The 107,694-nt window shown below is 40.5% G+C and overlaps 8 protein-coding genes across 14 annotated transcripts; 1 reads left to right on the forward strand and 7 right to left on the reverse strand.

Moving 5' to 3' along the window:
* Positions 1-46,198: 46,198 nt before the first annotated feature.
* On the forward strand, positions 46,199-51,859 carry gal3st2 (galactose-3-O-sulfotransferase 2). 2 transcript variants are annotated; one of them, XM_029843413.1, is made up of 4 exons: positions 46,199-46,324; positions 47,363-47,467; positions 49,684-50,314; positions 50,433-51,859. In XM_029843413.1, exons 1-4 carry the CDS (start codon positions 46,272-46,274, stop codon positions 51,309-51,311), a joined length of 1,668 nt encoding a protein of 555 aa, XP_029699273.1. In that variant the 5' UTR covers positions 46,199-46,271; the 3' UTR covers positions 51,312-51,859. The 2 variants fall into 2 exon arrangements, with proteins under 2 accessions (XP_029699273.1, XP_011616540.2); XM_011618238.2 differs by lacking the exon at positions 47,363-47,467 and having other exon boundaries at positions 46,201-46,324.
* Positions 51,860-53,548: 1,689 nt separating this feature from the next.
* LOC101079632 (28S ribosomal protein S23, mitochondrial-like) lies at positions 53,549-55,946 on the reverse strand. Its single transcript, XM_003977128.3, has 5 exons — positions 55,804-55,946; positions 55,040-55,216; positions 54,867-54,944; positions 54,522-54,645; positions 53,549-54,136 (listed from the first exon to the last, which is right to left on the reverse strand). The coding sequence occupies exons 1-5, from the start codon at positions 55,845-55,847 to the stop codon at positions 53,999-54,001; spliced, it is 561 nt and encodes a 186-aa protein (XP_003977177.1). The 5' UTR covers positions 55,848-55,946; the 3' UTR covers positions 53,549-53,998.
* A 109-nt stretch (positions 55,947-56,055) lies between these two features.
* LOC101069488 (von Willebrand factor A domain-containing protein 5A-like) lies at positions 56,056-66,597 on the reverse strand. Of its 3 annotated transcripts, none has more exons than XM_029843398.1 (22): positions 66,498-66,597; positions 66,025-66,072; positions 65,755-65,957; positions 65,465-65,687; positions 64,516-64,682; positions 64,315-64,429; positions 64,054-64,229; positions 63,872-63,960; positions 62,611-62,755; positions 62,157-62,236; positions 61,970-62,084; positions 61,192-61,350; positions 60,995-61,098; positions 60,640-60,848; positions 59,886-59,951; positions 59,334-59,390; positions 58,754-58,828; positions 57,904-57,921; positions 57,305-57,331; positions 57,049-57,215; positions 56,623-56,746; positions 56,056-56,540 (listed from the first exon to the last, which is right to left on the reverse strand). In XM_029843398.1, exons 2-22 carry the CDS (start codon positions 66,062-66,064, stop codon positions 56,461-56,463), a joined length of 2,439 nt encoding a protein of 812 aa, XP_029699258.1. In that variant the 5' UTR covers positions 66,065-66,072; positions 66,498-66,597; the 3' UTR covers positions 56,056-56,460. The 3 variants fall into 3 exon arrangements, with proteins under 3 accessions (XP_029699258.1, XP_029699259.1, XP_029699260.1); XM_029843399.1 differs by having other exon boundaries at positions 66,530-66,595; XM_029843400.1 differs by having other exon boundaries at positions 66,399-66,574.
* Positions 66,598-72,139: 5,542 nt separating this feature from the next.
* LOC105419240 (uncharacterized) lies at positions 72,140-74,007 on the reverse strand. The gene is made up of 2 exons (XM_011620690.2): positions 73,867-74,007; positions 72,140-73,784 (listed from the first exon to the last, which is right to left on the reverse strand). The coding sequence occupies exons 1-2, from the start codon at positions 73,891-73,893 to the stop codon at positions 72,471-72,473; spliced, it is 1,341 nt and encodes a 446-aa protein (XP_011618992.2). The 5' UTR covers positions 73,894-74,007; the 3' UTR covers positions 72,140-72,470.
* A 19-nt stretch (positions 74,008-74,026) lies between these two features.
* LOC101068208 (28S ribosomal protein S23, mitochondrial-like) lies at positions 74,027-76,067 on the reverse strand. The gene is made up of 5 exons (XM_003979212.3): positions 75,939-76,067; positions 75,160-75,336; positions 74,987-75,064; positions 74,658-74,781; positions 74,027-74,364 (listed from the first exon to the last, which is right to left on the reverse strand). The coding sequence occupies exons 1-5, from the start codon at positions 75,980-75,982 to the stop codon at positions 74,227-74,229; spliced, it is 561 nt and encodes a 186-aa protein (XP_003979261.3). The 5' UTR covers positions 75,983-76,067; the 3' UTR covers positions 74,027-74,226.
* Positions 76,068-76,236: 169 nt separating this feature from the next.
* LOC101065900 (von Willebrand factor A domain-containing protein 5A-like) lies at positions 76,237-84,837 on the reverse strand. 2 transcript variants are annotated; one of them, XM_029843410.1, is made up of 20 exons: positions 84,647-84,837; positions 84,261-84,308; positions 83,997-84,199; positions 83,707-83,929; positions 82,760-82,926; positions 82,559-82,673; positions 82,298-82,473; positions 82,116-82,204; positions 81,513-81,657; positions 81,081-81,160; positions 80,894-81,008; positions 80,104-80,262; positions 79,908-80,011; positions 79,553-79,761; positions 78,845-78,901; positions 78,070-78,084; positions 77,490-77,516; positions 77,234-77,400; positions 76,808-76,931; positions 76,237-76,725 (listed from the first exon to the last, which is right to left on the reverse strand). In XM_029843410.1, the coding sequence occupies exons 2-20, from the start codon at positions 84,298-84,300 to the stop codon at positions 76,646-76,648; spliced, it is 2,295 nt and encodes a 764-aa protein (XP_029699270.1). In that variant the 5' UTR covers positions 84,301-84,308; positions 84,647-84,837; the 3' UTR covers positions 76,237-76,645. The 2 variants fall into 2 exon arrangements, with proteins under 2 accessions (XP_029699270.1, XP_029699269.1); XM_029843409.1 differs by having other exon boundaries at positions 78,070-78,087.
* A 3,880-nt stretch (positions 84,838-88,717) lies between these two features.
* LOC101068442 (G2/mitotic-specific cyclin-B2-like) lies at positions 88,718-92,013 on the reverse strand. Its single transcript, XM_029843417.1, has 8 exons — positions 91,894-92,013; positions 91,254-91,307; positions 91,131-91,180; positions 90,784-90,861; positions 89,914-90,069; positions 89,478-89,636; positions 89,226-89,404; positions 88,718-89,149 (listed from the first exon to the last, which is right to left on the reverse strand). The coding sequence occupies exons 4-8, from the start codon at positions 90,850-90,852 to the stop codon at positions 88,981-88,983; spliced, it is 732 nt and encodes a 243-aa protein (XP_029699277.1). The 5' UTR covers positions 90,853-90,861; positions 91,131-91,180; positions 91,254-91,307; positions 91,894-92,013; the 3' UTR covers positions 88,718-88,980.
* Positions 92,014-92,195: 182 nt separating this feature from the next.
* LOC101079863 (von Willebrand factor A domain-containing protein 5A-like) lies at positions 92,196-104,569 on the reverse strand. 3 transcript variants are annotated; one of them, XM_029843402.1, is made up of 20 exons: positions 104,454-104,569; positions 103,993-104,040; positions 103,729-103,931; positions 103,439-103,661; positions 102,495-102,661; positions 102,294-102,408; positions 102,033-102,208; positions 101,851-101,939; positions 101,253-101,397; positions 97,377-97,456; positions 97,188-97,302; positions 96,427-96,585; positions 96,231-96,334; positions 95,876-96,084; positions 95,120-95,185; positions 94,542-94,616; positions 93,460-93,486; positions 93,214-93,362; positions 92,767-92,890; positions 92,196-92,684 (listed from the first exon to the last, which is right to left on the reverse strand). In XM_029843402.1, exons 2-20 carry the CDS (start codon positions 104,030-104,032, stop codon positions 92,605-92,607), a joined length of 2,346 nt encoding a protein of 781 aa, XP_029699262.1. In that variant the 5' UTR covers positions 104,033-104,040; positions 104,454-104,569; the 3' UTR covers positions 92,196-92,604. The 3 variants fall into 3 exon arrangements, with proteins under 3 accessions (XP_029699262.1, XP_029699261.1, XP_029699263.1); XM_029843401.1 differs by having other exon boundaries at positions 93,196-93,362; positions 104,454-104,568; XM_029843403.1 differs by lacking the exon at positions 93,460-93,486 and having other exon boundaries at positions 93,196-93,362; positions 104,454-104,568.
* Positions 104,570-107,694: the final 3,125 nt, after the last annotated feature.

Consider the following 107,694-nt stretch of genomic DNA (forward strand, 5'->3'; position numbering starts at 1 on the left):
CTTGTCATGTGATATCAGTAAGTGCTATCTGTTGGGGCGGCTGTAGTTGACTAAAGCAACAACCTGTAATGTACAGAGGAGCAGATCACACCCAGAAGACCTCAAATGGAAACACTGTTGACTATCATGTTCAAAAGTGCTTCTCTTTGGGGTTGTCTTGAATGTGAATTCCTCTTCACTGTAAAAGAAAGAAAAAGAACAAGTTGCATTAACAAGTTAGTCACAAAAATCACCCAAACACTGGCACTGACTTGTAATTAGTAAATGGGGTAAGTGCTATTTGTTGGGGTAGTTTTACTGACATTTGACAAAAGACCATGTCTCTAAACAAACATCAGTTTTTTAATCATCCGCATAGAATTTATAAAATCTTTATTTCTACATTTCCTTCTCGTGTTTGTGTGCATGCCTTACAAGCTGATTCAAACTGGGTAAACAATGCATTACTGCCTTTGTGAAAACAATTGTCTGGAGTCGTTAAGGGCTTCAGTGACCAGTGAGTTTCAATGTATTCATAGTAAAATTGTCAATTGTGAACAATTTGCACCTTTCATTTCTGCATGAATGTAGGCGTGGACACGGCTATGGGTAGTGCTTAAAATGGACAGTACTGTGGAAGCAACTGTTAGCCACTGCTTCTGGAAACCAAAAACAAGAGACACAAACTGGATTCCACATGATGAGAAAATAAAATCAAGAAGTCTGGTCTGCCTGACGTGAGCAGTGAATGGACCAGAGACATGAGTGAGTTTGATTTGTTATTGATAGGAACTGGAAAAAGTATAAAACTGAAATGTATGCTATCAATGAGGTAGTCACACCCAGAAGACCTCAAATGGAAACACTGTTGACTATCATGTTCAAAAGTGCTTCTCTTTGGGGTTATCTTGTTTGTGAATTCGTCTACAGTGAATTATGGCCACAATTTGGACACAAAAATGACACACAAATTGAATGTTAGTCACAAAAATTACCCAAACACGAGCACTGACTTGGAAATACTAAATGCGGTAAGTGCTACTTGTTGGGGTACTTTTACTGACATTTGACCAAGATGTTGGTTGAAAACAAGTAATGTCAGAGGCACTAAGAAAAATACTGGCAAGTGTTTATTGTTCCCTCAAATTTAGCATTTGCTTGTCATGTGATATCAGTAAGTGCTATCTGTTGGGGCGGCTGTAGTTGACTAAAGCAACAACCTGTAATGTACAGTGGAGCAGATCACACCCAGAAGACCTCAAATGGAAACACTGTTGACTATCATGTTCAAAAGTGCTTCTCTTTAGGGTTGTCTTGATTGTGAATTCCTCTTCACTGTAAAAAAAAAAAAAGAAACGTGACATGAACAAGTTAGTCACAAAAATCACCCAAACACTGGCACTGACTTGTAATTAGTAAATGGGGTAAGTGCTATTTGTTGGGGTAGTTTTACTGACATTTGACAAAGACCATGTCTCTAAACAAACATCAGTTTTTTAATCATCCGCATAGAATTTATAAATCTTTATTTCTACATTTCCTTCTCGTGTTTGTGTGCATGCCTTACAAGCTGATTCAACTAGACCATGTCTCTAAACAAACATCAGTTTTTTAATCATCCGCATAGAATTTATAAATCTTTATTTCTACATTTCCTTCTCGTGTTTGTGTGCATGCCTTACAAGCTGATTCAAACTGGGTAAACAATGCATTACTGCCTTTGTGAAAACAATTGTCTGGAGTCGTTAAGGGCTTCAGTGACCAGTGAGTTTCAATGTATTCATAGTAAAATTGTCAATTGTGAACAATTTGCACCTTTCATTTCTGCATGAATGTAGGCGTGGACACGGCTATGGGTAGTGCTTAAAATGGACAGTACAGTACTGTGGAAGCAACTGTTAGCCACTGCTTCTGGAAACCAAAAGCAAGAGACACAAACTGGATTCCACATGATGAGAAAATAAAATCAAGAAGTTTGGTCTGCCTGACGTGAGCAGTGAATGGACCAGAGACATGAGTGAGTTTGATTTGTTATTGATAGGAACTGGAAAAAGTATAAAACTGAAATGTATGCTATCAATGAGGTAGTCACACCCAGAAGACCTCAAATGGAAACACTGTTGACTATCATGTTCAAAAGTGCTTCTCTTTGGGGTTATCTTGTTTGTGAATTCGTCTACAGTGAATTATGGCCACAATTTGGACACAAAAATGACACACAAATTGAATGTTAGTCACAAAAATTACCCAAACACGAGCACTGACTTGGAAATACTAAATGCGGTAAGTGCTACTTGTTGGGGTACTTTTACTGACATTTGACCAAGATGTTGGTTGAAAACAAGTAATGTCAGAGGCACTGAGAAAAGTAATGGCAACTCTTTATTGTTCCCTCAAATTTAGCATTTGCTTGTCATGTGATATCAGTAAGTGCTATCTGTTGGGGCGGCTGTAGTTGACTAAAGCAACAACCTGTAATGTACAGAGGAGCAGATCACACCCAGAAGACCTCAAATGGAAACACTGTTGACTATCATGTTCAAAAGTGCTTCTCTTTGGGGTTGTCTTGATTGTGAATTCCTCTTCACTGTAAAAAAAAAAAAGAAACGTGACATGAACAAGTTAGTCACAAAAATCACCCAAACACTGGCACTGACTTGTAATTAGTAAATGGGGTAAGTGCTATTTGTTGGGGTAGTTTTACTGACATTTGACAAAAGACCATGTCTCTAAACAAACATCAGTTTTTTAATCATCCGCATAGAATTTATAAAATCTTTATTTCTACATTTCCTTCTCGTGTTTGTGTGCATGCCTTACAAGCTGATTCAAACTGGGTAAACAATGCATTACTGCCTTTGTGAAAACAATTGTCTGGAGTCGTTAAGGGCTTCAGTGACCAGTGAGTTTCAATGTATTCATAGTAAAATTGTCAATTGTGAACAATTTGCACCTTTCATTTCTGCATGAATGTAGGCGTGGACACGGCTATGGGTAGTGCTTAAAATGGACAGTACTGTGGAAGCAACTGTTAGCCACTGCTTCTGGAAACCAAAAGCAAGAGACACAAACTGGATTCCACATGATGAGAAAATAAAATCAAGAAGTCTGGTCTGCCTGACGTGAGCAGTGAATGGACCAGAGACATGAGTGAGTTTGATTTGTTATTGATAGGAACTGGAAAAAGTATAAAACTGAAATGTATGCTATCAATGAGGTAGTCACACCCAGAAGACCTCAAATGGAAACACTGTTGACTATCATGTTCAAAAGTGCTTCTCTTTGGGGTTATCTTGTTTGTGAATTCGTCTACAGTGAATTATGGCCACAATTTGGACACAAAAATGACACACAAATTGAATGTTAGTCACAAAAATTACCCAAACACGAGCACTGACTTGGAAATACTAAATGCGGTAAGTGCTACTTGTTGGGGTACTTTTACTGACATTTGACCAAGATGTTGGTTGAAAACAAGTAATGTCAGAGGCACTGAGAAAAGTAATGGCAACTCTTTATTGTTCCCTCAAATTTAGCATTCACTTGTCATGTGATATCAGTAAGTGCTATCTGTTGGGGCGGCTGTAGTTGACTAAAGCAACAACCTGTAATGTACAGTGGAGCAGATCACACCCAGAAGACCTCAAATGGAAACACTGTTGACTATCATGTTCAAAAGTGCTTCTCTTTGGGGTTGTCTTGATTGTGAATTCCTCTTCACTGTAAAAAAAAAAAAAGAAACGTGACATGAACAAGTTAGTCACAAAAATCACCCAAACACTGGCACTGACTTGTAATTAGTAAATGGGGTAAGTGCTATTTGTTGGGGTAGTTTTACTGACATTTGACAAAAGACCATGTCTCTAAACAAACATCAGTTTTTTAATCATCCGCATAGAATTTATAAAATCTTTATTTCTACATTTCCTTCTCGTGTTTGTGTGCATGCCTTACAAGCTGATTCAAACTGGGTAAACAATGCATTACTGCCTTTGTGAAAACAATTGTCTGGAGTCGTTAAGGGCTTCAGTGACCAGTGAGTTTCAATGTATTCATAGTAAAATTGTCAATTGTGAACAATTTGCACCTTTCATTTCTGCATGAATGTAGGCGTGGACACGGCTATGGGTAGTGCTTAAAATGGACAGTACTGTGGAAGCAACTGTTAGCCACTGCTTCTGGAAACCAAAAGCAAGAGACACAAACTGGATTCCACATGATGAGAAAATAAAATCAAGAAGTCTGGTCTGCCTGACGTGAGCAGTGAATGGACCAGAGACATGAGTGAGTTTGATTTGTTATTGATAGGAACTGGAAAAAGTATAAAACTGAAATGTATGCTATCAATGAGGTAGTCACACCCAGAAGACCTCAAATGGAAACACTGTTGACTATCATGTTCAAAAGTGCTTCTCTTTGGGAAATGGAAACACTGTTGACAATCATGTTAAAAAGTGCTTCTCTTTGGGGTTGTCTTGATTGTGAATTCCTCTTCACTGTAAAAAAAAAAAAGAAACGTGACATGAACAAGTTAGTCACAAAAATCACCCAAACACTGGCACTGACTTGTAATTAGTAAATGGGGTAAGTGCTATTTGTTGGGGTAGTTTTACTGACATTTGACAAAAGACCATGTCTCTAAACAAACATCAGTTTTTTAATCATCCGCATAGAATTTATGAAATCTTTATTTCTACATTTCCTTCTCGTGTTTGTGTGCATGCCTTACAAGCTGATTCAAACTGGGTAAACAATGCATTACTGCCTTTGTGAAAACAATTGTCTGGAGTCGTTAAGGGCTTCAGTGACCAGTGAGTTTCAATGTATTCATAGTAAAATTGTCAATTGTGAACAATTTGCACCTTTCATTTCTGCATGAATGTAGGCGTGGACACGGCTATGGGTAGTGCTTAAAATGGACAGTACTGTGGAAGCAACTGTTAGCCACTGCTTCTGGAAACCAAAAGCAAGAGACACAAACTGGATTCCACATGATGAGAAAATAAAATCAAGAAGTCTGGTCTGCCTGACGTGAGCAGTGAATGGACCAGAGACATGAGTGAGTTTGATTTGTTATTGATAGGAACTGGAAAAAGTATAAAACTGAAATGTATGCTATCAATGAGGTAGTCACACCCAGAAGACCTCAAATGGAAACACTGTTGACTATCATGTTCAAAAGTGCTTCTCTTTGGGGTTATCTTGTTTGTGAATTCGTCTACAGTGAATTATGGACACAATTTGGACACAAAAATGACACACAAATTGAATGTTAGTCACAAAAATTACCCAAACACGAGCACTGACTTGGAAATACTAAATGCGGTAAGTGCTACTTGTTGGGGTACTTTTACTGACATTTGACCAAGATGTTGGTTGAAAACAAGTAATGTCAGAGGCACTGAAGAAAAGTAATGGCAACTCTTTATTGTTCCCTCAAATTTAGCATTCACTTGTCATGTGATATCAGTAAGTGCTATCTGTTGGGGCGGCTGTAGTTGACTAAAGCAACAACCTGTAATGTACAGTGGAGCAGATCACACCCAGAAGACCTCAAATGGAAACACTGTTGACTATCATGTTCAAAAGTGCTTCTCTTTGGGGTTGTCTTGATTGTGAATTCCTCTTCACTGTAAAAAAAAAAAAAGAAACGTGACATGAACAAGTTAGTCACAAAAATCACCCAAACACTGGCACTGACTTGTAATTAGTAAATGGGGTAAGTGCTATTTGTTGGGGTAGTTTTACTGACATTTGACAAAAGACCATGTCTCTAAACAAACATCAGTTTTTTAATCATCCGCATAGAATTTATGAAATCTTTATTTCTACATTTCCTTCTCGTGTTTGTGTGCATGCCTTACGAGCTGATTCAAACTGGGTAAACAATGCATTACTGCCTTTGTGAAAACAATTGTCTGGAGTCGTTAAGGGCTTCAGTGACCAGTGAGTTTCAATGTATTCATAGTAAAATTGTCAATTGTGAACAATTTGCACCTTTCATTTCTGCATGAATGTAGGCGTGGACACGGCTATGGGTAGTGCTTAAAATGGACAGTACTGTGGAAGCAACTGTTAGCCACTGCTTCTGGAAACCAAAAGCAAGAGACACAAACTGGATTCCACATGATGAGAAAATAAAATCAAGAAGTCTGGTCTGCCTGACGTGAGCAGTGAATGGACCAGAGACATGAGTGAGTTTGATTTGTTATTGATAGGAACTGGAAAAAGTATAAAACTGAAATGTATGCTATCAATGAGGTAGTCACACCCAGAAGACCTCAAATGGAAACACTGTTGACTATCATGTTCAAAAGTGCTTCTCTTTGGGGTTATCTTGTTTGTGAATTCGTCTACAGTGAATTATGGCCACAATTTGGACACAAAAATGACACACAAATTGAATGTTAGTCACAAAAATTACCCAAACACGAGCACTGACTTGGAAATACTAAATGCGGTAAGTGCTACTTGTTGGGGTACTTTTACTGACATTTGACCAAGATGTTGGTTGAAAACAAGTAATGTCAGAGGCACTGAGAAAAGTAATGGCAACTCTTTATTGTTCCCTCAAATTTAGCATTCACTTGTCATGTGATATCAGTAAGTGCTATCTGTTGGGGCGGCTGTAGTTGACTAAAGCAACAACCTGTAATGTACAGTGGAGCAGATCACACCCAGAAGACCTCAAATGGAAACACTGTTGACTATCATGTTCAAAAGTGCTTCTCTTTGGGGTTGTCTTGATTGTGAATTCCTCTTCACTGTAAAAAAAAAAAAAGAAACGTGACATGAACAAGTTAGTCACAAAAATCACCCAAACACTGGCACTGACTTGTAATTAGTAAATGGGGTAAGTGCTATTTGTTGGGGTAGTTTTACTGACATTTGACAAAAGACCATGTCTCTAAACAAACATCAGTTTTTTAATCATCCGCATAGAATTTATGAAATCTTTATTTCTACATTTCCTTCTCGTGTTTGTGTGCATGCCTTACAAGCTGATTCAAACTGGGTAAACAATGCATTACTGCCTTTGTGAAAACAATTGTCTGGAGTCGTTAAGGGCTTCAGTGACCAGTGAGTTTCAATGTATTCATAGTAAAATTGTCAATTGTGAACAATTTGCACCTTTCATTTCTGCATGAATGTAGGCGTGGACACGGCTATGGGTAGTGCTTAAAATGGACAGTACTGTGGAAGCAACTGTTAGCCACTGCTTCTGGAAACCAAAAGCAAGAGACACAAACTGGATTCCACATGATGAGAAAATAAAATCAAGAAGTCTGGTCTGCCTGACGTGAGCAGTGAATGGACCAGAGACATGAGTGAGTTTGATTTGTTATTGATAGGAACTGGAAAAAGTATAAAACTGAAATGTATGCTATCAATGAGGTAGTCACACCCAGAAGACCTCAAATGGAAACACTGTTGACTATCATGTTCAAAAGTGCTTCTCTTTGGGGTTATCTTGTTTGTGAATTCGTCTACAGTGAATTATGGCCACAATTTGGACACAAAAATGACACACAAATTGAATGTTAGTCACAAAAATTACCCAAACACGAGCACTGACTTGGAAATACTAAATGCGGTAAGTGCTACTTGTTGGGGTACTTTTACTGACATTTGACCAAGATGTTGGTTGAAAACAAGTAATGTCAGAGGCACTAAGAAAAATACTGGCAAGTCTTTATTGTTCCCTCAAATTTAGCATTTGCTTGTCATGTGATATCAGTAAGTGCTATCTGTTGGGGCGGCTGTAGTTGACTAAAGCAACAACCTGTAATGTACAGAGGAGCAGATCACACCCAGAAGACCTCAAATGGAAACACTGTTGACAATCATGTTAAAAAGTGCTTCTCTTTGGGGTTGTCTTGAATGTGAATTCCTCTTCACTGTAAAAAAAAAAAAAGAAAAAGAAACGTGACATGAACAAGTTAGTCACAAAAATCACCCAAACACTGGCACTGACTTGTAATTAGTAAATGGGGTAAGTGCTATTTGTTGGGGTAGTTTTACTGACATTTGACAAAAGACCATGTCTCTAAACAAACATCAGTTTTTTAATCATCCGCATAGAATTTATAAAATCTTTATTTCTACATTTCCTTCTCGTGTTTGTGTGCATGCCTTACAAGCTGATTCAAACTGGGTAAACAATGCATTACTGCCTTTGTGAAAACAATTGTCTGGAGTCGTTAAGGGCTTCAGTGACCAGTGAGTTTCAATGTATTCATAGTAAAATTGTCAATTGTGAACAATTTGCACCTTTCATTTCTGCATGAATGTAGGCGTGGACACGGCTATGGGTAGTGCTTAAAATGGACAGTACTGTGGAAGCAACTGTTAGCCACTGCTTCTGGAAACCAAAAGCAAGAGACACAAACTGGATTCCACATGATGAGAAAATAAAATCAAGAAGTCTGGTCTGCCTGACGTGAGCAGTGAATGGACCAGAGACATGAGTGAGTTTGATTTGTTATTGATAGGAACTGGAAAAAGTATAAAACTGAAATGTATGCTATCAATGAGGTAGTCACACCCAGAAGACCTCAAATGGAAACACTGTTGACTATCATGTTCAAAAGTGCTTCTCTTTGGGGTTATCTTGTTTGTGAATTCGTCTACAGTGAATTATGGCCACAATTTGGACACAAAAATGACACACAAATTGAATGTTAGTCACAAAAATTACCCAAACACGAGCACTGACTTGGAAATACTAAATGCGGTAAGTGCTACTTGTTGGGGTACTTTTACTGACATTTGACCAAGATGTTGGTTGAAAACAAGTAATGTCAGAGGCACTGAGAAAAGTAATGGCAACTCTTTATTGTTCCCTCAAATTTAGCATTCACTTGTCATGTGATATCAGTAAGTGCTATCTGTTGGGGCGGCTGTAGTTGACTAAAGCAACAACCTGTAATGTACAGTGGAGCAGATCACACCCAGAAGACCTCAAATGGAAACACTGTTGACTATCATGTTCAAAAGTGCTTCTCTTTGGGGTTGTCTTGATTGTGAATTCCTCTTCACTGTAAAAAAAAAAAAGAAACGTGACATGAACAAGTTAGTCACAAAAATCACCCAAACACTGGCACTGACTTGTAATTAGTAAATGGGGTAAGTGCTATTTGTTGGGGTAGTTTTACTGACATTTGACAAAAGACCATGTCTCTAAACAAACATCAGTTTTTTAATCATCCGCATAGAATTTATGAAATCTTTATTTCTACATTTCCTTCTCGTGTTTGTGTGCATGCCTTACGAGCTGATTCAAACTGGGTAAACAATGCATTACTGCCTTTGTGAAAACAATTGTCTGGAGTCGTTAAGGGCTTCAGTGACCAGTGAGTTTCAATGTATTCATAGTAAAATTGTCAATTGTGAACAATTTGCACCTTTCATTTCTGCATGAATGTAGGCGTGGACACGGCTATGGGTAGTGCTTAAAATGGACAGTACTGTGGAAGCAACTGTTAGCCACTGCTTCTGGAAACCAAAAGCAAGAGACACAAACTGGATTCCACATGATGAGAAAATAAAATCAAGAAGTTTGGTCTGCCTGACGTGAGCAGTGAATGGACCAGAGACATGAGTGAGTTTGATTTGTTATTGATAGGAACTGGAAAAAGTATAAAACTGAAATGTATGCTATCAATGAGGTAGTCACACCCAGAAGACCTCAAATGGAAACACTGTTGACTATCATGTTCAAAAGTGCTTCTCTTTGGGGTTATCTTGTTTGTGAATTCGTCTACAGTGAATTATGGCCACAATTTGGACACAAAAATGACACACAAATTGAATGTTAGTCACAAAAATTACCCAAACACGAGCACTGACTTGGAAATACTAAATGCGGTAAGTGCTACTTGTTGGGGTACTTTTACTGACATTTGACCAAGATGTTGGTTGAAAACAAGTAATGTCAGAGGCACTGAGAAAAGTAATGGCAACTCTTTATTGTTCCCTCAAATTTAGCATTCCCTTGTCATGTGATATCAGTAAGTGCTATCTGTTGGGGCGGCTGTAGTTGACTAAAGCAACAACCTGTAATGTACAGTGGAGCAGATCACACCCAGAAGACCTCAAATGGAAACACTGTTGACTATCATGTTCAAAAGTGCTTCTCTTTGGGGTTGTCTTGATTGTGAATTCCTCTTCACTGTAAAAAAAAAAAAAGAAACGTGACATGAACAAGTTAGTCACAAAAATCACCCAAACACTGGCACTGTCTTGTAATTAGTAAATGGGGTAAGTGCTATTTGTTGGGGTAGTTTTACTGACATTTGACAAAAGACCATGTCTCTAAACAAACATCAGTTTTTTAATCATCCGCATAGAATTTATAAAATCTTTATTTCTACATTTCCTTCTCGTGTTTGTGTGCATGCCTTACAAGCTGATTCAAACTGGGTAAACAATGCATTACTGCCTTTGTGAAAACAATTGTCTGGAGTCGTTAAGGGCTTCAGTGACCAGTGAGTTTCAATGTATTCATAGTAAAATTGTCAATTGTGAACAATTTGCACCTTTCATTTCTGCATGAATGTAGGCGTGGACACGGCTATGGGTAGTGCTTAAAATGGACAGTACTGTGGAAGCAACTGTTAGCCACTGCTTCTGGAAACCAAAAGCAAGAGACACAAACTGGATTCCACATGATGAGAAAATAAAATCAAGAAGTCTGGTCTGCCTGACGTGAGCAGTGAATGGACCAGAGACATGAGTGAGTTTGATTTGTTATTGATAGGAACTGGAAAAAGTATAAAACTGAAATGTATGCTATCAATGAGGTAGTCACACCCAGAAGACCTCAAATGGAAACACTGTTGACTATCATGTTCAAAAGTGCTTCTCTTTGGGGTTATCTTGTTTGTGAATTCGTCTACAGTGAATTATGGACACAATTTGGACACAAAAATGACACACAAATTGAATGTTAGTCACAAAAATTACCCAAACACGAGCACTGACTTGGAAATACTAAATGCGGTAAGTGCTACTTGTTGGGGTACTTTTACTGACATTTGACCAAGATGTTGGTTGAAAACAAGTAATGTCAGAGGCACTGAGAAAAGTAATGGCAACTCTTTATTGTTCCCTCAAATTTAGCATTCACTTGTCATGTGATATCAGTAAGTGCTATCTGTTGGGGCGGCTGTAGTTGACTAAAGCAACAACCTGTAATGTACAGTGGAGCAGATCACACCCAGAAGACCTCAAATGGAAACACTGTTGACTATCATGTTCAAAAGTGCTTCTCTTTGGGGTTATCTTGTTTGTGAATTCGTCTACAGTGAATTATGGCCACAATTGGACACAAAAATGACACACAAATTGAATGTTAGTCACAAAAATTACCCAAACACTGGCACTGACTTGTAATTAGTAAATGGGGTAAGTGCTATTTGTTGGGGTAGTTTTACTGACATTTGACAAAAGACCATGTCTCTAAACAAACATCAGTTTTTTAATCATCCGCATAGAATTTATAAAATCTTTATTTCTACATTTCCTTCTCGTGTTTGTGTGCATGCCTTACAAGCTGATTCAAACTGGGTAAACAATGCATTACTGCCTTTGTGAAAACAATTGTCTGGAGTCGTTAAGGGCTTCAGTGACCAGTGAGTTTCAATGTATTCATAGTAAAATTGTCAATTGTGAACAATTTGCACCTTTCATTTCTGCATGAATGTAGGCGTGGACACGGCTATGGGTAGTGCTTAAAATGGACAGTACTGTGGAAGCAACTGTTAGCCACTGCTTCTGGAAACCAAAAGCAAGAGACACAAACTGGATTCCACATGATGAGAAAATAAAATCAAGAAGTCTGGTCTGCCTGACGTGAGCAGTGAATGGACCAGAGACATGAGTGAGTTTGATTTGTTATTGATAGGAACTGGAAAAAGTATAAAACTGAAATGTATGCTATCAATGAGGTAGTCACACCCAGAAGACCTCAAATGGAAACACTGTTGACTATCATGTTCAAAAGTGCTTCTCTTTGGGGTTATCTTGTTTGTGAATTGAGTTTGATTTGTTATTGATAGGAACTGGAAAAAGTATAAAACTGAAATGTATGCTATCAATGAGGTAGTCACACCCAGAAGACCTCAAATGGAAACACTGTTGACTATCATGTTCAAAAGTGCTTCTCTTTGGGGTTATCTTGTTTGTGAATTCGTCTACAGTGAATTATGGCCACAATTTGGACACAAAAATGACACACAAATTGAATGTTAGTCACAAAAATTACCCAAACACGAGCACTGACTTGGAAATACTAAATGCGGTAAGTGCTACTTGTTGGGGTACTTTTACTGACATTTGACCAAGATGTTGGTTGAAAACAAGTAATGTCAGAGGCACTAAGAAAAATACTGGCAAGTCTTTATTGTTCCCTCAAATTTAGCATTTGCTTGTCATGTGATATCAGTAAGTGCTATCTGTTGGGGCGGCTGTAGTTGACTAAAGCAACAACCTGTAATGTACAGTGGAGCAGATCACACCCAGAAGACCTCAAATGGAAACACTGTTGACTATCATGTTCAAAAGTGCTTCTCTTTGGGGTTGTCTTGAATGTGAATTCCTCTTCACTGTAAAAGAAAGAAAAAGAACAAGTTGCATTAACAAGTTAGTCACAAAAATCACCCAAACACTGGCACTGACTTGTAATTAGTAAATGGGGTAAGTGCTATTTGTTGGGGTAGTTTTACTGACATTTGACAAAAGACCATGTCTCTAAACAAACATCAGTTTTTTAATCATCCGCATAGAATTTATAAAATCTTTATTTCTACATTTCCTTCTCGTGTTTGTGTGCATGCCTTACAAGCTGATTCAAACTGGGTAAACAATGCATTACTGCCTTTGTGAAAACAATTGTCTGGAGTCGTTAAGGGCTTCAGTGACCAGTGAGTTTCAATGTATTCATAGTAAAATTGTCAATTGTGAACAATTTGCACCTTTCATTTCTGCATGAATGTAGGCGTGGACACGGCTATGGGTAGTGCTTAAAATGGACAGTACTGTGGAAGCAACTGTTAGCCACTGCTTCTGGAAACCAAAAGCAAGAGACACAAACTGGATTCCACATGATGAGAAAATAAAATCAAGAAGTCTGGTCTGCCTGACGTGAGCAGTGAATGGACCAGATACATGAGTGAGTTTGATTTGTGATTGATAGGAACTGGAAAAAGTATAAAACTGAAATGTATGCTATCAATGAGGTAGTCACACCCAGAAAACCTCAAATGGAAACACTGTTGACTATCATGTTCAAAAGTGCTTCTCTTTGGGGTTATCTTGTTTGTGAATTCGTCTACAGTGAATTATGGCCACAATTTGGACACAAAAATGACACACAAATTGAATGTTAGTCACAAAAATTACCCAAACACGAGCACTGACTTGGAAATACTAAATGCGGTAAGTGCTACTTGTTGGGGTACTTTTACTGACATTTGACCAAGATGTTGGTTGAAAACAAGTAATGTCAGAGGCACTGAGAAAAGTAATGGCAACTCTTTATTGTTCCCTCAAATTTAGCATTCACTTGTCATGTGATATCAGTAAGTGCTATCTGTTGGGGCGGCTGTAGTTGACTAAAGCAACAACCTGTAATGTACAGTGGAGCAGATCACACCCAGAAGACCTCAAATGGAAACACTGTTGACTATCATGTTCAAAAGTGCTTCTCTTTGGGGTTGTCTTGATTGTGAATTCCTCTTCACTGTAAAAAAAAAAAAGAAACGTGACATGAACAAGTTAGTCACAAAAATCACCCAAACACTGGCACTGACTTGTAATTAGTAAATGGGGTAAGTGCTATTTGTTGGGGTAGTTTTACTGACATTTGACAAAAGACCATGTCTCTAAACAAACATCAGTTTTTTAATCATCCGCATAGAATTTATGAAATCTTTATTTCTACATTTCCTTCTCGTGTTTGTGTGCATGCCTTACAAGCTGATTCAAACTGGGTAAACAATGCATTACTGCCTTTGTGAAAACAATTGTCTGGAGTCGTGAGCAGTGAATGGACCAGAGACATGCGTGAGTTTGATTTGTTATTGATAGGAACTGGAAAAAGTATAAAACTGAAATGTATGCTATCAATGAGGTAGTCTGGATCTATCTATCTGTTGGGGCGGCTGTAGTTGACTAAAGCAACAACCTGTAATGTACAGTGGAGCAGATCACACCCAGAAGACCTCAAATGGAAACACTGTTGACTATCATGTTCAAAAGTGCTTCTCTTTGGGGTTGTCTTGATTGTGAATTCCTCTTCACTGTAAAAAAAAAAAAGAAACGTGACATGAACAAGTTAGTCACAAAAATCACCCAAACACTGGCACTGACTTGTAATTAGTAAATGGGGTAAGTGCTATTTGTTGGGGTAGTTTTACTGACATTTGACAAAAGACCATGTCTCTAAACAAAATCAGTTTTTTAATCATCCGCATAGAATTGATAAAATCTTTATTTCTACATTTCCTTCTCGTGTTTGTGTGCATGCCTTACAAGCTGATTCAAACTGGGTAAACAATGCATTACTGCCTTTGTGAAAACAATTGTCTGGAGTCGTTAAGGGCTTCAGTGACCAGTGAGTTTCAATGTATTCATAGTAAAATTGTCAATTGTGAACAATTTGCACCTTTCATTTCTGCGTGAATGTAGGCGTGGACACGGCTATGGGTAGTGCTTAAAATGGACAGTACTGTGGAAGCAACTGTTAGCCACTGCTTCTGGAAACCAAAAGCAAGAGACACAAACTGGATTCCACATGATGAGAAAATAAAATCAAGAAGTCTGGTCTGCCTGACGTGAGCAGTGAATGGACCAGAGACATGCGTGAGTTTGATTTGTTATTGATAGGAACTGGAAAAAGTATAAAACTGAAATGTATGCTATCAATGAGGTAGTCACACCCAGAAGACCTCAAATGGAAACACTGTTGACTATCATGTTCAAAAGTGCTTCTCTTTGGGGTTATCTTGTTTGTGAATTCGTCTACAGTGAATTATGGCCACAATTTGGACACAAAAATGACACACAAATTGAATGTTAGTCACAAAAATTACCCAAACACGAGCACTGACTTGGAAATACTAAATGCGGTAAGTGCTACTTGTTGGGGTACTTTTACTGACATTTGACCAAGATGTTGGTTGAAAACAAGTAATGTCAGAGGCACTGAGAAAAGTAATGGCAACTCTTTATTGTTCCCTCAAATTTAGCATTCACTTGTCATGTGATATCAGTAAGTGCTATCTGTTGGGGCGGCTGTTGTTGACTAAAGCAACAACCTGTAATGTACAGTGGAGCAGATCACACCCAGAAGACCTCAAATGGAAACACTGTTGACTATCATGTTCAAAAGTGCTTCTCTTTGGGGTTGTCTTGATTGTGAATTCCTCTTCACTGTAAAAAAAAAAAGAAACGTGACATGAACAAGTTAGTCACAAAAATCACCCAAACACTGGCACTGACTTGTAATTAGTAAATGGGGTAAGTGCTATTTGTTGGGGTAGTTTTACTGACATTTGACAAAAGACCATGTCTCTAAACAAACATCAGTTTTTTAATCATCCGCATAGAATTTATAAAATCTTTATTTCTACATTTCCTTCTCGTGTTTGTGTGCATGCCTTACAAGCTGATTCAAACTGGGTAAACAATGCATTACTGCCTTTGTGAAAACAATTGTCTGGAGTCGTTAAGGGCTTCAGTGACCAGTGAGTTTCAATGTATTCATAGTAAAATTGTCAATTGTGAACAATTTGCACCTTTCATTTCTGCGTGAATGTAGGCGTGGACACGGCTATGGGTAGTGCTTAAAATGGACAGTACTGTGGAAGCAACTGTTAGCCACTGCTTCTGGAAACCAAAAGCAAGAGACACAAACTGGATTCCACATGATGAGAAAATAAAATCAAGAAGTCTGGTCTGCCTGACGTGAGCAGTGAATGGACCAGAGACATGCGTGAGTTTGATTTGTTATTGATAGGAACTGGAAAAAGTATAAAACTGAAATGTATGCTATCAATGAGGTAGTCACACCCAGAAGACCTCAAATGGAAACACTGTTGACTATCATGTTCAAAAGTGCTTCTCTTTGGGGTTATCTTGTTTGTGAATTCGTCTACAGTGAATTATGGCCACAATTTGGACACAAAAATGACACACAAATTGAATGTTAGTCACAAAAATTACCCAAACACGAGCACTGACTTGGAAATACTAAATGCGGTAAGTGCTACTTGTTGGGGTACTTTTACTGACATTTGACCAAGATGTTGGTTGAAAACAAGTAATGTCAGAGGCACTGAGAAAAGTAATGGCAACTCTTTATTGTTCCCTCAAATTTAGCATTCACTTGTCATGTGATATCAGTAAGTGCTATCTGTTGGGGCGGCTGTTGTTGACTAAAGCAACAACCTGTAATGTACAGTGGAGCAGATCACACCCAGAAGACCTCAAATGGAAACACTGTTGACTATCATGTTCAAAAGTGCTTCTCTTTGGGGTTGTCTTGATTGTGAATTCCTCTTCACTGTAAAAAAAAAAGAAACGTGACATGAACAAGTTAGTCACAAAAATCACCCAAACACTGGCACTGACTTGTAATTAGTAAATGGGGTAAGTGCTATTTGTTGGGGTAGTTTTACTGACATTTGACAAAAGACCATGTCTCTAAACAAACATCAGTTTTTTAATCATCCGCATAGAATTTATGAAATCTTTATTTCTACATTTCCTTCTCGTGTTTGTGTGCATGCCTTACAAGCTGATTCAAACTGGGTAAACAATGCATTACTGCCTTTGTGAAAACAATTGTCTGGAGTCGTGAGCAGTGAATGGACCAGAGACATGCGTGAGTTTGATTTGTTATTGATAGGAACTGGAAAAAGTATAAAACTGAAATGTATGCTATCAATGAGGTAGTCTGGATCTATCTATCTGTTGGGGCGGCTGTAGTTGACTAAAGCAACAACCTGTAATGTACAGTGGAGCAGATCACACCCAGAAGACCTCAAATGGAAACACTGTTGACTATCATGTTCAAAAGTGCTTCTCTTTGGGGTTGTCTTGATTGTGAATTCCTCTTCACTGTAAAAAAAAAAAAGAAACGTGACATGAACAAGTTAGTCACAAAAATCACCCAAACACTGGCACTGACTTGTAATTAGTAAATGGGGTAAGTGCTATTTGTTGGGGTAGTTTTACTGACATTTGACAAAAGACCATGTCTCTAAACAAAATCAGTTTTTTAATCATCCGCATAGAATTGATAAAATCTTTATTTCTACATTTCCTTCTCGTGTTTGTGTGCATGCCTTACAAGCTGATTCAAACTGGGTAAACAATGCATTACTGCCTTTGTGAAAACAATTGTCTGGAGTCGTTAAGGGCTTCAGTGACCAGTGAGTTTCAATGTATTCATAGTAAAATTGTCAATTGTGAACAATTTGCACCTTTCATTTCTGCGTGAATGTAGGCGTGGACACGGCTATGGGTAGTGCTTAAAATGGACAGTACTGTGGAAGCAACTGTTAGCCACTGCTTCTGGAAACCAAAAGCAAGAGACACAAACTGGATTCCACATGATGAGAAAATAAAATCAAGAAGTCTGGTCTGCCTGACGTGAGCAGTGAATGGACCAGAGACATGCGTGAGTTTGATTTGTTATTGATAGGAACTGGAAAAAGTATAAAACTGAAATGTATGCTATCAATGAGGTAGTCACACCCAGAAGACCTCAAATGGAAACACTGTTGACTATCATGTTCAAAAGTGCTTCTCTTTGGGGTTATCTTGTTTGTGAATTCGTCTACAGTGAATTATGGCCACAATTTGGACACAAAAATGACACACAAATTGAATGTTAGTCACAAAAATTACCCAAACACGAGCACTGACTTGGAAATACTAAATGCGGTAAGTGCTACTTGTTGGGGTACTTTTACTGACATTTGACCAAGATGTTGGTTGAAAACAAGTAATGTCAGAGGCACTGAGAAAAGTAATGGCAACTCTTTATTGTTCCCTCAAATTTAGCATTCACTTGTCATGTGATATCAGTAAGTGCTATCTGTTGGGGCGGCTGTTGTTGACTAAAGCAACAACCTGTAATGTACAGTGGAGCAGATCACACCCAGAAGACCTCAAATGGAAACACTGTTGACTATCATGTTCAAAAGTGCTTCTCTTTGGGGTTGTCTTGATTGTGAATTCCTCTTCACTGTAAAAAAAAAAAGAAACGTGACATGAACAAGTTAGTCACAAAAATCACCCAAACACTGGCACTGACTTGTAATTAGTAAATGGGGTAAGTGCTATTTGTTGGGGTAGTTTTACTGACATTTGACAAAAGACCATGTCTCTAAACAAACATCAGTTTTTTAATCATCCGCATAGAATTTATAAAATCTTTATTTCTACATTTCCTTCTCGTGTTTGTGTGCATGCCTTACAAGCTGATTCAAACTGGGTAAACAATGCATTACTGCCTTTGTGAAAACAATTGTCTGGAGTCGTTAAGGGCTTCAGTGACCAGTGAGTTTCAATGTATTCATAGTAAAATTGTCAATTGTGAACAATTTGCACCTTTCATTTCTGCGTGAATGTAGGCGTGGACACGGCTATGGGTAGTGCTTAAAATGGACAGTACTGTGGAAGCAACTGTTAGCCACTGCTTCTGGAAACCAAAAGCAAGAGACACAAACTGGATTCCACATGATGAGAAAATAAAATCAAGAAGTCTGGTCTGCCTGACGTGAGCAGTGAATGGACCAGAGACATGCGTGAGTTTGATTTGTTATTGATAGGAACTGGAAAAAGTATAAAACTGAAATGTATGCTATCAATGAGGTAGTCACACCCAGAAGACCTCAAATGGAAACACTGTTGACTATCATGTTCAAAAGTGCTTCTCTTTGGGGTTATCTTGTTTGTGAATTCGTCTACAGTGAATTATGGCCACAATTTGGACACAAAAATGACACACAAATTGAATGTTAGTCACAAAAATTACCCAAACACGAGCACTGACTTGGAAATACTAAATGCGGTAAGTGCTACTTGTTGGGGTACTTTTACTGACATTTGACCAAGATGTTGGTTGAAAACAAGTAATGTCAGAGGCACTGAGAAAAGTAATGGCAACTCTTTATTGTTCCCTCAAATTTAGCATTCACTTGTCATGTGATATCAGTAAGTGCTATCTGTTGGGGCGGCTGTAGTTGACTAAAGCAACAACCTGTAATGTACAGTGGAGCAGATCACACCCAGAAGACCTCAAATGGAAACACTGTTGACTATCATGTTCAAAAGTGCTTCTCTTTGGGGTTGTCTTGATTGTGAATTCCTCTTCACTGTAAAAAAAAAAAAAAGGAACGTGACATGAACAAGTTAGTCACAAAAATCACCCAAACACTGGCACTGACTTGTAATTAGTAAATGGGGTAAGTGCTACTTGTTGGGGTACTTTTACTGACATTTGACCAAGATGTTGGTTGAAAACAAGTAATGTCAGAGGCACTAAGAAAAATACTGGCAAGTCTTTATTGTTCCCTCAAATTTAGCATTTGCTTGTCATGTGATATCAGTAAGTGCTATCTGTTGGGGCGGCTGTAGTTGACTAAAGCAACAACCTGTAATGTACAGTGGAGCAGATCACACCCAGAAGACCTCAAATGGAAACACTGTTGACTATCATGTTCAAAAGTGCTTCTCTTTGGGGTTGTCTTGATTGTGAATTCCTCTTCACTGTAAAAAAAAAAAGAAACGTGACATGAACAAGTTAGTCACAAAAATCACCCAAACACTGGCACTGACTTGTAATTAGTAAATGGGGTAAGTGCTATTTGTTGGGGTAGTTTTACTGACATTTGACAAAAGACCATGTCTCTAAACAAACATCAGTTTTTTAATCATCCGCATAGAATTGATAAAATCTTTATTTCTACATTTCCTTCTCGTGTTTGTGTGCATGCCTTACAAGCTGATTCAAACTGGGTAAACAATGCATTACTGCCTTTGTGAAAACAATTGTCTGGAGTCGTGAGCAGTGAATGGACCAGAGACATGCGTGAGTTTGATTTGTTATTGATAGGAACTGGAAAAAGTATAAAACTGAAATGTATGCTATCAATGAGGTAGTCTGGATCTATCTATCTGTTGGGGCGGCTGTAGTTGACTAAAGCAACAACCTGTAATGTACAGTGGAGCAGATCACACCCAGAAGACCTCAAATGGAAACACTGTTGACTATCATGTTCAAAAGTGCTTCTCTTTGGGGTTGTCTTGATTGTGAATTCCTCTTCACTGTAAAAAAAAAAAAGAAACGTGACATGAACAAGTTAGTCACAAAAATCACCCAAACACTGGCACTGACTTGTAATTAGTAAATGGGGTAAGTGCTATTTGTTGGGGTAGTTTTACTGACATTTGACAAAAGACCATGTCTCTAAACAAACATCAGTTTTTTAATCATCCGCATAGAATTGATAAAATCTTTATTTCTACATTTCCTTCTCGTGTTTGTGTGCATGCCTTACAAGCTGATTCAAACTGGGTAAACAATGCATTACTGCCTTTGTGAAAACAATTGTCTGGAGTCGTTAAGGGCTTCAGTGACCAGTGAGTTTCAATGTATTCATAGTAAAATTGTCAATTGTGAACAATTTGCACCTTTCATTTCTGCGTGAATGTAGGCGTGGACACGGCTATGGGTAGTGCTTAAAATGGACAGTACTGTGGAAGCAACTGTTAGCCACTGCTTCTGGAAACCAAAAGCAAGAGACACAAACTGGATTCCACATGATGAGAAAATAAAATCAAGAAGTCTGGTCTGCCTGACGTGAGCAGTGAATGGACCAGAGACATGCGTGAGTTTGATTTGTTATTGATAGGAACTGGAAAAAGTATAAAACTGAAATGTATGCTATCAATGAGGTAGTCACACCCAGAAGACCTCAAATGGAAACACTGTTGACTATCATGTTCAAAAGTGCTTCTCTTTGGGGTTATCTTGTTTGTGAATTCGTCTACAGTGAATTATGGCCACAATTTGGACACAAAAATGACACACAAATTGAATGTTAGTCACAAAAATTACCCAAACACGAGCACTGACTTGGAAATACTAAATGCGGTAAGTGCTACTTGTTGGGGTACTTTTACTGACATTTGACCAAGATGTTGGTTGAAAACAAGTAATGTCAGAGGCACTGAGAAAAGTAATGGCAACTCTTTATTGTTCCCTCAAATTTAGCATTCACTTGTCATGTGATATCAGTAAGTGCTATCTGTTGGGGCGGCTGTTGTTGACTAAAGCAACAACCTGTAATGTACAGTGGAGCAGATCACACCCAGAAGACCTCAAATGGAAACACTGTTGACTATCATGTTCAAAAGTGCTTCTCTTTGGGGTTGTCTTGATTGTGAATTCCTCTTCACTGTAAAAAAAAAAAGAAACGTGACATGAACAAGTTAGTCACAAAAATCACCCAAACACTGGCACTGACTTGTAATTAGTAAATGGGGTAAGTGCTATTTGTTGGGGTAGTTTTACTGACATTTGACAAAAGACCATGTCTCTAAACAAACATCAGTTTTTTAATCATCCGCATAGAATTTATAAAATCTTTATTTCTACATTTCCTTCTCGTGTTTGTGTGCATGCCTTACAAGCTGATTCAAACTGGGTAAACAATGCATTACTGCCTTTGTGAAAACAATTGTCTGGAGTCGTTAAGGGCTTCAGTGACCAGTGAGTTTCAATGTATTCATAGTAAAATTGTCAATTGTGAACAATTTGCACCTTTCATTTCTGCGTGAATGTAGGCGTGGACACGGCTATGGGTAGTGCTTAAAATGGACAGTACTGTGGAAGCAACTGTTAGCCACTGCTTCTGGAAACCAAAAGCAAGAGACACAAACTGGATTCCACATGATGAGAAAATAAAATCAAGAAGTCTGGTCTGCCTGACGTGAGCAGTGAATGGACCAGAGACATGCGTGAGTTTGATTTGTTATTGATAGGAACTGGAAAAAGTATAAAACTGAAATGTATGCTATCAATGAGGTAGTCACACCCAGAAGACCTCAAATGGAAACACTGTTGACTATCATGTTCAAAAGTGCTTCTCTTTGGGGTTATCTTGTTTGTGAATTCGTCTACAGTGAATTATGGCCACAATTTGGACACAAAAATGACACACAAATTGAATGTTAGTCACAAAAATTACCCAAACACGAGCACTGACTTGGAAATACTAAATGCGGTAAGTGCTACTTGTTGGGGTACTTTTACTGACATTTGACCAAGATGTTGGTTGAAAACAAGTAATGTCAGAGGCACTGAGAAAAGTAATGGCAACTCTTTATTGTTCCCTCAAATTTAGCATTCACTTGTCATGTGATATCAGTAAGTGCTATCTGTTGGGGCGGCTGTAGTTGACTAAATCAACAACCTGTAATGTACAGTGGAGCAGATCACACCCAGAAGACCTCAAATGGAAACACTGTTGACTATCATGTTCAAAAGTGCTTCTCTTTGGGGTTGTCTTGATTGTGAATTCCTCTTCACTGTAAAAAAAAAAAAAGAAACGTGACATGAACAAGTTAGTCACAAAAATCACCCAAACACTGGCACTGACTTGTAATTAGTAAATGGGGTAAGTGCTACTTGTTGGGGTACTTTTACTGACATTTGACTAAGATGTTGGTTGAAAACAAGTAATGTCAGAGGCACTGAGAAAAGTACTGGCAACTCTTTATTGTTCCCTCAAATTTAGCATTCACTTGTCATGTGATATCAGTAAGTGCTATCTGTTGGGGCGGCTGTAGTTGACTAAAGCAACAACCTGTAATGTACAGTGGAGCAGATCACACCCAGAAGACCTCAAATGGAAACACTGTTGACTATCATGTTCAAAAGTGCTTCTCTTTGGGGTTGTCTTGATTGTGAATTCCTCTTCACTGTAAAAAAAAAAAGAAACGTGACATGAACAAGTTAGTCACAAAAATCACCCAAACACTGGCACTGACTTGTAATTAGTAAATGGGGTAAGTGCTATTTGTTGGGGTAGTTTTACTGACATTTGACAAAAGACCATGTCTCTAAACAAACATCAGTTTTTTAATCATCCGCATAGAATTTATAAAATCTTTATTTCTACATTTCCTTCTCGTGTTTGTGTGCATGCCTTACAAGCTGATTCAAACTGGGTAAACAATGCATTACTGCCTTTGTGAAAACAATTGTCTGGAGTCGTTAAGGGCTTCAGTGACCAGTGAGTTTCAATGTATTCATAGTAAAATTGTCAATTGTGAACAATTTGCACCTTTCATTTCTGCGTGAATGTAGGCGTGGACACGGCTATGGGTAGTGCTTAAAATGGACAGTACTGTGGAAGCAACTGTTAGCCACTGCTTCTGGAAACCAAAAGCAAGAGACACAAACTGGATTCCACATGATGAGAAAATAAAATCAAGAAGTCTGGTCTGCCTGACGTGAGCAGTGAATGGACCAGAGACATGAGTGAGTTTGATTTGTTATTGATAGGAACTGGAAAAAGTATAAAACTGAAATGTATGCTATCAATGAGGTAGTCACACCCAGAAGACCTCAAATGGAAACACTGTTGACTATCATGTTCAAAAGTGCTTCTCTTTGGGGTTATCTTGTTTGTGAATTCGTCTACAGTGAATTATGGCCACAATTTGGACACAAAAATGACACACAAATTGAATGTTAGTCACAAAAATTACCCAAACACGAGCACTGACTGGAAATACTAAATGCGGTAAGTGCTACTTGTTGGGGTACTTTTACTGACATTTGACCAAGATGTTGGTTGAAAACAAGTAATGTCAGAGGCACTGAGAAAAGTAATGGCAACTCTTTATTGTTCCCTCAAATTTAGCATTCACTTGTCATGTGATATCAGTAAGTGCTATCTGTTGGGGCGGCTGTAGTTGACTAAAGCAACAACCTGTAATGTACAGTGGAGCAGATCACACCCAGAAGACCTCAAATGGAAACACTGTTGACTATCATGTTCAAAAGTGCTTCTCTTTGGGGTTGTCTTGATTGTGAATTCCTCTTCACTGTAAAAAAAAAAAAGAAACGTGACATGAACAAGTTAGTCACAAAAATCACCCAAACACTGGCACTGACTTGTAATTAGTAAATGGGGTAAGTGCTATTTGTTGGGGTAGTTTTACTGACATTTGACAAAAGACCATGTCTCTAAACAAACATCAGTTTTTTAATCATCCGCATAGAATTTATAAAATCTTTATTTCTACATTTCCTTCTCGTGTTTGTGTGCATGCCTTACAAGCTGATTCAAACTGGGTAAACAATGCATTACTGCCTTTGTGAAAACAATTGTCTGGAGTCGTTAAGGGCTTCAGTGACCAGTGAGTTTCAATGTATTCATAGTAAAATTGTCAATTGTGAACAATTTGCACCTTTCATTTCTGCATGAATGTAGGCGTGGACACGGCTATGGGTAGTGCTTAAAATGGACAGTACTGTGGAAGCAACTGTTAGCCACTGCTTCTGGAAACCAAAAGCAAGAGACACAAACTGGATTCCACATGATGAGAAAATAAAATCAAGAAGTCTGGTCTGCCTGACGTGAGCAGTGAATGGACCAGAGACATGAGTGAGTTTGATTTGTTATTGATAGGAACTGGAAAAAGTATAAAACTGAAATGTATGCTATCAATGAGGTAGTCACACCCAGAAGACCTCAAATGGAAACACTGTTGACTATCATGTTCAAAAGTGCTTCTCTTTGGGGTTATCTTGTTTGTGAATTCGTCTACAGTGAATTATGGCCACAATTTGGACACAAAAATGACACACAAATTGAATGTTAGTCACAAAAATTACCCAAACACGAGCACTGACTTGGAAATACTAAATGCGGTAAGTGCTACTTGTTGGGGTACTTTTACTGACATTTGACCAAGATGTTGGTTGAAAACAAGTAATGTCAGAGGCACTGAGAAAAGTAATGGCAACTCTTTATTGTTCCCTCAAATTTAGCATTCCCTTGTCATGTGATATCAGTAAGTGCTATCTGTTGGGGCGGCTGTAGTTGACTAAAGCAACAACCTGTAATGTACAGTGGAGCAGATCACACCCAGAAGACCTCAAATGGAAACACTGTTGACTATCATGTTCAAAAGTGCTTCTCTTTGGGGTTGTCTTGATTGTGAATTCCTCTTCACTGTAAAAAAAAAAGAAACGTGACATGAACAAGTTAGTCACAAAAATCACCCAAACACTGGCACTGACTTGTAATTAGTAAATGGGGTAAGTGCTATTTGTTGGGGTAGTTTTACTGACATTTGACAAAAGACCATGTCTCTAAACAAACATCAGTTTTTTAATCATCCGCATAGAATTTATAAAATCTTTATTTCTACATTTCCTTCTCGTGTTTGTGTGCATGCCTTACAAGCTGATTCAAACTGGGTAAACAATGCATTACTGCCTTTGTGAAAACAATTGTCTGGAGTCGTTAAGGGCTTCAGTGACCAGTGAGTTTCAATGTATTCATAGTAAAATTGTCAATTGTGAACAATTTGCACCTTTCATTTCTGCATGAATGTAGGCGTGGACACGGCTATGGGTAGTGCTTAAAATGGACAGTACTGTGGAAGCAACTGTTAGCCACTGCTTCTGGAAACCAAAAGCAAGAGACACAAACTGGATTCCACATGATGAGAAAATAAAATCAAGAAGTCTGGTCTGCCTGACGTGAGCAGTGAATGGACCAGATACATGAGTGAGTTTGATTTGTTATTGATAGGAACTGGAAAAAGTATAAAACTGAAATGTATGCTATCAATGAGGTAGTCACACCCAGAAAACCTCAAATGGAAACACTGTTGACTATCATGTTCAAAAGTGCTTCTCTTTGGGGTTATCTTGTTTGTGAATTCGTCTACAGTGAATTATGGCCACAATTTGGACACAAAAATGACACACAAATTGAATGTTAGTCACAAAAATTACCCAAACACGAGCACTGACTTGGAAATACTAAATGCGGTAAGTGCTACTTGTTGGGGTACTTTTACTGACATTTGACCAAGATGTTGGTTGAAAACAAGTAATGTCAGAGGCACTGAGAAAAGTACTGGCAACTCTTTATTGTTCCCTCAAATTTAGCATTCACTTGTCATGTGATATCAGTAAGTGCTATCTGTTGGGGCGGCTGTAGTTGACTAAAGCAACAACCTGTAATGTACAGTGGAGCAGATCACACCCAGAAGACCTCAAATGGAAACACTGTTGACTATCATGTTCAAAAGTGCTTCTCTTTGGGGTTGTCTTGATTGTGAATTCCTCTTCACTGTAAAAAAAAAAAGAAACGTGACATGAACAAGTTAGTCACAAAAATCACCCAAACACTGGCACTGACTTGTAATTAGTAAATGGGGTAAGTGCTATTTGTTGGGGTAGTTTTACTGACATTTGACAAAAGACCATGTCTCTAAACAAACATCAGTTTTTTAATCATCCGCATAGAATTTATGAAATCTTTATTTCTACATTTCCTTCTCGTGTTTGTGTGCATGCCTTACAAGCTGATTCAAACTGGGTAAACAATGCATTACTGCCTTTGTGAAAACAATTGTCTGGAGTCGTTAAGGGCTTCAGTGACCAGTGAGTTTCAATGTATTCATAGTAAAATTGTCAATTGTGAACAATTTGCACCTTTCATTTCTGCATGAATGTAGGCGTGGACACGGCTATGGGTAGTGCTTAAAATGGACAGTACTGTGGAAGCAACTGTTAGCCACTGCTTCTGGAAACCAAAAGCAAGAGACACAAACTGGATTCCACATGATGAGAAAATAAAATCAAGAAGTCTGGTCTGCCTGACGTGAGCAGTGAATGGACCAGAGACATGAGTGAGTTTGATTTGTTATTGATAGGAACTGGAAAAAGTATAAAACTGAAATGTATGCTATCAATGAGGTAGTCACACCCAGAAGACCTCAAATGGAAACACTGTTGACTATCATGTTCAAAAGTGCTTCTCTTTGGGGTTATCTTGTTTGTGAATTCGTCTACAGTGAATTATGGCCACAATTTGGACACAAAAATGACACACAAATTGAATGTTAGTCACAAAAATTACCCAAACACGAGCACTGACTTGGAAATACTAAATGCGGTAAGTGCTACTTGTTGGGGTACTTTTACTGACATTTGACCAAGATGTTGGTTGAAAACAAGTAATGTCAGAGGCACTGAGAAAAGTAATGGCAACTCTTTATTGTTCCCTCAAATTTAGCATTCACTTGTCATGTGATATCAGTAAGTGCTATCTGTTGGGGCGGCTGTAGTTGACTAAAGCAACAACCTGTAATGTACAGTGGAGCAGATCACACCCAGAAGACCTCAAATGGAAACACTGTTGACTATCATGTTAAAAAGTGCTTCTCTTTGGGGTTGTCTTGATTGTGAATTCCTCTTCACTGTAAAAAAAAAAAGAAACGTGACATGAACAAGTTAGTCACAAAAATCACCCAAACACTGGCACTGACTTGTAATTAGTAAATGGGGTAAGTGCTATTTGTTGGGGTAGTTTTACTGACATTTGACAAAAGACCATGTCTCTAAACAAACATCAGTTTTTTAATCATCCGCATAGAATTTATGAAATCTTTATTTCTACATTTCCTTCTCGTGTTTGTGTGCATGCCTTACAAGCTGATTCAAACTGGGTAAACAATGCATTACTGCCTTTGTGAAAACAATTGTCTGGAGTCGTTAAGGGCTTCAGTGACCAGTGAGTTTCAATGTATTCATAGTAAAATTGTCAATTGTGAACAATTTGCACCTTTCATTTCTGCATGAATGTAGGCGTGGACACGGCTATGGGTAGTGCTTAAAATGGACAGTACTGTGGAAGCAACTGTTAGCCACTGCTTCTGGAAACCAAAAGCAAGAGACACAAACTGGATTCCACATGATGAGAAAATAAAATCAAGAAGTCTGGTCTGCCTGACGTGAGCAGTGAATGGACCAGAGACATGAGTGAGTTTGATTTGTTATTGATAGGAACTGGAAAAAGTATAAAACTGAAATGTATGCTATCAATGAGGTAGTCACACCCAGAAGACCTCAAATGGAAACACTGTTGACTATCATGTTCAAAAGTGCTTCTCTTTGGGGTTATCTTGTTTGTGAATTCGTCTACAGTGAATTATGGCCACAATTTGGACACAAAAATGACACACAAATTGAATGTTAGTCACAAAAATTACCCAAACACGAGCACTGACTTGGAAATACTAAATGCGGTAAGTGCTACTTGTTGGGGTACTTTTACTGACATTTGACCAAGATGTTGGTTGAAAACAAGTAATGTCAGAGGCACTAAGAAAATACTGGCAAGTCTTTATTGTTCCCTCAAATTTAGCATTTGCTTGTCATGTGATATCAGTAAGTGCTATCTGTTGGGGCGGCTGTAGTTGACTAAAGCAACAACCTGTAATGTACAGTGGAGCAGATCACACCCAGAAGACCTCAAATGGAAACACTGTTGACTATCATGTTCAAAAGTGCTTCTCTTTGGGGTTGTCTTGATTGTGAATTCCTCTTCACTGTAAAAAAAAAAAGAAACGTGACATGAACAAGTTAGTCACAAAAATCACCCAAACACTGGCACTGACTTGTAATTAGTAAATGGGGTAAGTGCTATTTGTTGGGGTAGTTTTACTGACATTTGACAAAAGACCATGTCTCTAAACAAACATCAGTTTTTTAATCATCCGCATAGAATTTATAAATCTTTATTTCTACATTTCCTTCTCGTGTTTGTGTGCATGCCTTACAAGCTGATTCAAACTGGGTAAACAATGCATTACTGCCTTTGTGAAAACAATTGTCTGGAGTCGTTAAGGGCTTCAGTGACCAGTGAGTTTCAATGTATTCATAGTAAAATTGTCAATTGTGAACAATTTGCACCTTTCATTTCTGCATGAATGTAGGCGTGGACACGGCTATGGGTAGTGCTTAAAATGGACAGTACTGTGGAAGCAACTGTTAGCCACTGCTTCTGGAAACCAAAAGCAAGAGACACAAACTGGATTCCACATGATGAGAAAATAAAATCAAGAAGTCTGGTCTGCCTGACGTGAGCAGTGAATGGACCAGAGACATGAGTGAGTTTGATTTGTTATTGATAGGAACTGGAAAAAGTATAAAACTGAAATGTATGCTATCAATGAGGTAGTCACACCCAGAAGACCTCAAATGGAAACACTGTTGACTATCATGTTCAAAAGTGCTTCTCTTTGGGGTTATCTTGTTTGTGAATTCGTCTACAGTGAATTATGGCCACAATTTGGACACAAAAATGACACACAAATTGAATGTTAGTCACAAAAATTACCCAAACACGAGCACTGACTTGGAAATACTAAATGCGGTAAGTGCTACTTGTTGGGGTACTTTTACTGACATTTGACCAAGATGTTGGTTGAAAACAAGTAATGTCAGAGGCACTAAGAAAAATACTGGCAAGTCTTTATTGTTCCCTCAAATTTAGCATTCGCTTGTCATGTGATATCAGTAAGTGCTATCTGTTGGGGCGGCTGTAGTTGACTAAAGCAACAACCTGTAATGTACAGTGGAGCAGATCACACCCAGAAGACCTCAAATGGAAACACTGTTGACTATCATGTTCAAAAGTGCTTCTCTTTGGGGTTGTCTTGATTGTGAATTCCTCTTCACTGTAAAAAAAAAAAGAAACGTGACATGAACAAGTTAGTCACAAAAATCACCCAAACACTGGCACTGACTTGTAATTAGTAAATGGGGTAAGTGCTATTTGTTGGGGTAGTTTTACTGACATTTGACAAAAGACCATGTCTCTAAACAAACATCAGTTTTTTAATCATCCGCATAGAATTTATGAAATCTTTATTTCTACATTTCCTTCTCGTGTTTGTGTGCATGCCTTACAAGCTGATTCAAACTGGGTAAACAATGCATTACTGCCTTTGTGAAAACAATTGTCTGGAGTCGTTAAGGGCTTCAGTGACCAGTGAGTTTCAATGTATTCATAGTAAAATTGTCAATTGTGAACAATTTGCACCTTTCATTTCTGCATGAATGTAGGCGTGGACACGGCTATGGGTAGTGCTTAAAATGGACAGTACTGTGGAAGCAACTGTTAGCCACTGCTTCTGGAAACCAAAAGCAAGAGACACAAACTGGATTCCACATGATGAGAAAATAAAATCAAGAAGTCTGGTCTGCCTGACGTGAGCAGTGAATGGACCAGAGACATGAGTGAGTTTGATTTGTTATTGATAGGAACTGGAAAAAGTATAAAACTGAAATGTATGCTATCAATGAGGTAGTCACACCCAGAAGACCTCAAATGGAAACACTGTTGACTATCATGTTCAAAAGTGCTTCTCTTTGGGGTTATCTTGTTTGTGAATTCGTCTACAGTGAATTATGGCCACAATTTGGACACAAAAATGACACACAAATTGAATGTTAGTCACAAAAATTACCCAAACACGAGCACTGACCTTGGAAATACTAAATGCGGTAAGTGCTACTTGTTGGGGTACTTTTACTGACATTTGACCAAGATGTTGGTTGAAAACAAGTAATGTCAGAGGCACTGAGAAAAGTAATGGCAACTCTTTATTGTTCCCTCAAATTTAGCATTCACTTGTCATGTGATATCAGTAAGTGCTATCTGTTGGGGCGGCTGTAGTTGACTAAAGCAACAACCTGTAATGTACAGTGGAGCAGATCACACCCAGAAGACCTCAAATGGAAACACTGTTGACTATCATGTTCAAAAGTGCTTCTCTTTGGGGTTGTCTTGATTGTGAATTCCTCTTCACTGTAAAAAAAAAAGAAACGTGACATGAACAAGTTAGTCACAAAAATCACCCAAACACTGGCACTGACTTGTAATTAGTAAATGGGGTAAGTGCTATTTGTTGGGGTAGTTTTACTGACATTTGACAAAAGACCATGTCTCTAAACAAACATCAGTTTTTTAATCATCCGCATAGAATTTATAAAATCTTTATTTCTACATTTCCTTCTCGTGTTTGTGTGCATGCCTTACAAGCTGATTCAAACTGGGTAAACAATGCATTACTGCCTTTGTGAAAACAATTGTCTGGAGTCGTTAAGGGCTTCAGTGACCAGTGAGTTTCAATGTATTCATAGTAAAATTGTCAATTGTGAACAATTTGCACCTTTCATTTCTGCATGAATGTAGGCGTGGACACGGCTATGGGTAGTGCTTAAAATGGACAGTACTGTGGAAGCAACTGTTAGCCACTGCTTCTGGAAACCAAAAGCAAGAGACACAAACTGGATTCCACATGATGAGAAAATAAAATCAAGAAGTCTGGTCTGCCTGACGTGAGCAGTGAATGGACCAGAGACATGAGTGAGTTTGATTTGTTATTGATAGGAACTGGAAAAAGTATAAAACTGAAATGTATGCTATCAATGAGGTAGTCACACCCAGAAGACCTCAAATGGAAACACTGTTGACTATCATGTTCAAAAGTGCTTCTCTTTGGGGTTATCTTGTTTGTGAATTCGTCTACAGTGAATTATGGCCACAATTTGGACACAAAAATGACACACAAATTGAATGTTAGTCACAAAAATTACCCAAACACGAGCACTGACTTGGAAATACTAAATGCGGTAAGTGCTACTTGTTGGGGTACTTTTACTGACATTTGACCAAGATGTTGGTTGAAAACAAGTAATGTCAGAGGCACTAAGAAAAATACTGGCAAGTCTTTATTGTTCCCTCAAATTTAGCATTCGCTTGTCATGTGATATCAGTAAGTGCTATCTGTTGGGGCGGCTGTAGTTGACTAAAGCAACAACCTGTAATGTACAGTGGAGCAGATCACACCCAGAAGACCTCAAATGGAAACACTGTTGACTATCATGTTCAAAAGTGCTTCTCTTTGGGGTTGTCTTGATTGTGAATTCCTCTTCACTGTAAAAAAAAAAGAAACGTGACATGAACAAGTTAGTCACAAAAATCACCCAAACACTGGCACTGACTTGTAATTAGTAAATGGGGTAAGTGCTATTTGTTGGGGTAGTTTTACTGACATTTGACAAAAGACCATGTCTCTAAACAAACATCAGTTTTTTAATCATCCGCATAGAATTTATAAAATCTTTATTTCTACATTTCCTTCTCGTGTTTGTGTGCATGCCTTACAAGCTGATTCAAACTGGGTAAACAATGCATTACTGCCTTTGTGAAAACAATTGTCTGGAGTCGTTAAGGGCTTCAGTGACCAGTGAGTTTCAATGTATTCATAGTAAAATTGTCAATTGTGAACAATTTGCACCTTTCATTTCTGCATGAATGTAGGCGTGGACACGGCTATGGGTAGTGCTTAAAATGGACAGTACTGTGGAAGCAACTGTTAGCCACTGCTTCTGGAAACCAAAAGCAAGAGACACAAACTGGATTCCACATGATGAGAAAATAAAATCAAGAAGTCTGGTCTGCCTGACGTGAGCAGTGAATGGACCAGAGACATGAGTGAGTTTGATTTGTTATTGATAGGAACTGGAAAAAGTATAAAACTGAAATGTATGCTATCAATGAGGTAGTCACACCCAGAAGACCTCAAATGGAAACACTGTTGACTATCATGTTCAAAAGTGCTTCTCTTTGGGGTTATCTTGTTTGTGAATTCGTCTACAGTGAATTATGGCCACAATTTGGACACAAAAATGACACACAAATTGAATGTTAGTCACAAAAATTACCCAAACACGAGCACTGACTTGGAAATACTAAATGCGGTAAGTGCTACTTGTTGGGGTACTTTTACTGACATTTGACCAAGATGTTGGTTGAAAACAAGTAATGTCAGAGGCACTGAGAAAAGTAATGGCAACTCTTTATTGTTCCCTCAAATTTAGCATTCCCTTGTCATGTGATATCAGTAAGTGCTATCTGTTGGGGCGGCTGTAGTTGACTAAAGCAACAACCTGTAATGTACAGTAGGAGCAGATCACACCCAGAAGACCTCAAATGGAAACACTGTTGACTATCATGTTCAAAAGTGCTTCTCTTTGGGGTTGTCTTGATTGTGAATTCCTCTTCACTGTAAAAAAAAAAGAAACGTGACATGAACAAGTTAGTCACAAAAATCACCCAAACACTGGCACTGACTTGTAATTAGTAAATGGGGTAAGTGCTATTTGTTGGGGTAGTTTTACTGACATTTGACAAAAGACCATGTCTCTAAACAAACATCAGTTTTTTAATCATCCGCATAGAATTTATGAAATCTTTATTTCTACATTTCCTTCTCGTGTTTGTGTGCATGCCTTACAAGCTGATTCAAACTGGGTAAACAATGCATTACTGCCTTTGTGAAAACAATTGTCTGGAGTCGTTAAGGGCTTCAGTGACCAGTGAGTTTCAATGTATTCATAGTAAAATTGTCAATTGTGAACAATTTGCACCTTTCATTTCTGCGTGAATGTAGGCGTGGACACGGCTATGGGTAGTGCTTAAAATGGACAGTACTGTGGAAGCAACTGTTAGCCACTGCTTCTGGAAACCAAAAGCAAGAGACACAAACTGGATTCCACATGATGAGAAAATAAAATCAAGAAGTCTGGTCTGCCTGACGTGAGCAGTGAATGGACCAGAGACATGAGTGAGTTTGATTTGTTATTGATAGGAACTGGAAAAAGTATAAAACTGAAATGTATGCTATCAATGAGGTAGTCACACCCAGAAGACCTCAAATGGAAACACTGTTGACTATCATGTTCAAAAGTGCTTCTCTTTGGGGTTATCTTGTTTGTGAATTCGTCTACAGTGAATTATGGCCACAATTTGGACACAAAAATGACACACAAATTGAATGTTAGTCACAAAAATTACCCAAACACGAGCACTGACTTGGAAATACTAAATGCGGTAAGTGCTACTTGTTGGGGTACTTTTACTGACATTTGACCAAGATGTTGGTTGAAAACAAGTAATGTCAGAGGCACTGAGAAAAGTACTGGCAACTCTTTATTGTTCCCTCAAATTTAGCATTCACTTGTCATGTGATATCAGTAAGTGCTATCTGTTGGGGCGGCTGTAGTTGACTAAAGCAACAACCTGTAATGTACAGTGGAGCAGATCACACCCAGAAGACCTCAAATGGAAACACTGTTGACTATCATGTTCAAAAGTGCTTCTCTTTGGGGTTGTCTTGATTGTGAATTCCTCTTCACTGTAAAAAAAAAAAAGAAACGTGACATGAACAAGTTAGTCACAAAAATCACCCAAACACTGGCACTGACTTGTAATTAGTAAATGGGGTAAGTGCTATTTGTTGGGGTAGTTTTACTGACATTTGACAAAAGACCATGTCTCTAAACAAACATCAGTTTTTTAATCATCCGCATAGAATTTATAAAATCTTTATTTCTACATTTCCTTCTCGTGTTTGTGTGCATGCCTTACAAGCTGATTCAAACTGGGTAAACAATGCATTACTGCCTTTGTGAAAACAATTGTCTGGAGTCGTTAAGGGCTTCAGTGACCAGTGAGTTTCAATGTATTCATAGTAAAATTGTCAATTGTGAACAATTTGCACCTTTCATTTCTGCATGAATGTAGGCGTGGACACGGCTATGGGTAGTGCTTAAAATGGACAGTACTGTGGAAGCAACTGTTAGCCACTGCTTCTGGAAACCAAAAGCAAGAGACACAAACTGGATTCCACATGATGAGAAAATAAAATCAAGAAGTCTGGTCTGCCTGACGTGAGCAGTGAATGGACCAGAGACATGAGTGAGTTTGATTTGTTATTGATAGGAACTGGAAAAAGTATAAAACTGAAATGTATGCTATCAATGAGGTAGTCACACCCAGAAGACCTCAAATGGAAACACTGTTGACTATCATGTTCAAAAGTGCTTCTCTTTGGGGTTATCTTGTTTGTGAATTCGTCTACAGTGAATTATGGCCACAATTTGGACACAAAAATGACACACAAATTGAATGTTAGTCACAAAAATTACCCAAACACGAGCACTGACTTGGAAATACTAAATGCGGTAAGTGCTACTTGTTGGGGTACTTTTACTGACATTTGACCAAGATGTTGGTTGAAAACAAGTAATGTCAGAGGCACTAAGAAAAGTACTGGCAAGTCTTTATTGTTCCCTCAAATTTAGCATTCGCTTGTCATGTGATATCAGTAAGTGCTATCTGTTGGGGCGGCTGTAGTTGACTAAAGCAACAACCTGTAATGTACAGTGGAGCAGATCACACCCAGAAGACCTCAAATGGAAACACTGTTGACTATCATGTTCAAAAGTGCTTCTCTTTGGGGTTGTCTTGATTGTGAATTCCTCTTCACTGTAAAAAAAAAAAGAAACGTGACATGAACAAGTTAGTCACAAAAATCACCCAAACACTGGCACTGACTTGTAATTAGTAAATGGGGTAAGTGCTATTTGTTGGGGTAGTTTTACTGACATTTGACAAAAGACCATGTCTCTAAACAAACATCAGTTTTTTAATCATCCGCATAGAATTGATAAAATCTTTATTTCTACATTTCCTTCTCGTGTTTGTGTGCATGCCTTACAAGCTGATTCAAACTGGGTAAACAATGCATTACTGCCTTTGTGAAAACAATTGTCTGGAGTCGTTAAGGGCTTCAGTGACCAGTGAGTTTCAATGTATTCATAGTAAAACTGTCAATTGTGAACAATTTGCACCTTTCATTTCTGCATGAATGTAGGCGTGGACACGGCTATGGGTAGTGCTTAAAATGGACAGTACTGTGGAAGCAACTGTTAGCCACTGCTTCTGGAAACCAAAAGCAAGAGACACAAACTGGATTCCACATGATGAGAAAATAAAATCAAGAAGTCTGGTCTGCCTGACGTGAGCAGTGAATGGACCAGATACATGAGTGAGTTTGATTTGTTATTGATAGGAACTGGAAAAAGTATAAAACTGAAATGTATGCTATCAATGAGGTAGTCACACCCAGAAGACCTCAAATGGAAACACTGTTGACTATCATGTTCAAAAGTGCTTCTCTTTGGGGTTATCTTGTTTGTGAATTCGTCTACAGTGAATTATGGCCACAATTTGGACACAAAAATGACACACAAATTGAATGTTAGTCACAAAAATTACCCAAACACGAGCACTGACTTGGAAATACTAAATGCGGTAAGTGCTACTTGTTGGGGTACTTTTACTGACATTTGACCAAGATGTTGGTTGAAAACAAGTAATGTCAGAGGCACTGAGAAAAGTACTGGCAACTCTTTATTGTTCCCTCAAATTTAGCATTCCCTTGTCATGTGATATCAGTAAGTGCTATCTGTTGGGGCGGCTGTAGTTGACTAAAGCAACAACCTGTAATGTACAGAGGAGCAGATCACACCCAGAAGACCTCAAATGGAAACACTGTTGACTATCATGTTCAAAAGTGCTTCTCTTTGGGGTTGTCTTGATTGTGAATTCCTCTTCACTGTAAAAAAAAAAAGAACCGTGACATGAACAAGTTAGTCACAAAAATCACCCAAACACTGGCACTGACTTGTAATTAGTAAATGGGGTAAGTGCTATTTGTTGGGGTAGTTTTACTGACATTTGACAAAAGACCATGTCTCTAAACAAACATCAGTTTTTTAATCATCCGCATAGAATTTATGAAATCTTTATTTCTACATTTCCTTCTCGTGTTTGTGTGCATGCCTTACAAGCTGATTCAAACTGGGTAAACAATGCATTACTGCCTTTGTGAAAACAATTGTCTGGAGTCGTTAAGGGCTTCAGTGACCAGTGAGTTTCAATGTATTCATAGTAAAATTGTCAATTGTGAACAATTTGCACCTTTCATTTCTGCATGAATGTAGGCGTGGACACGGCTATGGGTAGTGCTTAAAATGGACAGTACTGTGGAAGCAACTGTTAGCCACTGCTTCTGGAAACCAAAAGCAAGAGACACAAACTGGATTCCACATGATGAGAAAATAAAATCAAGAAGTCTGGTCTGCCTGACGTGAGCAGTGAATGGACCAGAGACATGAGTGAGTTTGATTTGTTATTGATAGGAACTGGAAAAAGTATAAAACTGAAATGTATGCTATCAATGAGGTAGTCACACCCAGAAGACCTCAAATGGAAACACTGTTGACTATCATGTTCAAAAGTGCTTCTCTTTGGGGTTATCTTGTTTGTGAATTCGTCTACAGTGAATTATGGACACAATTTGGACACAAAAATGACACACAAATTGAATGTTAGTCACAAAAATCACCCAAACACTGGCACTGACTTGGAAATACTAAATGCGGTAAGTGCTACTTGTTGGGGTACTTTTACTGACATTTGACCAAGATGTTGGTTGAAAACAAGTAATGTCAGAGGCACTGAGAAAAGTACTGGCAACTCTTTATTGTTCCCTCAAATTTAGCATTCACTTGTCATGTGATATCAGTAAGTGCTATCTGTTGGGGCGGCTGTAGTTGACTAAAGCAACAACCTGTAATGTACAGAGGAGCAGATCACACCCAGAAGACCTCAAATGGAAACACTGTTGACTATCATGTTCAAAAGTGCTTCTCTTTGGGGTTGTCTTGATTGTGAATTCCTCTTCACTGTAAAAAAAAGAAACGTGACATGAACAAGTTAGTCACAAAAATCACCCAAACACTGGCACTGACTTGTAATTAGTAAATGGGGTAAATGCTATTTGTTGGGGTAGTTTTACTGACATTTGACAAAAGACCATGTCTCTAAACAAACATCAGTTTTTTAATCATCCGCATAGAATTTATGAAATCTTTATTTCTACATTTCCTTCTCGTGTTTGTGTGCATGCCTTACAAGCTGATTCAAACTGGGTAAACAATGCATTACTGCCTTTGTGAAAACAATTGTCTGGAGTCGTTAAGGGCTTCAGTGACCAGTGAGTTTCAATGTATTCATAGTAAAATTGTCAATTGTGAACAATTTGCACCTTTCATTTCTGCATGAATGTAGGCGTGGACACGGCTATGGGTAGTGCTTAAAATGGACAGTACCGTGGAAGCAACTGTTAGCCACTGCTTCTGGAAACCAAAAGCAAGAGACACAAACTGGATTCCACATGATGAGAAAATAAAATCAAGAAGTCTGGTCTGCCTGACGTGAGCAGTGAATGGACCAGAGACATGAGTGAGTTTGATTTGTTATTGATAGGAACTGGAAAAAGTATAAAACTGAAATGTATGCTATCAATGAGGTAGTCATATCCAGAAGGCCCCAAATTGAGACACTGTTGAAAATCAAAAGTGCTTCTCTTTGGGGTTATCTTGTTTGTGAATTCGCCTACAGTAAATTATGGCCACAATTTGGACACAAAAATGACACACAAATTGAATGTTAGTCACAAAAATTACCCAAACACGAGCACTGACTTGGAAATACTAAATGCGGTAAGTGCTACTTGTTGGGGTACTTTTACTGACATTTGACCAAGATGTTGGTTGAAAACAAGTAATGTCAGAGGCACTGAGAAAAGTACTGGCAAGTCTTTATTGTTCCCTCAAATTTAGCATTCACTTGTCATGTGATATCAGTAAGTGCTATCTGTTGGGGCGGCTGTAGTTGACTAAAGCAACAACCTGTAATGTACAGTGGAGCAGATCACACCCAGAAGACCTCAAATGGAAACACTGTTGACTATCATGTTCAAAAGTGCTTCTTTTTGGGGTTGTCTTGATTGTGAATTCCTCTTCACTGTAAAAAAAGAAACGTGACATGAACAAGTTATTCACAAAAATCACCCAAACACTGGCACTGACTTGTAATTAGTAAATGGGGTAAGTGCTATTTGTTGGGGTAGTTTAGAGACCATGTCTCTAAACAAACATCAGTTTTTTATTAATCCGCATCCGACTGGAATGGACCAGAGACATGAGTGAGTTTGATTTGTTGTGGATAGGAACTGGAAAAAGTATAAAACTGGGCCACTGCCCTTTTTTTCTCTTGTGCTTTCAGCAGCATAAGCATCAACACAAAGTTAACTGTAAAAAGGGCCAATTGCCTGTGTCAAACCTGCTGGGGGGAAAAAAGCCTGAAGAACCACAATGGTCATGACAGACTACCTGCTCAGGAGTTTGAAGTCCTTTGGTTTACAAGGTGTACCTCTCAGACATTTATAAGACTCAGTGGTGCTTTTTCTTTTGACTGCTCTGATGAGGATGGCTAGTTCTCTCTCTTTTGCTGCTATGTTAATTCATTGGAGAAATTGAAAGAGATGTGAACAGTTATGCTGTCCTCCATCTTGAACAACATCTACTTCGGTGAAAAACTGCTCTACCCCCTTTGTGTTAATGAGTGATAGCAGGTCTCTCATTTAGCTTTCTCCACATTTTATTTTTGTTTTAAATTATAGTCCTTCAAGAAATGTGTGTTTTTCTAACAACATGCTGTAGCAAACTTCCTGAGTAGCTCAGATGGTATAACAGGGTGCAAGTTAGAAGTACCTGATTTAGCACCTGTGAAAACAATGCTTGCTGTTCCTGCTCAAGAGGCCAAAGTCCTTTACCTTACAAGGGACTCACACATTTTTAACACTCAGTGGTGCCATCAGCCATTTTCTATTGACTGTGTCGCTGGCTAGGCAGCATCTCTGCCTTGACCAGAAGAATCTGGACTTACTGTTGAGGATGGCCAGCTTTCTCTTGGGTTGCCACCTTGATTCGGTGGAGGGGGTAAAGGAAAGGAGGGTGATAGCTATGCTGTCATCCATGTTGGACAACTGAGCTTACTTCCTCAAGGACACTAATAGGACAATAATATGCAAAACTGATAAACTATTACTGTTTCCATCACACCATTCCTTAACATTGTCTGCCTTAACATTGGCTGCTGAAGTTTAAAGCTATCTATATTGTGCATCAAGGCTAGAGTCCACACCGTAGAAACATAGAGACATTATGCAAGGAATTGTTCTGTATTCTGTATATTACTATTCCTTACAACTGTCCACTAACAATTAACTGGCTGCTCAGGTACCACACAAATTGAAAAGGTTACCTTGGGCCGTTGATTTGTGTGAATTTTCATATTAACCAGTGTTTCTATGTTGTTTTTGCATCAACCAGTACGGATAAAATACACAGGGATTTGTGTTTATTGTGTTTGTATAAATGTCCTTCCTTCTTTTCTTGAGGTATTTGACTTTTTTGAAGTGGCAAAGAGCAGTGAGGATGCTGCTAAAATTATGTAGCAATCCTACTTCATATGTAGGTTACTGAGATGAGCTGGGTATCATAGTAATAGCAGATCTGGAGGATTGGGTAAAAATCCAACTTGGATTTCCCTTTCTGACCAAGTTGCAGTTATTTAGTGGAATAATTAGCTGAACAAGAAGTACATTGTAGGTTCAATTCGACGATAAATTGCTGATATTTCATGAAAGTATTATATTAATGCCCCCTAACCAATGTTGTTAAAATGAAATTTGACAAAGTGTAATAAAATACAGAGACTCTTAGCCAGCTTTTTTTCAGAGGCTTTCCAAAGATAAGGTTACAGTGTCATCTGAGCTCAATCAGTGAACAAGATGATCCTCCTCATTTGGTTAAATTATTTAGCTTGTTGCTTTAGAATCTTACCTATCATTTACAGGTTCTATTAAAAAAACATAACTGAGGTAGGTTCTGTCCTGAATAAGTCAAAGTTCCTTTTTTAAAAATCATTGTTCTTGATGATTTGGGCGATAAATCATGCTAAGTGTTGGCTGGGATACACTACTTTATACCACTGTGAAAAATGGCACATATCTTGCCTCAACAGGTGGGACCAGTTCCAGAACTTTTGATTGTGTGCACAGGATCTGTTGGGCTGCACGTTACTGTGAAGCAATGTCACTGCGATTCCATCTATACATGAAAGGTGTCTAATGGCACAGACCACATAGAGGCACACATCTCAAGCCATTGTCAGAATGTTATGATCTACCTATGGATTCATGACAATGGAGAATTGTCTGTTTGGTACATGTAAGCTGCATTTAATACTAACTAGGGCTCTGGGGCAGTTATTCTGTGTTTTCCACAGTTCCAATGAGTTCTTGTTAAAGGTTCTGAACTCTGTGTTGATGTTTTATTGTAAAATATACCAGAAATTAGCCCAAAATAGATTTAGAGGTATTAAGTGTTATGTTAGCTTCAGCACACTCATCGACAGACTGCTCCAGACACAGCTGGATGATTGTATTTTTTTCCATAGAAATACAAAGAACAAGTGAAAAGTGCCAAATTTGTAACAAGTTATTTCCAACTTGAATTTGGCAATGCAGGCAAAGCTCATACTCCAGTCATTTTTACTTAATTATCCTCTTGGGATGTCTAAATGATTACTGTCATAGTATTACCAATACTGTACATGCAAAGCATTTTGCCTGTGTTTGAGTGTGTGTGTGTGTGTGTGTGTGTGTGCTTGCATGTGGGCGTGCACATTAATGTCTCATCATTTCAGGTTTTCCATTTTTCACAAACTTGTGGTTTAAAAGTATCTGATGACGATGACAGAGGAAAATGCAGGAAAAGTGGAAAATCAAGATGTTTGAGAGCCAAATGGGGTACAGTTAGGAAAAACAAGAACAGACGGCTCATTGCTTACATTATCAAAAATGAGAGTCCCTTCCAGTTTTCAAGTAAAAAAATTAAATGAACAAGAACAACAATAATAATAACAACAACAAATAATAATAATTATAATTAGGGGGGTCATTTCCCACATTCCATATTCAATCTGGAAATTCTTTGACCTGTATTTAAATGCAATGTTGAAGGGTAGTGTCTGCAGAGATGGTTCAGGAGAGAAATTGTGTATGGGACCAGAATCCTTTATAACATTGTGGCAAAATACCCATTACAGAAAGAGAGCTGCCGTTTGTCAGAGGCTAACGGATAATTATGTGGTAATTCTGACCGAGTACTGAAAAAGCATTATGCCTGACATGTGATCAAAATTTCAATTTGCCAAGTTACTATGAGAGAGTGCGACAATACTGGGAACTGCTGACTGGAATCATTAAGCAGTAAGTCTTGCTGACAACAGAGAGCAAAAATAGATGCAGTAGGTCGGGCCCAACATCTGGTAAGCATGACCTGATGTTTGCCAGGATCAGACTAGAAATCAGGAGCTGAAACTGATTTCATTTTGGACAGCAGTTTTCAACATTAAACCTCCTTAGTGGGGACACTAGCTAATGCTCCACTGCCACAGTGTGTTGTTTTCAAATAGGGGTTAACGGATAATATCATGACACCATACAAGCTGTGGTATCACTTTATTCTGTGTTTATTCTGAGGGATAAGTTATTTTGTCGTGCTTTTATTTTGGTGGTACTTTTTGTCATTTTGTGCAACCTTCCTCTGCTGAGGATAAACCTTTTTCATGCCACTGTTGCTTGTTGGGGCCCTGTGATTATTTCAAGCACCTAGAGACAATTTTGATTGGAACAATCATTATATAAATAAAGACTGATAAAAAAAAAAGATTGATGCAAACTGGAACTACATATATGACGGGTAAAGTGGTCTCTTGCTAAACACATCAAAACATTGAGAAATAATGAGATTTCATTTTCCATCAGTTTACAGATTATAACTAAAATTAATGTTTTCAGATGTGATTAAAAATGTCGAAGACATCTTTTCTAGTTCTCCTTCTAACGTGTCTCTGGACCTAGAATCAAATATACTGGACAGATTTTTGTGAGGGATAGATGACACATATCTATGAAGATGACAAAGAATTGGGAGAATCAAAATTTGGAGGGTGGATTCTGTACAGAATCTATTTATTTGAAAAATGACCTATGCTACTTTCATGCTATGCTCATTCAATGCTGCCAGACACAAATCCCCTTAGCCCTTCAACTTCTTTCTCTTTTTCTTTTCCAGATAGTATTATGTGTAGTGCAACCACAGGTATTTGGGCAAATCTGTGTGTGTGAGTGTGTGTGAGTCAGCATTTACACAATGCCATGTTCACCCTGTGAGGGCATCTCTTGCAGCTCATTTTACCTCCGTTCATGAAGACAAAGAAATCTTCTGTAAACCAAAAGTCCCCTAACACCCATGGACCTGTGTGTCTTCATCCCCCTTCTGCAGCACAAAAGAAGCACAGAGAGCTGCTAACAGTGCCCAAGAACCACAGAACCGGCAACCTACTTTACTAAATATGATGTATTTCTGTATGTACTCTGTGGACTATGTGTGCCTATTCTCTCCTCTACCTCTCCTCTCCTCTCCTTCCCTTCCCCCTCTCCTCTCTTCCCATCAGTCCATCAGCAGGAGGGTCCCCCTACATGAGCCTGGTTCTGCTCAAGTTTTCTTCCTGTTTGTTGGAACTTATGTGAAATGGAGGACTAACAACCTTTTTTCAAGTAGTTCCACACCTGGGCACTGGATGGAGCTGTGAGGAATGGAGAGCACAGCTCTTTGGACACTAGAAGGTTAATACATTGACCCCAGGGGCGGGAGGAGCGGCCACACCCTTAAAAGGACCATGTGGAAACTGCGACCATCTTGGAGTTGAATGAGAATTGAGACTTGACTTAGAAACAGTAGATCTAGATTTCAAATTATAGGAAATAAATTTTGAATTTTGTGAACTTGAACCACCACTCTGGACATTGCTCTGTTCTTCTGTAAATTCTGCAAAACTGTTAAAGGGGAGTTTTTCCTTGCAACTGTTTGATTGGGGGTCAGGCTCTGGGATTCTGTAAAGCGCCTAGAAACAATTTTGATTGTAAAAGATGCTATATAAATAAAAATTGATTGATTGAGAAAAAATCACTTGGGTGAAATTTGCTATTCTGCAGTCAGAAAAGAGTACTTTCCTAGACTTATGTTAAAAATATATTACATTAAGGGCAAAACTTTTACATGAAAAACGTAACAAACTAACATACTCCACACTGTACCCTTAGAAACCACAACAACGTATCTCTTATCTATGAGGAAATTATGACGTAGAATAGACATAGAAAACTTTCTCCATTTAATAAGCCCCATTTTGACAATATAATATCATGCCTATGTAGATTTTAATGTCTTATATGTACATATGACAAATGCCCTAGAAAGAAAAAGAAAAGAGCATTTATTGATGAAGCAATTTAATGTGTTTGGAAAAAAGGTTTCTATGGTCACCCAGTCAAGTCCAAATGATTTGTAACTGAGAGCTGAGTTGGAGGATGATCTCTCTCCCACACACGTGCACGCAGACACAACCAAACACACACACACAAACACACACACACACAAAGACCATCTGACCACATTCACACATACCTGCTGAGATTGAGAAAGTCTAGTCCTCCAGTTTTTTTACACACATTGAAAAGAATGGTGTGTAGTATAAAAGACAAAACTGTAACTGTGACAGTAGCGTCTTTTGAGTGCAGGACAACCAGTGATCGACCCATTTAAAACAGAATGTTTTACGAAATAATGTGAATTTCAATCAAACGGGGAAAAATGGACTAAAAGACTAAAAGTGAAAGTATCACAAGGTAAAACGGGGGGTGGGGGGGGGGGGGTCAGGAAAGATTTGGAGTCTGAGAAACCGAGAAAAGTAACTGCTTGGCTGACCTCAGTGACCGTTGTGGGAGCGTATACATATGTCAAAATGTCAGACCCATAAGAAGGCTGAAATGTCTTACAATGAATCTTACAAAGAATTTGGATTCTAAGCCAAATTCTCGATTCCACTGGAAGTGGAGAGGCCTGAGGCGGATCAAAAATGTTCACAGCTCACTAATGTTTGCAATGGTTGTAACAGACGCTATATAAATAAAGATTGATTAATTTATTGATTGATTATGAGTAACGGTAGTCCATTTGTGATATGGCAAACTTATACATGTTGACAAAAATAAGACGATTGCAGCAATATCCTAAGAAATTGTCCTGGGCCCAAAATGCTTTTTGTTATGTGAAACGTTAAAATATTGGGTTAAAATTCATCCTTTGGAAAATGCTGGAGGCGTGTCAGCAGTGAAAAATATGATACCCCCCAGTGAGAGGATCCACATTGTTGACAAGATATTACATGGGTGAATGTTCCAGGTTATTTGTCTCATACCAGAATATGATTAGAACTTAACAGAATTTTGTGTGTCTGTGTGTGTTAAACTCCGGAGCGACATATAGTCCAGAAAATACGGTAATCTAAATAAAGCTATTAGTATGAAATGAATTAGACTGTGATTGCTTCTAGGTCACTACCTTTTTAATTCCTTTTTTTGGTTGGACGTGCAGTTATATTTCATTCTGTTCGAAAAAAATCCCTAAAGGCCAACCACAGTTAAACTTGGAGTTTGAAAGATAAACTGACAGTGAAATTAAGGCAAGTTAATCTGTTCCTGCATGTCAAAGCCTCAGAGGGAAAGTTCAATACTTAAATTTCACTACTGGTTAGTTATCTTCCCATGTCATCACAACCAAACCATCCATAGCACAAGAATACAAGCTTTTTTTTAGCTTTAGAAAAATGTCTTAGAATTAATAGAATATTAATGTAGCCAAGAGACAGGATATACAAATCCATTTATAGTTAAACACAAAAAACAGAAAAAGGAAAAATCATCTATCCTGTATGTATACAGTTGGCGTCATTTACAAATGTAAATGACTAGTGAAAATTATTCAATTATTTTCCATAAACACAGGGATAGAGTATTTATGGGGAGAAACGTCCTCCCAGACCCTTTAACTTTGAAAACCCCTCACTGAATAATGTCAGCAATGCTTCAGCACCTCGGGGAGAATAGCAAATGTTCTAAATTTTACCCATGACACAGCGAGTGCACCACGATGGCTGAAAACAGCATCTTATACAGTTTAGGTTGGCAGAAACTTGTTTATTGAGCTCCAAACTGAGGGTTTAAGTAAGCACATTTCTCCTGTCCGACTGACCTCCATGATTCCGAAGACGCGCAGGTTCTGACACGTTTCAGCCAGAGAGACAGACAGACAGACAGACAGACAGAGAGAGAGAGAGAGAGAGAGAGAGAGAGAGAGAGAGAGAGAGAGAGAGAGAGAGAGAGAGAGAGAGAGAGAGAGAGAGAGAGAGAGAGAGAGAGAGAGAGAGAGAGAGAGAAAGAAGGGAGTGAGCGAAAGAGAGCGCGCTGGCAGGACTGGGATCGGGTCAGAACCGGAGTTGTTTACCGGGAAGATGATGTTTTCCTTACTGACTAAGTGGATCAGAGATCTGAGCGTTGGGTCCTCGTAAGTCCTCTCATGTTGCTCCGTTACCGATACTGCGCATTTTCCACCTGACCATTTATCATGTTGCGCTAAAAGCCGAAACGACATCTGCGCGCACTTTGCGCAAACTCTTTTTATTAATTCCGTTGAAAATTTCCTCCACTGATCCAAAATAAACTTATTTAAACGTCATTTATCCGTGCAGCCTAGTTGTCTCTTCTGTTAGACCTGGGCATGTACAGTAGTTCTGCCATTTAGGGAGGGACAAAACTCCCATTTTTCATGATGACTCGTTATTATGAAAAGTACACTAATTTAGTTCCATGGTAAAATACAGTGTATGCTGGGAAACATCACAGACAAAAAGTGATTTTTTTTTTTTTACGTTCCACATATAGTTGCTGTCTCCGTTCCATACATGCCTTTTACTTGAATAGTTCCTGGAAATGTTAACTGGTCTACTTTTTACTTTTACAAAATCATGAACAGTATTTGACAGTATGTGATTTTACACAGTTGGAGGATTGTAGCATATTGCTTTTAAAAATGTGTCAACCCTGCAGTTGTTTTATAAAAACAGTGTCTTGGTTCACAAGAAGAAATAAAATTCCAGTTGAAAGTTATTTTCAGTTAAGTTATTTTAACTTTTGCAGAGCTGGCCAGGAGCTGAAATATGCTGTTAGATCTCATTTGCAGTGATTTTGAGAATTTGATGGGGACATTTTAAAGGGTACACCTCATCAAGTACATTATTATCTTTTAGTTCTCGTCCAAAATCTGATCGTTGCGGCACCTGACATGAACAAAGGATTGTTTGGATTCAGCTGCCGCAGCTGTGATTGGGCTGCAGTAGCCGTTCTCAGTTTTCTCTTGGTACTCGGGTTTCCTCCCACACTGAAAGCATGCACATTAGGCTGATTGGAAACTCTAAATTGCACTTAGGTATTAAAGTGTGACTGATAAGAACCCAGCAGTGGACTGTCTTTAACTCGGTGACCCATAATTCCCAGTTTCATGGCTAGTGTGTTTGTACTTGTGCTTTGTACTGACTCCCTGCAGGTGTGCAAGAAGAGGCCTATGCAGCAGACATCATTCTCTGTGGATTTTATTCATCATCTTTGTGATTTGCATTGCTATTCAGACCTTTGTTGCTCACCAGGCCAGGTAACGTTACACCACATAATCCCACGTGGACAAGAGAATGATTTCAGGCTTTGTCCGCGCTGAAGTTCATGCTTGTGTGTCCATCCTGGAGCTGTTGCACAGCCAGTTTCTGTTCCAAACACAATATTGCAGATATAAAACTGTTTCCTAACAATCCTCAATGCTTTTAATAACAACTGCAAGCAGTGTTTTATTTAAAGGACAATCCCTGACCAAAATTAAGTATTTTTAGTTTTATGGCTTTTAAAAAATATATTTCGTTATTATAAAACTATATTGTGACTATATTTAATTTTGAATACTCTCTGAGTTGTTCATTTGTCCCGAAACCACAACTTTGACACGTTGCTAACAACGCTGAGCAAAATGTAGATGACGCATGTGTGCTGCGTGTGACGTCAGTTGTTTCCCACATATAAAACATAATAAAGATATATAATACCAAAGATAAAAACATAATACATCCATAGACTATCCACCCCAGGTTAAATGTCTGTGCACATAAAATCAACAATCTACGTGGTGTGAGAACCCGGAGAAAATAGGTGACTTTTAAAATTGGACAGTGAGGAGGCCTGTCTCATGTGCAGTTCATTCCACAGTTTTGGAGCTGTAACAGAAAAGACTCGGTCCCCTCAGAGCTTCAGCCTAGTTTTGGGAACCCTCAGGAGGAGCTGGTCAGCTGATCTGAGAGATCGGCTGGGTGTGTAGTCGGCCGAGGTACAATAGTGCTTTTATCATTGAAATTTAAAAAGTTTAGAACCATCGACGCCTTAACGCATCTAAAGAATTAAGCAGCAGCTTGATCAGGGAGGAATCAGCCTTTTTCAGAGGGAGATAGATCTGGCTGTCATCAGCATAACAGTGGAATAAAATGTCATGCTTCCTGGGAATGGAACCAAGATATAAAGAGTATAAAAGAGCCCTGAACCCTGTGGGACCCCTATGGAGGGCACAGAGTCACCAAGGCTGACACAGAATGTCCAATGAGACAAGTAGGACCTGGGCCAAATGAGCATTTAGGATGTCATTGTCCACTGAATCAACTGCAGAGCTGTTAGCTAAAAAGACATCGTTAGAAATCTCTTAAAAGTGCTGATTCTGTCCATGAGAGTAGACAATCGTCTCTAAGATTTTGGAAAGAAAGGACAACTTAGAAATGGGTCTAATATTTGCCTTAATAGCAGGATCCAGTCCAGGGTTTTTTCTAAATCAGTGGCTGCACAAGTGCATGTTTAAAATTTAAAGGAACCACTCCAGAGGACAGACGGCTATTAATGATGTTGTGTAAATATGGCCCAACGGTGGGGAAAACCTTTAAGAGGTGCGGAGGAACAGGGTCATTGGGCGTGTGTTTGATAACCAATTGAGATGCTCAGTGTCTTTGCGCATGAGTAGAACCACAGAGTACAAAATTATGTCATGAAATAAAAGTTCTTTTGGTTAAAATATGTATTAATGAATTGTGCATAAGGGACCATACAATTAAGAAGAAAAAAATATGGGTCTGGAATTGTCCTTTAAAAATTTTTGGGAAAAGTAGCTTTAGTCGTGTTTCCAGGTTCCCTTTAACTGTGAACTGCCCTTGTTCTGCTTTATGTGTGTTGGGACCACTCTCTCACCCAAACGGTAGTCTGACGTGCACTTCCAAAAATATATAACATAACACTACTTGGGGAATCAGTCCAGAACAGCTGTTTTCTCTTTTTTGCCAAACAAATTAAGAAAAAAAATCATAAATAACAATGTTTTTACAAGTCCTCATTAAAACAATCCAAATGCCACCAGATGGACATAAATGTTTGTAACTAGAGTGTAACCCATGTTCATACAGCTCTGCATAGAACCTACACTTAATTCTAAAGTCTCCCTGCAACAGATATCATTAACGACTCCAGATTCCTCACGATTGTAAATTCCCGTCTGTGTTGTTGTGGGAAAGCTTTAGATGTGACACAGAAGAGGCCATGCAAGAGCACGCGAAGAAGGATGCATGCTAATAAAGTTATGAGCTCCTTTACCTCAGTGTTTCTGTGCACTCATTTGACAGTGAGTAAGAACTTCACTTGTCATAAACCGGATAACTGAGTGTGAAGCTGGTTGACTTGCTTTGATCATTTATCTGGACCACGTCACGGACCGTGTTCATCACGTTAGACTCAACGTATTGTATTTCAATGTTTTTTTGGTTTAATTATGTTTATGACTCCTCACAGGAATTACAAGTTTCCAGGCCAGCCGCATCCGAGGGCTGCTAACAAAGATCAGCAGCCATCTGCTGTGCACGATGCCTGGGAAGGTGGCCATTGGCAGAAAGAGAGACCTGTGGATAAGTCAGCAAAAACCTCTGATCTTCCAGAAACGTCCCAGGCTTTGTCACATCATCTTCATCATCCGAACCAAGGATTCGAGAGTCTGTCGTTACAGACAGGCATGGATAGAATAAACCTTGCTCCGCGCTCTGGGGTGGCAGCAGAAGTTTTACCTCGGAAACGCTTCCTGTCAAAACGTAGAAACAAGGCGAGCAGAGGTCCTTCTAGTTCAGTTAGTACCAGGGAACGTCCAACAAACACTCTTAGTCCTACAAAGTCCTTCAAAGACACAACTTGCCAACCCAAGTCTCACATTTTTTTCCTCAAGACGCACAAAACAGCAAGCAGCACCATTTTAAACATCCTCTACCGTTACGGCGAGAGTAGGAACTTGACCTTTGCCCTCCCTCTGAACAAACACAGTCAGTTATTTTATCCGCACTTCTTTGCCTCCCATTTTGTGGAAGGTGTCAGCAGCAGGAGTGTGAAAGAGTTCAACATCATGTGCAACCACATGAGGTTCAGGAAATCTGAGGTGAGTTCAGGGGGAAGAGGTATAATAAACAGATATAATAAATAAGTCATTCGATGTTTCCTTCCTTTATTATTTAATGTATTAAAATCTAAAGTTCATTTCCTGTGTTGTTTCACAGGTGGCTAAAGTGATGCCTGCAGATACTTTCTACTTTTCAATCCTGAGACATCCAGTTTCCATGATGGAGTCTATTTTTACCTACTACAAGAGCATCCCAGCCTTCCAAAAGACACGCAGCCTCGACAGCTTCCTAGAAAACAGTTGGAGAAGTTATAACACCTCTATTACCAACAATCATTATGCTCGCAACGTTTTGGCCTTTGACTTTGGATTTGAGAACAATGTCAATGAAGATGCCGTAGATTTCAGGGACAGAGCCAGGGTGGCCATTGCAGCAATTCAGCGAGACTTCCATCTTATTCTCATCTCTGAATACTTTGACGAGTCCATGATCTTACTCAAGCACGCCCTCTGTTGGTCGCTGGAAGATGTGCTTTCCTTTAAACTAAATAGTCGCAGTAAACAAACGCGACACGCGCTTTCGCCGAACACTACAGAGAAGATCAAGAGGTGGAATGCTTTAGACTGGAGGATCTACCTGCACTTTAACGCCACATTCTGGCACAAAGTGGAGAGTCAGATTGGGAAAGAGCAAATGAAAAGAGAAGTATTGAAGCTCAGACAGCTTCAGGCCAAGCTAAGTCATACTTGCTTGAAAGAAGGTGAAGCAGTTGACCCTGCACACATAAAAGATGCTGGATTAAAGCCATTCCAGTATGGGGCAGCTGTAATTCAGGGTTATAATCTGAACCCAGACATAGATGAGCTCACGAAAACAAAATGTCAGAAATTTATTACACCAGAACTTCAATATACAAACCGTCTCTACACCCAGCAGTTTTCAGAGCTAACCAAGAATAAGAAAAAAGCAGCAAGAATCGCCGCTATACATTCAGGCAAAACCGGTATGAAGGGAACCAGAAAACCTCTCTGGTAATGCAAAGAGAAGCTTAAAAAGAAACACAAGTGCAATTAATAGGAAGATCTGATCATCTCGATGTTTTGGTTATATAACTGGCTGATCAGTGAGGTAATCAAACACTTTAATTGAGAATTTCATTTGTCTACTTCCTCATTCTAATCTCATGTGGAGCTCACAGGTTATTACCTCCGCCGAGGAGATTATGAGAACAATTCAATCTGTCCGTCTGTCTGGCTGTTAGCAGAATAACTCAAAAAGTTATGAACGGATTTCAATTAAATTCTGAGGAAACGGGCGACAGAGGAGCTGATCCAATTGTGGCGATGCTCCAGATTTGACTTTTGATCTCTAGAAGATCAGAGCAATGGGGCTGCTACTGCTATTACTACCTGTGTAAGTGATAAAATGTGGGGAAATGAGCAGCTGAGGTCTGCCCTCCCTGGGTGCTTCAAGAAGCAATATAAAGCCATCTGTGGCAAGGAAAAGAAGTGCCGACCTCAATTACATTAACAATTCATTAAATTAGGAAATAAAATTCAAGCACATCTGCGTATTGTATGTCCATAGAGTGTTAGAAAGGCTACGTACTTTCTTCTATGCAAGTTGGTGAAAAGTGAACATAACACATAATCATCTTGATTATTTGATTCTGATTCTCTAATTTCCTTGCATGATGCTTCACACTAACAGTGTTTATTTGTGTCTTTTAATAAAAAAAATAGAATTATTAAGAGCAACTGTCATCGCTAAAAATGAAGACATCTCTAATTTAATTCAGCTTTTGTTAGACATCTGACTCCAGGCATTTTACAGAATCCCAGGTCCTGACCTCCAACAAGCAACAGTGGCAGGGAAAAACTGTCTTAACAGGAAGAAACCTTGAGTAGGACCAGGCTCATACCGGATGGCTCAGCCGATGATGAAGTGGTGTTGAAGCTTCATGCACAGCCACAGATGAAAGTGGACGTGAAAATTATAAGCAATGGGATCCACCAGTTCCTGTAAAAACCTGGAAGAGAGCCATTTTAAACATGGCAGCAAAATGTGGTCGTTTCAAAAGCAGGACGGAAAAGTGGAGGTAAAAAGTGCTGAAAATGCACTAATTTGTGAGGCTGCCCAAACAGTCATCCAGATTAAACCTTTGCTCAGCTTCTGCCTTTAAATATGAAATGTAACAAGGCTCTTCTACGCAGATGTAAATCATTTGTGCATTTACAGAAGTAGTGTGCACAAAGCTTTCTCCAGATTGTCACCAGGGTTCAGGTCTGGTCTCTGGTGGTTGAAAATGAGATCTGATGCTCTTGAATGACCAGGTGATTCCATCAATGGATGGTTTTTCCCCTCATGGATCCAGCATATTCCAAGATGGCTGTCAGGATTCCTCAGGCTCGGATGGAGACAGACGGGTTCAGGGAGCATCAGGCAGCATTTTTGGCCACCAGAGTCCAGACCTGAACCATGTTCAGAACCTTCGGGATGTGCTGGAGAAGCTTTTCTTCAGAGCCTCCTACCTGTGGGTCGTTGGTCTAGGTCTAGGAGTATGATTCTTGCTTAGGGTGTAAGAGGTCCTGGGTTTGAATGCCGGACGAGCCCATTCAGGTTTGGAAAAAAAAAAAAAAGTGATGTTTTCTGAATCTGGTCTCATTCTTTGGATTCATAATGTTGCTGAACCTGGACCAGAGCAACTGCAGCAACCCCAGATCAGAACTTCCCCCATGCTGGTCCAGGAGGCACCAGGCATGATGGGAGAATCACTTCTTACCCTGATGGACCAGGATAAATCTGGACTCACCAGACCAGCTGACCTCCTTCAATGGCTTCAGTCTGATCTTCATGCCCCTCAGCAACCTGAACCCTTCAGTCCTGATCAGCCTCACTGATTGGTGGTTTTCTCAAGGCTCCACAGCTCTTCAGTCTCTTGATCTCATGTGGAAACATTCTTCCTCTCACTATGAAACACAGTCCTGAGTTCTGCTGTTGCCTTAGACCATTTGGTTCCACCAAACCTTTTCTCCGCCTACATTTCCCCCTCAAAGACGATGGTTCCCCTCAAAACCTTCCAGTTTCAATAATGGTTGCACAGCTCATCCTTGAAGCAGTTGTTGAGAAGCTGCTCGTTGCATCATTGGGGGTTAAATAACTTATTGCCAGCTGAAAGATCCCAACCTGCAGTAATTATCCAATAGGAGCCTCTTTTCTAGTTAAATAAAGGCAGCATGTGTGGAAGGTATGAGAAACAGCAACACGCAGAGTTACAGAAGGAGAAATTTAAATATATACAGTACTTAACTGCAGATGAACAAGATACAACGCATTCATCAACCAATCAGTGTCAACTTTCTCACCGTTAAGGGACTGGAAATCATCCTCATCCTGCAAATTAATGTCTAACCTTATTTTGTATTATCACATTAAATCTTTGTTTTCCTTCCGATACTTTGGGGCTGACACTCGCTTCAGTTAAGGCTTTGACAAAGAAACAGGTTGAGGAGTCCTTTTTTTGTCTCCTTATTAATAAATGACAACTTCGGCCCCCCTGGTTACACACACTAATGTGACTCTCACAGTTCCAGCTGCTCATAAAGAAAAGGGCCTCTCACACAATATGGTGGGACAAAATACTTGAAAGTGTTTCAAGTACAATGGAAAATGATTCCACAGTCCTCTGTAAAGCTTCCTTAGTTTGAAGAAGCTGCTATTCATCAAATGGCCCTTGGGCCTTCATCTGGGTCCGTGTGGGATTCCACTGTCTCTTTGCTGTCGGCGCTGATGGACTGCTGCTCGGCCAACAGGTCAGTGAGCTTCAAGTCAAGCAACGAGTCTGCAGCCTCTGCTGACACCTGCAGGAGAAACAGCCACCATTTGTTCACTCGTGTTGCACAGAAACCACATAGGCAACAACGGGACGCAAAACCTTTGGATTTTCACCCTTTCAGCTGAAAGAGTGTGTGTTTTAGACAGACAGCAGTTTTTAAACTATGTTCTACATATTGTAAATATTTGTAGTCTGATATGGCTACTAACACAAGTACTTGAGAGGGTTCCTTTTAGCTCAATCCATCTTTGCTAGATGCAATTAACAGCCACAAGTTTCATGGTAAATATCTTCATAATCTTTTAACAATTAAACCACCAACTGTCTCAATAGCAGACGTATTTTGCATATTTTACCTTTACAGAAGTGACTCATAAATGAAAGCTCAACAAAATGTGGGTTATGCTTACAATAGGGGCTCCTCTCCTTCTGAGCGTGATTCCATCCTCAAGTAAAGCCTTTGCAGTTTCCTCAAACAGAGCATCGTCATCCAACTCGCCACGACTCTTTAACTCTGTGTACTTGTCAACAAACCTACAGGTGGAAATAATTGGGAAATAGGCAAAAAAAAGAAAAGAGATTTGATTGAAGTCCATTTTAAACTTGTAGGAATTTAAGACCTATTATCTTATCATCCAGAAAAAAATCTCAGACCCAAACACAAGACAGACAAAACTGTAGAATGTTGAAATATTTAAACCCATTTCCCATTGCTTGAATGATAATTGGGGGGGGGGGGAGAGCTTAAAAACTACCTCTGACATGTAGAAACAAAGTTGGATTTGGACAGGTCAAAGGCTTGAGGACCACTCCCATACAGATTAAAGAACTTCCTGAAAGGAAAACAATCAAAACAATGTAGTATTCTGGGATGTGTTTGTTAGATAAGCTTTTCAGTCACTGTCACTACTATGAGCAGATCACTTACGCTCTGACTTGGTCCTCTCTGTAGAAGATCTCAGGCACTTTGTCCTGTCTCTTAATGGAAAATCGACAAGGCTTCACATAAAGAGGCTCTTTTTTCGGTGGAAAAGCCTTATAAACATCATACCAAATGGGTTTCTGATGAGGTTTCATCACGCCAGAATGCATCAGGTCTCGAACCCTGTCAATCACACAATCATTTATACAAACATGAGTGATTATATGTGGAATTAACATAGTACTGATAGTATTGATGATAATTCACCAGTGCAATTTACTCTATACTTTGAGTAGATGGAATTCTTTAAGGGGTTCTCGTCGGTCACTGCGATTAACGGTGATAGTAGAAATTTACGGACATCATAATTCAGTTTAAGAGATGATTTCGGGACCTGAACTGCGCGTCAATTTGGGGGGAAAATAAACTGTTTTCTGCTCATGACGGACAGCAGCGATGATACAGTAACTCATCCGTCCAAAATGTCACTGGGGTTAAGGTCAATTCGGACACAAATTCTAGTCTTCAGCGAGGGAAATTTATGCTAAAAAGTGATGAGGACACTGGAAAGGTGTATCGCAAAGGTTGTCTCCCACAGTTAGTTAACTTCAAATTAAAAAATATTCTTGAAGTAGGTCATATCTTTAAGCAAATACCTGAAACCTGAAAAGAAAAGCGACCACTTAAAAAATCTCGTCTTATGAACTGAAAACGCCTCTGTTACACACTCAATTTGACGTTATTGCGCAGATTCCATCATAGTTTCTTACCGAGTGAACACGGTTCCAAACCGCTCCAGTCTGCTGCCGGCCATGTTGGATTCAGTTCTTCTTCGCCGGGTCGGCGTCTTCTTCTCTTTCCTGAATGTCAGCAGGCAACGCACAGCGCCAAATTTGCATTTACCACCACCTAGTGGTGGGGGCTGGTCCTTTAACTATGCAGGTCTGTATAATTATTTTGTAAATATTAAAATTCTCAGATTGTTTTTTAAAGTATATATATATATGTAAATAAAACCCATCTTTAGATACTTGCTGTTTATTTAGCTATGCAACTTGAAATTTAGTAAGAGAAGAATCTGTTATCATAATCTCTGTGACGTTTATCTGTTTAATTTAGTAACCATACATTTATTTTTCCACCTTTCTTTCCAATAAAAGACATGTCCTGTTCTGGAGGTCCTGCTACTATCCATATTACAGCCGATCCAAAACTTTCTGTGTTATGAGTTTTAAATTCCACCTTTAACCTTATGTTATGGTACTTTCTTAAGAAAACAGCTTCAGACAATAAAGAAAGCATTATAAGACATTACATTTGCAATAAATTTGACTCCACTTAACATACTCAACTTAACTTTTCATTGGTAAATGTTATCAGACAGTACAGAGCATCCGAAATAACCATGATAAAACTGGAATTAAGTTTTACAGTCCCAGATCTTCTTTCTTCACTTTGCAACCAAGCAGCGAATTTCCAACGTCCACACACTTTGTTGAATAGGGCGCTGCAAAATAAAATAACAAAATGCTGGGTCCTGAGCAGAAACTGATAAGAAAATAACATTTTAAAATGAGAGTTGTACATACCGTTGGTTGCTTGCAGCCATGACAAAGCTTTCTGTGCAAGGAGACTCCACTCGTCCTCAGCGTCCATCTTCTCACCATGAAGCCAGATCAGAGCCAAAATGGTGGCCCACACTTCATCCTCCATCTAATTGAACAAACCAAAGAAAACAGAGGGCAAGCAAGACACAGCAACAGATGTTAAATATGAAAGATTAAAAAATAAGAATCTAGACAATTTCTAAAAATGTATTCGACACTTGTCCACATTAAAAGAAAACAAGGACACAAACGCTTACAGTATATTCTGGGCATATATTTTTAAAATGGGTTCCAATTTGACTCCTAACGCTTCTCCCTAACTCTGGACATTTAACCCAACTTCATTTTATTCTTCTTGATTATTTTCACGTTTGTTATTGTTATATGTATATATTCTTTTTACGATACCTTATTATTGCCCGTTGCCTCAGGCTTTGCTTTCCTCAGCTCATCAATTGTCTTTCCTAGTGCATCAGCCAGATGTGAATCTAACGCCCAGCAGCCAGAGGCTTTCTGCAGGGAGACCAACTGCAGCAAAAGGTCCTGGGGAGGCGGGTCAGAAATATCCTCCTCAACTAGGACAAACAAACAAACAAATAAAGAAATAACCAATCATCCCTGTGTTGATGGTGAGATTTATTTGACAGAATTCTCTGTTGCCTACCTGGAGAACTGCCTTCATAATCATCTTCTAAACATGAGAAGCAATTAGAAAAGAATGAAGACAAAAACAAAAAGAGGATAATATTACACAAAGGAAACAATTAGAAACAAGTAGATCTAACTTGCAGCTACAAAAAAAACTTTACTATTTAAAACAACTACTACATAATCATCCCATAACCCTGCCTTTACAATATGTTAATCAGTTAATAAATTAACTCACCCAACTGTTAAACCCTGACACTGATGATGAAGCATGAGATGGATTTGTGGAAGAGGAATGGACTGAAAATGTGATTGTATTGTTTTGTATTTCATGCGTTACAACTGAGCACTGTTGAGTTATTGTGAATGAGTTGAATAAAGTTTGACTTTTCAGACTGTTTTGTTTCACTTAACGCGCCTTTTGTATGATTATAGACTCGTTCATTAATATTGCGCCTTATAGTACAAAAAATACGGCATTCAAATCTTGGTGTGCTCCACCAACCGAAGACAGAAAATTCATTGGTCCCAAGAAAAAGAGCTGCAGTAAAATTTTGTGGCATCACATTCTGTATGTCATAGTTTTTCCATGTCTTGTTTGTCCATGTCACCTACCTTCATAATCTAAGGCTTCTGGGAAGCAATTAGAAAAGAAAAAAGACAAGGAGAGAAAAAAGAGGACAATATTAGACAAAGAAAATTATTAGAAATGAGTAGATTTGACTTGCAAACTACAACCAAAAAAGCCAATTAATTAAACCACACTTTGCTATATAAAAACAACTAATAATCCCATAATCCTGCACTTACATGACAGAATAAACAAATTAACTAATTTATATTTTATATAAGTGTTGCTTGATTTTCACGCAGGGCAGCTGACATCAGCTTAAGGGTAACTGATGTAAAAGATGTGATGACGATTATGGAAAGAAGGTTGTTTTAAATATTCTGCTACACTTGATAAATTAAGAGTTCAGAGGGACCCTGTTTTTTTAAAGTCTGTCTCAACCATAAGTCTTTGTCCACAATGAAATACAGCCTTGAAATACAACTGAAGAGAGACAATTCATTGCTGTCCAAGAAGTTGTAATTAAATACTCAATTGAACCTATTCAGTGTTTCATTCTGTAGTCTTTCCATGTTGAATTACAGTCAAACATCATAGGTGCAGATGGAGTTCTTGACTTTGGACATCCCTTCGATACTGACTTGGATTTCATGCCAGCACCTACAGAACAAACCACCTTTGCTACACAAATAACTATCCAGAAGGAAATGTGTGCCACGTGTTGCAGATTTGAGTCAACATCTGTGTGTTGGATTTGAGAGCGATCTTTTGTGTTACTTCACTTTAAAGTAGGAATCTAAGACACACATGGCAGCGAAAGGCTCACTGGATTTCACAGTATGTTTGGTCAGATTAGTGAAGTGTGGAAACGTGCATCACTCCGCTTTTACTCACGAAGCATCCTATCTCCAAGATCTGAAGCCACCATGGGACTAGAGAGACACAGTCTCTGGTCTGGTATGGACCCCCCTTTAAAACAAAAGCAAAATCAAATAAACTCCAGTGGTACTTCAGCAGTCAAAAGCACATTGCTTTTAAAAATAAAAAAAAATCATTTTCCTGAACAATCAACATAAAAGGACTTGTGCAATTGCATCTGCTACTTTAAATTTGTCTTGTGTTTCGTAGGATTAACTGGGGATAAAAGTAGAAAAGTTAAAGGCTGAAGATCAACAGCTGGTAGGCTCCTTATTTTTTTTAACCGTTTAATAATTAAACATTTAAAATAATCTTTCTGTGGAACGTAAAGCTCTCAAGTTTCAAAGGGCCCACCTGCGGCTTATAATGTTATAGGCTTATATGTGTATTATTCTTAAATTTTATGAAAATTCAAGTTGTGTCTACAGTGTAAAATTTACGGTACTTTAAAGTAGGAATCTAAGACACATGGCAGTGAAAGGCTCACTGGATTTTTACAGTATGTTTGGTCAGAGTAGTGAAGTGTGGAAATGTGCATCACTCCGCTTTTACTCACAAAGTTTCCTCATTCCAAAACCTGAAGCCATCCTAGGGGAAATCGCAGGCATGCACACTTTAAAACAAAAGCAAAATCAAATAAACTCCAGTGGTACTTCAGCAGTCAAAAGCACATTGCTTTTAAAAATAAAAAAAATCATTTTCCTGAAGAATCAACTTAAAGGACTTTAATTTTTTGAGAATATGTGCAATTGCATCTGCTACTTTAAATTTGCTAGCGTCTTGTGTTTCGTAGGATTAACTGGGGATAAAAGTAGAAAAGTTAAAGGCTGAAGATCAACAGCTGGTAGGCTCCATTTTTTTTAACCGTTTAATAATTAAACATTTAAAATAATCTTTCTGTGGAACGTAAAGCTCTCAAGTTTCAAAGGGCCCACCTGCGGCTTATAGTGTTTAGGCTTATATGTGTATTATTCTTAAATTTTATGAAAATTCAAGTTGTGTCTACAGTGTAGAATTTACAGTAGTTTAAAGTAGGAATCTAAGACACATGGCAGCAAAAGGTCTTCTCGTGAAGCGTGGAAATGTGCATCACTCTACTTTTACTTACTTTTAATTGGCAAAGGTGCTACAGAACAACAACCCATCAGAGGCATACCGCCGTACATCATCTGCCCTTTAAAAGAAAAGGTCAGCACATTACAAAAAGGATTTGAGAATGACACAAATATTTGTTTTCCCAGATTTTGCTGCTTCAGGTTCCTCACATGTCACGATGGTGTTCTGAAGAATAATTAGAAGAGCTGTGTGTGTGTGTGTGTGTGTGGAAAGTTTTAGTTCCAGTCAGCAATCTGCTCTGCAACGGTGTGAGTGAGCCCACATATTGTCAGTGTGCTCTCATCTACTCCTTTTCTGGATTAAGAAAATCAATGAACTGATAGGAGCGCGTCCTTCTCCTAAACACTAGGTGGCGATAAGCATCTTTTCAGCAGGTTAATACAGCCCCCTTTCTGGTTGACCTATGATGTCACATAATAAACACCTGTTTAAAGGCCACAGACCCGCAGTTTCCAAAGGAATTATCTGGGTGTCTTAGTCGGATAAGGAGAACTCCAATATTAGTCGGAGTAACGCCTTTACACGTATTTCAGTTGTCCAGTTCTAGTGGGATTAAGGCAATAATTCATTTCTTTTCAAGTGTCCTGTCGACGTACGGCGTGACTACTCAATCTATTGCAATGATTCTGATTACATTCTGGACTATATCCAAGTGGAGGCAGCAGACATTGTGACAAAGATTTGTTTCATTCTCAGACCAGTTGTAAACACGCCGGGAATGTAGTTTTTGCTGGAATGACACTTACTTGGTGCTGAAATATTTCTCAGCAGCAACGGTCCTTCAATCACCTCACCAGCATCTTTATTGACACCAATGAAAGCAGTGAAGGAACTGCTCACTCCCGACTGGACGCTGACCTCCACCACCTCCTCTTTAACATTTTTATTCCCCGCCTCGCCCTCCATCTCCAGAGAGCGAATAAGAGTGCGAGCAGCCAACCTGTGGACCGTTAACCTGCACACACAAGACAAACGCACAGCAATTCCAGGGACCTCTAAAGCCCTTGGCGACGAGCTTCGATTATCATTCTAGCAAACTATTCTTTTGTCTCATTTAATGTTAATTCTTGTCCTCTTATCTTGGTTCTCCTACATGCTTACCTGTTGTCCTCTGTTGGTTTGAGACAGAAGTGGAGTTTATTCTGATAGGGCTGACCAGCCAGGCTGTAGTTCAATGTCACGTGGCCCTCTGCTGCTTTTGAGCTCTGCGGAAGCCCCCCCCATCCCAGAGTGGGTCATCCCATTTGCAGGGGCACAACTGTAGATATTAAATGAATCCAAACCAGCACGTCTCTTACCAGCCCAGTGAGCCGAGCATAAACCAGCGACCGCTGACCCTGGAAAATTGAAGTGATTGGTGGAGAGAGAACGGCGGCAGAGACTTCCTTCGGCAAGTCCCACACAAGCGAGACGTTCATCACAGCCGGCTGAAGTGCAAATTTCAACGACTGCATCACCTGGTGAAGAAGAATTGGAACGAGCTTGACATTTTATTTTCTTACATTTTTTCTATTGGAATCTCCTGTTAACTGCTGCTTTTCCTCAAAAGGTCTGACAGGAGCTGTACCGTCAGACTTTATCCTTTATCTCCATGGCTCCACCACATGGTCACTGTTGTTTATCGCTTAAACATCATATTCCCACTTTCAAAAATTAGAATAAAAACATAAACTTTGCATGTATATAAACCTGTATACATTCCAAGTTTTGTCACCATTTTGGACTTTCCCAAATATTCCTACTTCTACAAAACAAATTCCTCTCTAAACTACAGTATGAGGACATTTTTTACCATTGCAAAACTGATTGTGTTCTAATCAGTTTAACTTTACTGATCATATTTGTTAGACTCACGTGAGTCTAGTATTTTATTTTATTTTTTTACAGTTTTTACAGTTCACGGCACGTGGCTGTAATTCATTCTTGCAACGGATGCATCATCCATTCCTAAAGGTCTAATAAATAATATAACTTGTTCAGGTTTTTGGATATTAAACTGTCCAACATGAATAAAGTGGATGAGAGCTTCTCCAAAATGTTAAACATTGTCATTACTGAAGGATATGGTTGCCTTACTTTGGGCTGCATCCTGTCGCTGCCTGTGATGAACTGGGCGTGTCCTCCTCCTTCCTTGGCCAGTCCATTAATGAGTGCAGAACTGGAGCCTTCCCCGATGCCAAAGGAGAAACACCTACAATGCACGAATAAGCATGAGAAGACACACTGCAGGTACCCTGTATTGGTTATTTATTTGTGGTTTTACCTGTGGGAGGCGGAATTCTTCTTCACCAGACTGATAACTTCTTTGGTGTTGCACACCTCTCCGTCAGTAAAGACAAAAACCTCAATAGGAGAGGGTATAACAGCATGTGAATAACAGCTAGAGCCATAGAACCTGTGTTCAAGGTCGCACAGCTGACTATCAATGCAGCATAGAGCACATTAAAATAATCAACATATCTTTCATTCAATTAAAAACTCCAGGACACTGTAAACAACAGCCAGCTGCAAACAATATCATGTTATACCAACCTCAACAGGAGGCTGTTTCAGTCTCATCTCTAAGAAGCCTAATTTAGTCTCACTGTCCTTTCTTTTATTCAGACCATTATAACCAGTTAATGTACTAGTACATGTTTCAGTTCATTTGGGGTTTTGGGTGAGACAGTTCAAAGACAGAAGACACATGTGTGTTTGTGTGAAGGGAGTTCTATTACTTGTCGAGGTTGATTCGGAATGCAGGTCTGACTGAAAATATGTTGGAGGGGCCTCAGGATCTCCGTTCCTCCCAGATCTGCATCGATCGTCTTAACTTTCTTCAACGCCTCGTCCATGGTCTTCTGGGTGTACTCCACACTTTTACTGCAATGGATGGATGGACAGATAGACTTCATATAGCAACATACTTAAATTTAAAGGGGAAAAATTGTATTTTCACTGCACTGTCCAGGTCCACATGAATGTGTCCACCTTAAGCTTTGACACAAGACAACTTCTTCCATTATTTGGAAAGTCTGGTTCACTCTGAGGTGCCACCAACAACCAACTAGTGTGTTAAAAAACAGGCTACATGATTTGGTCTGTGTTAATGGCTTGTGTCTCATGAGCAGGAGATTGTACAGTAGATGATCCAGCTGTCTTCCAACACTTTAAATGTACAGTGGGACCTCTACTTACAAAATTAATTCGCTCCAGAAGTTGTTTCGTAACCTGAAAATTATGTAAGTAGAGACACGTTTTCCATGTAAATGCCCTAATCCGTTCCAAGCCCCCAAAAATTGGGACATAATTTTTTTTTTATAAATCATAAAAATGCATCAAAACATGTAACAAATACATGTTAAAATTGGATCACCGCAAAATAAATGTAGGAATTCAGTACAAGGCTTCTCCAGGAACAAAATGAACTTTATTACAGGCTAATCTTATATTAGCCGTCATTACTAGCAACACGCAAGTTAACACTTGTGATAACACCGCCATCTAATGGACAAACATACGAACACCCACAGTAAATAAAAGTTAAAGAAAGGCGACGCTGGGATACACACAGACTTGTACATATTGACGTCCCTCCTAGCCAATGGGATGACAGGAAGATGCTAGGCGATAGCCAATGGCAGAGCAGCTACAAGCAAGTTTGTGTTCGCTAAACTCCGCGAGCTGCGAGTCGCAGCGGTAGCGTATTTTTGACTTGGTAACCTGAAATTTCCTTCGTAACAAGAGGAAATATTTTCCCGTTGAGACGCTTCATAACCTGAAAAATTCGCATGTAGAGACATTCGTAAGTAGAGGTCCCACTGTACTTTAAGCATGCTATGACCAACAAGCTGATTTGAAGCAATACAGAATTCATGAAACGCAAACACAGTCCACTAAAACACAGCTAGGGTTGGGATTGTAAACTTTGTTAGTCAGTGTGTGGATTGGACTTTCCAGCTACTTTACAAATTTTAATCAATGCACAGTGTGACTTACGGGAAGATGTGTTTAAAGCTGGAGCCAAAAGTGTAAATGTTGAAATAGCAGCCCATTGGTAAGCTCTTCAACAGTAGCAGCAGAGTATCCTAAAAGCAGGGGGGAAGGGGACAGCATCAAGGCCATGCTGTGACTGATAAATGTTCAGAGCGTTACTGAGAAAGACGACATATGATGAGTACCCTGGCACTAGCAATGCAAGTCTCGTTCGTCTTGGAGCTATTCAGAGGTGAACTCATACTTCCAGAGCAATCCATTAAGAACACAAACTCTCCACATGAGGCAAATGAAGACATCACAGCCTTGGGGAACTCAGGATAGAGACTCAGCATCACTACTGGGTCAGCCATCAGGGATGCTAACACACAGTGGACAGACAGACACGGGTCAGGGTTCAAACACACACAAGTGTCTCTGCATAAGGGACTTGTTGACAAACTCACGAGGCTTGGCAGAGTTCCTCCCTGCTTCCACCAATGCAGTGGGCTGGTGAGCATCTTGGTAATAAATCAGCAGCTCCACATCGCGGTCAAATTTATGTCCAGGTGCCAACTTGACCTGTGGTTATTTAAGCGTTCTCATTAATAGAGATGTAATGAAAATAAGAGCCACATCCAGCAGCAGCATGCCAGCAGCATACGTACCGTGGTCTGGGTTTTCTCTGTGTTAAGATACTGGAGAGGGTCCAGGGAACAATTGGACTCCACTTTAGAGACAGGATGAGTAGAGGACACTCGGACACACAGAGACAGGGTGTAGGGCACCTCAGAGGCTGGAACACTGCTCACCTGGACACTGGAGGATTTGCTACCTATAAACAACAAAAACATACGTTTATCTGGATATAAAAATACATTTTTCAACTTCATGTGCAGACAAATTCTATATAACAGTAATTGTTGAACCTAATAAAAAGGCAGAAAAGGACAGAGGACGTGAAATAACTCACAACCTGACACCAGTAAAAGGATCAATACATTAATTAAACAAATAGCACTGACTGAGCAAAGATATCCACTAAAAGGTGATATTAATAATTAGCTTTGGAACTGATATCTCATAATTTACTGTAAATTTAGTTTTTTATGTAGGTGAGTGTGTGTTTTTATACCGTGTGGAATGTACGGTTAACATTCAAATGAAAAACTGTTTATAGAAATAACCATCAAAGAGAAAGTGTTTATTGTGCTCTATCCTGGCCTCTTGTGGTCATTTGTAGTACTGCAACTGAAAAGCCCAAGAGGCAATATTGTACCTTCCGAATAATTAATAGTGAAAAGCCATTCCCCTGATGTTCATTATATCACTGCGCCATATTTTAGTATTTCCTATCTACATATAAACTTGATCTGTAAGAAACATGTCACCCATCACATAACAGGAAATCAGATTAATGTTGCAATGTTGTTATTGTAAACATTTTTAGCCATTTAAAGCATAAGAGGATTTTGTACAGGATGTAATGTAACATACATTTTAAAGTAATAAATAAACTGAATAGATAGCTAGATAGATACTTTACTAATCCTGCAACGAACAGGTGTAGTGTTTTATTTTAGAATGATCTGTAGGAATCTTTTAGGTTTTTCCTACCCTCAGGTTGGTAGCGGGGATTCAGTACAGCAGGCAGGCAAAATCTCAGCCCGTCATCGGCCTCCACGGCCAGTTCAATAACATATTCCAGCCGGATGGAGGCACTTTGTCCTGGAGGAAGACTGCCTACTCTCAAGGAAAATATATCTGGAGTCTCATCACTCTCTTCCAGCAGGAAGGCCTGCTGACCCGAGCTCAGAGCATCATCGTACTCTTCTTGAGCCTGGAGAGAAAGAAGGCAAAAGTTGTTTTTTTATGTTGCATCTCGCTGGAATGATTGACCAGCTCACCTGTTGTTTTTCCTTGACTTCAGCTACAATCTCTTTCTGTCCAACGGTGGCACTGAAGTGACAGACGGCAGCATCTCCAGGAAGAGGAAAGACAAAAACGGCCTCGACGGCTTTGTCTTCACTGTTCTCGTAGTTTAGAGTGGAAACCACGGAGGCAACATGATCTCGGACCTCCACGTCCACCCCCACATTCTTCAGCGGAACTAAAAGAGAAACCAAAAACATTGATTTTTGTTTTCACTTTCTATGGTTTTTGTTTTTCTTTCTTACCTGGTTCCTTATTAATGGTGACGAGACCACAGCAAGACATTTTTGGGTCTGGAAAACAAAATCATTCTAAGTTTTGATGAAGGTTGCTGACAAACTATAAAGTAAAATTAGTAATCTTACTGAAACTGCATCTGACCATCATTAGAAAGTACTTTATAATATGTGTGGTGGTAGAATTCTCCAATGTACTGATCAGATCAATGCCACTTTGATCAGGAAGTTATGGCAAAAAAATAAAAATCAAATTTCGATGTATTTAAAACGGCATTATCAACTTGGATGCCAAAAAAGACACATTACAGAAAATACAGTGGTTAAAGTCAGGCTGTGGAATTAAGGGACTTTTAATTTCCCAGTTGCGCAGTCATGTTTACCTTCTGTGGGCCTATATTCCGCGGAAGCGCTCGCCCTGCTACGACAGCTGCGAGTCAAAAACCGCACACAAAACACAAATTCGGGGCAAAGTTTCCTACCGTTGACGGTGAATGGTAAGTCTCTGGGGTACCTTTGCGGGAACTTGCAGGATTGTGTCGGCAACGCCTCCTGGTCCAGGAATCACGCTACTTATGGACACGCCCACATATTAGGTCATCGTTCTTGACGCTGCGGGACCGCCTTTCTCCGGTCAATGGGCAAGAAAATGAGGCAAGCTTCGATTTATAAAAGTTTATTGATAGGATGTGATATTATCTATCATGGATCCTTTTGCAAAGCTAGTTGAGGGGGAAGATGTAATGAACAATGTAAACAAGATAAAAGCAGGACTTTATTTTTTTACATGTCACCTTTCTTAGATGTGCTCGTTAAGTTTACTTGATACAGGGAGTCCGATCTTTTAGCAACAGTAGTCTCCGAATAGTCAACTTTTGTGGTTTCCTTTTCTGCAGCCTCTCTCTTTCCAACCACAGCAGTTTTAACAGGAAGAAAAACCTGATCAAGGGATTTGACCTCAGGTGGCAAGCAGACCACTAAGTGTTCTACATATCAAACAAAACATAATATTGGTGCATAATATGTCATTACAGTACAAAATAACATTAAAACGGATATTTAGACAAAACAAGTGGTCCAGAAACTGATCCACAACCACTGTAGAAGGCCCTCCTGCCAGGTTTTCTGTCCTACCAGGCTGAAAATGCATTCAGTGGGATAGAAAACCCGGCTGGATTGTGGCCCTTGAGGACTGACTTTGACATACCTCACCAACTATGTCACTGAGAGCTGCACAACTGTTGCAGTTGCAAGAGCAGAAATCAAGAAGCCCACAACTACCTCAGTAGTCAAATTTTGTTTACTGCAGCACACATAGGGCTGTACATTTCCCAGCAGCACAGGTTCAAGAGAAGGTGCAGTCCCTTAGTTCTACGTAGCAACTGACACACAAAACTACAACCATAAAACAAAGCATTTGTGAAAACTTTGAAGCGTTGGAATGCAGAAGCTGCAAAACCTGAACACTGATATGTTGCAGGACAATTCAGGTTTGTTCTGCAGATTAATGTGCCTTCAGCCAAAACTTGTTTTCCTCTGGAGCACCTTACATTTTCCTGGCAGTGATTGAATTACTGGCATAAGACCAGAGCTCCTTGTGACCAAAGAAAAAAGCTGAACTATCAGAGGTGCATTCAAGTGCCAGAGTCTACATAGATATCAAATGATAAAGCAAAAACAGTTATAACAGACTATTTCGGGAATAAAACACACACAAAGGCTCCAAAGGATCATCTCAGCAAATTAGAATATCAAAACGTTTATAGAATTACACAGACTGATATTTCTGTGGGTTCCTTTAAGTTTGACAATGCTTACAGCTAAAGAAAAAAAATCACCTCAAAATTAGAATACTGTGAAAAAGCTCAATATTGGAGACTCACGTCACCCTTATTTGCTAATTAACTTTGAACAGCTGTATTGGTTTCATGAGCTTTTAAATGTTGTATCAGGGATTCTGAGAAGTTGTATTGTGGAGTGGTAGTAGAGCGGTGCCGGGACATTTCCAGAGCACTGCTGAGGTCCCACTGAGCTTGGTACTGAATCTATACTCCGCGTTTGTCAAGGACCACTTTCTCAAGGATTCCGTGTATCCATTGCATCTTTGTAAAAACTGTCTGCATTGTGTGGAACAGGGTGTTTAAAAAATAACCCTTAACCAAATAGAGAATCTATAGAGTAGTTTGAAAAGTGAAGATGGGGGAGGAGAGAAGGTCACTAAAAGAGCTACTTGGGTCTCAGCAGTGCCAGACTCAGCATCACACCACATTGCAGGTGTATTTTGTGCAAAACGCAACATTTCTGCATTAAAAATGTTGGTGCAAAAGGAATACCAAGACTTGGTCTGAGACCCTGAAATTTGATAATGCTTACAGCGAAAAACCCAAAATTCAGAGGAACACTTGAAATATCTCAGTATAAATACATTTTGATATGCTAATTTAACCCTACATCTGCACCCAGTCATGTCACCTTCACAGCATGTCATGAATAGCAAACACAAACTGCAGCAGATACTTTATTTTTACATTAAAACATGAAGGTAAACGCGCCATGCAATTACCAATGGAGCACTGCCGTCTGGCTTCTTGGAACTCCAACAGGATGTCAGTCCTTGTTTGGGCTGATAACGGTCTTCCCTAAAAAGGTAGAACATGTTGCAGCTTTGGGCTTGAATTAAAGTGGATCAGCTTTATACTGTCTGAGATCCTGTCTTCAGATCACCCTTTAAAACTGCACACATTGGAATTGTGTTTTGAAAATACACCTGGCCATAATTTCAACAATCTCCACAAAGAGGTGAATTGTGGTGAACCTCCAGGCCTTTAACTCAGAGGCACCCAGAATATTGTAAAGACGGAGAGGTGCAGAGGATTAAAAAGGTCTTCCTGGGTCTCATCCGCCAGAAAAAAGTGATTCTCAATTTTAGTTATCAAGAGCTCCGAGCAGAAAGACGGCCATCTCACAGCTTGGATCATTTGAGTTATACTACTCGTCTTGAAAATGAGTACACACACACAAAAAAAAAAGTTTTTCCACAGCACGACTGAAAGTTAAATGTGGTTATTTTTCAAACTGTCACAAGTGTAGTGGAAAAGCAGCCAGGTGCGTACCCATTTACGATCCACGTCCACCTCCACATTGACCACCAGCCTCTCATCCGGTCCCAGAGACTGCCAGCCATCAATGGGTGCACAGCCGTTACCCCAAGATCTTACTGGGACTCTGTCATCCACCTGGAGGGGAACAGATCCACATATAATTAAACTATCCCACGTGCATGAGTTTGAGCAATAGAGTTTTCCAGTAGGGGCATGTGGTTTCTTGTCATGAATCAGTAAAGGGAACCGGTTGCTTCATTTCAGCATAAAATGTCATTTACCACGTTAGATTTTGAAATTCACCAAATGAGCCAAACGGTGCCGATCAGTAATTGAGCTGAATGATTCCAAGAATGTGAAACCACAGATGACGCAGGTGCCTCGAATCAACCCATCCAGGTGAACGTCTCACCTGACCACTCAGCGGGAAAAGGCAAACGGATCACGCATTCAATTCAACACAAAACATTTCTAGTTTTTGGATTGACGCTCAAATGCTGAATGGATGCAAACAAATTCTGCGTTTATTTCTATGTCGCCTGGCGCGTTTACCTTCTTGTGTAAGTGCGTCCTTTTTGAAGTTGATGACCCCGCGGAGATTTTGCAGTGGATCTAGTTGTGTTTGGGATTTAAAATAAAGCAACATACACTGAAAATCGAGCATATGGAGTAACAGATGTTCCGAGATGAAGCTGTTACTCCTACAAAAGACTATACTTTCTCCCAAAGCAGTATAGTTTAGAGACTACGCTCCTTTATGTTTAGTAAACAAGTCTCTTAATGGGTGGGTAGGTAAAGAGCACTGCCAGGGCATACCATGTGCTTTAAGTGCTGATCTTAGTTGTAAGTAAAAGAAAAAAGAGGAATTTGGCAAGTCAAAAGCCACAATTAATATCATTGAAAGAAAGTAACCCAGAGTCGTTGCAGATATCCTTAAGATAGCAAACACCCCTCTGTTGCCATTGGGGAGCAGCAATAGGCCTGCCTCCTATTAAAATACCATTGTTGTTGAAAACTGGGGAAAAGGCAAGCCAGACGACAGTGTGTCTCAACTTGTCTCCATGTCGATACAAGATAAGAAATGAAGGGGCCAAAACGTAATTGACACTGTTTTTTTAGAAATGTTGCTAAAGAGAACATCCTGAAGAGTCCACGGCTGAACTGCATTACTTTCTAGCATGCGCCAGGAGACAGAACAATCAGGATTAAACCAGGAGAGTAAGGGCCTAAGCACGAATGACCAGAAATATAGCTTAAAGTCGGGTACTGCTAAACCACCATCCTCCCTCCTTCTCTGCAGGACAGACAGTTTCAAACGAGGGCGCTTTTTGTTCCATATAAATTTGGCGGTTGCAGATTGGAGCTTACTCCAATGATCAGACGGAGGAGGGAGGGGAATCATAGAGCTAACAAAGTTGATTCTGGGCAAGATGTTCATTTTGACGACAGAGACACAGGCACGGATAGACATAGGAAGATCAACCCATCGGTCCAAATCCCTTAATGTTTTGTTTAGAACCATTGAGTAATTATATTTAGTGATCTGGTTTAGAGAAGGGAATATTTCAATTCCTAAATATGTAAAGTGTGGTAATATGGGAATGTTGATTGGAAGGACAGAGGATTTAGCAGCCTCATTGAGATGTAGGAGAGCAGATTTGGACCAATTAATTTTAAAACCTGATAAATTCCCAAACTCTTCACAAATAGCCAGTAGGTGTGGTGTAGATTGAGCTGGATTTTCTAAGAAAACTAAAACATCATCCGCATATAGTGACAGCTGATGCTGGGTGTTGTAGACAGAGATAGGCAAGATCAAATTAGATTGACGAATTGCTTCGGCTAAAGGCTCCAGAGAAAGTACAAATAATGCAGGGCTGAGCGGGCAGCCCTGGCGTGAGGACCTGGAAACTGAGAAAGAAGAATATGTTTGACCAGTCAAAACCTGAGCGGAAGGACGTTACTGTGAAGCAATGCCACTGCGATTCCATCTATACATGAAAGGTGTCTAATGGCACAGACCACATAGAGGCACACATCTCAAGCCATTGTCAGAATGTTATGATCTACCTATGGATTCATGACAATGGAGAATTGTCTGTTTGGTACATGTAAGTTGCATTTAATACTAACTAGGGCTCTGGGGCAGTTATTCTGTGTTTTCCACAGTTCCAATGAGTTCTTGTTAAAGGTTCTGAACCCTGTGTTGATGTTTTATTGTAGAATATACCAGAAATTACCTCAATATAGATTTAGAGGTATTGAGTGTTATGCTAGCTTCAGCACACTCATCGACAGACTGCTCCAGACACAGCTGGATGATTGTAATTTTTTTCCATTAAAATACAAAGAACAAGTGAAAAGTGCCAAATTTGTAACAGGTTATTTCCAACTTGAATTTGGCAATGCAGGCAAAGCTCATACTCGTCATTTTTGAGATGTCTAAATGATTACAAATAGTCATAGTATTACAAATACTGTACATGCAAAGCATTTTGCCTGTGTTTGAGCGTGTATGTGTGTGTGTGTGTGTGTGTGTGTGTGCATGTGGGCTTGCACATGATGAGAATTGTCTTAATCTTGTTATGTGTTCTACCATGTTCCTGTCTTCTCTTAGAAGTACATTAGAAGTTAGGCATGGTAGACTCATTAGCAAATGTAATAAAGATCAGAGACATTCCTTTCACAGGATTGTTGTTTAGACCATTGTAATCTCAGGAGCCAGTCAGGCAGGGGGTGTTAAATATTATTATTGGGTTATGAACTGGCCCGTAGCTCTGTAATATTTGTATCTTGAATTGGTTCTGTTGCTAAATACATTTTGAAATTGGCATTTTTCTTCTTGAAGTCTTCATTCAAAGAACACGCGGATTAGCAGCTACACATGAGAGGTATTGCGATCCAACACACATTAATGTCTCATCATTTCAGGTTTTCCATTTTTCACAAACTTGTGGTTTAAAAGTATCTGATGACGATGACGGGAAAATTGTTACGATTCGTGGTTGTTTAGGACCCGAACGCAGGCAAGACGCAATGATGAAAGGTCCAAAAACTGGTTTTATTAAACAAACACAAAAGGACAGTCCTCCTGGACTGCTGGGTAGCAACAGTTCTTCCTCTGGGTGCACACAAAGAGCTCCAACATGGAGCCACAAAAATCACTAGAATCTTCAAAACCAACAAAGGCACCAGAAATACCAAGTCCCACAAAAATCCTCCGACACTGGTAGGCCGGAGTCTTAGACCTTAAATAGGCGGCTGATCGCTGATGGCCTGCAGGTGTGCCAACAGGTGGCCGGAGCATGGCTCAACCACGCCCCCTGCAGGACAAACACAACTGGGAATCCTGGATCACAACATTACCTCCCCCTCAACGGGCGCCTCCTGGTGCCCTACCAGGCTTATCCGGGTGGGGGCGGTAGAAGTCACGGGAGAGGTTGCGGTCCAGGATGAAAAGGCGGGGGACCCACGATCGCCTCGTCGGCCCGTACCCCTCCCATTCGACAAGGAACTGGAACTCTCGTCCCCGTTGATGGACGTCCAGGATGCGCCGGACTCTGTAGGCAGCCCCCCTATCCACGACCTGGGGGGGAGGCGGGGGCTCGGACGGAGGGACCAGGTCCGACTCAGTGACCGGCCCTCCCTGGAACGGGAGATCCTTCGTAGGGAGGCAGACATTCTGGTCAGGCTGATGGGACGAGGCCGGAGTCCGGTACCGATTGACCTGCCGTTGAGAGCGCTGGGAAGCCCGTAGGAGTGCAGCGCAACCACGTCTCCGCTCTTTCCTCCACCGGCGTACGTCGGCCTGCACCGTGGGCACCGCCACCTTGTCCTCCAGGACGAACAGCCGGTTCGACGGGACCCCACCTTGATCCAGAACCAACTGCTGGGCCGCCGGGATCGTCTTCTCCACTTGCCAGGATGTGGCCCCCAGGAAACTGCAGCGGCTCTCCTCCCGCGGCAGAGCGGATCACCGACCATGGACGCCTGGATTGCGCCCCCTGGACGCACCGCACGAGGGCAACGCCCCACCTCCTTAGCTCTCCTGGCGGAGACCGAACCACCAGCCGTGGCGTTGAGTGCAGAGCGAAGGCAGTTGGCCCGACAGGCCACGCTCCAACTCACTCTCCTGGTTGACCAATCGATCTGGGGGTTGTGGCGAGCCAGCCAGGGAGACCCGAGAACCCCTGGGGAAGAGGATGCCGGGATGACAAGCAGGCGGATCTGCTCCCGATGGTTCCCGGAGACGATGAGGGTGAGGGGTTGGGTCTGGTGCGTCACCATAGCCAGGACCTCCCCGTTGAGGCCAATGACGGGTCTTGGCTCGGGCAGAGTCTCGATGGGGACACGGGCTTGCACGGCCAAGCCCTGGCTTATGAAGCTGTCATCTGCGCCTGAGTCCACCAAGAATGGCGCAGAGACCGACTCCCGACCCCAGCGGAGCGTGCACGGCAGGGTTAAGCAGGGCGGCACGGAACAGGAAGCGCTCGCCAACACTCCCACGCGTGTTGACGAGCCTAGTTCCCCTGGCTGGGTCGGGCAATCAGCGACGAAATAGCCAGCCCGGCCGCAATTAAGGCAGAGGTTCGCCGACCGCCGGTACTGCCACTCCGCGTGGGAGAGTCGGGTTCGTTCCAACTGCATAGGTTCGCCAGCGACATCCTCCTGAGGTGGAGCAGGGACCAGAGTTGACGATTCAACCGGAGCTCCACTTCATCAATCAATCAATCAGTGTCAATTTTCTCACCGTTAAGGGACTAGAAATCATCCTCATCCTGCAAATTAATGTCTAACCTTATTTTGTATCATCACACATTTAAATCTTTGTCTTCCTTCCGATACTTTGGGGCTGACACTCGCTTCAGTTAAGGCTTTGACAAAGAAACAGGTTGAGGAGTCCTTTCCTTGTCTCCTTATTAATAAATGACAACTTCGGCCCCCCTGGTTACACACACTAATGTGACTCTCACAGTTCCAGCTGCTCATAAAGAAAAGGGCCTCTCACACAACATGGTGGGACAAAATACTTGAAAGTGTTTCAAGTACAATGGAAAATGATTCCACAGTCCTCTGTAAAGCTTCCTTAGTTTGAAGAAGCTGCTATTCATCAAATGGCCCTTGGGCCTTCATCTGGGTCCGTGTGGGATTCCACCGTCTCTTTGCTGTCGGCGCTGATGGACTGCTGCTCGGCCAACAGGTCAGTGAGCTTCAAGTCAAGCAACGAATCTGCAGCCTCTGCTGACACCTGCAGGAGAAACACAGCCACCATTTGTTCACTCGTGTTGCACAGAAACCACATAGGCAACAACGGGACGCAAAACATTTGGATGTCCACCCTTTCAGCTGAAAGAGTGTGTGTTATAGCTCAATCCATCTTTGCTAGATGCAATTAACAGCCACAAGTTTCATGGTAAATATCTACATAATCTTTTAACAATTAAACCACCAACTGTCTCAATAGCAGACGTATTTTGCATATTTTACCTTTACAGAAGTGACTCATAAATGAAAGCTCAACAAAATGTGGGTTATGCTTACAATAGGGGCTCCTCTCCTTCTGAGTGTGATTCCATCCTCAAGTAAAGCCTTTGCAGTTTCCTCAAACAGAGCATCGTCATCCAACTCGCCACGACTCTTTAACTCTGTGTACTTGTCAACAAACCTACAGGTGGAAATAATTGGGAAATAGGCAAAAAAAAAAAGAAGATTTGATTGAAGTCCATTTTAAACTTGTAGGAATTTAAGATCTATTATCTTGTCATCTGGAAAAACATCTCAGACCTAAACACAAGAGAGACAAAACTGTAGAATGTTGAAATATTTAAACCCATTTCCCATTGCTTTAATGATAATTGCTTAAAAACTACCTCTGACATGTAGAAACAAAGCTGGATTTGGACAGGTCAAAGGCTTGAGAACCACTCCCATACAGATTAAAGAACTTCCTGAAAGGAAAACAATCAAAACAATGTAGTATTCTGGGATGTGTTTGTTAGATAAGCTTTTCAGTCACTGTCACTACTATGAGCAGATCACTTACGCTCTGACTTGGTCCTCTCTGTAGAAGATCTCAGGCACTTTGTCCTGTCTCTTAATGGAAAATCGACAAGGCTTCACATAAAGAGGCTCTTTTTTCGGTGGAAAAGCCTTATAAACATCATACCAAATGGGTTTCTGATGAGGTTTCATCACGCCAGAATGCATCAGGTCTCGAACCCTGTCAATCACACAATCATTTATACAAACATGAGTGATTATATGTGGAATTAACATAGTACTGATAGTATTGATGATAATTCACCAGTGCAATTTACTCTATACTTTGAGTAGATGGAATTCTTTAAGGGGTTCTCGTCGGTCACTGCGATTAACGGTAATAGTAGAAATTTACGGACATCATAATTCAGTTTAAGAGATGATTTCGGGACCTGAACTGCGCGTCAATTTGGGGGGAAAATAAACTGTTTTCTGCTCATGACGGACAGCAGCGATGATACAGTAACTTATCCGTCCAAAATGTCACTGGGGTTAAGGTCAATTCGGACACAAATTCTAGTCTTCAGCGAGGGAAATTTATGCTAAAAAGTGATGAGGACACTGGAAAGGTGTATCGCAAAGGTTGTCTCCCACAGTTAGTTAACTTCAAATTAAAAAATATTCTTGAAGTAGGTCATATCTTTAAGCAAATACCTGAAACCTGAAAAGACGAGATTTTTAAGTGGTCGCTTACCACTTAAAAATCTCGTCTTATGAACTGAAAACGCCTCTGTTACACATTTAATTTGACGTTATTGCGCAGATTCCATCATAGTTTCTTACCGAGTGAACACGGTTCCAAACCGTTCCAGTCTGCTGCCGGCCATGTTGGATTCAGTTCTTCTTCGCCGTGTCGGCGTCTTCTTCGCTTTCCTGAATGTCAGCAGGCAACGCACAGCCCCAAATTTGCATTTACCACCACCTAGTGGTGGGGAGAGCGAATGTGTGTGTGCGTGTTTGTGTGGGGAATTCATTTGATGGCTGGTCCTTTACCTATGCAGCTCTGTATAATTATTTTGTAAATATTAATTAAAATTCTCAGATTGTTTTTTAAAGTATATATATGTAAATAAAACCCATCTTTAAAATACTTGCTGTTTATTTAGCTATGCAACTTGAAATTTAGTAAGAGAAGGATCTGTTATCATAATCTCTGTGATGTTTATCTGTTTAATTTAGTAACCATACATTTATTTTTCCACCTTTCTTTCCAATAAAAGACATGTCCTGTTCTGGAGGTCCCGCTACTATCCATATTATAGCCGATCCAAAACTTTCTGTGTTTTGATGAGTTTTAAATTCCACCTTTAACCTTATGTAATGATACTTTCTTAAGAAAACAGCTTCAGACAATAAAGAAAGCGTTATAAGACATTACATTTGCAATAAATTTGACTCCATTTAACATACTCAACTTAACTTTTCATTGGTAAATGTTATCGGACAGTACAGAGCATCCGAAATAACCATGATAAAACCGGAATTAAGTTTTACAGTCCCAGATCTTCTTTCTTCACTTTGCAACCAAGCAGCGAATTTCCAACGTCCACACACTTTGTTGAATAGGGCGCTGCAAAATAAAATAACAAAATGCTGGGTCCTGAGCAGAAACTGATAAGAAAATAACATTTTAAAATGAGAGTTGTACATACCGTTGGTTGCTTGCAGCCATGACAAAGCTTTCTGTGCAAGGAGACTCCACTCGTCCTCAGCGTCCATCTTCTCACCACGAAGCCAGATCAGAGCCAAAATGGTGGCCCACACTTCATCCTCCATCTAATTGAACAAACCAAAGAAAACAGAGGGCAAGCAAGACACAGCAACAGATGTTAAATATGAAAGATTAAAAAATAAGAATCTAGACAATTTCTAAAAATGTATTCGACACTTGTCCACATTAAAAGAAAACAAGGACAAAAACGCTTACAGTATATTCTGGGCATATATTTTTAAAATGGGTTCCAATTTGACTCCTAACGCTTCTCCCTAACTCTAGACATTTAACCCAACTTCATTTTATTCTTCTTGATTATTTTCACGTTTGTTGTTGTTATATGTATATATTCTTTTTACGATACCTTATTATTGCCCGTTGCCTCAGGCTTTGCTTTCCTCAGCTCATCAATTGTTTTTCCTAGTGCATCAGCCAGATGTGAATCTAACGCCCAGCAGCCAGAGGCTTTCTGCAGGAAGACCAAATGCAGCAAAAGGTCCTGGGGAGGCGGGTCAGAAATATCATCCTCACCTAGGACAAACAAACAAACAAATAAAGAAATAACCAATCATCCCTGTGTTGATGGTGAGATTTATTTGACAGAATTCTCTGTTGCCTACCTGGAGAACTGCCTTCATAATCATCTTCTAAACATGAGAAGCAATTAGAAAAGAATGAAGACAAAAACAAAAGGAGGATAATATTACACAAAGGAAACAATTAGAAACTGGCAACTACAAAAAAAACTTTACTATTTAAAACAACTACTACATAATCATCCCATAACTCTGCCTTTACAATATGTTAATCAGTTAATAAATTAACTCACCCAACTGTTAAACCCTGACACTGATGATGAAGCATTAGATGGATTTGTGGAAGAGGAATGGACTGAAAATGTGATTGTATTGTTTTGTATTTCATGCGTTACAACTGAGCACTGTTGAGTTATTGTGAATGAGTTGAATAAAGTTTGACTTTTCAGACTGTTTTGTTTCACTTAACGCGCCTTTTGTATGATTATAGACTCGTTCATTAATATTGCGCCTTATAGTACAAAAAATACGGCATTCAAATCTTGGTGTGCTCCACCAACCGAAGACAGAAAATTCATTGGTCCCAAGAGAAAGAGCTGCAGTAAAATTTTGTGGTGTCTGTACGTCATAGTTTTTCCATGTCTTGTTTGTCAATGTCACCTACCTTCATAATCTAAGGCTTCTGGGAAGCAATTAGAAAAGAAAAAAGACAAGGAGAGAAAAAAGAGGACAATATTAGACAAAGAAAATTATTAGAAATGAGTAGATTTGACTTGCAAACTACAACCAAAAAAGCCACTTAATTAGACCACAATTTGCTATATAAAAACAACTATTAATCCCATAATCCTGCACTTACATGGCAGAATTAACAAATTAACTAATTCATATTTTATATAAGTGTTGCTTAATTTTCACACAGGGCAGCTGACATCATCTTAAGGGTAACTGATGTAAAAGATGTGAATCTAACGCCCAGCAATTTTTTGCTGGGCGTTCAATTCTTTTAAAAATAAAAAAAATCATTTTCCTGAAGAATCAACTTAAAGGACTTTAATTTTTTGAGAATATGTGCAATTGCATCTGCTACTTTAAATTTGCTAGCGTCTTGTGTTTCGTAGGATTAACTGGGGATAAAAGTAGAAAAGTTAAAGGCTGAAGATCAACAGCTGGTAGGCTCCTTATTTTTTTTAACCGTTTAATAATTAAACATTTAAAATAATCTTTCTGTGGAACGTAAAGCTCTCAAGTTTCAAAGGGCCCACCTGCGGCTTATAGTGTTATAGGCTTATATGTGTATTTTTCTTAAATTTTATGAAAATTCAAGTTGTGTCTACAGTGTAGAATTTACGGTAGTTTAAAGTAGGAATCTAAGACACATGGCAGCAAAAGGTCTTCTCGTGAAGCGTGGAAATGTGCATCACTCTACTTTTACTTACCGGTATTTTGCATAAGACAACTATCCATTACAGGCATACAGCAGTACATCATGGGGCCTTTAAAAGAAAAGGTCAACACATTACAAAATACACAAAAAGGATTTGAGAATGACACAAATATTTGTTTTCCCATATCTTGCTGCTTCAAGCTCCTCACATGTCACGATGATGTTCTGAAGAAAAATTAGAAGAGCTCTGTGTGTGTGTGTGTGTGTGTGTGTGTGTGTAAGGTTTTAGTTCCAGTCAGCAATCTGCTCTGGAACAGCGTGAGTGAATCAATTAACTGATAGGAACGCATCCTTCTCCTAAACACTAGGTGGCGATAAGCATCTTTTCAGCAGGTTAATACAGCCCCCTTTCTGGTTGACCTATGATGTCACATAATAAACACCTGTTTACAGGCCACAGACCCGCAGTTTCCAAAGGAATTATCTGGGTGTCTTAGTCGGATAAGGAGAACTCCAATATTAGTCGGAGTAACGCCTTTACACGTATTTCAGTTGTTCTAGTGGGATTAAGGCAATAATTCATTTCTTTTCAAGTGTCCTGTCGACGTACGGCGTGACTACTCAATCTATTGCAATGATTCTGATTACATTCTGGACTATATCCAAATGGAGGCAGCAGACATTGTGACAAAGATTTGTTTTATTCTCAGACCAGTTGTAAACACGCCTGGAATGTAGTTTTTGCTGGAATGACACTTACTTGGTGCTGAAATATTTCTCAGCAGCAACGGTCCTTGAATCACCTCACCAGCATCTTTATTGACACCAATGAAAGCAGTGAAGGAACTGCTCACACCCGACTGGACGCTGACCTCCACCACCTCCTCTTTAACATTTTTATCCTCCACCTCGCCCTCCATCTCTAGAGAGCGAATAAGAGTGCGAGCAGCCAACCTGTGGACCGTCAACCTGCACACACAAGACAAACGCACAGCAATTCCAGGGACCTCTAAAGCCCTCGGCGACGAGCTTCGATTATCATTCTAGTAAACTATTCTTTTGTCTCATTTAATGTTAATTCTTGTCCTCTTATCTTGGTTCTCCTACATGCTTACCTGTTGTCCTCTGTTGGTTTGAGACAGAAGTGGAGTTTATTCTGATAGGGCTGACCAGCCAGGCTGTAGTTCAATGTCACGTGGCCCTCTGCTGCTTTTGAGCTCTGCGGAATCCCCCCCATCCCAGAGTGGGTCATCCCATTTGCAGGGGCACAACTGTAGATATTAAAAGAATCCAAACCAGCACGTCTCTTACCAGCCCAGTGAGCCGAGCATAAACCAGCGACCGCTGACCCTGGAAAATTGAAGTGATTGGTGGAGAGAGAACGGCGGCAGAGACTTCCTTCGGCAAGTCCCACACAAGCGAGACGTTCATCACAGCCGGCTGAAGTGCAAATTTCAACGACTGCATCACCTGGTGAAGAAGAATTGGAACGAGCTTTACATTTTATTTTCTTACATTTTTTCTATTGGAATCTCCTGTTAACTGCTGCTTTTCCTCAAAAGGTCTGACAGGAGCTGTACCGTCAGACTTTATCCTTTATCTCCATGGCTCCACCACATGGTCACTGTTGTTTATCGCTTAAATTATACCACATCATATTCCCCACTTTCAAAAATTAGAATAAAAATATAAACTTTGCATGTATATAAACCTGTATACATTCCAAGTTTTGTCACCATTTTGGGCTTTCCCAAATATTCCTACTTCTACAAAACAAATTCCTCTCTAAACTACAGTATGAGGACATTTTTTACCATTGCAAAACTGATTATTGTGTTCTAATCAGTTTAACTTTACTGATCATATTTGTTAGACTCACGTGAGTCTAGTATTTTATTTTATTTTTTTACAGTTTTTACAGTTCACGGCACGTGGCTGTAATTCATTCTTGCAACGGATGTATCATCCATTCCTAAAGGTCTAATAAATAATATAACATGTTCAGGTTTTTGGATATTAAACTGCCCAACATGAATAAAGTGGATGAGAGCTTCTCCAAAATGTTAAACATTGTCACTACTGAAGGATATGGTTGCCTTACTTTGGGCTGCATCCTGTCGCTGCCTGTGATGAACTGGGCGTGTCCTCCTCCTTCCTTGGCCAGTCCATTAATGAGTGCAGAACTGGAGCCTTCCCCGATGCCAAAGGAGAAACACCTACAATGCACGAATAAGCATGAGGAGACACACTGCAGGTACCCTGTATTGGTTATTTATTTGTGGTTTTACCTGTGGGAGGCGGAATTCTTCTTCACCAGACTGATAACTTCTTTGGTGTTGCACACCTCTCCGTCAGTAAAGACAAAAACCTCAATAGGAGAGGATATAACAGCATGTGAATAACAGCTAGAGCCATAGAACCTGTGTTCAAGGTCGCTCAGCTGACTGTCAATGCAGCATAGAGCACATTAAAATAATCAACATATCTTTCATTCAATTAAAAACAACAAGCCAGCTGCAATCAATATCATGTTATACCAACCTCAACAGGAGGCTGTTTCAGTCTCATGTCTAAGAAGCCTAATTTAGTCTCACTGTCCTTTCTTTTATTCAGACCTTTATAACCAGTACCAGTACATGTTTCAGTTCATTTGGGGTTTTGGGTGAGACAGTTCAAAGACAGAAGACACATGTGTGTTTGCGTGAAGGGAGTTCTATTACTTGTCGAGGTTGATTCGGAATGCAGGTCTGACTGAAAATATGTTGGAGGGGCCTCAGGATCTCCGTTCCTCCCAAATTTGCATCGATCGTCTTAACTTTCTTCAACGCCTCGTCCATGGTCTTCTGGGTGTACTCCACACTTTTACTGCAATGGATGGATGGACAGATAGACTTCATATAGCAACATACTTAAATTTAAAGGGGAAAAATTGTATTTTCACTGCACTGTCCAGGTCCACATGAATGTGTCCACCTTAAGCTTTGACACAAGACAACTTCTTCCATTATTTGGAAAGTCTGGTTCACTCTGAGGTGCCACCAACAACCAACTACCGGTAATGTGCTAGAAAACAGGCTGCATGATTTGGTCTGTGTTAATGGCCTGTGTCTCATGAGCAGCTGTCCAGCTGTCTTCCAACACTTTAAATGTACTTTAAGCATGATATGACCAACAAGCTGATTTGAAACAATACAGAATTCATGAAAAGCAAACACAGTCCACTAAAACACGGCTAGGGTTGGGATTGTAAACTTTGTTAGTCAGTGTGTGGATTGGACTTTCCAGCTACTTTAAAACTTTAATCAATGCACAGTGCGACTTACGGGAAGATGTGTTCAAAGCTGGAGCCAAAAGTGTAAATGTTGAAATAGCAGCCCATTGGTAAGCTCTTCAACAGTAGCAGCAGAGTATCCTAAAAGCAGGGGGGAAGGGGACAGCATCAAGGCCATGCTGTGACTGATAAATGTTCAGAGCGTTACTGAGAAAGACGACATATGATGAGTACCCTGGCACTAGCAATGCAAGTCTCGTTCGTCTTGGAGCTATTCAGAGGTGAGCTCATACTTCCAGAGCAATCCATTAAGAACACAAACTCTCCACATGAGGCAAATGAAGACATCACAGCCTTGGGGAACTCAGGATAGAGACTCAGCATCACTACTGGGTCAGCCATCAGGGACGCTAACACACAGTGGACAGACAGACACGGGTCAGGGTTCAAACACACACAAGTGTCTCTGCATAAGGGACTTGTTGACAAACTCACAAGGCTTGGCAGAGTTCTTCCCTGCTTCCACCAATGCAGTGGGCTGGTGAGCATCTTGGTAATAAATCAGCAGCTCCACATCGCGGTCAAATTTATGTCCAGGTGCCAACTTGACCTGTGGTTATTTAAGCGTTCTCATTAATAGAGATGTAATGAAAATAAGAGCCACATGCAGCAGCAGCATGCCAGCAGCACACGTACCGTGGTCTGGGTTTTCTCTGTGTTAAGATACTGGAGAGGGTCCAGGGAACAATTGGACTCCACTTTAGAGACAGGATGAGTAGAGGACACTCGGACACACAGAGACAGGGTGTAGGGCACCTCAGAGGCTGGAACACTGCTCACCTGGACACTGGAGGATTTGCTACCTATAAACAACAACAACATACGTTTATGTGGATATAAACATACATTTTTCAACTTCATGTGCAGACAAATTTTATATAACAGTAATTGTTGAACCTAATAAAAAGGCAGAAAAGGGCAGAGGATGTGAAATAACTCACAACCTGAAAACAGTAAAAGGATCAATACATTAATGAAACAAATAGCACTGACTGAGCAAAGATATCCACTAAAAGGTGATATTAATAATTCGATTTGGAACTGATATCTCATAATTTACTGTAAATTATTTTTTTATGTAGGTGAGAGTGTGTTTTTATATCGTGTGGAATGTACGGTTAACATTCAAATGAAAAACTGTTTATAGAAATAACCATCAAAGAGAAAGTGTTTATTGTGGTCTATCCTGGCCTCTTGTGGTCATTTGTAGTACTGCAACTGAAAAGCCCAAGAGGCAATATTGTACCTTCCGAATAATTAATAGTGAAAAGCCATTCCCCTGATGTTCTTTGTATCACTGCGCCATATTTTAGTATTTCCTATCTACATATAAACTTGATCTGTAAGAAACATGTCACCCATCATATAACAGGAAATCAGATTAATGTTGCAATGTTGTTATTGTAAACATTTTAGCCATTTAAAGCATAAGAGGATTTTGTACAGGATGTAATGTAACATACATTTTAAAGTAATAAATAAACTGAATAGATAGCTAGATAGATACTTTACTAATCCTGCAACTAATAGGTGTAGTGTTTTATTTTAGAATGATCTGTAGGAATCTTTTAGGTTTTTCCTACCCTCAGGTTGGTAGCGGGGATTCAGTACAGCAGGCAGGCAAAATCTCAGCCCGTCATCGGCCTCCACGGCCAGTTCAATAACATATTCCAGCCGGATGGAGGCACTTTGTCCTGGAGGAAGACTGCCTACTCTCAAGGAAAATATATCTGGAGTCTCATCACTCTCTTCCAGCAGGAAGGCCTGCTGACCCGAGCTCAGAGCATCATCGTACTCTTCTTGAGCCTGGAGAGAAAGAAGGCAAAAGTTGTTTTTTTATGTCGCATCTCGCTGGAATGATTGACCAGCTCACCTGTTGTTTTTCCTTGACTTCAGCTACAATCTCTTTCTGTCCAACGGTGGCACTGAAGTGACAGACGGCAGCATCTCCAGGAAGAGGAAAGACAAAAACGGCCTCGACGGCTTTGTCTTCACTGTTCTCGTAGTTTAGAGTGGAAACCACGGAGGCAACATGATCTCGGACCTCCACGTCCACCCCCACACTCTTCAGCGGAACTAAAAGAGAAACCAAAAACATTAATTTTTGTTTTAACTTTCTAGGGTTTTTCTTTCTTACCTGGTTCCTTATTGATGGTGACGAGACCACAGCAAGACATTTTTGGGTCTGGAATACAAAATCATGCTAAGTTTTGATGAAGGTTGCTGACAAACTATAAAGTAAAATTAGTAATCTTACTGAAACTGCATCTGACCATCATTAGAAAGTACTTTATAATATGTGTGGTGGTAGAATTCTCCAATGTACTGATCAGATCAATGCCACTTTGATCATGAAGTTATGGCAAAAAAATAAAAATCAAATTTCGATGTATTTAAAACGGCATTAAAACGGCCATTATCAACTTGGATGCCAAAAAAGACACATTACAGAAAATACAGTGGTTAAAGTCAGGCTGTGGAATTAAGGGACTTTTAATTTCCCAGTTGCGCAGTCATGTTTACCTTCTGTGGGCCTATATTCCGCGGAAGCGCTCGCCCTGCTACACGACAGCTGCGAGTCAAAAACCGCACACAAAACACAAATTCGGGGCAAAGTTTCCTACTGTTGACGGTGAATGGTAAGTCTCTGGGGTACCTTTGCGGGAACTTGCAGGATTGTGTCGCCAAAGCCTCCTGGTCCAGGAATCACGCTACTTATGGACACGCCCACATATTAGGTCATCGTTCTTGACGCTGCGGGACCGCCTTTCTCCGGTCAATGGGCAAGAAAATGAGGCAAGCTTCGATTTATAAAAGTTTATTGATAGGATGTGATATTATCGATCATGGATCCTTTTTCAAAGCTAGTTGAGGGGGAAGATGTAATGAACAATGTAAACAAGATAAAAGCAGGACTTTATCATTTTTACACGTCCTTTCTTAGATTTGCTCGTTGAGTTTACTTAGTTTATTTTGTTGATACAGGGAGTCCGATCTTTTAGCAACAGTAGACTCCGAGTGGTCAACTTTTGTGGTTTCCTTTTCTGCAGCCTCTCTCTTTCCAACCACAGCAGTTTTAACAGGAAGAAAAACCTGAGCAAGGGATCTGACCTCAGGTGGCAAGCAGACCACTAAATGTTCTACATATCAAACAAAACATAATATTGGTGCATAATATGTCGTTACAGTACAAAATAACACTAAAACGGATATTTAGGCAAAACAAGTGGTCCAGAAACTGATCCACAACCACTGTAGAAGGCCCTCCTGCCGGGTTTTCTGTCCTACCAGGCTGAAAATGCATTCAGTGGGATAGAAAACCCGGCTGGATTGTGGCCCTTGAGGACTGACTTTGACATACCTCACCAACTATGTCACTGAGAGCTGCACAACTGTTGCAGTTGCAAAAGCAGAAATCAAGAAGCCCACAACTACCTCAGTAGTCAAATTTTGTTTACTGCAGCACACATAGGGCTGTACATTTCCCAGCAGCACAGGTTCAAGCGAAGGTGCAGTCCCTTAGTTCTATGTAGCGACTGACACACAAAACTACAACCATAAAACAAAGCATTTGTGAAAACTTTGAAGCGTTGGAATGCAGAAGCTGCAAAACCTAAACACTGATATGTTGCAGGACAATTCAGGTTTGTTCTGCAGATTAATGTGCCTTCAGCCAAAACTTGTTTTCCTCTGGAGCACCTTACATTTTCCTGGCAGTGATTGAATTACTGACATAAGACCAGAGCTCCTCGTGACCAAAGAAAATAGCTGAACTATCAGAGGTGCATTCAAGTGCCAGAGTCTATGTAGATAACAAATGATAAAGCAAAAACAGTTGACTATCTCAGGAATAAAACACACACAGAGCTGTGTGGATCAGCCAACACTGCAGCTGTTCAAAGGCTCCAAAGGATCATCTCAGCAAATTAGAATATCAAAACTTTTATAGAATTACACTGAGTGATATTTCTGTGGGTTCCTTTAAGTTTGACAATGCTTACAGCTAAAGAAATGTTTTTGAATCACCTCAAAATTAGAATACTGTGAAAAAGCTCAATATTGGAGACTCAAATCACCCTTATTCGCTAATTAACTTTGAACAGCTGTATTGGTTTGATGAGCTTTTAAATGTTGTATCAGGGATTCTGAGAAGTTGTATTGTGGAGTGATAGTAGAGCGGTGCCGGGACATTTCCAGAGCACTGCTGAGGTCCCACTGAGCTTGGTACTGAATCTATACTCCGTGTTTTTCAAGGACCACTTTCTCAAGGACTCCGTGTATCCATTGCATCTTTGTAAAAACTGTCTGCATTGTGTGGAACAGGGTGTTTAAAAAATAACCCTTAACCAAATAGAGAATCTATAGAGTAGTTTGAAAAGTGAAGATGGGGGAGGAGAGAAGGTCACTCAAAGAGCTACTTGGGTCTCAGCAGTGCCAGACTCAGCATCACACCACACACCATCACACTAGGGACAATAAAACACTGGACCTCTTCGATGCCAACACCAAGGAGGCATACCACTCTCTCCCACTCCCTCCCCTGGGCCGTGCCGACCACAACCTTGTACACCTCCAGCCTGTGTACAAACCTCTTGTGCAGAGGCAGCCTGCTGTCACCCGCACAGTGAAGAAATGGTCCGAAGAAGCCCAGGAGGCCCTGAAAGACTGTTTCAACACAATCCCGTGGGATGTATTCAGCGACGCCCATGGGGAGAACATTGACAACCTCACCAACTGCATCACGGACTATATTAACTTTTGTGTGGAGAACACCGTACCCACCAGGACTGTACGGAGCTTCCCCAACAGCAAGCCCTGGATCACCCCAGACATAAAGGCCCTCCTGAAGGAGAAGAAGAGGGCTTTTGTGTCTGGAGACAAGGAAGAGCTGAAGACTGAAGAACTGAGGAGGAAGATCAGACAGGAGAAGGACAACTACAGGAGGCAGATGGAAAACCAGCTGCAGGAGCTCAACAGCTACAGGCCGGTGGCTCTGACGTCTCACCTGATGAAGACGCTGGAGAGGCTCATCCTCGCCCACCTACACCCACTGGTGAGCTCCTTCATGGACCCGTTGCAGTTCGCCTACCAGCCGAGCATCGGGGTAGACGATGCCGTCATCTACCTCCTCCACACCTCCCTCACTCACCTGGAGAAGGCTGGAAGCACCGTGAGGATCATGTTTTTGGATTTCTCCAGTGCATTCAACACCATCCAGCCCAGGCTGCTGGGGGACAAGCTGCAGGTCGCTGGGGTGGATCACCACCTCCCAACATGGATTCTGGACTACCTCACACAAAGACCACAGTTTGTGAGGGTGAAGGGCTCCGAGTCAGATCGGCTTCTCTGCAGCACCGGTGTCCCGCAGGGAACAGTTCTGGCTCCTTTCCTGTTCACCCTCTACACCGCAGACTTTTCACACAGTACATCTTCATGTCACCTCCAGAAGTTCTCTGACAACTCTGCTGCTGTTGGCCTCATCACTGATGGGGACGATACAGAGTACAGAGGACTTATTCAGGACTTTGTGGACTGGACTTTGTGGACTGGAGCCTGCAGAACAACCTCCAGATCAACGCTGGCCAAACCAGGGAGCTGGTGGTGGATTTCCGCAGGCGTAACAACCTCCCGCCTGCACCGGTGAACATCCTGGGAACGGATGTTGACGTGGTGGAGTCCTACAAGTACCTGGGTGTTCACCTAAACAATAACCTGGACTGGACACACAACACAGACGCCCTCGTCAAGAAGGGCAATAGCAGACTGTTCCTGCTCAGGAGGCTGAGGTCTTTTGGAGTGCAGGGACCACTCCTGAGGACTTTCTATGACTCTGCGGTGGGATCAGCCATCTTCTATGGGATTGTCTGCTGGTCCAGTAGCATCACAGACAGGGACAGGAAGAGGATGGACAGACTGGTAAGGAGGGCCAGCTCTGTCCTGGGATGTCCCCTGGACTCAGTGGAGGTGGTGGGAAACGGGAGGATGATGGCTAAGCTGTCATCCATGTTGAACAACACGTCCCCCCCCCCTACAGGACACCCTGACAGCACTGGGCAGCTCCTTCAGGGAGCGGCTGCTCCACCCTCGCTGTGTGAAGGAGAGGTATCGCAGATCTTTCCTGCCGGCTGCTGTCAGACTACACAATAAACATAACACCTGCTAGCACAATCTGAATATTATATATTCTGATATGTATACTGTATTCACCCTCTGTACAGAGGCCGAGTATCCATTTACCTGGATTATTGTAAATATACATCCTCTTTGTATATTCCAAATTCTATTCTATTTTATCTTATTTTTCCTCTGCGTGCTCTTGCTGTTGTTGGACTGTAAATTTCCCTGTGTGGGACAATAAAGGACCTGAATCTGAATCATTGCAGGTGTATTTTGTGCAAAACGCAACATTTCTGCATTAAAAATGTTTGTGCAAAAGGAATACCAAGACTTGGTCTGAGACCCTGAAATTTGATAATGGCTTACAGCTAAAAACCCAATATTCAGAGGAACACTTGAAATATCTCAGTATAAATACATTTTGATATGCTAATTTAACCCTACATCTGCATCCAGTCATGTCACCTTCACAACATGTCATGAATAGCAAACAAACTGCAGCAGATACTTTATTTTTACATTAAAACATGGCTATACATCATTTTTTACAAATGACAAGATAAATCAATACCATACAAAATGTCAAACTTGGCTGCAAGATATAAAAATTGTTGTGCCAATAGATTGGTCACATACATATATAAAGTGACATTGCATCAAATATACCTCTTCTGCAGTTGTGAAAGTCATATCAAGGTGCTCGTCTGGGATCTCTACTTGCGCTCTAAGCTGACAGAAGGTCAAGTGTGTGTGCCCAACAGTGAGGAGGGATTCTTTAATCCTGGGTGTCTGCTAACATGCATGGTGTCTGCAGAGGAATACTTAAGGTAAGTGGCACAAGTGTCTCGGGTTTGGGCCGTGGCTGCAGCGCTGGCCAGGATACTCATGATCCTCAGCAGCACAGACTCACTGAAAAGTAAAGGAGACAGATGTCAAATTTCACATCTATGAGGGGAACTTTGAGGGAACCTTTCAAACCCCGAACCTGCCGATATGAAGGCTTGAGACCAGACACCAGGCAGCTTCTCCTTCAGGTGTTGGAGGCTCCTGCAGAACTTGGCGGGCCAGGCACAGGGCTGCTCCTGCCAGGTGCACAGGCAGGAACGCCACACACTGGCCGTCCATCAGCGACAGCTCCAGAAGATAACGAGCCATCCAAACCATCTGGTAACACCAAAGACACTTCAGGGCTACAACTTTTTTTTTGTGTGTGTGTCATCAAAATGGACAAATCTACCTTAGTGCTACAGTGAGCAATGGAAGCAAACAGAATGAGGAAATGCAAAGGTGGGCAGTGGGACAAATCAAACTTGAGCCCACAGAGAACTTTCCGTTCCATCCGCAGCAGCTGGTGCTTCGTATACGTGTGGTCCATCAAGTAGCAAAGTCCAGACACCTCAAAAAAACAAAAAAAACAAATCCAAGACAAAATCATTCAAGTAATTTTTTTTTTAACATTAAGGCTACGGTCTATAATTAGAATATTGCATTCAATTGGGGTAAATCATATGCCTCCAGGTACCCTTGGGAGAGGTACCAAACCCCCTAATGCCCTCCAATCAAGTAAGTAAACCCCTTTTCCTTTTCAGTCACAGCTGTTGGTTGTTCACACATCAGCCAACAGGAGAAAACAAACTTAATTCTGTAATTTGACACTTGGGAGGAGCGAGTACCTCAGGAAGAAGACACTCCTCCTTCTTTGCAGCAAGGAAGAGGCAAACCATGCCGAGGAGCTGTAGGTTGGCTGTGGTCACCTTCATCTGACGAAGGCAACGGTTCAGAAGGTGTACAGCCAGATAGAGGGTCTCTGCTTGAAACTGCATCATGTCCTGTTACCATTACAGAACATTCAGGACTCAAGTGAAAAAACAACCTTTAACTCAGATCAAGCTTTCACAGATACTAGTGGCAAAGAACAGGTTTAGTTACATCTTCAGCTACAATAAAATAGAGATTTTCAAACTTTAATATTGTGTAACACACAATTTTAACAATGTTGCAACTGCACATATGACCTAAAATAAGCCAACAGGCAATAACTACACAAAAAAACATGCTTTTGTAGATACATCTACATTTAGAAGCAGGTTGTGAAGGTTCCCCGCTCTAGAATATAAAATACAAAAAACGCTGCATCAAAAAAAAGGTGCATTATCTTTACACTAATATTTGCTTGAGGCATCACCAATCAGACACTTACACTGAAGTCAAAAGATCTTGGACCCAAAGAGCACCCAGGTAAGGACCAAATGTTCTTACCCCTAGTGACTAATGGCAGGGTCAGACTGACTTGTTGACCCCAATCAGATTTCTAGAACTGATGCAGCCTTTTGTGTAAGACAGATCTTAAGAAGCAAAAACTCCTGTTGTCTTTTAAACTTGCAATAGTAGGACATGGAACCAGTGCAGCCATTGGCCATTACCTGGTCTTAACCTGCATTTGAAGATTGGATCAAAGAACCTCATGTCAGAGCACAAATAAATGCATGGTAAAGTATGTCACCACTAAAATGTGACTACAGGAGAAAAAAAAGGCAACTCACATGAACTTGAATCAGCCAGTCCACTAAAATAGCCCGAGTGGCATCAGTGAAGTGCGGAGAGGTCTGCATCTGAGTCCTCTACAAGGTGAAACAAGAAACTGCGCTTTAAATATTATAAACAGTAAATCGACTACAGACGATGGTCTTAACAATGGAGATGCTTCCAAATATCTCAAGTTCAGGTTCCAGCTTCTTTAATGTTAAACTTAATCACTGGAGAACATCATGGCTGGAATATCACGTGGCCACCATAGAGGCAGTAAATTACAAAAACAATGTAGTATTCTGGGATGTGTTTGTTAGATAAGCTTTTCAGTCACTGTCACTACTATGAGCAGATCACTTACGCTCTGACTTGGTCCTCTCTGTAGAAGATCTCAGGCACTTTGTCCTGTCTCTTAATGGAAAATCGACAAGGCTTCACATAAAGAGGCTCTTTTTTCGGTGGAAAAGCCTTATAAACATCATACCAAATGGGTTTCTGATGAGGTTTCATCACGCCAGAATGCATCAGGTCTCGAACCCTGTCAATCACACAATCATTTATACAAACATGAGTCATTATATGTGGAATTAACATAGTACTGATAGTATTGATGATAATTCACCAGTGCAATTTCCTCTATACTTTGAGTAGATGGAATTCTTTAAGGGGTTCTCGTCGGTCACTGCGATTAACGGTAATAGTAGAAATTTACGGACATCATAATTCAGTTTAAGAGATGATTTCGGGACCTGAACTGCGCGTCAATTTGGGGGGAAAATAAACTGTTTTCTGCTCATGACGGACAGCAGCGATGATACAGTAACTCATCCATCCAAAATGTCACTGGGGTTAAGGTCAATTCGGACACAAATTCTAGTCTTCAGCGAGGGAAATTTATGCTAAAAAGTGATGAGGACACTGGAAAGGTGTATCGCAAAGGTTGTCTCCCACAGTTAGTTAACTTCAAATTAAAAAATATTCTTGAAGTAGGTCATATCTTTAAGCAAATACCTGAAACCTGAAAAGAAAAGCGACCACTTAAAAATCTCGTCTTATGAACTGAAAACGCCTCTGTTACACATTCATTTCGACGTTATTGCGCAGATTCCATCATAGTTTCTTACCGAGTGAACACGGTTCCAAACCGTTCCAGTCTGCTGCCGGCCATGTTGGATTCAGTTCTTCTTCGCCGTGCCGGCGTCTTCTTCTCTTTCCTGAATGTCAGCAGGCAACGCACAGCGCCAAATTTGCATTTACCACCACCTAGTGGTGGGGAGAGCGAATGTGTGTGTGCGTGTTTGTGTGGGGAATTCATTTGATGGCTGGTCCTTTACCTATGCAGCTCTGTATAATTATTTTGTAAATAATAATTAAAATTCTCAGATTGTTTTTTAAAGTATATATATATATGTAAATAAAACACATCTTTAAAATACTTGCTGTTTATTTAGCTATGCAACTTGAAATTTAGTAAGAGAAGGATCTGTTATCATAATCTCTGCGACGTTTATCTGTTTAATTTAGTAACCATACATTTATTTTTCCACCTTTCTTTCCAATAAAAGACAAGTCCTGTTCTGGAGGTCCTGCTACTATCCATATTATAGCCGATCCAAAACTTTCTGTGTTATGATGAGTTTTAAATTCCACCTTTAACCTTATGTAATGATACTTCCTTAAGAAAACAGCTTCAGACAATAAAGAAAGCGTTATAAGACATTACATTTGCAATAAATTTGACTCCATTTAACATACTCAACTTAACTTTTCATTGGTAAATGTTATCGGACAGTACAGAGCATCCGAAATAACCATGATAAAACCGGAATTAAGTTTTACAGTCCCAGATCTTCTTTCTTCACTTTGCAACCAAGCAGCGAATTTCCAACGTCCACACACTTTGTTGAATAGGGCGCTGCAAAATAAAATAACAAAATGCTGGGTCCTGAGCAGAAACTGATAAGAAAATAACATTTTAAAATGAGAGTTGTACATACCGTTGGTTGCTTGCAGCCATGTCAAAGCTTTCTGTGCAAGGAGACTCCACTCGTCCTCAGCGTCCATCTTCTCACCACGAAGCCAGATCAGAGCCAAAATGGTGGCCCACACTTCATCCTCCATCTAATTGAACAAACCAAAGAAAAGAGAGAGCAAGCAAGACACAGCAACAGATGTTAAATATGAAAGATTAAAAAATAAGAAGAATCTAGACAATTTCTAAAAATGTATTCGACACTTGTCCACATTAAAACACAACAACGACACAAACGCTTACAGTATATTCTGGGCATATATTTTTGAGATGGATTCCAATTTGACTCCTAACGCTTCTCCCTAACTCTGGACATTTAACCCAACTTCATTTTATTCTTCTTGATTATTTTCATGATTGTTGTTGTTATATGTATATATTCTTTTTACGATACCTTATTATTGCCCGTTGCCTCAGGCTTTGCTTTCCTCAGCTCATCAATTGTCTTTCCTAGTGCATCAGCCAGATGTGAATCTAACGCCCAGCAGCCAGAGGCTTTCTGCAGGGAGACCAACTGCAGCAAAAGGTCCTGGGGAGGCGGGTCAGAAATATCGTCCTCACCTAGGACAAACAAACAAACAAACAAATAAATAAAGAAATAACCAATCATCCCTTTGTTGATGGTGAGATTTATTTGACAGAATTCTCTGTTGCCTACCTGGACCACTGCCTGCATAATTTTGTTCTAAACATGAGAAGCAATTAGAAAAGAATGAAGACAAAAACAAAAGGAGGATAATATTACACAAAGGAAACAATTAGAAACAAGTGGATTTAACTTGCAACTACAAAAAAAACTTTACTATTTAAAACAACTACTACATAATCATCCCATAACTCTGCCTTTACAATATGTTAATCAGTTAATAAATTAACTCACCCAACTGATAAACTCTGACACTGATGATGAAGCATTAGATGGATTTGTGGAAGAGGAATGAACTGAAAATGTGATTGTATTGTTTTGTATTTCATGCGTTACAACTGAGCACTGTTGAGTTATTGTGAATGAGTTGAATAAAGTTTGACTTTTCAGACTGTTTTGTTTCACTTAACGCGCCTTTTGTATGATTATAGACTCGTTCATTAATATTGCACCTTATAGTACAAAAAATACGGCATTCAAATCTTGGTGTGCTCCACCAACCGAAGACAGAAAATTCATTGGTCCCAAGAGAAAATTTTGTGGCGTCACATTCTGTATGTCATAGTTTTTCCATGTCTTGTTTGTCCATGTCACCTAAAAGATGTGATGACAATTTTGGCAAGAAGGTCGTTTTAAATATTCTGCTACACTCAACCATAAGTCTTTGTCCACAATCAAATGCAGCCTTGAAATACAACTGAAGAGAGACAATTCATTGCTGTCCAAGAAGTTGTAATTAAATACTCAATTGAACCTATTCAGTGTTTCATTCTGTAGTTTTTCCATGTTGACTTATGGTGCAGACGGAGTTCTTGGCTTTGGACATCCCTTCGATACTGACTTGGATTTCATGCCAGCACCTACAGAACAAACCACCTTTGCTACACAAATAACTATCCAGAAGGAAATGTGTGGCACGTGTTGCAGATTTGAGTCAACATCCGTGTGTTGGATTTGAGAGCGATCTTTTGTGTTACTTCACTTTAAAGTAGGAATCTAAGACACACATGGCAGCGAAAGGCTCACTGGATTTCACAGTATGTTTGGTCAGATTAGTGAAGTGTGGAAACGTGCATCACTCCGCTTTTACTCACGAAGCATCCTATCTCCAGGATCTGAAGCCACCATGGGACTAGAGAGACACAGTCTCTGGTCTGGTATGGACCCCCCTTTAAAACAAAAGCAAAATCAAATAAACTCCAGTGGTACTTCAGCAGTCAAAAGCACATTGCTTTTAAAAATAAAAAAAAAATCATTTTCCTGAACAATCAACATAAAAGGACTTTAATTTTTTGAGAATATGTGCAATTGCATCTGCTACTATAAATTTGCTAGCGTCTTGTGTTTCGTAGGATTAACTGGGGATAAAAGTAGAAAAGTTAAAGGCTGAAGATCAACAGCTGGTAGGCTCCTTATTTTTTTTAACCGTTTAATAATTAAACATTTAAAATAATCTTTCTGTGGAACGTAAAGCTCTCAAGTTTCAAAGGGCCCACCTGCGGCTTATAGTGTTATAGGCTTATATGTGTATTTTTCTTAAATGTTATGAAAATTCAAGTTGTGTCTACAGTGTAAAATTTATGGTACTTTAAAGTAGGAATCTAAGAGACACATGGCAGCAAAAGGTCTTCTAGTGAAGCGTGGAAATGTGCATCACTCTACTTTTACTTACCGGTACCTTGCCAAGGTGATGCAGAACGAAGACACTTCCGAAACATCCTGCCGTACATCATCTGCCCTTTAAAAGAAAAGGTCAGCACATTACAGAAAGGATTTGAGAATGACACAAATATTTGTTTTCCCAGATTTTGCTGCTTCAGGTTCCTCACATGTCACGATGGTGTTCTGAAGAATAATTAGAAGAGCTGTGTGTGTGTGTGTGTGTGCGTGGAAAGTTTTAGTTCCAGTCAGCAATCTGCTCTGCAACGGTGTGAGTGAGCCCACATATTGTCAGTGTGCTCTCATCTACTCCTTTTCTGGATTAAGAAAATCAATGAACTGATAGGAACGCATCCTTCTCCTAAACACTAGGTGGCGATAAGCATCTTTTCAGCAGGTTAATACAGCCCCCTTTCTGGTTGACCTATGATGTCACATAATAAACACCTGTTTACAGGCCACAGACCCGCAGTTTCCAAAGGAATTATCTGGGTGTCTTAGTCGGATAAGGAGAACTCCAATATTAGTCGGAGTAACGCCTTTACACGTATTTCAGTTGTCCAGTTCTAGTGGGATTAAGGCAATAATTCATTTCTTTTCAAGTGTCCTGTCGACGTACGGCGTGACTACTCAATCTATTGCAATGATTCTGATTACATTCTGGACTATATCCAAGTGGAGGCAGCAGACATTGTGACAAAGATTTGTTTCATTCTCAGACCAGTTGTAAACACGCCTGGAATGTAGTTTTTGCTGGAATGACACTTACTTGGTGCTGAAATATTTCTCAGCAGCAACGGTCCTTGAATCACCTCACCAGCATCTTTATTGACACCAATGAAAGCAGTGAAGGAACTGCTCACTCCCGACTGGACGCTGACCTCCACCACCTCCTCTTTAACATTTTTATTCCCCGCCTCGCCCTCCATCTCCAGAGAGCGAATAAGAGTGCGAGCAGCCAACCTGTGGACCGTCAACCTGCACACACAAGACAAACGCACAGCAATTCCAGGGACCTCTAAAGCCCTCGGCGACGAGCTTCGATTATCATTCTAGCAAACTATTCTTTTGTCTCATTTAATGTTAATTCTTGTCCTCTTATCTTGGTTCTCCTACATGCTTACCTGTTGTCCTCTGTTGGTTTGAGACAGAAGTGGAGTTTATTCTGATAGGGCTGACCAGCCAGGCTGTAGTTCAATGTCACGTGGCCCTCTGCTGCTTTTGAGCTCTGCGGAATCCCCCCCATCCCAGAGTGGGTCATCCCATTTGCAGGGGCACAACTGTAGATATTAAAAGAATCCAAACCAGCACGTCTCTTACCAGCCCAGTGAGCCGAGCATAAACCAGCGACCGCTGACCCTGGAAAATTGAAGTGATTGGTGGAGAGAGAACGGCGGCAGAGACTTCCTTCGGCAAGTCCCACACAAGCGAGACGTTCATCACAGCCGGCTGAAGTGCAAATTTCAACGACTGCATCACCTGGTGAAGAAGAATTGGAAAGAGCTTGACATTTTATTTTCTTACATTTTTTCTATTGGAATCTCCTGTTAACTGCTGCTTTTCCTCAAAAGGTCTGACAGGAGCTGTACCGTCAGACTTTATCCTTTATCTCCATGGCTCCACCACATGGTCACTGTTGTTTATCGCTTAAATTATACCACATCATATTCCCACTTTCAAAAATTAGAATAAAAACATAAACTTTGCATGTATATAAACCTGTATACATTCCAACTTTTGTCACCATTTTGGGTTTTCCCAAATATTTCTACTTCTACCAAACAAATTCCTCTCTAAACTACAGTATAAGGACATTTAATCAGTTTAACTTTACTGATCATATTTGTTAGACTCACGTGAGTCTAGTATTTTATTTTATTTTTTTTTAACAGTTTTTACAGTTCACGGCACGTGGCTGTAATTCATTCTTGCAACGGATGTATCATCCATTCCTAAAGGTCTAATAAATAATATAACATGTTCGGGTTTTTGGATATTAAACTGCCCAACATGAATAAAGTGGATGAGAGCTTCTCCAAAATGTTAAACATTGTCATTACTGAAGGATATGGTTGCCTTACTTTGGGCTGCATCCTGTCGCTGCCTGTGATGAACTGGGCGTGTCCTCCTCCTTCCTTGGCCAGTCCATTAATGAGTGCAGAACTGGAGCCTTCCCCGATGCCAAAGGAGAAACACCTACAATGCACGAATAAGCATGAGGAGACACACGCTGCAGGTACCCTGTATTGGTTATTTATTTGTGGTTTTACCTGTGGGAGGCGGAATTCTTCTTCACCAGACTGATAACTTCTTTGGTGTTGCACACCTCTCCGTCAGTAAAGACAAAAACCTCAATAGGAGAGGATATAACAGCATGTTTTTAAAATGCAGGTTTTTAAAATGGCGCTGTCTCAGGCGGCAGCCAGTAGTAGCAGCTCCCTAAACTTAATTGTTCTTTTTAAACTTTCGTAGTGTTTTCTATACTTGTTTACATTCTTTTCTATTTGGATTTTCTTTCTTTCTTTCCATTTTCAACTGGAGTATTCAGACACCATGTTTTGGAGGCTCGAATACTTTTTTCTCTGTTTTGCGGTGCTTGGGTTATTCGCGGCCCCCATCAGCTGTGCCGAGAAGCGGAGCGGTATTGTCTATACACGCGACCAGCTGATGGCTCTAAGACCACCATCCTTTGTGGTCGGAGAGAAGCCCCAAATCCCTAAGGAGGTGAGGAGGAAACAACGAGGGACTAAGGCTGGAGTTAAACAGAGGATGAAGAGGCGACGTTTTAAACCCTGCGTCCCCGCGGTCATAACGGGGAATGTCAGGTCCCTGGCGAATAAGATGGACGAGCTGGAGGCGCTCACACGGACCCAGCGGGAGTACAGAGAGGCCAGTATCATGTGTTTCACGGAGACGTGGCTCCATGGACTGATACCGGACTCTAATGTGACGATCGCTGGTTTCACCACTGTGCGAGCGGACCGAGACACCACCGCGGCCGGTAAGAAGAAAGGAGGGGGACTGGCCGCGTTCGTTAGCAACAGGTGGTGCAGCCCGGAGCATATTCACGTCAAGGAGCGCGTGTGCAGTCCCGACGTGGAACTTATTGCTATCGGACTCCGTCCATACTATTTGCCACGGGAGTTTACTAACGTCATCGCCATCACCGTTTATATTCCTCCGACCGGTAAAGCGGACTCGGCCTGTGACGTCATCCACTCTGTCACGGCTGACCTGCAGACTAAACATCCCGGAGCCTTCATCCTCATCACAGGTGACTTCAATCATGCCTCCCTTAAGTCCACTCTCCCTACATTCCACCAGTATGTCCAGTGCAGCACAAGAGACAGGAAGACTTTGGATCTACTGTATGCTAATATCACCAATGCATACACCTCCACTGCACTCCCTCCGCTAGGCAAGTCTGACCACAATCTCGTGCTGCTCTCCCCATCATACACACCTGTGGTTCAGCAGCAACCAGTCACTGTGAGGACTGTTATGAAATGGTCTGATGGTGCTATGGACTGTCTGCGGGATGCCCTGGAGACCACCAACTGGTCTGCTCTCTGTGAACCACATGGTGAGGACCTGGATAGACTGACAGACTGTGTTTCCGACTACATCAAGTTCTGCACTGAGAACTCCGTCCCCACCAAGAAGGTACGCTGTTACCCAAACAACAAACCATGGGTGACAAGTGACCTGAAGGCCCTTTTGAATAAGAAGAAGAGGGCCTTCACTGCTGGGGACCCGGCTGAGCTCAGGAGTGTACAGAAGGAACTGAAACGCAGTCTGAAGGAGAGCAAGGACGCCTACAGGAAGAAGCTGGAGGAGAGACTGGAGAGGAACCAGACCAGGGATGTTTGGAGTGGGATGAGGACGATCACTGGCTTCCAGAAGAAAGGAATACGCTCAGCTGATGGGAACGTGGACCAAGCCAATGAGTTGAACCAGTTTTTCAACAGGTTTGACTCTAGCTCCCCCTCCCCCAGCTGTCCCAATATTCCTCTGGATAACAATGGGTCCCCTTCACACCTCCCAGAGCCCCTAACACCTCTGCCAACTTCTTCCCCCTCCCCCCTGCTGACACCCTACATGGATCCCAGCATGTCACCCATCCCCCCGACAGGACTATCCTTCACGTCTGGCCAGGTGAGGAGAGAGCTGGAGAGGCTCAACCAGAGAAAGGCTGCCGGACCGGACGGCATCAGCCCACGAGTGCTGAGGAACTGCTCCAGGCAGCTGTGTGGGATACTGCAGCACCTGTTCAACCAGAGCCTTCATCTTCAGAGGATCCCAGTGCTTTGGAAGACATCCTGCCTGGTCCCGGTGCCAAAGAAGACCCATCCTGTGGCACCGAGTGACTACAGGCCAATAGCACTGACCTCCCACATTATGAAGGTCATGGAGCGGCTGGTGCTGTCACACCTCAGACCTCTGGTGAGCCCCTTTCAGGACCCTCTGCAGTTTGCCTATCAGCCCAAGGTGGGGGTTGATGACGCAGTGATATACCTGCTGCAGAGGGCTTACTCCTCCTTGGACAGACCAAACACCACAGTGCAGGTCATGTTCTTCGACTTCTCTTCTGCCTTCAATACCATCCAGCCAAGACTGCTGAGGGCGAAGTTGGAGAAGATGCAGATGGATGCTCCCCTTGTTTCTTGGATCGAGGACTACCTGACAGGTCGGCCACAGTTTGTGAGACTGCGGAGCTGTGTGTCCGACCCCCTGATGAGCAACACAGGAGCTCCTCAAGGAACTGTGCTCTCCCCATTCCTGTTCACCACCTACACAGCCGACTTCCAGTACCACTCTGAGACATGTCATCTCCAGAAGTACTCGGATGACACAGTCATAGTCAGGTGTGTGGAGAATGGACAGGAGGATGAATACAGGGACCTTGTGGAGAGTTTTGTCAGGTGGAGCAGGGAGAACCTTCTGCAGCTCAACGTGACCAAGACGAAGGAGATGGTGGTGGATTTCAGAAAAAGCAAGTCCCCACCCTCCCCAGTCTGCATCAGTGGGAAGGACGTGGAAATAGTCCCATCTTACAGGTTCCTGGGTGTTCAGCTGGACAATAAACTGGAGTGGTCCACAAACACCGATGCTGTCTACAAGAAGGCCATGAGCAGACTCTATTTCCTCAGGAGACTCAGGTCCTTCAGTGTTTGCAGCAGGATGCTCCACATGTTCTACCAGTCTGTCATGGCTAGCACCATCTTCTTTGCTGCAGTGTGCTGGGGTGCAGGCATTAAAGCAAAGGATGCCAACAGACTCAACAAACTCATTAAAAAGGCAGGGTCTGTTGTTGGCTGTAGACTGGCAAACTTGGACGAGGTGGTGAGGGACAGGATGGTGTTGAAACTGCGGACAATCATGGACAGTCCCTCCCACCCCCTCCATAACACAGTGGACAAACTGAGGAGCAGCTTCAGCAACAGACTCCTGCAGCCTCGCTGCTCCAAGGAACGGTACAGGAAGTCATTCCTGCCGTCCGCCATTAAACTGTACAATTCACTCAAACCAACTCAACAATAATTGTGTAATGTTTATGTTGTAATTTTATTTCTAATTTATTCTATATTTATGTATATATGCTTATAATGCTTATAATATGTATATATTATATTATGTATATATCATATATATGCTTATAATATATGCTGTATATATGCTTATAACATTCTAATCTATCTGTATTTATTTTTTTCTGTCTCTTTACTCTGCATTCGCTGCTACTATAATTCAATTTCCCCACGGGGATGAATAAAGTCCATCTTAATCTTAATCTTAATGTGAATAACAGCTAGAGCCATAGAACCTGTGTTCAAGGTCGATCAGATGACTTTCAATGCAGCATAGAGCACATTAAAAAAATCAACATATCTTTCATTCAATTAAAAACTCCAGGACACTGTAAACAACAGCCAGCTGCAAACAATATCATGTTATACCAACCTCAACAGGAGGCTGTTTCAGTCTCATCTCTAAGAAGCCTAATTTAGTCTCACTGTCCTTTCTTTTATTCAGACCTTTATAACCAGTTAATGTACCAGTACATGTTTCAGTTCATTTGGGGTTTTGGGTGAGACAGTTCAAAGACAGAAGACACATGTGTGTTTGTGTGAAGGGAGTTCTATTACTTGTCGAGGTTGATTCGGAATGCAGGTCTGACTGAAAATATGTTGGAGGGGCCTCAGGATCTCCGTTCCTCCCAAATTCGCATCGATCGTCTTAACCTTCTTCAACGCCTCGTCCATGGTCTTCTGGGTGTACTCCACACTTTTACTGCAATGGATGGATGGACAGATAGACTTCATACAGCAACATACTTAAATTTAAAGGGTAAAAATTGTATTTTCACTGCACTGCCCAGGTCCACATGAATATGTCCACCTTAAGCTTTGACACAAGACAACTTCTTCCATTATTTGGAAAGTCTGGTTCACTCTGAGGTGCCACCAACAACCAACTAGTGTGTTAGAAAACAGGCTGCATGATTTGGTCTGTGTTAATGGCCTGTGTCTCATGAGCAGCTGTCCAGCTGTCTTCCAACACTTTTAATGTACTTTAAGCATGCTATGACCAACAAGCTGATTTGAAACAATACAGAATTCATGAAACGCAAACACAGTCCACTAAAACACAGCTAGGGTTGGGATTGTAAACTTTGTTAGTCAGTGTGTGGATTGGACTTTCCAGCTACTTTACAAACTTTAATCAATGCACAGTGCGACTTACGGGAAGATGTGTTCAAAGCTGGAGCCAAAAGTGTAAATGTTGAAATAGCAGCCCATTGGTAAGCTCTTCAACAGTAGCAGCAGAGTATCCTAAAAGCAGGGGGGAAGGGGACAGCATCAAGGCCATGCTGTGACTGATAAATGTTCAGAGCGTTACTGAGAAAGACGACATATGATGAGTACCCTGGCACTAGCAATGCAAGTCTCGTTCGTCTTGGAGCTGTTCAGAGGTGAACTCATACTTCCAGAGCAATCCATTAAGAACACAAACTCTCCACATGAGGCAAATGAAGACATCACAGCCTTGGGGAACTCAGGATAGAGACTCAGCATCACTACTGGGTCAGCCATCAGGGATGCTAACACACAGTGGACAGACAGACACGGGTCAGGGTTCAAACACACACAAGTGTCTCTGCATAAGGGACTTGTTGACAAACTCACGAGGCTTGGCAGAGTTCCTCCCTGCTTCCACCAATGCAGTGGGCTGGTGAGCATCTTGGTAATAAATCAGCAGCTCCACATCGCGGTCAAATTTATGTCCAGGTGCCAACTTGACCTGTGGTTATTTAAGCGTTCTCATTAATAGAGATGTAATGAAAATAAGAGCCACATGCAGCAGCAGCATGCCAGCGGCATACGTACCGTGGTCTGGGTTTTCTCTGTGTTAAGATACTGGAGAGGGTCCAGGGAACAATTGGACTCCACTTTAGAGACAGGATGAGTAGAGGACACTCGGACACACAGAGACAGGGTGTAGGGCACCTCAGAGGCTGGAACACTGCTCACCTGGACACTGGAGAATTTGCTACCTATAAACAACAAAAACATACGTTTATCTGGATATAAAAATACATTTTTCAACTTCATGTGCAGACAAATTCTATATAACAGTAATTGTTGAACCTAATAAAAAGGCAGAAAAGGGCAGAGGATGTGAAATAACTCACAACCTGACACCAGTAAAAGGATCAATACATTAATTAAACAAATAGCACTGACTGAGCAAAGATATCCACTAAAAGGTGATATTAATAATTAGATTTGGAACTGATATCGCATAATTTACTGTAAATTTAGTTTTTTTATGTAGATGAGTGTGTTTCTATACCGTGTGGAATGTACGGTTAACATTCAAATGAAAAACTGTTTATAGAAATAACCATCAAAGAGAAAGTGTTTATTGTGCTCTATCCTGACCTCTTGTGGCCATTTGTAGTACTGCATCTGAAAAGCCCAAGAGGCAATATTGTACCTTCCGAATAATTAATAGTGAAAAGCCATTCCCCTGATGTTCTTTATATCACTGCGCCATATTTTAGTATTTCCTATCTACATATAAACTTGATCTGTAAGAAACATGTCACCCATCATATAACAGGAAATCAGATGTTGCAATGTTGTTATTGTAAACATTTTTAGCCATTTAAAGCATAAGAGGATTTTGTACAGGATGTAATGTAACATACATTTTAAAGTAATAAATAAACTGAATAGATAGCTAGATAGATACTTTACTAATCCTGCAACTAATAGGTGTAGTGTTTTATTTTAGAATGATCTGTAGGAATCTTTTACATTTTTCCTACCCTCAGGTTGGTAGCGGGGATTCAGTACAGCAGGCAGGCAAAACCTCAGCCCGTCATCGGCCTCCACGGCCAGTTCAATAACATATTCCAGCCGGATGGAGGCACTTTGTCCTGGAGGAAGACTGCCTACTCTCAAGGAAAATATATCTGGAGTCTCATCACTCTCTTCCAGCAGGAAGGCCTGCTGACCCGAGCTCAGAGCATCATCGTACTCTTCATGAGCCTGGAGAGAAAGAAGACAAAAGTTGTTTTTTTATGTCGCATCTCGCTGGAATGATTGACCAGCTCACCTGTTGCTTTTCCTTGACTTCAGCTACAATCTCTTTCTGTCCAACGGTGGCACTGAAGTGACAGACGGCAGCATCTCCAGGAAGAGGAAAGACAAAAACGGCCTCGACGGCTTTGTCTTCACTGTTCTCGTAGTTTAGAGTGGAAACCACGGAGGCAACATGATCTCGGACCTCCACGTCCACCCCCACACTCTTCAGCGGAACTAAAAGAAAAACCAAAAACATTGATTTTTGTTTTAACTTTCTATGGTTTTTCTTTCTTACCTGGTTCCTTATTGATGGTGACGAGACCACAGCAAGACATTTTTGGGTCTGGAAAACAAAATTATGCCAAGTTTGGATGAAGGTTGCTGACAAACTATAAAGTAAAATTAGTAATCTTACTGAAACTGCATCTGAGAATCATTAGAAAGTACTTCATAATATGTGTGGTGGTAGAATTCTCCAATGTACTGATCAGATCAATGCCACTTTGATCAGGAAGTTATGGCAAAAACATAAAAATCAAAAAACGGCATTATCAACTTGGATGCCAAAAAAGACACATTACAGAAAATACAGTGGTTAAAGTCAGGCTGTGGAATTAAGGGACTTTTAATTTCCCAGTTGCGCAGTCATGTTTACCTTCTGTGGGCCTATATTCCGCGGAAGCGCTCGCCCTGCTACACGACAGCTGCGAGTCAAAACCCGCACACAAAACACAAATTCGGGGCAAAGTTTCCTACCGTTGACGGTGAATGGTAAGTCTCTGGGGTACCTTTGCGGGAACTTGCAGGATTGTGTCGCCAACGCCTCCTGGTCCAGGAATCACGCTACTTATGGACACGCCCACATATTAGGTCATCGTTCTTGACGCTGCGGGACCGCCTTTCTCCGGTCAATGGGCAAGAAAATGAGGCAAGCTTCGATTTATAAAAGTTTATTGATAGGATGTGATATTATCGATCATGGATCCCTTTGCAAAGCTAGTTGAGGGGGAAGATGTAATGAACAATGTAAACAAGATAAAAGCAGGACTTTATCATTTTTACACGTCCTTTCTTAGATTTGCTCGTTGAGTTTACTTAGTTTATTTTGTTGATACAGGGAGTCCGATCTTTTAGCAACAGTAGACTCCGAGTGGTCAACTTTTGTGGTTTCCTGTTCTGCAGCCTCTCTCTTTCCAACCACAGCAGTTTTAACTGGAAGAAAAACCTGAGCAAGGGATCTGACCTCAGGTGTGCAAGCAGACCACTAAATGTTCTACATATCAAACAAAGCATAATATTGGTGCATAATATGTCGTTACAGTACAAAATAACACTAAAACGGATATTTAGGCAGAACAAGTGGTCCAGAAACTGATCCACAACCACTGTAGAAGGCCCTCCTGCCGGGTTTTCTGTCCTACCAGGCTGAAAATGCATTCAGTGGGATAGAAAACCCGGCTGGATTGTGGCCCTTGAGGACTGACTTTGACATACCTCACCAACTATGTCACTGAGAGCTGCACAACTGTTGCAGTTGCAAGAGCAGAAATCAAGAAGCCCACAACTACCTCAGTAGTCACATTTTGTTTACTGCAGCACACATAGGGCTGTACATTTCCCAGCAGCACAGGTTCAAGCGAAGGTGCAGTCCCTTAGTTCTACGTAGCAACTGACACACAAAACTACAACCATAAAACAAAGCATTTGTGAAAACTTTGAAGCGTTGGAATGCAGAAGCTGCAAAACCTAAACACTGATATGTTGCAGGACAATTCAGGTTTGTTCTGCAGATTAATGTGCCTTCAGCCAAAACTTGTTTTCCTCTGGAGCACCTTACATTTTCCTGGCAGTGATTGAATTACTGACATAAGACCAGAGCTCCTCGTGACCAAAGAAAATAGCTGAACTATCAGAGGTGCATTCAAGTGCCAGCGTCTACGTAGATACCAAATGATAAAGCAAAAACAGTTGACTATCTCGGGAATAAAACACACACAGAGCTGTGTGGATCAGCCAACACTGCAGCTGTTCAAAGGCTCCAAAGGATCATCTCAGCAAATAACAATATCAAAACGTTTATAAAATTACACTGAGTGATATTTCAGTGGGTTCCTTTAAGTTTGACAATTAAAAATTAAAAATTTTAATCACCTCAAAATTAAAATACTGTGAAAAAGCTCAATATTGGAGACTCACGTCACCCTTATTCGCTAATTAACTTTGAACAGCTGTATTGGTTTCATGAGCTTTTAAATGTTGTATCAGGGACTCTGAGAAGTTGTATTGTGGAGTGATAGTAGAGCGGTGCCGGGACATTTCCAGAGCACTGCTGAGGTCCCACTGAGCTTGGTACTGAATCTATACTCCGTGTTTTTCAAGGACCACTTTCTCAAGGACTCCGTGTATCCATTGCATCTTTGTAAAAACTGTCTGCATTGTGTGGAACAGGGTGTTTAAAAAATAACCCTTAACCAAATAGAGAATTTATAGAGTAGTTTGAAAAGTGAAGATGGGGAGGAGAGAAGGTCACTAAAAGAGCTACTTGGGTCTCAGCAGTGCCAGACTCAGCATCACACCACATTGCAGGTGTATTTTGTGCAAAACGCAACATTTCTGCATTAAAAATGTTTGTGCAAAAGGAATACCATGACTTGGTCTGAGACCCTGAAATTTGATAATGGCTTACAGCTAAAAACCCAAAATTCAGAGGAACACTTGAAATATCTCAGTATAAATACATTTTGATATGCTAATTTAACCCTACATCTGCATCCAGTCATGTCACCTTCACAACATGTCATGAATAGCAAACACAAACTGCAGCAGATACTTTATTTTTACATTAAAACATGGCTATACATCATTTTTACAAATGACAAGATAAATCAATACCATACAAAATGTCAAACTTGGCTGCAAGATATAAAAATTGTTGTGCCAATAGATTGGTCACATACATATATAAAGTGACATTGCATCAAATATACCTCTTCTGCAGTTGTGAAAGTCATATCAAGGTGCTCGTCTGGGATCTCTACTTGCGCTCTAAGCCGACAGAAGGTCAGAAGGTCAAGTGTGTGTGCCCAACAGTGAGGAGGGATTCTTTAATCCTGGGTGTCTGCTAACATGCATGGTGTCTGCAGAGGAATACTTAAGGTAAGTGGCACAAGTGTCTCGGGTTTGGGCCGTGGCTGCAGCGCTGGCCAGGATACTCATGATCCTCAGCAGCACAGACTCACTGAAAAGTAAAGGAGACAGATGTCAAATTTCACATCTTTGAGGGGAACTTTGAGGGAACCTTTCAAACCCCGAACCTGCCGATATGAAGGCTTGAGACCAGACACCAGGCAGCTTGTTGGAGGCTCCTGCAGAACTTGGCGGGCCAGGCACAGGGCTGCTCCTGCCAGGTGCACAGGCAGGAACGCCACACACTGGCCGTCCACCAGCGACAGCTCCAGAAGATAACGAGCCATCCAAACCATCTGGTAACGCCAAAGACACTTAAGAGCTCCAACTTCTTTTTTTTTGTGTCATCAAAATGGACAAATCTACCTTAGTGCTACAGTGAATTAACATAGTACTGATAGTATTGATGATAATTCACCAGTGCAATTTCCTCTATACTTTGAGTAGATGGAATTCTTTAAGGGGTTCTCGTCGGTCACTGCGATTAACGGTAATAGTAGAAATTTACGGACATCATAATTCAGTTTAAGAGATGATTTCGGGACCTGAACTGCGCGTCAATTTGGGGGGAAATAAACAGTTTTCTACTCATGACGGACAGCAGCGATGATACAGTAACTCATCCATCCAAAATGTCACTGGGGTTAAGGTCAATTCGGACACAAATTCTAGTCTTCAGCGAGGGAAAGTCATGCTAAAAAGTGATGAGGACACTGGAAAGGTGTATCGCAAAGGTTGTCTCCCACAGTTAGTTAACTTCAAATTAAAAAATATTCTTGAAGTAGGTCATATCTTTAAGCAAATACCTGAA

This window comes from Takifugu rubripes, chromosome 11, assembly GCF_901000725.2.
Source record: "Takifugu rubripes chromosome 11, fTakRub1.2, whole genome shotgun sequence".
Taxonomy (NCBI): domain Eukaryota; kingdom Metazoa; phylum Chordata; class Actinopteri; order Tetraodontiformes; family Tetraodontidae; genus Takifugu; species Takifugu rubripes.

Excerpts from the sequence above, each read along its gene's own strand:
- gal3st2 (XM_029843413.1), top strand. The coding sequence starts at position 46,272 with ATGATGTTTTCCTTACTGACTAAGTGGATCAGAGATCTGAGCGTTGGG. Across the intron at positions 46,325-47,362 it reads GATCTGAGCGTTGGGTCCTC|GTGTGCAAGAAGAGGCCTAT; the intron begins GTAAGTCCTCTC and ends GACTCCCTGCAG. Across the intron at positions 47,468-49,683 it reads TTTGTTGCTCACCAGGCCAG|GAATTACAAGTTTCCAGGCC; the intron begins GTAACGTTACAC and ends GACTCCTCACAG.
- LOC101065900 (XM_029843409.1), bottom strand. The coding sequence starts at position 84,300 with ATGTCTTGCTGTGGTCTCGTCACCATCAATAAGGAACCAG. Across the intron at positions 81,009-81,080 it reads AAGAATTCCGCCTCCCACAG|GTGTTTCTCCTTTGGCATCG; the intron begins GTAAAACCACAA and ends CGTGCATTGTAG. Across the intron at positions 79,762-79,907 it reads AAACCAACAGAGGACAACAG|GTTGACGGTCCACAGGTTGG; the intron begins GTAAGCATGTAG and ends TTGTGTGTGCAG.
- LOC101068208 (XM_003979212.3), bottom strand. The coding sequence starts at position 75,982 with ATGGCCGGCAGCAGACTGGAACGGTTTGGAACCGTGTTCACTCG. Across the intron at positions 75,065-75,159 it reads AGAGAGGACCAAGTCAGAGC|GAAGTTCTTTAATCTGTATG; the intron begins GTAAGTGATCTG and ends TTTTCCTTTCAG. Across the intron at positions 74,782-74,986 it reads TTTGTTTCTACATGTCAGAG|GTTTGTTGACAAGTACACAG; the intron begins GTAGTTTTTAAG and ends TTCCACCTGTAG.
- LOC101079632 (XM_003977128.3), bottom strand. The coding sequence starts at position 55,847 with ATGGCCGGCAGCAGACTGGAGCGGTTTGGAACCGTGTTCACTCG. Across the intron at positions 54,945-55,039 it reads AGAGAGGACCAAGTCAGAGC|GAAGTTCTTTAATCTGTATG; the intron begins GTAAGTGATCTG and ends TTTTCCTTTCAG. Across the intron at positions 54,137-54,521 it reads GAAGGAGAGGAGCCCCTATT|GTGTCAGCAGAGGCTGCAGA; the intron begins GTAAGCATAACC and ends TTTCTCCTGCAG.
- LOC101068442 (XM_029843417.1), bottom strand. The coding sequence starts at position 90,852 with ATGCAGACCTCTCCGCACTTCACTGATGCCACTCGGGCTATTTTAGTG. Across the intron at positions 89,405-89,477 it reads TTGCTCACTGTAGCACTAAG|ATGGTTTGGATGGCTCGTTA; the intron begins GTAGATTTGTCC and ends TGGTGTTACCAG. Across the intron at positions 89,150-89,225 it reads TCAAGCCTTCATATCGGCAG|TGAGTCTGTGCTGCTGAGGA; the intron begins GTTCGGGGTTTG and ends TTTACTTTTCAG.
- LOC101079863 (XM_029843401.1), bottom strand. The coding sequence starts at position 104,032 with ATGTCTTGCTGTGGTCTCGTCACCATCAATAAGGAACCAG. Across the intron at positions 102,409-102,494 it reads CAGAGAAAACCCAGACCACG|GTCAAGTTGGCACCTGGACA; the intron begins GTACGTATGCCG and ends AAATAACCACAG. Across the intron at positions 102,209-102,293 it reads GAGGAACTCTGCCAAGCCTC|CATCCCTGATGGCTGACCCA; the intron begins GTGAGTTTGTCA and ends ACTGTGTGTTAG.
- LOC105419240 (XM_011620690.2), bottom strand. The coding sequence starts at position 73,893 with ATGAGGATGATTTCTAGTCCCTTAACG. Across the intron at positions 73,785-73,866 it reads TGATTTCTAGTCCCTTAACG|GAGGATGTCGCTGGCGAACC; the intron begins GTGAGAAAATTG and ends GCTCCACCTCAG.
- LOC101069488 (XM_029843398.1), bottom strand. The coding sequence starts at position 66,064 with ATGTCTTGCTGTGGTCTCGTCACCATTAATAAGGAACCAG. Across the intron at positions 65,688-65,754 it reads AAGTCAAGGAAAAACAACAG|GCTCAAGAAGAGTACGATGA; the intron begins GTGAGCTGGTCA and ends CTTTCTCTCCAG. Across the intron at positions 57,216-57,304 it reads TTATGAAGGCAGTTCTCCAG|TTGAGGAGGATATTTCTGAC; the intron begins GTAGGCAACAGA and ends TGTTTGTCCTAG.